The following is a 144179-nucleotide window of genomic DNA, read 5'->3' as shown; positions in this document are numbered from 1 at the left end:
ATTTACTCGCCTCTGCCTGTGGATTTCTAAGACATTCAGCAGGCACAATCATTAAACTAATTTGTATTTGATTGTTTGGGCGGACGGAGGGTAGTTTTATTGCGCTAAGCATTCAAGCAGGCACGCATCGCTGATTACCAGTATACATTAAATAAAGTTGTTTGTACACATTGTCTTACCACATATAGGCAGAGGCTTATTATTCTAATTACTCTAATTAGTGCATTGAAATGTTTTCTACTTGATTTGAGGAGACAGCGATTACTTCTATTACTTCTTTTAACTCGTATTTTATGGAAAACTATTGATGCATGTTCAAATTACTTTATTTGCCCCTCGAATATAACGCTGACCCAAACTCAGTGAACTGCACCGCCCTTATGGGGCCCCAACTTTGATGTTGGCTTTCTCTTGAAAGAGGCTTCCTCTATTTGTTGTTTTCCTTCTAGCAGCGCAGTTAGCCCAGCGCCAGGCCCAGTCCCCTGCCCCAGATGCACACCCAGCCAGGGACCAGTAGGAAGAGAAAATCCTAAACCTTCTTGGATGCAGCATCTCTGACTTGCTGGGCCTCTGTTTTCCTAGGTGCGATTATTTTAAAAGACTCCCTAAAGCATATTTTCTGTGAATCTGCTTCTGTAGCCTTAACGTTACTATTAATTGATAAGATCAGCTCATCAAACATACGATTTCGATAGGGTGTTGTAATTAAAACCTTAATCCTGTTTGAGACTTTTTTCCCTTTAAATTCCTTTTTCTTAGGGAAGGGGCGCAAAGTTCACTATAAAAAGTATTATAACAGGGAGATTAATTCGTTATCTAAATAACAATCTTTGCTATTGATCCAATGCACTTTTCGCCACCTTTTGTGTTAGTTCGGGAAGCCCTTAAAAAGGAGAATCTGACAAGGCAAAAGATTTGGACCGAACTCAAAAGGCTACGATCTTCTTTCTCGGGAGAGCGAGGGGGTCTGAGGCTCTTCCCTCTCACCACAGCCGGGTAAGCAGTCCAAGTGGGTCCCGGTTGCCCTGACAGTGCCACTGGGGCAGAGAAGTGCTGGGGCCAGCTGTCTCCTCGGAGTCCTCTCCACTGGCAAAAGGAGATCTGCTCGGTCTCTAGGTAAATACTCCACTGGTTCTGATTTTGTTTTTAATATTTAAACTCGGATTACCGGGTCTCTAAAAGCGCGTTCCTAACCTTTGCGGGTGGCTGAGATGTAATAAACCTTGGCGGGCGGTAGCTCAGCTTGGGCTGGCCAAGGCTGCCGCCTCCGCCCGGCCCGCCCTTGGGCCTCAGCCCCCATCCCCCGCCCCTTTCCAGCAGCCACAGCCGCGCGGGAATGAAATCAGCGCCTCCTGGCAGCTGACGGCTGAGCATCCAGGGCTCTTGCAGGAGGGAGGGAGGGAGCCCTTTATCCCGGATGAGGAGTCCTCGGGGTCTGCAGGAGCAGACCTGCGACCCCGCGGCGTCCCTGAGGAGAAGAGAGAGGCCGGCTTCGTGGAAGCAGCGACCCAAGACACCGGAGAAGGCACCGAGAGACGTGTGGGGGTGGGGATGGGGGCGTAGGATGCGCAAGGTCGGTGGCCTAGAATGGGGGTGGGGTGGGAATGGGCGGGGAAGACCCTGCCCAAATCTAAGCCTCTTTTAAAAGAGATCGTGGGCCTCCGTCTGAGAAGCCAAAGAATTTCTGAAGCAAAGAGGGCTGTTTGTGCTCCCAAGTCAGTTCAGTAGTCCGGAGATTTCCCTCAGTTTAAGAGTTTACCCCCCACTAACACCGTTCTTCTGCCTCCCTAACAAACTCTTCTTGCACCACTCATAGACTAGTTATGTAACAAAGTCTCCCAAGCTAGTTTAACAGGAGAATAAAGGACACCCTCTCCTCCCCACCCAACCCCCACCCGGCCCAGTGCATCTGCTCTCACCCCAGAAGACTGCAAGCTTGAGCGGAGTGGAACTTTGGCGCCCCACCGTGGCATCAGCTTACAACTACTCTTGATTTTACAGTCTCATCAGTTGAAAAGTTGAGTTTCAGATTGGCTTGGGCTTCGCAGCTTCTCCCCGACTCTGCACTTTTTGCCTCCTTCCTCCGTTTAGAAAACTATGAAGGTGACGCTATCCACATGACCAATACAAAGCTTTCTAAAGGTCCAGTCTGGATTCCTTAGTAGAGGTTTGAAATTTCACCAGAGAACAGCACTTTTTATACCAAAACTTGCCCCACCTAAGGCAAGAATAAAAGATTGTACTCCGATATTGAGTTCCTACAAACTTAGCTGTAATAATGAAGTATCTCATGAGTCACACAAGTATCTGCTTCACACAGGAGTCAAGACCAGAATATCAACTTGGAAGCCACAGTTGATGACAAGGAGGTCCCAGAATAAGCCATTTTAACCCAGTCAAGATTTGACCTCCGATATCTTTTTATCTAGAAGGCCGGTTCAGTTTCGAGTTCAGATGTGATTTTATTTAAGAGAGTTGCTTGAACAGAGACACACTTGTTGAAAATTTTTTCTTAGACGAGGTAAAATCTTTTCACTTTCCCAATTCTTATTAGAGCTCTCAATTCATTTGTTTCTTGTGGAGCCCAGTAAATTAGCACTTCTCCTGCTGGGCGCCATTTTCACCACCGGTCTGTCTCCTTCCTCTGCCTCTACCCCAGGTCAGGACAGAAGTGAAAGGCCTACACAGGAAGTGCAGGCAGTTCCCAGTTGTGGTAGTTAGAGCTGGCAATCAGACAGAAAACCCGGTGGTATTTCCAAATCTGTTTCTTCATGTGCAAATTGTGCATAATACCGCTTCTTAAAGTTTTCCAGTATCGTTTATACAATGCACATGAAAGCGCTAAATAAAGAGGAAGTCTGATATGCAGAGTAGTCCCTGTGAACCCTAGTGGGGGTCCAGCAAGAAATCCTTTCAACCTAGATAAAGGATGCACACCTTTGTTTCTTCTGGCACAAGAGAAGAAAATGTAGAGACAGCCTTATGCAGGGTTGCCCTACGGAGTCTGTCTAGTTGCACTGACATTCATTAGACTTGTACCTAGAATGCCCAGGCTTGAGGTTATACTTAACACCATTATTAGAACCACCAGCACTACACTCTAGTAATTGCAAGGAATGTGGGTACTCTTTTATACCTAGGAAGGCTAGCTTGGTACTCTGTAAATCATTTCATTTCTTTAATGCCAGCCAACTTTTCAATGTTTACAGTATCCTTCTCTGGGTATCTTTCATTGTAGCCCGAATCAGTCTCAAAAAGGACACTGGGTTCACACACTCAAAACCAACCCAGTCCTAGCAGCAGCACTGAGGGCAACAAGAGACTGGATAGGCACTGGCAACAACGCTCATGGGGCACATTTCATTCTCTGGGTTTAGAAATATCCAAGGTTTGCACCACACAGGAGCCCTCAATATTCTCAGTTCCGCTCAGGAACCCTGCGCCTCTCCCCAAGGACCCTTCTATGGAGCAAAGGAGAGAACTCCCTGGTGCCACCTGGGAAGAGAGACAATGGTCTGAGACCTGGCAGTAGTTTCCAGTTTCCCTGATCCCAGGAGCCAAGAGGTTTGAAGGTGGCCAAAGAAGTATTGAGCAAGGCCATATATGGGTCCTTGGGATGGTTGTGGGTCGCCAAGAGGGGTCTGTTCAGGTTCCTATGACAGCCCTCTAAGCATAAGTGGAGTCAAAGATTCCTTCCTGCTAGACATTCGGCAGGTCCTCAACATGCACGTGGTAGGTTTTCTGCCCAGATAAGACTTCTCTGCTGATCTGGAAAGCTGATATCAGGAGACCCGGCCATGCCAATCCTGAGCCACCACCATCTAGCACTCTTGGGTGAGCCAAAAGACTTGGATGAGAGCCAGAAGCAGCCCTGGCAGGAAGGGATCCATGTCCTATTAAGTCCTGCCATACAATAACCTTTGCCCATACCACAGCCAATGTTCCTCAATCCTCTCTCACTAAATGAGGGGTCTGAGGAGAGGGGTGGCTGGGGTGTCTAAGGCCCTGATAGCAACACATCTTCTGCAGGTGGAGGTTAGTAGAGGCAGGAGCCAAGAGTTCTGGAAGTACATAGAGCCAGCATCTCCAGCCTTCTCACTAGAGACAGTGTGAATTTGTATGAGAAAGATCAGATCACCGAGGAGAGCAGGACTTAACACCGAGTGTGCATTAGAATTTCTTAACTAACAAAATGGATATCTCCACAAAGACATGGGTGATACACACACACACACACACACACACACACACACACACACACACACACCCTCATGCATCTCCTAAATATCTTAGGATTCTTAGTTGGAGTGATGAAAACTAGAAGCGGGTAATGATAAACATAGTTTAAATGATCAAACAAAACAGGAGAAAGAGGGCTTTGGCAGAGATATATTGCATATGCCCTTTAGATAGAGGTAGTTGCTCATTGTGAGGCAGAAAAGCAGAAGGCAACGGGTAAGGAGGTTTGTTACTTTGAACCACAAATCAGGAACCCCACTCTGAGGCTGCCAGGGAAGACTGCCTAGAGTTAGCTGCTGAGGGCTTAAGGGAGTTTTGATTAGATTTAAAAGGTAATTAGGAGTTGTTGCAGAGGGAAGATTCTATGAAAATAGTGCTTTGGAGAGAAAAAGAGCTTGCATAGTGCATGAGACAGGTGGTTATGGCGTCTAAAAATCAGAGAAGCCAGATTAGCTAGAGAAGAGGTAGGCAGGGCACACTAGATTCTATGTGGTCAGCCAAGAAAGTCTGACAGAAGAAGGTGGGTGGGGAATAATGTTGTTCCAATAGCTGTGGGGTCTGAAAACAAGGAAAATGGAATAGAGAAACTACGTCCTCATTTAGATAAATCAAACGGAGAGGAGGAAGGGAAAGAAGAAGATGACAAAGATGACGACAAAAGGAATGGGAAAAAATCTGTTTAGTTTTGAGTGTAAGACCCACTCTCTCTCCCTCTTTCTCCCCACCCCCATACCTCCCACCTTCCTTTCCTCTTTCCCTACCCCATCTTCTTCTCCCTACACTGCCCACTTACCTACACACACACACACACACACACACACACACACACACACAAACTGGAAGCCATTAGCACAGTATAGTTTTACTAACATATATCACTTGAAGCCACTCAAAACCTGACAATAATAGAAGTAATTTCAATTCAAGGGTATCTTACTGCATGCCCACTATTCTGGCTGTAATCTTAAGCAGTGTCCATGTGACTAAGAAACTTAAAGGAAAGGAAAAACGAAAATTATCAGAGGCCATAAGGCTTTCACAACCCACAATATCAAAAAGCCTTCATAAAAGGACTTCAGCCAGCCTTCTAATGATTTCCTATGTAGTCAGCTTGATGATTATCATTTTACTTTAATATATTTTCTGTTTCCAATTATTTTTAAAGAGTCAGCTGGGCAAGCCGGGCATGGTGGTACATGCCTGTAATTGTAGAACTCGGGAAGCAGAGACAGGTGGATCACTGTGAATTCAAGGGCAACCTGGTCTACAAAGCAAGTCCAGGACAGCCAAGGCTACACAGAAAAACTTTGCCTCAAAAACCAAACCAAACATAAACAAACAAACAAACAAAAACAAGAAAGGAGTCAGATGGGCATAATCGTGTAATCCAAACTTTTTGAGAGCAAGAGCTGACAGCAGCCTGGACATTATGAGAAGACTCTCTTCCCATATCCCTCATCTTGAAAGCATTAAAGTCTATTTTTGTTTAATTGGATACACCATAAGGTTTTCTTTTAAAAATATTTCCAACTAAAACTATAAGAGTTCGATTTGAGAATTTGTTTGTTTTTATTTACTACTATTTCTCAATTAAAGCACAAAGATCCCCTCCCCCCAAATTTTCTGCTTCCTGAGAAGAATGGCCTACTGGATTGTTTTGAATTAGGGAAAGGGAAAGAAATTTAGCAGAGGCTAGCTGAATATAAGTGTACCAATATGCTCTTGAATATGAAGTAAGATAAATGATACTACCTGGTTTTAAATGAAGAGTGTGAAAATATTGAGTTTTTTTTTTTCCAAAATGATGAACAAGATAAGAATAACCACTCCTACCACTGCTAGTCAGCATAATATGGTAACTTCTAACTTAGAACAATTAGGAAAAAAAATAACAACAAACCACCATTTAAATTAGGAATGAAGGCGCTAAATTGTCTTCAAATGACATGATCTTATACAACAAAAACTAGACTGCACTACAAAGCCATTCGAGCTGGTAACCGATGTCAGTAACATTGCATGATTCAAGATTAATATACGAAACAAAGTCACATTTCTATACACTAAGCAAAAATGGTCAAAAGATAAGTGAAACTAAAAAAACAATTCCAAGTTGGGTGGTAGTGGCATATAGACCTTTAATCCCAGAACTTGGGAGGCAGAAGCAAGTGCATCTCTCTGTTTAAAGCCAGACTGGTCTACAGAATGAGTTCCAGGACAGTCAGAGCTAAAAGAGAAGCCTTGTCTTAAAAAAAAAAAAAAATAACAAAACAAAAGAAAGTAAAGAAAAGAAAGAAGAAAGAAGAAAAAAAGGAAAATAATTCCATTTACAATGATATAAAATATTTAGGAGTTAGGAATAAATAAATAAATTAGAAATAAACAAATTAACTGAGAAGATGAAAGATCTCACACAAAGATTATGCCACTGGTTTTTCAAAATGAAGAAATCATAAGCAAATGAAAATACAACCCTCATTCACATAATGAACTAATATAGTTGAAGTGAGCACATTATCCAAAGCAATATATAAATTAACAATTCCAATGACATTTTAACAGAAAAAAAAATGGTACCCTAAAAGATTCTAAACAGCCATAGCAATTTTGAGGAAAAACAAACAAATAAACAACAACAACAACAAAAAAAACCCGATATATCATACTATCTGGTTTCAGAATAAGTTTTCAAACTATGGTATTCAAAATAAGAAAGCATTGGCATAAAAACAGGTATGTAAACTAATAAAATAAGATGAGCAATCTCAAAATAAACATGTTTATAACCAACTAATCTTTGACAAAATTATCAAAAACGCACTGGGGAAGATATTTTCAATAAATAATGTCTAGAAAATTGGACATCCACATGCAGAGGAGTGAAATTGAATCCACATCTCATTCTGTAGACAAAGCTTCTCTCAGAATTGATGAGATACTTCATTTGGGGGCTATGAGAACTCAAAGCTTTACACAAGCTAGGTAAGGGCACTCCTGCTGAACCACATCCTAGGCTGGGATTAAAGGGTTAAATATAAGATCTGAAACAGTTAAAATTACTGAAAGAAAACACGAAAACATAGGGAACAAGCTTCTTGATGTTTTTCCTTTATTTTTTAAAATATTTACTTATTTATATATTATGTATACAGTGCTCTGCCTGCATGTACAGCTGCAGGCTGGAGAGGGCATCAGATCACATTATAGATGAGTGTGAGCCACCATGTGTTTGCTGGGAATTGAACTCAGGACCTCTGGAAGAGCAGTGAGTGCACGTAACCTCTGAGCCATCTTTCCAGGCCGTTGATGTTTTTTCTTGATGATATTTAAATACATAAACCAATAGCAGTCAACAAAAGCAAGAATAGCATTACATTAAAGGAAAAGGTCCTTCCACAACAAAAAGAATAATTCTTTTATTGAGAAGACAATCTTTTATTTGGGTGGTGGGTTTGTTTGTTTTTTGTTTTTGTTGTTGTTGTTGTTGTTGTTGTTTGTTAACTTATTTATTTATTCACTTTGCATCCTGATTGCAGTCCCTCCTCCTCTTCTCCCAGTCCAACACCTCGCATAGCTCCCCCCACAGCCATAGGTACCAACCCGCCATGACACATTAAGTCTCTGTAGAACTAGGGGCATCCTCTCCCACTGAGGCCAGACTAGGCAGCCTAGTTAAGGGAGCAGATCCAACGGAAGGCGTCAGAGTCAGAGAAAGCTCCTGCTCCAGTTGTTGGGGAATCCATGTGAAGATCAATCTGTGCATGTAAAAAAAATCTTCTAAAGGGTTAATATTTAAAATATGTAACAAACTCACCCAGTAGTAAAGAAATAGTAGCTAGCTTGATTTTTTTTTTTAATGGGCAAAGGACCCAAAAAGAAGATAACATATAACTGGCAAGCAAGTGTATTAAAAAAAAAAAAGTTCAATCACAGCTTACCAGGAAAATACAAACTGTGCTATTGCTTCATACCTGTTATTATTTAAAACACAAAAGATAATAGGTGTTAGAAAAGTGTGGAAGTGAAAAAAGGAAACATTACATGTCAGTAGGGGAAAGGTAAGTTAATTCAGCCATTCTGTAAAACAGCATGCAAATTCCTCAAAAGATTAAAAGTAAAGCTACATATGACCTGACAAACCTAATTTTTAGATTTATGTTCAAATAGAATACAATTGGTATGTTGTATACGTGTCTCTCCTTCATATATGGTGCAGCATTAGTTGAGAGTAGCCATGATACAGCATAAGCTTAAGTGTCCATCAATGGATGAATGACATGCACATAAAACGAAATGCTACCTACAGCCATAACAGCCCAAATGAGGCCAGTATCATCTAAAAATGAACTATTATTCAGTCTTCTAAGCAGCAGGTGTGTTTGTAACAGCATGTGCCATTCACATTCGACACAGATAAGCCTGAGATACAGTAAATAATGGAAATAATCCAGGTAAAGAACGATACACACTACACGGTTTATGCTACAGTCAAGAAAAAGTTTCACCCCCTAGAACGGGAACAGAACGTTAGTTGCCAAGACTTGGGAAATGGAAAGAAGCTGACTAAAAGGTTCTCATTATATGGACAGAGATAAATCTGGATAGCTCAGTGGCTATAGTTGGTGACACTGTCTCATAGATCTGAAGGTTGCTAAGAGATTATTCTAATGAAAAGATAGATATATGTACAGTATAAAATAGATATTTTACAAGATAATGTTAGTTTGACTTAACCATTTCTCTGTATGTGCCTATGTCATAACAGTTTTGTATTCTATTAAAAAAAATATACCGCTTTCATTATTAATTATATTTTAGTGCAGCTTGGTGGAGGAATAAAGACAGGACACATTCTTACACTTCTCTCCTGTTCCTTATGCCACAGCTGGTGAAGCTAAGATGGTTCCATTTTCTACATCCTCTTTAAAATAAAAATAACCAGAAGGCCTTAGCTTTTTCCTTTGGGAGACCCTTAAATAATTTTTAGGAAAGAAGTTTCCACCCAAACATATTTATTAGAAATTACTTTTTATTAACTAAATAATTTTAATTATATAAATTATTAAATAAGTTTAAATTAATTGAAAGTAATATTTTAAAATCTTGGGTAAAAAGTAAGGACTATTTTGTGTGAATTTGTCAGAATAAAATTTTGCTTTAAATTTTTTAAGAAAATTAAACTTTTTGGAATCATTATACAGACACTTGTTTCAGAATTAGACAGTGTTCCTTCATATTTTTCAAAATGTACAATGAGGAAAACAAATTGTAGGTGGAAACTCCTTGGCCTGGGGAGAAACTGAACCTGAGTTATATGGTTATGTCCAGGTTGGAGGAGTAGCTGGTAATGTCTGGTTTTCAAAATTTCTTCATTTGGAGAATAAAAAAAAAATCAATATGGCTGTCTAAATAAGATCTGACCTAGCTGGGCATGGTGGTACAGGCATTTAATCCCAACACTTGACAGCCAAAGACAGGTGGATCTCTTTGAGTTTGAAACTAGCTGGGTCTACAATGCAAGATCCAGGACAGTCACGGCTGCCTTGGAAAACCAAAACCAAGCAACCAACCAAATACAAAAAGACACGAACACGGACAACACCAATATACATGCTAACAGGAAAGGTATACGTCCTATAGGTCCTCCACCTTACAGACGACAGCTAAGGACTGCTGACGCTGAGAGCAGGACACCTGGTCATTTCCAGGGAAGATCAACGAACTGATCATCCTACACCAGGTGGTGGGTCCTTAAATCATATATATGCAAATAATACATCCTGAGCAGGATGTAGTTACATATCTAGGAATATATAGTTACACACATATATGTAAAAGTCAAAAGAGTTTTATGATCCGAAGAGAGAACTGGTATAGAGAAAGCATGTGTGTAGCAACAATTAAAGAAATAGGGGTCATGAGTTTAATAAAAAGCAAGAGGAGAGAAAGGTACATGGTGAGGTTGGATGGGAGAACAATACAGTTATATGTTATAATACCTCAAAATGAAGAGATTATTTTTAAAAATTAAAAGTCCTGTATTACAACTTGGTACCACTTAGGAAGGCAGTATTTTGGAAACCAGTAAAGAAGTTTTACTTGCGAAAGGGCTTCGTGTGGCATATATTTGGATGACATCTTAGTCAAATAATAACTATAACATCTTCTCTGATCTTGCTGCATCTTAATTTAAAAGGTGACTAAACACAATTATGAAAATGCTTGCACGCCCAGCACACAGTTGAAGAAGGAAAGCCTTGGCGATGTGCTATTCCTAGTTGTGACTCCCAGTTACTGTTTCCTCTCCTCCCCACCAGAGGTAAGCTGCTGAAGATTTTACTTACAATTCCCACACCTCTCACATTTTTACACATATTTCTGTATTCTCAAGAGTTTGCCATATTTTAAAACTGTCTAAAAGGTATAACACTTTTAAATACAGAACATTTCATTAGAAATAATCTCAAGTGCCAGATATTTTGTATATGATACTATCACACTTTCCTGTAGGCATGTGTATTTTTAAATCTATTTTTGTTTGGCTCCTATATCCCTTTCTTCCCTTCCCACCCTAGTCTCCTCTACCACCCCAACACCACAAAGGAGTGAAAGAAAGTTAGAAAAGGAGAGGCACAAAAAAATCCCCAATAAAATAGTTAAAAAGAAACACCAACAACACTTTCCAGATTCACATAATGAGATACTTCAGTTCACAAGGCTGTATATGTCTTCACAACCAGTTATGTATTCAAACTTAAAACATTCCAGAGTAAAGCACAAGAAATAGCGAGATTATAAAGTAGTAATAGCAAGGTTCATGTTTTGCTTTTTTTCTTTACTATGCTAGGGATTAGGTATAGGGTCTCATATGCGGTGGACAAGCGCTCTGCCACCAAGCTATACCCTCCAGAGGAAAGCCTATATTTTGCTATTTAATCAAATTAATTTTATAAGTAAGTTGAGTAAAATAGCATTTGCCTTACTAACTTTTCTATTGCTGTGATAAAGTACTATGGCCAACGCAGCTTAGTATACCCTCCTTACTCTCTTTCAAACCCATGGCCTCTTCTTTCATTAGTTGTTATTAATTTCATGTTTTAAAAAAATATTTTAGATTTATTTTTGTTTTGTATGTATAGGTGATATCTTGTATATAACTGATAATTGTGAGGGACAGAAGAAGACATCAGGTATCCTGGAACTGACATTATGGATGGTTGTGCACTCCCATGTGGGTCCTAGGAATTAATCCTGTGTTCTTTAAAAATAGGACAAGTGCTTTTCATTGCCAACCTGTCTCTCTAGACCTAATCGTGTTTTCTAATAGCTGTCCTTTCAGAAATACTTACTGATAAACATAATTCCATTTTCTTTTCTCTTTTTAAAATATTTATTTATTTATTTATTTATTTATTTATTTATTGTGCATTGGTGTTTTGCCTGCATGTATGTTTGAAGGTGCCAGATTCTCTTGGAGCTACAGACAGTTGTGAGCTTCTTTGTGGGTCCTGGGAGTTCAACCCAGGTTCTCTGGAACAGCAGCCAGTGCTCTTAACTGCTGAGCCATCTTTCTAGCTCAAGAATTCCATTTTTCACTATGAGTATTTTATGGGTATTAAAAGATGTGTGACTTCTTGCTTATGTTGTAAATGCCAAGGGGACATTGGAAATCAAAACCGCACCTTTACTTTGTCCATCATAAACAATACCAACAATGTGGCAGGCTGCTTCCAAAGTTTGTCAGAGCCATAACTCTTCCCCACAGGATTCCTGTGATAAGTTTTCCACCCCTGTCATTAAGTGGTATGGTTATTCTCATCAGTAGCACCTAATAAGCAAGGCTGGTCCTAATTTTGATAAAACCTTTAAAATGACTCTATGCAACTTATAACCCTAAATTTTAAGAGATCTCCAAACTTTGTTTTTCTATTATTGGATACACCAAGACAAGAGGGAATTGAGGTGTCTGAGGCAACAACTCAACTTCTCCTAAGGCCACCCGCATACAGCCACTGGAGAAAGAATGGAAGGATTTCCCCAATCCTGATGCTCCTGATAAGCATAGTAATAAAACATTACTACTTTAAGGCACACATTTGAGGTAGATCCAAGGAAGCAGTAACTGGAGACATCGTGTGAGTGAGTCTGTCTGGTAGATCTTGCATAATTTCATCACAGACAAAGTCATAAGAAAAAGGTTCACATAAAGGAGGGTTTCACCAAAACTATGTCATAGTAAAGCTCACCACGTACACGTACCCAACTCAGACCACCTAGGTATTATCAAATGTGAATGAATGATGGCATGGCAGGAGATTTTCACACACCAAATGACAATGTTTCACATCTATTGACAAATGTCTGATAAACCCCGAACTACTCTGATTACCAAAATTATGTGTAATTCCCATAAGAACCTATAATCTGTAAACACAGATACTTTGTCATTTCCAGAAAAACATAACTAGATGAATGGTATGTGTTAATTTGATTAATGTTCTTAATTGAAAATAGTCTGGCATTATCTGATAAAATAATGAAGGCAGAAGGAAATGTGATAGCCCTTTATGCAAAAAAGAGTTGGAAAAGACAACAGAAATGCATCCATTATAACAAACAAGATTGGGGGAGAGTTAAAATAATAATATATGAGCACATCAAAAATCAAGACTAAGGGGTGAGAAGATCTAGAGTTTAAAGCCAACATCGGCTATATTAAAAATATGTAGTATATGACTATTAGGATGCTTTTATTTGCAAACAACTGTAACTAAGTCAAATAGGCTTGGCAGAGTAAAGTAATTCATTGCATTGTAAAATACGTAAATGTGTGCATATGCTGGGTGTGATCTCAGAGCCTCATGCCTGCTGCCTGAGGTGTATCCTCAGTAAAAAACAAAAACAAAAAAACAAAAAACTAAACAAGACTCAGAAATTATCTGGTCTAGGGGACAATCAAAACAGCAGGACTGAGTCCTGGCAGGTGAGTCCACTGTGCTGATCACAACGTTCAGTGTTTCAGAGCCTTATAATCTGTACCTACCAGCAGCCACAGCATGAAGAGGCCCGTTTGGAACCCAGAATTAATCTTATTGCCACATCTTTTTTTTTTTTTAATTTTTTATTTTTTATTAATTTATTCTTGTTACATCTCAATGTTTATCCCATCCCTTGTATCCTCCCATTCCTTCCCCCCCCCCCATTTTCCCATTATTCCCCTCCCCTATGACTGTTCCTGAGGGGGATTACGTCCCCCTATATATTCTCATAGGGTATCAAGTCTCTTCTTGGCTACTTGCTGTCCTTCCTCTGAGTGCTACCAGGTCTCCCCCTCCAGGGGACATGGTCAAATATGAGGCACCAGAACACGTGAGAAAGTCATATCACACTCTCCACTCAACTGTGGAGAATATTCTGACCATTGGCTAGATCTGGGAAGGGGTTTAAAGTTTGAGGTAAACTTTATTGCCACATCTTAATCACTGTATGTGGATTCCCAGAGGTGCTGTGGAAGGACTCCTCCAGGCCAGTCTGTTCAGAGGGAAATCCCTAAAACTCAGAGTCCTACTACAAGCCATATATCCTGGGAGTCTGACAGGGGCATTTCCCTCAAGAAAGTCAGACTGATAAATCGGAAAGGATTAAAAATGGGGCTCAGCTGACAAAAAATAAAAATTAAAAAGAAAAATCCCACCATCACTGATGAACATTTATGCATAATAATGCATATACCTAAAAGTAAAAGAGACTTCTATCCTGGCTTAGCAACCTAACAAAGCAAGTTTTACCTTTATGAACTACAGAAATCAAGATGATCGCCATTCTCCCAAGCTACAGGATTCTATTTCTTACTACAGAGGCAACATGCCTTCCTTTAAAACTACTATTAGAAGATTAAAAGATTTTATATTAAAAATGTACTTATTTGAAATTCCACAACATTCTTAATGAAAAAATATTATCTGCGTAATTACATTAAATGACTTCTGGAATACATTACCACTAACGATGCTAATAGAGTTAGTCCAGATGCAAACTATAAAAACATCCATTATCTTTTGTCCTTGAAAGAACTTCAAAAATTACTTTGTTTCTTCTAGGAAGCCAACTGATAATTCCTTTTACTTTGTAAACTGCTGTACAGATCTTCAATATCTCACAAAAGTTCCAGAAATGTCTCTGGAAATGCATCACACCATTCCATATTGCTTTCTTGTGTTTCAAATATCTTTGATTTAACAAATTAACATAGTCAGGACATTTAGATCTGATTTTTTATTTTTCTTCCCGGATCAGATCCTCTCTATGGATATCAGGAAGCACCCTAAACAACAAGAAGTAATATTTTCATCGTATTAGATAAAAATTGAAACAAATCTCATTGTATGCCAATACTATGTTACCATATGGAATTAAAATAACTGCAACCATAAAATATTTAAGTATTCTGGGTCTCTTATTATTTTATTAATAAAAATAATTCTAGAAAAAGGAATGCTTATTGAAAAATTGTGTAACAGACAAAGACAAGTTCATAGAAAGCTGTATATTTTAAATGAGATTATTCTTCAAATGAAGTGGCTCAGGAGGTGGAGATGGGAGAAAGCGATGGCTACATCTCAAAGATCAGCATTATGCAAGGCACATTCCTGCTACCTTTGCATGGTTGTATAACCAAGACATTGTACATATGAAAGATTTTGAATCCATCACAGGCTTTTGGTGGCTTTGCTAGAGTTCTCTATAGAATGAACCAGAGCCAGCAAGATGGCTGATTGATTAAAAATCCTTGTCTTACAAGCCCAATAACCATTATTTGCTCCCTAGATCCCACAGCAGAAGAAAAGGACCAGTTTCCAAAAGTCATCCACTGACCTACACACACACACACATACAGTGGCATGATTGATAGTAAGTTTGTAAAGACGTGATAAGAGAGCCCATATAGGTATACAGTAAATCAAGATTTATTATAAGGTATTGATGTACATGACTATGGAGGCTGATGGGCCCAACACTTACCGAGTAGTTTGGTAAGCTTAGATGCAGAAGAACCAGTGTTGTGCAGCCACAGAAATCTAGCAGGCTATATGGTTCCAACCTGAGTCCTGAAGCTGTCTCCTATAAAACTAGAAAAAAAAAAGTCAATGCTGGCAATGAAGTTCAGAAGCAGTCTGTTGGAGAAATGGTTCATAGCTGCTCTTTTATTCTCTGAAGGCCTTCAAATGATTGGATGAAAACTGATGACATTGTGAAAAGCAATGCTTTACTTAAAAAAAAAAATCCTAGTCTTGCAATGTTGCCCAGGCTGGCAGACAACTCCAGACTCAAGTGATCTACAACTATCCACCTCTTGAGTAAGTGAAATTCCATGTGTGTATCACCATGCAAAGCTTTAATTAAATATTGACCTCAAATGAAGCATATCCCAACAGAAGTAGCCAGGATAGTGTTTACCCAAACATCTTCACACCCTGTGGTTTCACAACACTGCCAAATAAAATCCACCATCACCAGGTCACCATTGTCGAGTTTCCTGAACAGAAAGTAAACACTGTGTAGGATCACTAAGGATAATGATTAATGTAATGCTGCTGTCATTGTTACCCCTCACTCTCTTGACCTGTGAGTCCTCACTGTAATTTCATATACTGGATACTGATTAGCAACATGCATAGCCTCTTAGAGAATCTTACCCAAGCCATACATGCTCGTACATAGTACAGCCATCCTGCTGCATCCGAGGTTTCAAAAGGACCATTCAATCTACCTATCTTCTTATTTTTGAAGAGCCTCACTTTGGCCTGAAACTCACTGAAATGTAGACCAGACTGACCTTGAACTTACAGAGATTGACCTGCATCTGCCTCCCAAGTGTACCATGCCTGGCTCATGGCACCCATGTCAGGATGGTAAAGGAATGTGTTAATAGCAAATTCTGTGACTCTGACCCCATTTTCTAAAAGGTGAGTCCTCAAGGTATAAAAGACAGTATGGTAGTGGATAAGGTATTCTATAACTACAGAGACAGGTTTGGCAAAAGCGTTACATGCCGGGAAAGCAAATTCATATTCCAAAGTTAACAAAATGCAGCCTCTTCCCATTGGTGGAAGTCACCCAATGTGATCAACCAGCTGCCCAGAATGGTAGCACAGTAGCTGGTGTTTACATGATGAATTAAGTTATGTCTGCTGGCTTAAAGTGACATAAGTTATTTAGGTATGGAAAGAGTTGTCTTTTCTATATGTTAAAAATAGATTCAATAAAATGGTCCAATTCAGCTTTGAATAAGCTATATACATCATTAGGAGACTGTTCTGGGCTTAGTGCTTGGTGTTGATCTTAAGTTCTCAGGACAGGTGTTAATCCATATAGATCTGTTGGTCATCACAGTGTGCTAGCACACAGGGCACATTTAGGCAGTAGAGAAAGCAGTAAGCAATTAGCAGAGAAGTTCAGGTCAGCAAGGGGAAATGCCTAAGTAAGTGACCAGCTTTAAAGTGGCTTAAATCTCTCTTGTCACTAAAGGAAATTTGCACATTTAAAGGCCTACTTTCCTTTCTTCAGTTTTTGAAATGCTTTAGATACCGTGGAACCTCAATTATGTTCAATACAGATATATTTTTAAGGCATAAAAATCTCTGCCACTACAAAAGGCTTCAGAGGGTACTGAGAAGCAAATTGCACTCTTAGTTTACTTAATAAAAAAGATTCCTGGTTTTCAGAGGAAATCCAGAGTGAATGCCTGTTTGTGCATCTATCCCAGATGTATGGCCCAGGAGGGTAAGTATCAGTTTAATGGGAACGTAAATCTGGTGTTTTACACTAGCAAAGCACTCATAGCTGGAGTTTCATGTCTCAATTAGGTAATTAAAACTTGTTGAAATGAAATATCAACTTTTAATTGCCATAATTCAAAATAAAGTGGCGTATGTAATTAAAAAATTGACTAGGAAAAGATGGAAAGAATAAAGTTTGTAAACAGGATGATAAATCTAAAAGTAATAAAATGAATTTCAAAATGGATGGGAAATTAAAAAGAAATAAAGCTACCTTTGAAAAAATTGCCCAATCTATAAAACTTGGACCTTAAACATGGTGCACTATTCTGGAGACAGGCCAAGATCTAGATAACTTCCAATATTTGTTCAACAAATATTTATTGAGTATCTGCTGTGTGCCAGGTAGCTATTTCAAGCCATGGCAATATAGCAATATACAAAATAATCTTTGTGTTTACATAGCCTAAAAATATAAGGCAATGGATACAGTGAATATATGATGTGTCAAATATTATAAACATGACAAATAAAATGAAGCAGCTTCTAAATACTAAACACTAGTGATTGACAAAATAGACTGATCTGTGCCTGCATTTTGCATGATCAATGTAAAACAGGATTACATGCATCAGTATTATATTAAAATTTTTATTATTCTATATTTTTGGGTATTTTTGATGGCAAATATGTAAGTGTATCAATAAGCGTGTCACCCTATCAGCAAAGACCAGATAAGGATGTCAGATCTCCTGTACCAGAGTTACAGACAGTTGTGATCCTCCATGTGGGTGTTGAGAATTAAACCTCTGACCTATGGAAAGGCAGTTGGTCCTCTTAACTCCTGAGACATTTTACAGGCCCAGTGTCTTAATTAGGATTTTTATTTCTGGGATAAAACACCATGACCAAAAACAACTCGAAGAAGAATTTATTTCATCTCACAGCTTGTAGTCTATCATGCAGGGAAGTCAAGACAAGAAGTCAAGTCATAGAGGCAGGAACTAATGCAGAGGCCATGGGGGGGGGAGGTGCTGCTTACTGGCTTGTTCTCACAGCTTACTCAGCCTGCTTCCATTTAGCACCCAGGACCACCTTCTCAGGAGTGGCACAGCCCACAGTGATCTGGGCCCTCCCACATCAATCATCAATCAAGGAAATGCACCACAGGCCTGTCTACTATGAGACAACTGGAACGATGCTAATAATAATCACATGTTCTCTCTCATTGGAGGCTCCTGGATCCAAATTTTCTAATGTGAATAGATATCCTGAAGGAACTGTAGAAACCAGGAAAGTAAAAATGACTCATTGTGGGGGTGAGTGGGAAAGCAAGAAAAGGGACTAGCAAGGCACATGTGATCTGATGGGGCAATGTGATCCTCTAATTAGGTAGAGGGGAGATAAATACAGAAGAAGAGGTGGGTAAAATACCAGTAAAGATGTCTGAAAAAATCATTAGCTATTTACCTACCTATGTACAAATACCAATAATATATGTAAGTTGGTGTGTAAAAGTGTTCATAAATAGTTTAAATGACATTTTCCTACATGAGATGATAGTGGTCACTCCCTCCAAGAGCCAAAACTCACCTAACAAAGACCCCAACACCAGAGATGAGAAGCTGTCTTTTGAGTTGTTGGTCAGAGCTATTTAAGAGATTCTTCCAAAATACAACCTATTGCTATTGCCATTTGTTGCTGTCCCAGAGGTGGAAGTAAGTCCTTATTTCTGAAGACACCATGCATTCCAGACGCAGGGCCCAGAGGTCCCTGAGCTGGAGCTGATCTAAATACTGCCTCCCTAAAAACAAACTTTCTTGGTACCTGAAGTCACCATGCAAGCTCCCAAATAAGAGATACACTCAACAGTCTTACCCAGCTAAGACTCCTGTGAAACACAATTGCCAGCAAGACATGATAGTCTTAAGGGTGCAGTAGTGGCACGCATATGTTGGTGGTAACCAACAGGTTTCTAATTGAACTTCAAACCTGCTCAACAAGGGAAAGTGTGTCTGGTACTGGAAACCTAGGAAAGTATCCAGAGCTAATGATGTCATGGATCTTGGAGAAGAATCTACAATGGCTAAATAACTTAACCAACATAATTCCTAACTACATTCTAAATAAGTGCAGTCTTCACCTTTCAGCAAGAAAGCTTTCCTTTGCAACAGAGAAAGACCATTACATAAAACCACAACCAATCAAAATGCAGAGTTGTGAAGCCCAGTCCCAATGGATACATCTACAGCACAGCTCACAACTAAGGCTCGGGGATCATTGAAGAAAAGGGCAGGGAGGGAAATGTAGCCAGAAAAACAGAAGCCTTGTTGTAAGACTGTCTCCTAGGAGTGTCAGAATCTACACCCATAAAGTCTCACCAACATTACTGTCTAAACATGAGCTGAACAAGAACAGCAATAGACATGCCTCAACCCTACCCAAAGAACTACAGGCAACTAAGGAACACACAAAGAAGAGCACACTAATTGATTATCCAATATCAAAGGAAACCCTGAAAAAATACATACAAGTAACATTATACAGACTGAACTAGTTATATTTAAGAATAGTTATACATTTATGTATGTAACAACAGTTAATGCAAAAACAGGCCACCAATTTGAAAGAAAGCAAGGAAGGGTATATGGGAGGGTTTGGAAGGAGGAAAGTGGGGGGGGGTGGGGAGAGTAACGATTAATTATATTATAATTTCAAAAAAATAGAAGTGACTTAAACAATATGGTGTTTTAATTCTTGGCCACAGCAATAGACAAGAAAAAAAAATATGGATTCAAACATTTAAGCAAGGAGACAAGTAGGGCTCTATTTGCAGGTAATTTTTTTATTTAATAAATTTATTAATACAATGGAGGGAGGAACGGGAGGATACAAGGGATGGGATAACAATTAAGATGTAATGTGAATAAATTAATAAAATATATTAAAAATAAATAAATTCATTCAGATTACATCTTAATTGTTATCCCATCCCTTGTATCCCCCTGTTCTTCCCTCCCTTCCACTTTCACCCTATTCCCCTCCCCTATGTCTGTGACCAAGGGGGAACTCCTCTCCCACTATTTGGCAATAGGCTGTCAAGTTTCATCTTCGTAGCCTGCTTATTCTTTCTCTGAGTGCCACCAGGCCTTCCTACCATGGAGAAGTGGTCAAATATGCGGCACCAGAGTTCACATCCGAGTCAGTTCATGCTTTCCACTCAACTGTGGAGAATGTCTTGTCCATTGGCTAGATCTGTAAAGGGTTCAATGTTTGCTGCAAGTATTGTCCTTCTATGGTGCAGTAGTTTTATTTGCAGTAATTGTAAATATAGAATATTTATATATGACCTTTAAAACTCCAGCAAAAATTCTTTTTTACTTTTTAACATATAAATTTATATTATTACACATATATACAATAAACTACCTACAGCAAGAAGAACCACGAAATAGTCAAAAATTATATAAATGTTACATTCATGGTGTTTCGGCTATTTGTATTTGGCAATCTTGAAGAAAACATTTTTCCTATCTTGGTGAGCCTACAACTATAAATATAAACCAGTACCTATCATATCTCATCATACAATTAATATCTACAGTAAAGTTTTAGGATGCTAAATAAACATATGAATTCAAGAGCTTTTTAAAATTTTTGAATAAAGGGCAGGTTATTTATTTATTTAATTTTATAATTTGACTGTAGTTTCCCCTCCCTCATCTCCTCCCAGTCTCCCCACCTACCCTCTCCCCACAATGATCCACTCTTCCTCCTTCAGAAAAGGGCAGGCATCCCCTATGTACCAACCAGCCACGGCATATCAAGTTGCAGTTAGACTAGCCACCACCTCTTCTATTAATGAGAGACTAGGCCCTTTCTTCCTACTGTGCAAAAACAGCTCAAAATGGATCACATGTTTTTATGAACAAATATATTTTATTTGAGGTACATTCTAAATTTCAACTATTTCAAAACTTATCAACAAAATAAAATTACAAAACAAGGGATGTAGCCAATAAAGTTACAATAGAAAAACTGATAGAACTTTGCAATCATTTCTAAAAATAAACACACTGAAAATCTAATGGGGTGTGGTTGTGCACACCTGAGATGCCTATATTCTAGAGGCTGAGCCAAGAGGATGACACGTTTGAGGCCAGCTTGAACTACACCGAAACATCCTTCCTCAGAAGAAAAAAAAAATGCACTAAAACCAAAGTAAGATTTAAAAGTTCCTAATCTGTATACCATGTATAGGCATTGCTTTAAGTACCTCACACATTACATTATATGCTCTCCACTCTATTTTACAGACACGAAGAAGCTGCATATTTGCCCAAGGTTATAGACCTAAAAAAACAGAATAAGACTGGAATTTAGCATGATGGGCATGGAACCTGTAATGTTAAAGATCTTAAACATTGAAATTGCTCAAAGGTAACAGAGGATACACTACAAGATATTGGCCATTTATTTCTTCTTTTAAGGAGTGCTCCAACAGTTCAAGAAACAATTGCAAAGCTGACACACAAGATTGTATGATATTAAAAAGCTTCTTTAGGGACTGAAGAGATGGCTCAGTACTTATGAGCACTTGTTCTTGCAGAGGTCCTGGGTTCAATTCCCAGCACTCATATGGCAGCTTATGATGATCTGTAACTCCATTTCCAGGGGATTCAACAACTTCTTCTGAACTTTACCTGGACCAGGCACACATGCATTGCACATATACAAATGCAGGCAAAATACATACATAAAACAAAATAAATGAATACATAAAATAAAAATAACTAAAAATCTTCTTTATAGCAAAGGAAACAATCACCAGAGTGAAAACACAGAATAGGAGAAAAGTGTGCTACCTATCTCTTGGTCTGGAGATTTAGCTGGGATTGTGGTTCATGCCTACATTACTAGCACTTGTGGGGCTGAAGTAGGAACACGGCAATAGGTTTGAGCTCAGTCTGGACAATATTGTGAAACCACATCTAAATTGAAAAAAAAAATTAGAGCATGAGAGATTAGGAATAAACAATACTGACCTATGCCCCATTTCTCCAAAAGAAGTGAGACACGGGCAGTGAATAAAGGAAAGAACTAGTCAACAGACTGTGAAATTAGATAAATTCAGAAATACTAAGTTCTAGGTTTATAAATGAAGCAGTAGTCTCAACCCAAAGCATGAACCAAATTAGCAGGAAAGAGAAAGAATGTCCCTCCTTTCCTTTTAGCTAACAAAGACAAGAAAAAAAATCCTTAGAAACCAATGGATTAAAAAAAAAAACAATAAATTTACACAGTGGATTATTACTCATCTATTAAAACCAAAAAAATCATAAAATTTGCAGGCAAATGTATGGAAAGTGAAAATATCACCCTGGAGTGAGGTAAACCAGAGCCAGAAAGACATGCATGGTATGCACTCACTTATAAGTAGATATTAGCCATAAAGTACAGAATAATCATGCTACAATCCACAGACCCAAAGAAGCTAAGTAACAAGAAGAGCCCAAGAGAGGCTGCTTGAATCTCACTCAGAAGGATAAATAAATAGACATGTGTAAGACTGAGACCTCTAGAGAGATCTCTAGTCTATCCCCGGAGCCCCCACTAAGAGACGGAGTCCATTGTCGATGTAAATGCATAGGAATAGGAATTTATTGAGTCATCGCAATGGGGTCTGTCCAGCTCTTTCCAGCTGCAGACCCCGAGAAACAGAGGCACAGGCTTTTTATAGGTTTTAGACAAAGAAATGAGTTTTACAGTATGTGATTGGTTGGCATTTGGTGGAGGGGCAAGCTGACCTATGGGAAAGATTGGTTGAAGCAGTCACAGGGGGCGTTTAGGAACTTTTTTAGTTGGGGAGGGGTAGTGGAAATTTTAAACACAGCTGGTTGACTTTGAGTCCAGCTGGACTCTGAGCACAGACTGAGACCTTGAGTCAAGTTGGACTCTTCAAGGTTTTTCCTGTCCCTGCCACACACATACAGTGATCTGATATCTGTCTGTCCTTGGTTCAAGCTGGACCCCCTAGAAATGTACATGCTTTGGCCTGAATGGGGGTCTTTAAGGGAGGACTGAGTAGGCTGACTTTTACATTTTCCCAGACTTTGGCTTTAATCGGGGTCTTTAAGGGGGCTGGTTCCTTCACATGCAATGTAGCGGGAGAACTGTGTGGGACAGGGGGTGGGGAGGGGAACAGAAAATGGGGATCAGATGTGAGGAGAGGAGAGGGAGAGGGCTGGAAGAAAGAATGGAAATTGGTGGGGGGCATCTCTGCTATGAGCCAGAGACCTGGAATAGGAGAGGCTCCCAGGAGTCTATTGGAGTGACACAGCTGAGACTACTAGTAGCAAGGGATATAGATCCTCAAGTTGTCATCTCCTATAGCCAGGCAGGACTCCCAGTGGAGGGACAGGGACACCAACCCACCCACAAAAATCTTTGATGTTCCCGACCCGCGGGTTCAGTTATTCGTGGAGTGGCGAGGAGGGTCGCGACCTGTGAATAAAGAATTAGGCGAAAGAAAGGCATGAGCCCAGGAAAAACTTTGCTTATCGAGGGCCGTTTATTGTAAGGGGGTATCCAAACTTATAATAAGCTTCTGAAAGGGCGGGGGTGAGAAGGAATGCAGTGGAAAGTTACAAAATCTTCTGGGCCAGGCCCTAGGACAGCAGGTGTGGAGTGGGGTGACTATACAGAAGTCTCGATACACCGAATGTTCTCTTTCTCAAGGTCAGGCTGGATCTTTGTGGTAGCCAGGCAGAATAATTGTCTCAAGTATGCAGACAGCTGTGGCTTTCAGCCAGCAGGGCCTCTCAGCCACTGGGGCAGGTCAGGCAAGGGCCTATGGCTCCTGACACTTTGACTCAAAAATTTTCCTTCCTTCAAGATGTGCAGCGATAAAGATGAAGCAGAGACTAAAAGAATAGTTGACCAATGACTGACCCAACTTGAGACCCACCCCATGAGAGAAAGCTAACCTCTGACACTATTAATGATACTCTGCTAGGCTTACAGACACAAACCTAGCATAATTGCCTTCTGAGAGGCTTGATCCAGCAACTGATGGAAACAGACACAGAGCCTCACTGCCAAATAATAAGCAGATCCAGGGGAGTCTTGTATAAGAGTGGAGCCAGAGGGGTCAGGGATACCACAAGACTGGCTACAGAATAAACTAACCTGGTCCTATAGGGGCTTACCGAGAGTGAACCACCAAACAAAGACCACACATGGCCTGGATCTAGGCCCCCTACACATACGTAGCAGATGTACAGCTTGGTCATCATGTGGGTTCCCTAAAAATTGGAGCATGGGGGTGAGGGGGGCATCTATCTCTGTCTCTGTTGTCTGCCTTTGGATCCCATTTCCCTACCTGGGCTGCCTTATCTTGCCTCAGTGGAGGAGGATGCACTTAATGCTGCTGCAACTTGATGTGCCAGGGTTGGTACCTATGGGACGACTTCCCCTTCTCTGAGGAGAAAGAGGGGAGTAAGGGGAAAGAGGTATGAGAGCGGGACTGGGAGGAGAGGAGGAAGGGGAGCTGAAGCTGTATGTACAGTATGTAAAATAAACAAGTAAATAAATTAATAGAAAAAAAAAAAGAAAGAAACAAAGGCAACTGAAATAAAATCTTGCAAAACAGCCCCACAAGCTGTAAGAGGCAGCTAGCAAATTCCCAGGAGGGGTAACAAGTTGGCACAACTGAGTCCAAAAAGTAAAAAACCTCCCACCTCACTTCTTATAGACAGCACAAGATACAGAGAACCACAGCATCACATGAATACTGCACATGAGATGACCAGAATGGAGACCTAGTGAGTCAAACTCAAGCTTAAGTCTGCAAACATTGACGAACAAAACCAGAGCACCATTAAGACAAGCTTTAAGACAAAACATCCACGAATGGGTGTGGCCACAAACTCGAAAGCCACCAAGGGAAAGCGTGACTACCAGGCTTGTGGAAACTGAGATGAGGCCCTGCAGCCAAGAACTCCCAAAGAGGAGGCACTAACCCCTCTGACCCTAACATGCTGACACCTGCGCAGACATTTATCCAGACAGCATCCTGGCCCAATCTGTTCTAACTGAATACACAACACGTGTGTGTGTGTGTGTGTGTGTGTGTGTGTGTGTGTGTGTGTGTGTGTGTTCGCGCGTGTGTGTGTGAGTGCGTGTGTGTGTGCATGTGTGTGCGTGTGTATGTGTGTGTGCGTGTGTGTGTGCTTTCTTTATTCTCCTTTCAATATACAACACATCAAATGCTTCAGTTGGAAAAAAATGGCATTTAAAAAACTATCAAATAGTGTTCTAACCTCAGATGCACACAACCCAATTCAGAAACATAAGACACATAAAAGCCCTAGCATCATGACTCTTCCAAAACTTGCCAGTTAATCCCCAATATGAGAGAATTGGTTGAAATCTTAGAAAAATGACTTTTAAGTATTGTAACAATTAAGGAAATCAAAGAGGACATATGCTTCTGAATTTATGAAAAAAGAAATAAACAGCTGAATGAAATAGGGAAATCAATACAGGAAACAACAAAAAAAATCAATTTAATGAGGAGATAAAAATACTGAAAAAGTTATGTTGAAATTTTAGAAATAAAAAGCCCAACAAATCACACAAAATATTCACTGGAAAGCTAACACTAACAGAATGGATCAAATGCAACACAGAATGTCAGGATCTAAAAATAAGGTAGATGAATTGGAACATTCAGACATTAGGAAAGAGAAAATAATAAAATATGAGCAGAACACATGAGATGCAACAAACACCAAAAGACCAAAGTTAAGAATCATGAGCATAAAATAACCACAAAATGAGTGTAACAAAAAATACAAGAAAAGACAAATCTAGGGAAAGGGATAGGCATTGAGATACAGAAGGTATTTATAATGTTAAATAAGGGGGGGGGGAGCTCCTGTTTGAAATAGCTGAAATACCAATTGCACAGATCAAAAGAAAGAATGCAACTTCAAGGCAGAAGTACCAATTCGTATATAAAGGCAAACCCATTGCAGCAGGAGGAAAAGTCATGATGGAAATATCAATTTCAGGATGGCACAGAGTGGTGTATTCTGCTCTATGCCAAGCCAAACCACAGCGCAGACAAAACCTACTCTTCACAAATGACAAAGAAAGAACCTTTCCGAGATGAATGCCTGTGATTTAATCACTGCCCCTTGGTGGGGCAGCCTTGTGGGCACACAGAGGAAGAGGAAGCAGGCTACCCTGATGAGACCTGATAGACATACAGATGGTGGGGGAGGAGGCCTCCTCCTGTCAGAGGTCTAGGACAGGGGAAGAGGGTGGAAGAGGGAGGGAGCCTGGGAACTGGAAGATAAGAGTGAGCAGATAACAATCAATGTAATGTGAGTAAATTATAATATATAAATATATTTAAAAACATAAACTGGCAGGTCAAATTGGGAAACAGGACACATCTCTCTGTTTTCTGTAAGAAACAGACCTTTCTAGGGAAGATAATCACACCCAGAGCACCAGAGGGAGTAATAGGCATCTTTATTAGAATACCTGAAAAAGTGAGGGATGGGATTCCACCTCAGTGGTAGAGGGCTTGCCTACACGCATTGGACCATCGGTCCACTTCACAGCACTGCCGAGAGAGGGTGGCTGCAGAGCTATATCAGAGAGTTCGGATCCCAACATCCACATAAAATCTGGATATGGCCATGGGCACACCTGTAACTGCAGTCCTATCAGGGTCAAGACAAAGACACAGAAGGACTGCTGGGATCTTATTGGCCACCAGCCTAGCTCCAGGTTCAAGGAGAAACCAAGTCTCAAAGAAATAGCGGAGAGCGATAGAGTAAGATATCAGGGCTCCTGTGACCATCATGCACACGCATAGGCAGCCTGGCTCACATGTCTGTACACACTCTCATAAACACAAGTATGTTGTACATACTACAATCTCAAAACTGGAAAGGCAGAAAGAAGAGAATGTTTGTCATCAATCTAGCTTAACCACCAAGTTAAGTTCGAAGTTAAACGACAGACTGTCTCAGAAAATAAGGTAGACAGAATTTTATGGACAACTCTCAAGGTTGCCCTTTGGCTTTCACATGAATTTGCCATGTGCATATACTCAACACACATTAGCACACACAAAAAGAAACCTATTTCCATGTACAACGATTAACAATAATAAAAATGTAAAACAAAATGAATTAATGTGAAAGCATCAACATATATGTACAAGTCCAAAATATATAACTCAAAAAATTAAATACAGAACAGCCAAATAATCAAAGCAATAAGTAAGTAAATTAACGGAATACGTATTTCTTAAAAGAAGTATAAATGGCTAATAAGTACAGAAAATTTTCAGTGTTCCAGACGTCAGGGAAATGTACATCAAACCTACATTAAGATTCTAGCTCCTCTATCAGAATGGTTATCATTAAGAAAATTAAAAATTAAAACCAACAAATGCATGACTGTACATGGGTGGGAAAATAATTCATATTCACGATTGATAGAAATTCAATTAGACCACTTAATCACTGCTTAGGTTCCCTACAGAACTGAATACCATATGATCTAGGTATGCCATCCCCAGGTGTGGACAAGAAAGACTCTTTGTGTCAGCATGGAAAATGACTCACCCACATGTCCCATCCACATTTGCCTCTGCACTTTTCACACTAGCCAAGTTAGAGAGTCAGGATAAGTGCCCAGTAAGAGATGTGGTGCATATATACAGTAGAGGACTGAGCCATAAGGAATAATAAGATCCCACAATTTAGGAAAATGCTGAAACTGTGGCATACGAAGCTAAACAACAGACAGATTCAGAAAGATAACTTTTTCCTACATTCTGTCACATACAGAATCTTGATAAAAAGAAGACAAAAAACTAAAAAAAGTCGAAAGTAGCTCTGAGGGGAGAGGAAGGGATTAGAGGTTTGAGAGAGTGGGACCAAACAATGTACTCAAAATGAGTGTGAGAGAAGCACGTTGTGTGCCTGCATTGCACTGCCTCAACAAAACATACTGGTTCAAACAGCTGGTATGTGCTACAAAGGAAATTACTACCTCCCAAATCAGCTGGAGCATGTGGTTTCTCTCTGCCACCAGAATCAAAGTGTTTGTGGATGAGAAATTTACCTTTTAGACCCTCTTTAGGGTTTTTCTTATAAATAATGATGCAAACAACCCTCCCCTGTAACTACAGTATTTTAGTAATTTGCATATTTTAGAGCTAGTTAGACTGAATTGAATATTAAAATTGAAAACAAGGGGAACATCACACTATTACTTAATCCCCCATCCATTTTAATGAGGTGGCATTTGAATAAAGAAACATTAAAATTCCATGGATCTGCCACAATTCTAAGAAAAATAATAAAAAAAAACATAATAAAAATTGGAGAAGAACGTTCATTGGTAACGAGATGTCAACAAATCAGCTTTAGAACGAGAGCTTTACATTGGCAGTGGCCTTGGGAATCTTGGGGGCAACTTCCTTATTAAACAGAGGAAGAAACTGAGGCTGCAAGTTAAGCGGTGGCCAAAAATCAGTGCAGCACTGTGTGTGTCACCTCCTCTCCCACTGTGCCATTGCTGCATCATAATGACCCAACAACACGTCTATTGCTTTGCCTGATTTCTCTTGTCCCTCAGAATTTGGTGATGATCATATTGGGGGAAATGTGTCTTCTTCCTACACCATAAAAGAGTTCTTAAAACAGTTTTAGTTTGTATCAATGTAATTAGTCGTTCATTTCTTTGACGAGCACAACAATTGATTATTCAATACCAAATGGTGAGCCCTAAAAAAATACGTACAAGTAACATCATATAGGTTGCATTTATGTATTTAGGAATAAGCACAGAGAGAGATGATTAATGAAAAAAGAAGCTATATCAGTGGAAAAGGATGCTCTTAATAAGCGGCTGAGACTTGATGTGCCAGGGCCATTTGTACTCTTGGGTGATCCAAGAGAAGGGGAGGTGTGGATGGGAGGAGGAAGTCTGAGGGTGAGACTGGGGGAGAGGAGGCAGGGCTGTGATTGCAATGCAAAGTGAGCAGATAAATAAATTAATGATAAAAATAAGAAGAAAAGAAAAACAAGGCCATGAATTTGAAAGAAAGTAAACAAGGATGAGTATATGGGAAAGCTTGAAGGAAGGGGAAAAAGAAGGAAATAATGTAATATAATCTCAATTAAAGACATTTAAAAAATCAAAGTGTTACTTCCTTTGCTCTTGACATATTTTGATTACTTAGACTGAGCTGGAGTACTCATAGTGTACTGTGCTACCTGGCTTGTTCTTGTTCAGAAATACAGGCTCTCAAAGCCTTTATGTACCATTTATATTGACTCCCTACAAGAAAAGAAGCTTATAGTCTAATGATCTTTTTGGCCACATGATCTTCAGCCAACACACCGCAAACAGACTTAGTAACCACTGTGGTTCTCAACCTGTGGGTTATGACTCCTTTGGGGTCAGATATCAGATATCCTGCCTATCAGATATTTACATGATGATTCATAACAGTAAAATTACAGTTATGAAGTAGCAACAAAATAATTTTACGGTGGGAGTCACCACAACATAAGGAAATGCATTAGGCATTAGGAAGGTTGAGAACTACTGACTTACAGTCTTTTGGGCTCATTCCTGTTGTTCCCAGTTCTCTGCCACCACAGAACCAAATTTTCAGTACAACCTTTGATTGAGACCAGGCCCCAGGTAACAGGAACATGAACTTGAACTGCTCTCTGTACAGGAGCTACGGCAACACAGGATAGGTTTGCTATTCCCTGTGTCTAATGAAGCCTATCTGTAAATAGGCCTGTCTAAGTTTAAACGGAAGACCTGATGTCACTGTGGAAAGCTACCAAAAGTAAAAAAGATGAAATCCAAGACCAGAGATCTTTCTTATAAAAATGTATAGATATCTGGGGCTGGAGAGATGGCTCAGTGGTTGAAAGCACTGTCTGCTCTTCCAGAGGTCCTGAGTTCAATTCCTAGCAACCACATGGTGGCTCACAACCATCTGTAATGTAATCTGATTCTCTCTCCCGATGTGCATGAAAGCAAGAGCACTTGTATAATAAAATAAATTAATAAATCTTTATAAAAATGTATAATTATCAATGTGCCCCCAAATGCATTAGTGATAGAATGTTTTTATGTAGCTTAGAACCTGGTACATGATACATACTTGAATTATGGCCTTTTGTGTTTAGAAATAGAACTAATGAATCTATCTGACAATTCCATGATGTAAAATTGTACCAAGATGTAGAAAGAAAATGTCACAATTTATCTAGGGAAACAATTTTCAAAGTCAATGAAAAATTTCAAACAATGGAAATATAGGAGCTTTTACAAAAAAATTACAAGCCCACAAACATACAATGACCTGTCAATTTTCATGATTTATGTTAGATTTCAGCAAAAATGATTTGATTCTTCATACAGTTTTCAGAGCATCTCTTCAGAGTCTTCATTTGCTTCAGACAATTACTGAACATGTTTCAGAATATTTTACTGTTTCTTCTTCTTATGTACTGGCAAGTGATTCCAGAAATTTTGAAGGGCCACTTGACTACCAATGATGCCATCACTTGCCCAAAGCCACTTATCTTCTTATGGCTCTTCCCAGAAATTATGAGATGAATGTTTAAGAACTTCATTGGCAATGGTTTATATCAACTCAGAAGAGCAATGGTTGTGATCTCACCATGCTTGAACATTAAGTGACTTCATCAAAGATGGCTTCCAATCAGCCATGAGTGCTGGCATAGCGAAAACTGGCAAGCTTACACATTGGGGCTTCTTTTTTCCTATAAAGTGCTGGTTAACATTTATTGGTGAACATTAGGCTTCAGAAATTTAGTCTGTCTTAGTTACAGACAAGAGCAGTTAAAAAAAGAAGGGTTTGTTTTGGCTTGTGCTTTGAAGGTACAATTGAGCATAGTGGGGCTGTCATGCTGAGGAAGCGGTCATATTACTTCCAGCCAGGAAGCAAAGAGTGATGAATGTTTGCAATTCATTCATTTTCTTTTCTTTGTTTTTTTCTTCCTTCCTTTCTTTTTTCTATTTAAATATAGCCACACTTGCCTCAAACTCATTAAGACCCATGTGCCTCTGCTTCTCACGTGTGTGTTTCTTTCAGCATCCTTGTCTTCCAAGTTCCCACAGGATGGTCCACCAAGCTCTGCTAGAAAGTCTTTAGGGTTTGTAGCTCACAGCTGCACTCTACCACAAACCAAAGGCCTAAAAACCACATAGTGAGACTTATGGCACTGGCTCCAGGTCTGACACCACAACCCATATTCGTAATCATGGTTCTCGAGGAAAACAGAACAAACACAATGGTTACAAAGGGAATATTACAAAGGGAATTTGTTAGGTTGAGTAACATGATGTGGACTGGGAGTTCCAGTAATGGCTATCTCACTGCTGGAGAGACGGAGAACCTGGTGTCTGCTCAGTTCATGAGGCTACATGCCTGAACATTTCCAATCTGGTGATGAAGGCTGTCCCTGAAGCCATCAGTGTGCAGCCAAGTGATCAGCACAGAGGCAAGAAAGAAAACTCAGTTCTGACCAACTTAGACAGGCTGTATCAATCAAACTTCTGGAGTCTGATACCAGGTGGCTTATTGTAAGCATATTTAAACAGTACAGTTTTGGGGGGAGAATGTTTCCAGGTCTATTACAGACCCCAGTAAACAAGAAGGCATAATTACATTAGCATTCAATGTGCATGGCATTTCTACTAAGATGATGAGTTTAGAGATAAGCTACATGTATTAGCTTAATAGCCTCGGGAAGGATCTGGCATGGTCTTGGTCATACAGATAGCATAGCGGTCATTTGGGCTATTAGCCACTTCCAGTCCTGGTTGTGGAAGCTTGGGGGAGCCCCTGGCTATACAGATCATTTAAGGGCATCTAGACTATTAAGTATTTCTGATTCTGGTTCTAGGAGTTTGATATGGCTTGGCCCTTCAGATAAAGTAGATGACCAGGCTATTAATTACTTCCAATTCCCAGCCTTCCGGGTAGAAGATCAGGTTACACATCTTTTCCATAAAAAGACAACTAACTCCTCATGCTTGACATTCCTGGCTTCCCTGTGATCTGTGGGAGCAAGGACCTTTGTGCTCCCAACAGAAGGCATAGGAATCTGTAGTAGCCGACTCTGATGTCAGTGAACAGGATGGCAGTGTCAGTAGCCACTGCACTGCTTTTTCCCTCTGACCCCTTTATTTCTGTGGCCAGCAGGTCTTCTCCTTTAGCAAGAAAACCCTCGCAGACCCAGCGGGCATTGAAGCTCTCAGTTGATCCCAGATCCAGCTGTGTTGACAAGCAAGCCCAGCCATCGCAGCTTCTTTAACATTTGGTATTTAAATGTTTTTAAAGCAGCCAAACTTGGTTTATAAAGGGGATTTTAGGCTGAGGATTGACAACTAAGGCTAGTGGTTGTTAAAAACATGGAAGAACTTAAGGCACCTAGTAATGCAGTCTGGTGAAGTGCCAGAGCTCCTACACAGAGTCCAGGTCTGAGAAAACTGAGGCACCCCGAAGAGGGAACAAGGGCCTTGACATTGGAAAGCTGTGTGCAGGTGGAATTCCGAAAGATGTTCATGTTCGAAAAGAGAGACAGCATTCCTCCAGGATCCTAACGTGGTCTCCCCTCGCTGTGCAGTTGCATGCGGCCATACACATACTACAGACAGCAAGAATACATGCTAGGTTTACACGCTGTAAAGCTTTCCAGTTTTGTCAATTATAAGGACTTAGGAATATTTATTTGGGGCTTGACTGGGTAGAATTAATTTTATAACTTTTAAAAGTTACCAGAATTTCAAGAAACATGAACTTTACTTACAGTATCTGCCGGCTGAAATGTCTCGAGTAAGAAGGCTGTGCCAGAGCTAACCAGTCTCAGGCCGCTGCCGTAATCGATCAGGAACTCGGAAGTATTCCAGAGAAAGTGCTGCAGAAACAACCTGCCACGCAAAAAGGCCTAACAAAATAAACGCACGCTTACTGGCGATACTGAATTAGTTACACATGTATCACCTTTGTGACCACACGTAAGTATGTCTGTTTTGGAGAAAAAAAAACTATTCTCAAAAGAATCGTTCTCCTCCTTTGCTCCTCGACTTTAGAAAAACAAATTTTGGTTCTTTTTGCAATACTTTAAAAGTCATGTTACATATTCAACATTAAACACTGTCATCAATCAAAAAATCAACCTTTAACCTGTTTTTCTTTTTCTAGTATCAGGCAACTGATTGACAATTGAATTAGCTATGGTCGAACACAACATATAATTACTAATTGTAGCAGCTTGACAGCTAAATCCTACATGGAGATGTAAAATTTATCAGATGGGACAGAAGCCCCCTTAGACACTCCCAACTCTCAGGCTGTAACTTGGTTTAAACTCTCATAAATACGCGAATAAAAATCAAACTTAGCTACTGAGTCTGTGAGAAATATCATATTATTTTCTTTTGTTTGTTTTTGCTCTGTTTAGTACTGGACCCAGGAATCCACAGGCTAGAGATACTGGGGTGTTTTGTTTTGTTTTGTTTTCCAGACAGGGTTTCTCTGTGTAGCTCTGGCTGTCCTGGAACTTGCTCTGTAGACCAGGCTGGCCTCAAACCAAGATTTATATTTTAAGAATAATGTTATCCCTAAAGTTTTAATCAACCTTTAAACCTTAAATGATACATAAAATATTTTATTTAAAAACATAACAAGGCATAGTCTTTGGCAGATTTGTTTAAAAGTTACAATAGTGAATACCTAAATATTTATACCATTTAATACTGCTCAGCAACGTCTGTAAGTGTCCATCTACATGTGTGTATGTTCACCATTGCCTGGTGCTCATAGAGGCCAGAAGAAGATGTCATATTCTCCTGAACTGGAGTTACAGCTGTTTGTGAGATGTTATGTGGCTGCTGGGATCTGAACTCAAGTCCTCTGCAGAAGCAGGAAGAACTCTTAACGACTAAGCCATATCTCCAAGCCTGAACAGGATAAAGAGAGGACAACTGCATGAAACCTTAACCTTTGGGTAAGGTCACAAATTACAGAAAGTTTTAATCATTAACAAGGTGTAAGGAATTTCCCATTGAAAACTAGTGTGAAGTTTACGTTATGGCAGACATAGTGTGTTTAAAGAGAGTTTGAAACACACATATGCAAGTAATGCCATTCCATAGTCTGTGCCTACCCTCATCTAGTTCAATATTTCTAAAAAGTTTTCCAATAGTCACTCCTTGGCACTTCATAAATTTCTATATGAGTCTAAGTATATAATACACACACACACACACACACACACACACACACAGTAGTATATAAAGTAGGTATACAAGTCAAACTCTTACTGATAATAAATCATAAGTTCATTTTAAAATTACTCTGTAAGCAACTTTATTATTTATTAAGATGAGCTGACACATCTCACACTTGTCACAGAGCAAATGTCACATACCAGTAAGATGAACGCGAATGCTTATTTTTACATGAAGAATTAGAACCGAGCCAAATAGTTGACACTGCATCATCTTCCACATTTCTAAAAGCCAATAATTTTTAAAATATTTATATATTTATTTATTTATTTATAGTTTTTCAAGATACGGTTTCTCTGTCTCTGTCCTGGAACTTGTACTAGGTTGGTACTTATATATTAAGAAATGACAGAAAATTGAAAATCCTTATTGTCCATAATTATGGCATTTTTTCTATAAAATCAGAAAATGCCTACGCACAGTTAAAAACAAAACAAAATTAAACACTGTGACTCACTATATACAACAGTCTGGAATCTGAGCCACGGTGTTCCAGGAAGTTTTTGTTGGCACTGGTTAGTATGGCAAAGTGCACATGTGTGTTCAGAGCTAAATCAGCAGGGACTACACAAGGCAGCATGGTGAAATAGTGCTAGAAAAACTGACGATTCAAACCACGCTTGATTTTGAGTTAATTTCCGGTATTTGCACATTTGGAAACTTTTCACAGTAGCCAAATTGTGCTACTTTCCATTCAGTTACATATCACGGCCTACAGTTCAAAAAGCTGGGGTCTTACCCATTAAGGCTGCGATACAAAGCTGTTAGCCCACACCTTCCATTATATTCAGAAGTGTCCTGAATTTAGTGTCAAAGTGAGGCAGTAAGAGACTGAGACACGTTGTTCCAAAGTACACATCACATGGGAACCATTAGGAAGGAGCATTTTTATACAAATAAAATGTGCACAGAGCCTTCCCTCCATCTGAAGTGTGTATTTGTATATACTATAAGTTTTCACGTTATAAGATGATGTTGCTGTAACAATTCTCAATTGTTTCTATAGTGATGTTGCCACTTTTTACATCACTTTACAAAACACATTGAAAAACTCTCTGTCAAAATGTCAGTTCTGACAGAAACACCCTTTCCGTTTCAAAAACTGTCAAATACAAAAATCTTAAATCCAAAATTCACATTTATAATGAAGTATCTCAAATGTACTGTCTGTGGTGTCAAGGAAAACCTTGGACCCTACCAATGCTTATATAAAATATATAACTATGATGATTTGTGATTAAAGTAATGACCTTTGACAGAAGGCTAGCTCTCCTAACAGTGTGACAAGTGACACCTAGGAATACAGCAATATATAGTTAGCATGCAAATAAGGCAGCAATTGGTACTTAAGTATCACTGACAAGAGTTTCAGAGTGGTCTCCAAGTTATACCTACCACATCACATGTGCTAAAAGAAACTAAATATAATGCTGATAACTGGCTTAAAAATTTAAAAAGTCTGCTAACAGTAACACTCTCTATAACTTCAAGTAAAACTAAACTCCAAACATTCATTACTAAGAGATACGGCAGCCATGTGTAATTGTAATAACTCTCCTTAGTTTGGCTCATTTACTTACAAACACAAGGCTTTTCATTTTTTTTGAAATTATAATTAAATTTCTCCTTTTCCTTTCCTTCCCTTATTTGTTCTTTCAAATTCATGACCTCTTTTTCTCATTAAATTTTATTACATATGTATATATACATATATATATATGTATATATACAACCTATGTATTCTTAGATATCTTTGTCAGTCTGTATAATGTTACTTTTATGTATGTTTTAAGGGTTTACCATTTGGTACTGGACAATTGATATCCTCTTCCCTTCAGAAGACGATTTCTCCTGCTCTCAGCATTCCTTGGTTGTCTGTACTTCTTTGTGTAGGGTTGTGACCTTGTGGCTTTTTCCCATCCATTTGAGCATTGGTATCACCTTTACTCAGCTCATATTTAGACAATCATGTTGGTGAGACTTTATGGGTGTGGCTTCTGACATTTCTAGGAGACACAATCTCACAGCAAACTCTCTGATCTGGCTCTTACCATCTTTCTATCCCCTCTTCTTTGATGTTCCCTGGACCCTTGGAATGGGTGGGTTTTATAGATGGGACTGGGTTCCACAACTCTGCATTTTTATTGGTTGTGGTTTTTTGTTTTAGTCTCTTTCTGTTGTAAAGACAAATTTCCTTGATGAGCGCTGAGGTAGTCCACACTTATCTATAGATAGAAGGACGGGTTTTTGTTTTGGTTTGGTTTTATTTTTTGCTTGTTTGTTTGGTTGGTTGTTGGTTTTTTGGTTTTACAGGACAGGTTTTCTCTGTGTAGACTTGACTCTCCTGAACTCACTTTGTACACCAGGGTGGCCTCAAAGTCACAGTGATCTGCCTGCCTCTGCCTCCCAGAGTGCTGCGATTACAGGTGTGCGCCACCATGCCTAGCTGACAAATGTTGTGATTGTTGTTAGGGAATATGTTTAGTGACATAGTTGCAGATTTTCCTCCAATATCCATGACTTCACTAGCAGAGGGTGGTTAGCTAGTTTCCAGGATCAGGGATGATTTCCCCCCTGTTGAATGGGTCTTAAGTTTACTTAGAGAGCTGTTGGATAAAAATATGTGTGCCACTACTACACCCTTAGGGTTACACAGCGAACAACAAAAAACTCCACGACCAGACAAGAGAAGCCCTCCTTTGAATTGATGGTCAGGACTGTCCAAGAGACTTCCCAAACATAAAGCCTACTGCTTATTGCCCTTGGTTGAGCCCCAGAGGTGGAAATCAAGTCCCCATGGCTGAAGACACCATGTACTTTAGACGCAGGGCCCAGAGACACTTGAGCTGGAAGTAACCTGAATGTCTTTTTCCTAAGGACTAGCTTTCCTGGTATCAGAGGACACCATGCAAGCTTTCATAGGAGAGAGAAAGCCAACAGTCCTATACAGTTTTGACGTGAACTACATCAAGGACCAGCAAATACAAGTTTTAAGTCTTCAATTTATTGGTGGCAAACACTAAAGAAATAAAATACTTTCACAATCAATTTTACTTTTCTAGTTTAAACACTAATAATACTACAAAACTGGCAGGTACATAAAAGCTGAGTAGTCATTTGTCTTTAAATTTTAATGACTAAAAACTACAAAAAAAATTATTATGGTAAATACGTTAGTTTTTTTCTAACACTGTGAGAAATGTAAAAAAAAATGTGATTTTTACATTTTAAATTCTAACTGGTAACATGAGAAAGGTAAGGGCTGGGAACAGGTTTGAATTTAGTTTATAAAATAAGAGATAGAAAAACACTATCCTAGGAAAAGGCAAGGCGCGGTGGCTACCATCTTTAATCTTGGCACACAAGAAGCTAAGGCAGAAGATAACTTGTGTAAAGCTAGCCTAGACTATATAATGAGACCTTATCCTAAATAAAACAAAAACAAAGGCCAAGATTATCCTAGGGAATACTGATTCACAAGTTAAATAACTACAAACCTATACAATTAAAACTTCTAATTTGTAACACATGAAAACCATGAAATTCAAGTTCTTCTGGCTGCAAATAAAAGGTTATTGTACCTCCATCACATCCCTCACCTACATGTTGCTCAACACTGCTTTCAAATTCAAATGATACAGGTGAGGGGATGTTAAGGAGACTTCAGTGCTGCTCTTGTCACCTTTACTCAGCTACTTGGCACAATATAAACTGCAATGACCAAGTTGCAACCTGCAGCGCTGTGACTGCCTCACAGATCATCAGAGCACAATGTTTTTTCACTTTCAGCACTAGTATCCATAATGTCAAAATTTGAAAATCAGTAAACTTTAAGTACCATGTGTTTAAGGCATAGAAAAATAAAGATTATCTTGTTATAAAATTAGATGGTAAAGCTCAGCATTTAACATGGAATTAAACAATGGCTGTGTTAGAACTTAAAAATGCTCCTTGGGTCCTTGACACGATTCCATCCTGCGTGTCTGTTCTAAGGAGCAGTAGGTAGTTTTCTCTGTCCAACTTCACTCACACCGAAGGGCTCACCTCCATCTCATGGAAGACTCAATGGACATGGACATAAGCCCTCTTAGGCCTCAGAACTACCTTTTCAGTTGTGAACTAAAGGCTGACAAAGAGTATCACTTTCAAGTGGATAATGATGAAAATGATGAAAAACCAGTTATCGTTAAGAATGGTCAGTTTATGGGAAGGGGCAAAAGACGAATTACACATCGAAGAGGCAGAAGCAATGAACTATGAAGGCAGACCAATTAAAGTAGCACTGGCAACATTGAAAATGTCTGTACAACCAATAGTTTCCCTTGAGCCTTTGAAATTACACCACCTGTGGTCTTAAGGTTGAAGTGTGGTTCAGGACCCGTGCACATTAGCGGACAGCACCTACTAGCTGCAGAGGAAGATGCAGAGTCTGAGGATGAAGATGTGGAAGATGTAAAACTCTTAAGTATGTCTGGAAAACGATCTGCCCCTGGAGATAGTAACAAGGTCCCACAGAAAAAAGTCAAACTTGATGATGAGGAGGGGAAGGAGGATGAAGATGATGAGGATGATGAAGGAGATGAGGATGATGATGATTATGATTTTTATGAGGAAACTGAAGAAAAAGTTCCAGTGAAGAAATCTGCATGAGATACGCCAGCAAAAAAATGCACAGAAATCAAACCAAAATGGAAAAGATTTAAAACCATCAACACCAAGATCAAAGGGTCAAGAGTCCTTCAAAAAACAGGAAAAAAACTCCTAAAACACCGAAAAGGACCCAGCTCTGTAGAAGACATTAAGGCAAAAATGCACGCAAGCATAGAAAAAGGTGGCTCTGTTGCCAAAGTGGAAGCCAAATTCATTAATTATGTGAAGAATTGCTTCTGGATGACCGGCCTAGAGATCTCTGGCAGTGGAGGAAGTCTCTTAACTTTCCCTACTGTGTTTGATAAATGTTGTCCAGGTTCAGTTGCCAAGAATGTGTTGTCTAAAATGCCTGTTTAGTTTTCAAGGATGGACTTCCACCCTTTACTTGGTTTTAAGTATGGGTGGAATGTTATGATGGGACATAGTAATAGTGGTGGTCAGATGTGGAAATGGTAGGGAGACAAAAATATACATGTGAAATAAACTCAGTATTTTAATAAAGTAGCACTGTTTCTAAAAAAAAAAAAAAAAAAAACGCTCCTTGGGATATTTATTGATAATTTAATAATTAATTTGTTCCTTTATCTATTTTGGTTTTTAGAGACAGGGTTCATCTGTGTGATAAAGCCCTGACTGTCCCAGACTCAATTTGTAGGCCAGGCTGGCTTCAAGCAGAGATCTGCCTGCCTCTGCCTCTGCCACCCCAAAGCTCAAATTAAAGGCATACTCCACCATGCTCGGCGTCATCACTATATTTTTAATTCACAGGTTTTAGTGGTTAGGAAAATTTTAAACATGGTAATCATTACAATAAACTATACCATAATAAAAAGATGAAAACTTCAACCCAACTGACTTAAATATTAGTAAAACAACAAAAGCCTATTACCAGTGATAACCTACTTCGTTTTTTATTTTATCAGATGAAATGTTTGTAGAATAAACTTGCTTAACATTAAATTAACTTTGGCAGGAACAGTTGAAGAATTGAGAACACTAAGGAATATAAATAGTCTGTAATAGTAATTAAAAACAAGGGAAATTGTTTCCCTTTGGTATTGATAAATGAAGAAATATATTGTATTTGAGGAATTAATGCCAGGAACGAATGGCTAGAGAGGTGGTCTCTGAATTTTTATATGGAGCAATTGAGCAGGAAAGAATATTTTCTAAGACACAGTGATTCCACCCAGCCTGCGGTGGAAGCTGTGAACAGCTGTCACTGAAGTCACTGCAGCACAAAAAGTGTTGATTAAACTTTATGAAATATAAGACGTTTACAACCTGTGCTTGTTTGCCAGTGTCACTCATCACCAGCTACTTTTCGGAATATATCCCACTCAGTCTTGTGCTCCTGAACCCGGGATGCCGAGAATGACCTCCGTCTGCTCTCTCAGGTTTAACCAATGAATATCCTATTTACCCTCCCACAGAGCAGTTAATTGGCTTAGTACTAATTTTATGATAGTTTGTTTTAAACTCGAGGCTGATATGTCCTCAACTACTATAAGAATGAGTGAGGCATTCAATATCATACTGAACAGTTTTGCTTTTTTTTTTTTTTTTTTTTTTTTTTTTTTTTTTTTATTAATTTATTCTTGTTACATCTCAATGTTTATCCCATCCCTTGTATCCTCCCATTCCTCCCCCCCCCATTTTCCCATTATTCCCCTCCCCTATGACTGTTCCTGAGGGGGATTACGTCCCCCTATATATTCTCATAGTGTATCAAGTCTTTTCTTGGCTACTTGCTGTCCTTCCTCTGAGTGCCACCAGGTCTCCCCCTCCAGGGGACATGGTCAAATGTGAGGCACCAGAGTATGTGAGAAAGTCGTATCACACTCTCCACTCAACTGTGGAGAATATTCTGACCATTGGCTAGATCTGGGAAGGGGTTTAAAGTTTACCTCCTGTATTGTCCTTGGCTGGTGCCTTAGTTTGAGCGGGACCCCTGGGCCCAAATCTGCCTATCATATTGTTCTACTTGTAGATTTCTAGGACCCTCTGGATCCTTTTATTTTGCTGTTCTCCCATGCGTCTCTCATTTAGAGTCCCAATAGGATGCCTTCCCCTCTGTCCCAGTTTCCTGGTAAGTGAAGGCTTTCGTGGGACATGCCCCTTGGGCTAGTATGCAGATATAAGTGAGTATATACCATTTGATTCTTTCTGCTTCTGGGTTAACTCACTCATTATGATCATTTCTAGCTCAATCCATTTATCCACAAATTTCGGGAATTCCTTGTTTTTAATAGCTGAGTAGTATTCCATAGTGTATATGTACCACAGTTTCTTTATCCACTCTTCTACTGAGGGACACTTAGGCTGTTTCCATGTTCTAGCTATTATGAATAAGGCTGCTATGAACATGGTTGAGCAAATTTTCTTGTTGTGTGCTGGAGCATCTTCTGGGTATATTCCAAGGAGTGGAATAGCTGGGTCTTGAGGAAGCCCTATTCCCATTTTTCTGAGATAGCACCAGATAGATTTCCAAAGTGGCTGTACTAGTTTGCATTCCCACCAGCAATGAAGGAGTGTTCCTCTCTCCCCACATCCTCGCCAGCATGTGGTGTCGCTTGAATTTTTTATCTTAGCCATTCTGATGGGTGTAAGATGGAATCTCAGAGTTGTTTTGATTTGCATTTCCCTGATGACTAAGGAGGTTGAGCATTTCTTTAAGTGTTTCTCAGCCATTTGATACTCCTCTGTTGAGAATTCTCTGTTTAGTTCCAAGCCCCATTTCTCAATTGGGTTATTCGGTTTGGTGGTGTTTAATTTCTTGAGTTCTTTATATATTTTGGATATTAGACCTTTGTCAGATGTAGGGTTGGTGAAGATTTTTTCCCAGTCTGTAGGCTGTCGCTTTGTTCTCTTGACAGTGTCTCCTGCCTTACAGAAGCTTCTCAGCCTCATGTGGTCCCATTTATTAATGGTTGACATTAAGGCCTGGGCCGTTGGTGTTCTGTTCAGGAAGTTGTCTCCTGTGCCAATATGTTCCAGGCTCTTTCCCACTTTTTCTTCTAAGTGAGTTAGTGTCTCTGGTTTTATGTTGAGGTCTTTAATCCACTTGGATTTGAGTTTTGTGCAAGGTGACAAATATGGGTCCAGTTTCATTTTTTTACACATAGACCTCCAGTTAGACCAGCACCATTTGTTGAAGATGCTATCCTTTTTCCATTGAATGGATTTGGCTTCTTTGTCAAAAATCAAGTGACCATATGTGTGTGGATTCATATCTGGGTCTTCGATTCGATTCCACTGATCAACCAGCCTGTTGCTGTGCCAGTACCATGCTGTTTTAAGTACTATTGCTTTATAGTACAGTTTGAGATCAGGTATGGAGATTCCTCCGGAGCATCTTTTATTGTACAAGATTGTTTTAGCTATTCTGGGTTTTTTGTTTTTCCATATGAAGTTCAGAATTGAACTTTCAATGTCTTTAAAAAATTGTGTAGTTATTTTGATAGGGATTGCATTGAATCTATAGATTGCTTTTGGTAGGATGGCCATTTTTACTATGTTAATTCTCCCGATCCATGAGCAAGGAAGATCACGCCATCTTCTCAGGTCGTCTTCAATCTCTTTCTTCAGAGTTTTGAAATTTTTTTCATACAAGTCCTTCACTTGCTTAGTTAGGGTAACTCCTAGATATTTTATATTGCTTGTGGCTAATGTGAAGGGTGTGGTTTTCCTAATTTCTTCCTCTGCAAGCTTGTCATTTGTGTATAGGAAGGCTACAGACTTTTTTGAGTTAATTTTGTATCCAGCCAATTTGCTGAAGGTGTTTATCAGCTTTAGGAGTTCTCTGGTGGAGTTTTGAGGGTCACTTATGTACACTATCATATCATCTGCAAAGAGGGATAATTTGACTTCCTCCTTTCCCATTTGGATCCCCTTGATCTCCTTTTGTTGTCTTATTGCTCTGGCTAGAACTTCGAGTACTATATTGAAGAGATATGGAGAGAGTGGGCAGCCTTGCCTTGTTCCCGATTTGAGAGGAATTTCCTTGAGTATCTCACCATTTACTTTGATTTTGGCTATTGGCTTGCTGTATATAGCCTTTATTATGTTGAGGAAAGTGCCTTGTATCCCCGATCTCTCTAAAACTTTAAACATGAATGGGTGTTGAATTTTATCAAATGCTTTCTCTGCATCCAAGGAGATGATCATGTGGTTTTTTATTTTCAGTTTGTTTATATGATGGATTACATTGATGGATTTCCGTATATTAAACCATCCCTGCATGCCTGGAATGAAGCCTACTTGGTCATGATGAATGATATCTTTGATGTGCTCCTGTATTCGTTTTGCAAGTATTTTATTTAGTATTTTTGCATCTATGTTCATAAGAGAAATTGGTCTGAAATTCTCTTTCTTTGTTGAGTCTTTGTGAGGTTTAGGTATCAATGAGACTATGGCCTCATAGAATGAATTTGGTAATTTTCCATCCATTTCTATCTTTTGGAGTAGCTTGAAGAGTATCGGTATTAGCTCGCCCTTAAAGGTCTGGTAGAATTCTGCACTGAAACCATCTGGCCCTGGGCTTTTTTTGGTTGGGAGACCATCGATGATTGCTTCTATTTCTGTCGGGGAAATGGGACTATTTAACTTGTTTATCTGTTCTTCACTCAACTTTGGCAAGTGAACTTGATCAAGAAAATCGTCCATTTCCCTTAGATTTTCAAATTTTGTGGCGTATATGCCTTCAAAGTAGGATCTTATGATTCTTTGAATTTCTTCAGTGTCTGTTGTTATGTCTCCCTTTTCATTTCTGATTTTGTTGATTTCAATACTGTCTCTCTGCCTTTTAGTTAGTTTGGCTAATGGTCTGTCTATCTTGTTGATTTTCTCAAAGAACCAGCTTTTGGTTTTGTTGATTCTTTGGACTGTTTTCTTAGTTTCTAATTTGTTAATTTCAGCCCTGAGTTTGATAATTTCCAGGCGTCTACTCCTCTTGGGTGTTTCTGCTTCTTTTTTTTCTAGGGCTTCCAGTTGTGTTGTTAAGATGCTTATGTGCGATGTTTCCAATTTCTTTTTAAAGGCACTTAGTGCTATGAATTTTCCTCTTAGCACTGCTTTCAATGTATCCCACAAATTTGGGTATGTTGTTTCTTCATTTTCATTGAATTTCAGAAACTCCTTGATTTCTTTCTTTATTTCTTCCCTGACCCAGGTGTCATTTAGCAGAGAGTTGTTTAGTTTCCACAAACGTGTAGGCTTTTTGTTATTTCTGTTGTTGTTGAATTGCAGCCTAAGAGCATGGTGATCTGATAGGATACAAGGTATTATTTCAATCCTCTTGTATCTGTTGAGGCTTGCTTTGTGACCTACGATGTGATCAATTTTGGAGAAGGTTCCATGGGGTGCAGAGAAGAAGGTGTATTCTTTCTTGTTTGGGTGAAAGGTTCTATAGATATCTGTTAGATCCATTTGACCCATGGCATTGGTTAATGATGTTATTTCTCGGCTTAGTTTCTGTTTCAATGACTTATCCTTCAGTGAGAGTGGGGTGTTGAAGTCTCCCACTATTATTGTGTGGGGATCGATGTGTGGTTTAAGCTTTTTTAGGAGATCTTTTACATATGTGGGTGCCCTTGTATTGGGAGCATAGATGTTCAGAATTGTGATGTCATCTTGGTTGACTTTACCTTTGATAAGTATGAAGTGTCCTTCCTCATCCCTTTTGATTAATTTTGGTTGAAAGTCTATTTTGTTCGATACTAAAATGGCTACACCTGCTTGCTTCTTGTGACCATTTGCTTGGAATATTTTTTTCCAACCTTTTACCCTGAGGTAATGCCTTTCATTATGGGTGAGATGTGTTTCTTGGATGCAGAAGAATGTTGGGTCTTGTTTATGTACCCATTCGGTTAGTCTGTGTCTTTTTATTGGAGAATTGAGGCCATTGATGTTGAGAGATATTAATGACCAGTGACTGTTAAGAGTCTTAATTTTGATGTTGTTTCCAGTCGAGCGTTTGTGTAGTTGTGTTTTTGCCATGGGATAGTTATCTATTTCCTGGGTAGTTTTGGTTGTAGCTTGACCCTTTGGGATGGAGTTTTCCTTCTAGTACCTTCTGTAAAGCTGGGTTTGTGGATAGGTACTGTTTGAATTTGTTTTTGTCATGGAATATTTTGTTTTCTCCATCAATGGTTATTGATAATTTTGCTGGGTAAAGTAGTCTGGCCTGGCATCTGTGGTCTCTTAGGGTTTGCAGGATCTCTGTCCAGGACCTTCTGGCTTTTATGGTCTCTGCTGAGAAGTCAGGTGTAATTCTGATAGGTTTACCATTAAATGTTATTTGGCCCTTTTCCCTTGCAGCTTTTAATATTTTTTCTTTGTTCTGCATGTTTTGTGTTTTGATTATTATGTGGCGGGCAGTTTTTCTTTTCTGGTCAATTCTATTTGGTGTTCTGTAGGCCTCTTGTATGTTTATAGGCATCTCTTTCTTTAGATTGGGGAAATTTTCTTCTATGATTTTGTTGAGAATAGTTTCTGGGCCCTGGAGTCTGATGTCTTCTCTTTCTTCAATGCCTATTATCCGCAAATTTCTTCTTTTCATGGTGTCCTTAATTTCTTGGATGTTTTGTGTCAGGAGTTTTCCAGATTTGGCATTTTCTTTAATGGTTGATTCAATATCTGTGATTGTATCTTCTAGCCCTGAGATTCGTTCTTCCATCTCTTGGATTCTGTTAGAAAAGCTCACCTCTGTGTTGCTCGCCTTCTTCTCTGAGGTCTCACGTTCTCGTTTTTCTTCTGTCTGTGTGTTTATCATTGAATCCATTTTCATTTTCAGATCTTGAACTGATTTTTTGATTTCTTTCATCTGATTTTTTGTATATTCCTGAGTTTCTTCCATTGCCTCTTTATAGGTCTTCAGAGCTTGAACCGTTTTTAGCTATTTCTTTCATCTGGTTGTTTGCATTTTCCTGCAATTTTTCCAGTTCCACTCTATGTGCTTCTTTTATGTCTCTCACCTGTTTGTCTGCGTCTTCCTGCATTTGATTACGAATTTTATTTGTTTCCTCCATTATCATCCTCATTACTAAGGATTTGAGGTCATTTTCTTGTATTTCCGTTGTATTTGAGTTCTCTGGGTGGTATTCTTTGGGATAGCTGGAAACTGGAGACGCCATGTTGTTTTGGGGTTTTTTGCGTATGCTTTTTCGTTGTCCTTTAGACATCTTGCCGTCTTTGTTTTTGTTGGGTAGCTTCCAGAGTTGAATGGAGGGTGTCTGATGATAGATTCACTTGTTTTCTTACGATTTCCCTAGGCTGCGAGCTCAAAGCTTCACTGGTGTGGATGTTAGGAGGTTAGCCCTGTTGTTCTGGTCTCTCACAGCCAGTGATCCTCAGTCCCTCTCTGCTGTGGATCCTGCAATTGTTCTGGGTCTCTGAATGAGTGTTGGGTCAGGCCAAGGTATCCACAGCCTTCTGTGTTCCCTGCCAAGTCCAGCCAGGAGCACTGGGACCGAACCACGGGCAGAACTCAGCTAGATTCTCAGGGCCAGAACCGTCTGCCAAGCTCAGCTAGGGATTTTGGGCCCAAAATGCACACAGGGCCCAGCCAGAATTTTTGGGCTGGGACTACGCACCAAGCTCCACTAGGGCCTTTTGGCCCAAAGTGCGTGCTGTGGTCAGTTATTGACTCAGGGCCCGAACTGACCACCAATCTCAGCCAGGAATTCTGGATTCAAACTGTACACTGTGTCCAACCAGAGTCTTAGAGCTGGTGGAACCGAGAGCTCTGTCCAGCCTGTGCCACAGCAGGAGAACTGCGGCTGCTCTGAGTTAGCGCCAGTAGTGGAACAAGTGCTCCACCCGGACTGTGTCCCCACAGGGGAGCTGCCGCTGAGCTGAGGTGGTGCCTAGGATGGAACCGAGCACGTCACCAAGCCTGCGCCACAGCAGGAGAACTGCGGCTGCTCTGAGTTAGCGCCTGTGGTGAAACCAAGTGCTCCGCCCAGACTGTGTCACCGCAGGGGAGCTGCCGCTGAGCTGAGGTGGTGCCTAGGATGGAACCGAGCACGTCACCAAGCCTGCGCCACAGCAGGAGAACTGCGGCTGCTCTGAGTTAGTGCCTGTGGTGAAACCAAGTGCTCCGCCCGGACTGTGCCACCGCAGGGGAGCTGCCGCTGAGCTGAGGTAGTGCCTAGAGTGGAGCAGCGTGCTCAACTACGCCTGCGCCACAGCAGGGGAGCTACGGCCACGCTGAGTTAGTGCCTCAGGCAGAACTGTCCGCTGGGCCGGGCCAACACCCGGGACTCCGGGGCCGAACTGTCCGCCGAGTCCAATCTGGGTCCAAAGGCTCCACGCGACCCAAATCCTGCCCCGAGTCCCCTCTCCCGCAGCAATTCCCACCAGCCACCACACCAATCGCCTCCACCGGAAGGCTATGAGCTGCAAACCTCAGCCGCCGCTGCTGGTGCCGCTGGTGCTGCCGCCTCTACCGCTGCCGCTCCGATCAGAGAAAAACCACGCTCCTCCCGTGTGCAGGGGCACGCAGGCCCTCCGCACCCTGGTCCCTCCGAACCGCGGAGCACTCCCGCTGCCGTGATGTTCGGACCTCGGTGTTCCTGGCTCAGAAATCTGTGCAATTCCCTGAATTGTTCACTGGAGCCTCCAAACGCGGTCCACACTGCTCGCCGCCATCTTGGATCCTCGAAACCGCTTTTTTTTTTTTTTTTTTTTTTTTTTTTTTTTTTTTTTAAATTTTAGCCTTTGCTACAGACCTGATAGTGTTTTGTAATGAATTTGACCAAAAAAACCATAGGGTATTATATGTGGTACATACTTAGACATCTAATGGTCTCTGGAGCTTCATGTACTATCAACGGTACTCTCACATCAAGCAGTTTAATGTAGTTTAAAGTAGTTTGATCAACATGTTAGGCGCCTTAATACAAGCGCAAAGGCAACTTCCAATTTGAAAATCTGATTAAGTGTGCGATAGAGACTTCTACCCCGCCCCCCTTCAGCTGGAAGTGATTAGTCTCAAAGAAATATAAGAGGGAAAAACAAAAACTAACCAGAATTCATCAGTGCCTTCATTCCAGGTAATGAATGCGCTTCATAAAAACGTTTTTTTTTCTCACTTAACTGTGTAAATATTTGGCAACCTCTATTTGCAAAAATAGGCATATTATATATGCAAATTCTTATTATAGACCAGTGTCAGGAGATGAACTCTTACGGAGTTTGTGTGTGTCTAGGTGGTGTATGTGTGCTGGGGACTGAACATCAGAACTCGCACGTCAGGCAAGTTCTTTACCACTGAACTACCATCCTTAGTCCCTGTAATTAAATTGGATGTTAGGACACTCTGAATCTCAGTTAAGTGAAATCTCCCCATAATGTATTTAAGCTGTCATTAGTAGAGCCTGGTGGCAAAAATTTTTCAATTTTGCTTCTTAGCTATCAAAGCCTCCCAGTCACTGTGTAGCCCTTCAACAGGTTCCCAGGCCTCGGTTCTAGGACAGAAGCCATGTGGATCACTGACAAAAAAAGCACAGATTAAATAATCAGGGTTTTCTTTTCTTTCTTTTTTTTCTTCTGTAGGTTCTCTGCTCTTTTTTCCCTTTTTAAAAATATATTTTATTAATTTATTCATATTACATCTAAATTGTTATCCCATCCCTTGTATCCTTCCATTCCTCCCTCCCTCCATTTTCCCCTTACTCCCCTCCCCTATGACTGTGACTGAGGGGGACCTCCTCCCCCTGTATATGCTCATAGGGTATCAAGTGTATGATTGGGGTTTTCGTGATGGCTTTGTCACCAGAACTCATCAAAGTTGCTCTGCTGCAGTTTTCGCACTTGTAGATATAGGTAAGTGATGGCATCAACTTGATTGGGCTAGAGTAAGGATGAAGTGAGTTAGCAAATGCAAACTTGGTACAGTCACTGGCACAAGGTAAGTAAGTATTTAGTGAAGGTAATCTTCTAGTTCAAGATAAAAGTTTGTAATCAATCCTCATTGGAAAAAACACTAGAAATGTTTACATCCATGCAGAGATGTATGAGAAAATGAAGTCCCGGTGCATGAAAGTAGAAGTTAATCAAGCCTTTCCCCACCATTCCTTACTTTCATCAAACAGAAGACCAGGCAGAGCACACTGCAGCTCAAACAGGATGATCATTCTCATATCTCTCTTTTCAATGTAGAGATTGTGATAATATTTTGCTTTAAGTTTACTATTACATTCTTTATAGTCTAAATAGAAAAAACAGTGTAGTAGTAATGTATGATATTCACACTTTTAAAATGTGACAACTCAAAATATACACATTCCTTGTTAAATAAACATATGGTGAATGCCTGCCATTTGCTCATGTATGAATTTACTAACACCTTTGAGCAAAAAATAATGTATGTACTAGTGAGAGTATCTTAAAAATTGCCTGGAGATACTATCTGCTAATGTGTTTTTTTGTAAATGAATTTATGCTATGAGAAATTTCCAATTATTGCTATGCAAAAAGCTTCCTGCAAGTATGAGAATTTTCTACATCCACATGTCCAACATAGTGTCTGGCCTCATTCAACTCATGAGCAACTGAGAAGCAGGCAGTGAAAACACAGAAACAGCATTTTAAATGAAAATGCAATTAAGCAGATAATCAAACAACACAGACCTACAGGATTACTGCAAGGACCATCGATGTTAGAATATCATATTTCTGTGTTGGATAGAAAAACTCTGTTCTACTACAGGGTTAATAGAGCCCCCGAATGCCACAAAGCATTTCTGTCTACTTTCTAAAGAGGAGAATTCAATCAATTCATTATGTAGCAAATTTTCCCTCTCCTCCTCCTGACCCTGAACTGCAGCTGAATTCTAATTACTTAAGTTTTGAGCCAGAAAAAAATATAAATGAAACCCACACATACATTGTTATACACACAACTGAGAGGCCTGAAGCCTGCATGGCGAGTATGTCAGGCATCTCCTCAGGAGTTGGAAAACTACTTGAGCTGGTAGTTTAACTCTGGTACTTGAATATGCCTGTGCTTTCACATAGCCAGCAGTCAAAGAAAAATGAAGACAGAAGTGCGAAAACTAATAACTTTCCAGCAGAACAATTAATATGTAAGCTTAAAAAATCTCCTTTGGGAGTTTAAGTAGCCTGATGATGTTGGATTCAAGGCTAGCCTGGGTACATACAAAGCCTTGTCTCAAATAAATAACTAAACAATGACAACAAAACCCAGATTACACTAAAAATAATAGTCTTGGGCAAAACAAGTCTCTACAATTGATTTTTCACTTGCTTATTTGGTGTGTTAGTGCTAGGTAAGCACTGTGAATCTGAACTATATTCTCAGTGTCTGCACTCTCAACTGGCTCTCCCAATTTTGTATACACCAAACAAAAGAACTTGCCAGCTTATATGGCTTAATAAAGATTCCTTACAAAGAAAGATGTGCAAAACCAACTTTATTTTTTCATAAATATTATGACTATTTTATTGTTCAATGTATTCTCTTAAAATAAATTACAATATTTCCATATTATTCCTTTAACATACAATTATGGATTAAAGCATACCACTGATGAACATAATGGGAATAACACTCGTGATTCACACATTCCTAAGGAAAAGTCCCTGTGATATTTTAAAGAATATTCTTTACATTTTTACATGATTTAATGGGTAATTTTACATTTTCCTTTAAATTCTACAAATGTCTTAATTCTTACTATTATAAAAACTAAACTAAACAAAGCCATCCCCCAAATAAACCCTCAAAGCATGATTTTAATGACAGGACAGGTAGTTCACTGAGTAAAGCTCTTTTTTATGAATACTTTTGGAAAGCTGGCATTGAGTTCTATTACGGCCCTGTTATCAATCTGGGAACAGAAGGACACATCAAGTAGTGAAAGATCTTTGCAGGATTCCAGGAGTTTTCTCAAGGACGCTGGGCTCACCATTCTTGTTCCTGTTTAAAAAAAAAAAAAAAATCTATAAAAACAACCTAATAACGAGTTCCTTTATTTAAATCATTTTAAGTGTATGTAAAGTAAACAAACTTTTAAAACAAAGCATTTTAAGACAAAATTCTTTATATATTAAATGGTTTTGCTTAACAAAAGAAAAACTGAATATTCTCAGACAATTTGACAATGAGCATCGGAACCTTGTCAATTCTCTTCTGTCTATCACTTCCATTGCTACTTTCACATCTTCTGATTGTCCCCTCACTTAGTACTTCATCACCCCAGTGCAAAAGGCAATTCCCATCTCATCTTACTTACCTTATTTAACTCATGGGCAACCCATGTAGTGCCCATTAGGCAGCCATCCTGATAATTCACCCTCCAATTCCAACTTAGCAACTATCCTAACAGTCTTGAGCATCTGTTTTAGGTCTGGGAATGGAAAGTGTGACCCATCTGGCTTAGGAAGCTACTCACCCGACATAAGATAAACAACACAACCCAACTCACTATCTTTTTTTTTCTTTCATTTCTTCACTTATTAGTTTTTTTTCTACTTCAGAATATATAGTGGATTCTACCTGTTGTCCATCGTCTACAGTTCATCCACCCACCTGCCCATTCACCCACCCACCTCCCATTCATCCACCCACCTCCCATTCATCCACCCACCTGCCATTCATCCACCCACCTGCCATTCATCCACCCACCTGCCCATTCATCCACCCACCTGCCCATTCATCCACCCACCTGCCCATTCATCCACCCACCTGCCATTCATCCACCCACCTGCCATTCATCCACCCACCTGCCATTCATCCACCCACCTCCCATTCATCCACCCACCTCCCATTCATCCACCCACCTCCCATTCATCCACCCACCTCCCATTCATCCACCCACCTGCCATTCATCCACCCACCTGTCATTCATCCACCCACCTCCCATTCATCCACCCACCTGCTCATTCATCCACCCACCTCCCATTCATCCACCCACCTGCCATTCATCCACCCACCTGCCATTCATCCACCCACCTGCCATTCATCCACCCACCTATTCTTCCACCTATTCACCCACTATCTACCTATATGCCCATTACAACTCACTATCTTACAGTGGGTGGCTGGAAGACAGATAAAGGATAAAAAGTGATTTCTGCCTGTGTTCAATTTGGAGTGATTATAGGATATCCAATTGGAAGCTAAATTTAGTAAGTTATGAAAAGCATCTAATATATGATAGGCACTTAATAAATGACAAATATTACATACCTCTAAGAGGTACTCTTATAAAGCAGCTTTTCAATAAAATCATACTTTGATGGTATTTTATAAAATATACCCTGGTTTAATTACAATTTTCTGGGGGAAACAATCACTATCATAACATACATGTACATCTACCAACAGAGGCATGTTGACTTGGGTAAATTTGTTTCTGTAGTGTAGAGATAAAACCTGGAGCCTTGTGTACACTAAGGAAGTGCTCTATAGTAATCTACACTCCAGACCAAGACAACACAAAGCTCATTCTGTGCAACTCCTTTCCCCAGGTCATTACTCTCATGGTGTCCAGTGCTGTAATTATAAGGAATTTCCTGCCACCTGTTTGCACCTGGCTCCAAGTTAAACCTGCCCCAGATTCTCCCAGGAATTGGGATTTGGCAAAGCCTTCACTGTCCATAAATACCAATTCCCAATTCCCAATTCCCAAGGACACAGAAAGCTGGGCTGGCACTGTTATGTTTGGCTGTGTGCCCAGAGAAGCAGGGATGGCTTTTATGAGAAAAGAAAAGGCATAACCAGAGGGAAGCATATATCTTTGCAAATACACACTGATGTGTGCAGGGAACAGGGGTAGGAGGAACATGTAAGACAGGAAGGGGACAGACTGTGGCAACACACACACACACACACACACACACACACACACACACACACACACACAAAACCTCCGCAGATTCAAGGCAAATGGGGTCCAGCACTGAGAGGGAAGCTCCTACCTCTAAGCTAAAGATATTTGCAACTGACACCTACTAACAAAGGAAAATCACTTTCCTCTAATGTCATGTCCTCTCATCTTTAGTTAGGCCAAATTAAGCCTCAACAAAATTTCTGACTTTTAACAGATCAATTTAATTTATTAAGTACCTACAGACTCTTCCAACTAGAAGCAATAGAATACAGTCTTCTCATGAGCCCATGGAACCATCTAGAGGTAGTCACATACTAGGCCACAAAGAAAGTATTAAATATATAGGATTGAAATAATTCCCCACTTCATCACAGTGGAATAAAACTAGAATCAACAGCAAGAGAAACTATACAAATTCTTGGGGACTTTTGGGTGATAAATAAAGTCACTGAATAAATTAAGGAAAACAATTTTTATATTTTCTATCATCAAATGAAATTTAAATCACAAAATACCAGGACCTTGAAAAACAGATCAAGTAGTTCTAAGAGGAAAGTTTAAATATCCCATATTTCACATTAAAACAGATCCCTTAAGCAAATAATGTATTGATACACTGATACCTTAGTAGATACACTCAAAAGTACTAGGTAGCAAGAATAGTAGAGATCAAGATAGAAATTAGTGGAAACTAAAATAGCAATACTTAGAATCAACAATGAAAATGGAAGTTGAAGTAGATTCCAGTGAAAACCAAGAACACTAGAGAATGCTTAGGAAATCTTTAAGAAAAGGAAGATCCAGAAGAAACTGACAAATTCCTAGACATACATGATGTATCAAAATTAAATCAAGAGGCACCAGAGTACGTGTGAAAGTCAAACCCCACTCTCCCCTAAATGAGGAGACCTGGTGGCACTCAGAGGAAAGACAGCAGGCTAACAAGAAGAGACTTGATACCCTATGAGCATATAGAGGGGGAGGAGGTCCCCTCAGTCACAGTCATAGGGGAGGGGAGTAAGGGGAAAATGGAAGGGAGGGAGGAATGGGAGGATACAAGGGAGGGGATAACCATTGAGATGTAATATGAATAAATAATTAAAATTAAATAAAAAATTTAAATCAAGAATATATAAGCAATTTAGATATATAACAAGAAGATTGAAATATTAATAAGCAAAAAGTCCTCCCAGAAAGGGGCCTCCCACAACCACACAAAGCCTGGCATAACAGTACCCATCTGTCACTCCAACACCAGTGATGGAGGTGGATTGAGGAAACAGGGGAAGTGATGGTAGTAGAGTTTTGGGGTGGAGATAGGTAAAGCCCTAGAGCTCAATGGCCAGTCAGCTTAGCCAAACCAATTGAGCTCCAGGTGTAGACATCCTGTCTCAAAAGGTAAGACAGAGAGTGCTTGGGGAAGCTACTTAATAATAGCTTCTGGTTTCTACATGTAAGAACATATACCTCCAAAACAAATCCATCCTTACATACAACCCCAAATTCTTCCAAATTATATTAAAGAACGTATTTTTAAAATTATACACCATGTCTCAGGTGGTTTCATCTCAGGAATTCAAGGCTAGTTCCAATTATGCAAATCAACAAATTTGAAACACAAATAGACTAAAGGAAAAGAAAATAACACGATCACCACAATAAACATAAAATAGGTCTTTGATAAAGTTCAATATCCCTTCATGATCAAAGTCCTAAAGAAACTAAAAACAGAATATCACCATAATAAAGGCTATATACAACAAACCTAAGGCCGAAAATATAGTACATGAGGAAAAACTCAAAAGAATTTCTTCAAAACCAGAAATGAAACAAAGGTGTGCACTCTCACTACCTTTATTCAATATAGCATAGCTTAGCTACTAAAGGATCTGAAGTATTAGCTAGACAAAAAAGGGGATAAAAATAGGAAAGAAGTCAAAATAACCTTTTTTACAGCAGACATGGTCCTATACTTAAAAGACCCAAATGATTCCACAAGAATTCCATTAGCTATATCTGATAAACACTTTCTGCAAAGTAGCAGAATACACAATTGTATTTCAGATCATAGGTGCTAAATATTACAAAAATACAACATAAAGCGATTTCCACCCAAATTCCAGTCACATTCTTTAAATAAATAGAAACAATATCCTGAAGTTTATATAGAATTTTAAAAAACCAAAGGGGAAAGAAAGCCAATCCTGAGGAAAAGAGCAATGTTTTGGATATAATACCTAGTTTCAAACTACATTACAGAACCACAGTAGCAAATTGGCATGGTACTAGTACAAAACACACACACTGTGCTTGTTGGGTTTTGTCAACTTGACACAAACATAGACAAATGTGGAAGGCAGAAATGTCAATTGAGGGATTGCCTCAGTCAGACTGACGTGGAGGCAAATCTATGGAGACATTTTTTCTGTATTAAAAAATGACTGATGTGGATAGGCCTAGTTCACTGTGGGTTCTGGTACCTCTGGGAAGATGATCTGGGTTTTAAAGAAAACCACAAGAAAGGGTGAGTGTGCAGTATTTCTCAATAGTCTCTGCTCCGGTTTAGGCCTGCAGGTTGCTGCTTGAGTTACTGTCCTGACTTCCCTCAGTAATGGACTGTAAACTAAGAGTTATAACATGAAATAAACCTTTCCTCCCAAGTTGTTTCTGGTCATAGTTTTTAATCACAGCAACACAAAGCAAGCAGGACACCAACCATTGGGGTAGAATACCTATTAAATAAATCCACATAATTTTTTGCAACAGATACCAAAAATATACATTAGAAAGAACCCTATTCAATAAATGGTTCTGGGAAGACTAGCTGTGTATCTGAAGAAAATGAAAGTAGACTAGAATAGTAGCCTTATTCATAATAGCCAGAATTGGAATAACCTATATGTCCCTCAAATGAAGAATGGATAAAGAAACTGTGTTACATTTACACAATGGAATACTACTCCGCTATTTAAAAAAAGGGAAATCTTGAAATTTGCAGGCAAATGGATGGAGCTAGAAATGATCATCCTGAATGAGGTAACCCAGACCCAGAAAGACACCCATGGTATATACTCATTTATAGGTGGATATTAGCTCAAAATAGATGTCCTCTGAGAGTCTCCACTCAGCAAAGAATCAGGATATATGCTGGGACACGCTGCTGGACTCCCCGTGAGAGTGGTATGAAAGAATCAGGGGATGGAAGGACCCAGAAGGCTTAGGAGCCCCATAAGGAGACCATCAAGGCTGGTGGATCTGGACCCAGGGGGGCCTGCACAAAGTGTTTTACCAACCAAGGACAATGCATGCAGTAAATCTAGACCCCCTGTTCAGATCTAGCCAATGGACAGCTCATTCTCCATGGTTGTGAGGAGAGTGGGGACTGCCTCTGTCATGAACTCTGGTACCCCCAATATGATCACTTCCCACTCAACTACTAGGGAGCCCAGTAGTCACATAGAGGAAGGGGAAGCAGGCTATCTAGATGGGACCTGAAAGGAAGAGGGCCCCTTCCTACAGAGGTCTAGGGGAGGGGAATAGAGCAAATGAGGGAGGGAGGGTGGGAAGGGGAAGATACAAGTGAGAGGATAACAACTGGGATGTAATCTGAATAAATTATAATGATAATAAAAATTAATATGGAGAAAAATACAAAAACAAAGAAAACAAAATAGGGGAAATCTTTTCCAACTGTGCATTGGAAAGGAGCTTAGAACCCGTATACAGAAATACACAAAAAGCACCAAAAGAGGAAGCCATCTAATCAGTGGGCTAATGCATTAAGCAGATAGTCTCGAAAGAAGAATTATCCACTAAACATCTGAGAAAAGGGTTCAGAATCTTTAACCACCAAGGAAATGCAGATGGCAACTGCTTTGAGCTTCTATCTAACCCCATCCTCACTTCCAAAGAAGAGCTATCATTAAGAAAACAAATGACAACACATGAATCAGCCAATGTGGATGTGGATATGAGGAAAGAGGAACCCTTATGCTCTTTCCCTGAGAATGTAAACTGGTACAGCCACTGAGCCTCCTCAAGAAACTAAATTAGAACTGCCATATGACCCAGCTACACTACCCCTATGTATATACCTGAGGGACTCAAACCATCTTCTCCATGATTATTCTGCCTTATTCACAGCAGTGACAGGAACTGGCCTAGGTGTCCAGCAATGGACCAAGGCAGGAAGATATTCTGGTAAGTATATGCAATGTAATTTTACGCAGCTATGAAGAAAAATGAAATCATCACATTTGTATGAAAATGGATGCCTCTAAAGAAATATGCTAAGTAAAATAAGCCAGATTATAATAGACAAATACCACAGGTTCTTTCTCATATATGTACTCTTGACTTACATTCATACATATGTGTACATGTTTAAGTAGGAGTTCATAAGATAGCAGAAAGAAGCCTGTGATAGGCGTTAGAAGAGACATTAAGGGAGCACAGAAGGGGGTGTGTGGAGAATAACGCAATACATTTGACATGAAATAAAAGCAGGTACTGTCTGGGGGAAGGTAGTAGCTATGGTGTAATACAAGGACTTTGGGGAGAAAGGAAGAAGTAAGAATAAAGTAAAATGACATATAAGCATGAAAATTCCGTTAAAACCATCCTTTTGTATGCAAGTTTAAAATATTTATATATCTTACCCTTACCTAATATGTCCAGTTGCTGTAATCTGGTACAATTTGATGCTAGTTCTTCTATGTCTGTGTCACACACAGACCTGTTAGCTGTAAGAAAGAGTTTCTGCAAATTTGGGAGCTGACGTGCCAGCCTGGCAAAGCACCCAGTACTGCTCTGAAGGCTGGGGCACCAGCCAAGGTCAAGTTCCTCGAGGAGAGCACACCCAGAAGCCAACTCTGCTATCCCATTTTCCGTAATATTCTTGCATCTCCACAGGTCCAAAGTCCGGAGGCTTTTACACTTGGCTCCTATCATGCTGGCTATCACATCATAGTCTTCAATCTGGAAATCAGAAAATTCCAATCTCTCACATGTCACATGCAGAAATATAAACTGTTTAGGACATTTTAAATCATCTCTTATTATTGCTTTCAGATATTAAACACACCCGTTTCCTTGTTAATACACATTTGCTTATCCATCCAACATCTCCCAGTGTTTCATAAAAAGCAAGAGTATTGAGCTAAGCAGATGACTCATTAGATAAACTGCTTGTCATGTGAACATGAGGACTCAAGTGTGATCCCTGGAGCCAATGTAAAACCTAGGTGTGGCAGGATACTACTGTAATTCCAGCATTGGAGAAAGAAGAAACACGCTGGTAACTGAGGCTTGGTAGGTGAATTCTAGGTTCAGTGAGAGATGCCGTCTCAAAAAATAAAGTGAAGCACTATTGATGAAGATGCTCACATTAATCTTTGGTTAACCATGACCCTCTGGTCTACACATGTATGTGCATGCACATCTTCACATAAGTGCACACTCACATATACAAAGCAAAAAAAAAAAAAGTCACATAAAATCCATTTAACAGAACTGGATAGAATATTAAAGAATTAAAATACAAAGCACTGCTCAGTCTCTCATGAACAAGCTGAAGACTGTGTGTTATCCTTTTGTGCTTACCATTTTTAACATTACCAGTGCTACCTGTTGACAGGGCCTAGGTTCTTCTACCTTATATATGATTAATGTATTTAGCTAGGTATTTTTTTTCTTTCCCTGACAAAAGTGTGTACTTGGGTAGTCTCTAAAGCTGTGTGGAAATGCTGAAAGTACTAATTAGGACAGTAGTTTGAGGTTAAGTAAGTATTTGCATACTAAACATATAATAAAAAAGGACTTTAAACTCTAATATGTTAACCACTGTCAGGGACTAAAATCTCCAGTACTTACTTCCTGATAGAGGATAAGCATCTAGGAACCAAGGACCTAGCAAGACAGCTAACTTCACTAGGGGCAAACAGTTAACAGGAAACCTAAGGAAGTGTAAGCAGGTTCCAGGAAACTTTAAATTACTTCAAGAAACACCAAAAAAAAAAAAAAATGCAAAGAACACATGGACTGGTTTTAGTTACTCTTTAAATAGCAAAAAACAAACAAACAAACAAAAAACAAAAACAAAATTAACTTCAATAATATATTTTCTGTACTATAACACTACTATTTCAACATGTTATCAACATTAAGATATCACAATGTTTTATGTCTTTTGGTACTGTCTTCAAAATTTGGTATTTAAATAATACAAATATTGAAACTAGTATATTTCCAACTGGCCATCAGCCACCAGAGTGCACATCACAGCAGCAGAAGCTAGTTATGAGTATAGAGTACTCAGGGCATCACATATGTTCCCTTCCTACACATCTGGCCCTCTTCCCGGGACTGACTGGCTGGAAAGTGAAGTCAGAACCCCACTCATTGAAGTTTTTGCTTTTACTCTCAGTTTTGCTTGCTCCCACAACTACTCAGAATCCAGACTATATTCCTTAGCTCCCCATGCTATAAAGTGTGTCATATGAGTAAGTTCTGGATAGTAGGAAGTAAATCTGAGGAGGCATTATACTTCTAGAAAGATTCCTTAAAGGACAGTACTGTGCCTTTGCCCCTTCCCTACAGTTTGACATGGGAAGGAGATGGCCAGAGTTCCGGTCCTAACCTTGAGGTCAAAGGTGTGAATGTACACTCTTTAAGAGAAGAGTCTTGACCTCTCAGAGGAATGAGGAGTCAAGCTGAAAAATCAGCCTGGATTGTTTACCTCTACACTCCATTTTCAGGTAAGAGAAATAATCTTGCAGTAACAGTTTACATTGGTAGGTTTTACTTAATTTCCGTCAGCATGCTTGCTTATAAACTTGATAAAATATTTGAAAGATGAAAGACTGAAATGAGTTATTGAAGCAAGCTTCAGATTATTATAGGGCTTTATTACCTACATGACCACTGTTTTCTACTACAATAGATAATAACACTTTAAGTTGACAGAATATAGAGGGTGTCCCAGAGCCTCTGGATATGTGCTGGGAATATGGCTTCTACAAGGCTGGGGCTTTGGTTGAAGCACAATTCCAAAGGGAAAGGTGGCATACAACTCTTCTTAGAGCTGATGCTGCTTGTGCTTGAGGCGGAGCTGAGCTCTCCTTGGGAAAGAGGTGTGCTTATGTATATCAAGCAAAAAGAGCAGAAAAGCACAGCGGTAAACCAAGCAAAACCAGAGTAATCTGGAAGTGGGCACAGTTGCTGCCAAATTCTGAAACAACCTCCCTGCCAAGACTGCTGGACATGAGTTCATGTGGTACTGTATTCCTTGGTAATATAAACTATTAGAAAATAAGTAAACAAAAGTAGACTTGTGCTCTAAAAACAAAACAAGCCCCTAAAAATTTAAATTGAAGAACCACTCATCTATTCAAAATAATTGTTTCAGTCTCTTCATCAATTAGAGGGAAAAAAATCCGAGGTTCCAGAGAGTACGAGCAACTAGAAGAGGACCTAGGCATGACAGCAAGATAGACCAGTGTAGCAGCATCTCACTGCTAACCACACACTTCATATTAAAAATAGCCTCTTTACAGACAGCTCCACTCCCCACCCTGTGTTAAAAGGTGTAATCAGTGTCATAGGTTTATACTTATAGGAAAGTGAGTTTGGTATTGTGGAAGGTTGGGAAGCAAGGGTTAAGCATCAGCAAACCATTTCTTTGTAGGGAATAACAGTGCAGTAATACCCCAAAGGGAGAACACACCAGTGCTACTTCCTAATTTTGATTAGGAATCCCCAGCTCTACTCTCACATGCACATTCTTTTATAATTGAATATTCTTCAGGGCTAATTTTCCGCAGATCAATTTTGGGAAACACTGAATTAAAATACATGTAATTTTAGCCATAAATATTTACACACACACACACACACACACACACACACACACACACACACACACACACACACACACACGTTCAATTGAAGCTATGGCCAGAGGCCTGCTTTTCCAGAGAATGATGCTCCAATTTAAGAGAGGGCCTGGAATAACAAACAGAATAGAGTATTTTGAGTAAAATTAGAGCCTTATCAATCTTAGTGGGGCAGGCTAACAATATGTAAAGAGCCAAGCAGCTGGTCTGTAGTCATAGAAACAGTCATCCAGGGCCAGTGGGCTCCTCTAGAAGAGCTACTAGGATCCAAATAAGACTATGCAGTAACTTACAAAGGGAAGGATTTGACTTGAAGTAGGAGAATGCAGTGGGTTCCCAAGATTGTCCCAGGAAACCAGGACTGTTTGGGTCTACACTTGTACTTTATCGGACCTAGGCACTGGGTTTACAGAACATGAGATGTGAAATTACCTTTACTTACATCCCCACAAGAGGTTTGTCTAGGCTATAGTGTCAAACTTTTGCATGCTTGATGTAACTGCTAAACTACAAAGATGTCCAGTTAGGATCCAAGCCTAGGGTACCAGGTTTATCTGACTGTATACTTACTTAGGGCTTACTACTAACAGTTGCAAGCTGGACAGATTTGGAAATCTCTTACATCTACTTTGACTGTATGCGTAGGTGTGCACACACATATTTCAACATTTTAACTGATACATATTTTTTAAAACTGTAATGGCCTTTAACTGATATATATATATCAGTTATATATATATATATATATATATATATATATATATATATATATAAATTAAACTGTAATGGCCTTGAGAAGTTTTTTAATCTAAGAATCAGGCATCTGGATTTCAGACTATTTTAAAAAGAACAGACAAAATACATCTGAGTCTTAACACAGGACATCAGTGCTTTTATTTTGCTTGATGAAGGAGTTTTAAAAAGCCCCACAGTAACAAGGCACCTATCATCTATCATATTTCTAAGAATTAATCTTGGGTCTGAAACTGAACTTTTGTGAAAAATCTCTCTGAACCACTGACATCTGAGTGTGATAATTGCCCAACACTTCCTCTAAAGCATCCAGACAGGTAAGCAGTCTGAGACAGTGCGCCTTCCACCACACTATACTCCCATGTTTTTGTGGTAAAGGTAAGTGCTTCAAAGACATACTCTCTATAAGAAGAAAAAAACACATTTGTATGTGGGGTAAAAAGTAGGCAGGTATGCATGTGGTGGGCTGGGTCAGGCAAATCTCACCCTTGGGAACAAAGACCAAGCCACTGAGTGTGAAGAATTTTCAAGTGCTTACCATCACACAGCTGCCCAAGCTGAGGTGCTGAAGCTCTGCACAGAAGTTCAAAATGCTCAGCAGTGCCGTTTGCTGCCATCAGGGACCACATCAGAGGCAAAGGCAGAAAGGGAATGAATGTGAAACAAAGAGAAGGGGTCAATTAGACATTAAAGGCTGTCACTGCTTTTCCTGAAACACAGCTGAAAACCTAGGTTACAGAGTCCACAAATGCCATTTAATGAGTCCCCAGGTGCTCCCACCATTGACTGGCTTGGTTTCAAGGTAATCATTAGCAGTCTCCACGTAAGTCATCACTTAGTACGGTTTTACATAGGCTAAAGACATCTATATTCCCCATGGCCTATCAGTTTACTTCTCAGGTAAGCATTTGGAGTCTGATTAAGAGCAATGGGAGAGAGAGATAGAGAGCGAGGAGGGGGGAACTCCACAGGGGGCTGGTGACACTTCTGAAGAGCAGCAGCAGCTCTGACATTCACTGATCAGCTGCAGTCTGATGGAACTGCCAATAGAGTCACCCCAAATCAGGACTGAGCTGGTGACTTTAATGTCAAAGGATCCTCTTTGCTGACAAAGATACCAACAACCATTGAGCACCTGTCAGTAGCAGATGCTGATGGAAATGTATCTAACATGCACTTTCTAGTCATGTTTCTGCCATTTAATCCCATCTATCCTCTGCAATGAAAATGTCTGACCATTAAACATCCAAAGGTATGCCAGCATGCTGTATAGTCACAATAACTAAAATATAGTTCCAATTGTGTGTGTATGTGTGTGTGTGTGTGTGTGTGTGTCTGTGTCTGTGTCTGTGTTGTGAGCACATGTGCCCACATATGTACATGCTGAGGCCAGAAAACGATGTCTACTTCCTCCCTCTGTCCCTGTTCTCCACCATATTCTTTGAGACAGGGTTTGTCACTGAATTGCAGCTCAGGATTTCAGCTAGACTGGCTGCCCACAGTGCCCCTGGGAGCTGCCTGCCTTCTCCTTTCCCTACCGCAGAGTATGCAGCCAGGCTCTGGTTTTTACTTAGGTACAGAGGTTTGAGCTTAAGTCCTCATACTTGTGCATTGAGTGCTCTTAGCCACTGAGCCATATTGCCAGCCCTAAAAATAAATTTAAGGTGCCAATTTATCTCCTCACATGTCTACCATGAAAAACTATTAAAAAAAAAAAAAAAGAAAATGAAAAAGAAAAGAAAAAGAGGAAACAGACTTTTTAGTTTCTCTTTTATTGAACAAAAGCACTCAAATGTGAATGACAAACTTTGTAACATTTACACTAAATTGTTTTTGTAACAAATTTCAGCTATTAACAATTTGGTTTTGTTTTTGCTTTTTTGTTTTTTTCCAGAGAGGGTTTCTCTGTGTAGCCTTGGTTGTCCTTTGTAGACCAGGCTAGCCTCTGCCTCCTTGCCTCTTGAGTGCTAGGATTAAAGGTGTGTGCCGTCACACCCAGCCCACAAATTTTTAAATCTTACATGTATTCAGAAAGTAAAAAAGATCAGTCAAGGAGGGGTGAAGGCTTGACTAAACCCCAGATAATTCTCAATAGGAGTGTGGTGATGAAATACCTCCTACACTTAAGGCAAAAATAAAATACTAATTACAAAAGGCATTAGAATATACTAGACCTCAGTCTACCTGTTGAATATTTTTTAAAGATAAGCAAAAGTTTATCTTGTTTTTTTTGCCTTATTTCTAACATAACATAATATTTGTAAGACAATCCTATATAATTTGTAGAATGTAAACACTAGACAGGCCATATGGAAACCAGTTAACTTTAAGGGTCTCTGAATTATTTCACCATATCACCCAACTAACGGAGTGCGATGATGTCACATTTGCCTTCATCAATGTGCTGTGTCATTTTAACAAGCTTGTACTATCTATAATAATTTTCACTCCCAATATTACTTCTCTGACACCTCTGCTTTCTTTCTTCTGGAACTTCTGCTCAACGAACACTAGACTCTACCAAATAATAGAATTTGCAGTGATTTTAAAAATATGCTCACATGTTATCACAGATTCCCCACCTTCCAGGCACGGAGCTAACTTCCTCTCTTTAGAGGAACTGACTTTTAGCATACACTGTGCAGTAGACATGACTGATGACTGGATATGACTGAGCCACAGTGTTCGATATTTGATCAAATATTACACTAAGTATCTCTACCAGGCAGTTTCTAGACAAGATTAACATTTAAATCGGTGGACTGAATAAAGCAGACTGCCCTCCCTAACATGTCATCTAATCAGTTTAAAACCTGAACAGAACAAAAGAGCTGACACTTCCACCAAGTAAAGGAGACAGCCAAGGTCTGAAAAAGAGTTCTGCCAGTTTCCAGGGAGTGAGATAGTCACAGTCAGCTTTAAGATGCACAGAACCCCAGCTGACAGCCAGGCTGCAATCTCCCTTGAGGCCTTCTTTGGGTTTCCACAGAGCCAAAACTAACACCAAGAACACTCCAGATTTCCTGGTCATAGAACTGTATGAGTTGATAAATGTAGGTTGTTTTGGAATAACTGATATATAATGAGATAAATAATACAGTGATTGATAGCGTGAGTATAACATGTATGAAATGAACAGAGTACCCTTTGAGGATTAAAAACAAATAAAGTTATAGCAGTGCCTAACTGCTATAGTGTCAATAAATGAACGAACTCAACTGTGTTAATTCAGCAGTTTATTCGTTGTATCCAATTTGGAATTTACACCACTTATTGACTTAAAATTCCAAAATGTATCATTTATCTCCTCAACTTCAAATCTGTTCCTTTGTACAAGTACATGTTTTTGTTGTTTATATTCTGTTAATATCTAGGTTTTGTTTGAGACAGGATTCTACTGTGTAGCACTGGCTACTCTGGAACTTGCTAACCTGACTGCCCTCAAAGAGATCTGACTGTCTCTGCCTCCTGAGTGCTGGGACTGCACACCACCACACCCAGCTCGAGTTTGTTTGTAGTAAGTATTTTCATTTGCTTCTCGGAACCTCACTCCCACCCCCTACTCTTTATTTCTTAGTGTCTCTTGGACAGCTCCTTTCTAGGACCAGGACTTCTAATAAAGGTGTAGTGGTTCCAGTCTGTAGGAGGCCTGGGGACCCTGCAGAGCCAGCAGGATGCTTTGTTCAGTTCTGAACATAATACATGGAATATGCAAGGTCCTTTGCACAGGTGCAAATTCTTCCTTTCTCTAAGACTCTCATTCAACAGGCTGGAAATCCACCATCACTCAGATGTGAGTACCCCAACTCAGGCTGGGACAGTAATGTTCTCTTGGAATAGTCTGAGATAAACTCCCTGGTGAACCAGTGCTCCTAATTAAAAAGAAGAGTAAGGAAAACCATTTTTAACTTGTCTGGGCTGTGCCTTAGAGAGGACTTATCTATAACTTGGCATCTACTTTAAAGACTATAAATTTTTTTAAATGTATGTTTTATTCTACGGAGATTTAATATCGGTACACAGTATATCTCCGTCACACTCACCCCATTCTCCCTTCCTACTTCTCTCAGTCCCCTCCACCTCATCCCCGTTCCTAACTTTAGGTTATCTCTTTTAATCCATTAAAGCATATTAGCTGCCTATATGATTTGCATGTGTCCAGGCCATCCACTGGGACATGGGCCACCTACCAAGGGCAAATTTTCAAAGAAAGCTGGCCTTCTCACAGTAGCCATTAGTTGCTAACAGCATCTCAGCTAGGAGTCCAACTTTTGAGTCCTTTCCCCATCTGTACTGATTAACTGTTTTCTCGCTCTTGTACAGGTTCTGTGCAGGAACTGTCTTCACTATGAGTGCATGAATACAGAGGTCATGCATCACCAGAAGATGCTGCTTCACAGTCATCCTCACAATCTCTCACTCTTACATCTTCCCACCTGTTGTTTAGTGGTGATGTTCCATAAAGAAGCAGTAACTTTAGGGAACAAGCCTAACAACACATCTTCCCAACTCATTTAAAAACAACTTATTATTTATTTTTATTTTATGTGTATGAGTATTTACTTGTATATAAATATTTATACTACAAGTGTGCCTGATGTTTGTGGAGCCAATGGATCTCCTGAAACTGGATTTACAGAGAGCTGTGAGCCATCATATCCCATGCCCTCTGCTAGAGTGGTAAATGCTCTTAGCCACGTGACATCTCTTCATCCTGCCCAGCTAATTTCTGAAAAAGAGTGCAATCTAGAAAACATCTTGATGCATTCTTTCCCTGAACAAACTCCCCTCCTTTTAAATTATATTTTCTATTATATAAAACAATTTTTAAGTTTAAATATATTTTGAGAATATTCTTCCCCTCCCCTAAGTCCTTCCAGATCACCTCCCTCTTTCTCAGAAACAAACGAAACCCAAAACTAAGCTCCCCAAACCAAGAAAACAAAATAAAACCACATCAAGCAAACAAACACACAAACAAACCCAAACCAATCAACCAACCAATCAACTAAAAACCGCCCCCTAAACTGTAACCAAATAAAACCACACATGAAAACAAGGAATTCCTGAAATTTGTGGATAAATGGATTGAGCTGGAAATTATCATAATGAACGAGTTAACCCAGAAGCAGAAAGACTTAAATGGTATATACTCACTTATATCTGCATATTAGCCCAAGGAGCATGTCCCACAAAAGCCTTCACTTACCAGGAAACTGGGACAGAGGGGAGGACATCCTATTGGGACTCTAGATGAGAGAAGCATGGGAGAATGGCAAAGTAGAAGGATCCAGAGGGTCCTAGAAACCTACAATAGAACATTAGCATAGGCAGATTTGGGCCCAGGGGTCCTGCTCAAACTAAGGCACCAGCCAAGGACAATACAGGCGGTAAACTTTAAATCCCTACCCAGATCTAGCCAATGGTCAGAACAGTCTCCACACTTGAGTGGAGAGAGGGATATGACTTTCTCACATACTCTGGTGTCTCACATTTGACCATGTCCCCTGGAGGGGGAGACCTGGTGGCACTCAGAGGAAGGACAGCAGGTTACTGAGAAGAGACTTGATACCTTATGAGCATATACAGGGGGAGGTAATCCCCCTCAGGAACAGTCATAGAGGAGGGAATAAGGGCAAAAGGGGAGGGAAGAATGGACACAAGGGATGGGATAACCATTGAGATGTAACAAGAATAAATTAATAATAAACAAAAAACAAAAAAAAAAAGAACAAACAAAAAGGATCCGTCATTCTGCTGCATACAAGAAACACACCTCAGCAATAAAGATAGACATTGCCTCAGAGTAAAGTGTTGGAAAACTGTATTCCAAACAAATAAACTCAAGAAGCAAGCTAGAGTAGTCATTCTAGTATCCAGTAAACTAGACTTTCAATCAAAACTAATCAAAAGAGATGGGGAAGATCATTTCATCCTCATCAAAGGAAAAATACGCCGATGATGTCTGGATTCTGAACACATATGCCCCAAATGCAGGAGCCCCATATTCACAAAAGAAATGTTACTAAAGCTTAAATCACACATTGAACCCTACACAGTAATAGTTGGAGACTTCAACACCCTTCTCTCCACAGTAGACAGATCATCAAGACAGAAACTAAATGGAGAAACAAGTAAACTGATAGAAATCAGAAAACAAATGGACCTAACAGATATCTACAGAACATTTCACCCAAACACATGGAACCTTCTCCAAAATTGACCATATACTTGCTTACAAAGCAAACCTCAACAGATACAAGAAAATCGAAATAATCCCTTGCATCTTATCTGATCACCATGGATTAAAGCTAGAACTCAACAACAAAAGAAACAACAGAAAGCCTACAAACTCATAGATACTGAACAACTCCCTACTCAGTGACATCTGGGTAAGGGACAAAATAAAAAGAGAAATTAAAAATTTCCTAGAATTCAATGAAACTGAAGGCACAACATACCCAAACTTATGGGACACAATGAAAGCAGTGCTAAGAAGAACTAAATGAGGAGAAACTTAGATCAATTCCACTGAAATCAGGGACAAGGCTGTCTACTCTCTCTGTATCTCTTCAGTATAAAACTCTAAGTCCTAGCCAAAGCAATAATACAACTGAAGGAGAATAAGGGAATACAAATCGGAAAGAAAAAAGTCAAACCATTGCTTTGCAGATGATGTGATAGAATATATAAGTGACCCCAAAAATTCTACCAAGTGTTGGGAGCCATTTTTTGGAGTGTTTAACAGAAGCAGGCCAGAGAACTCATGACCTTGGCTTGTAAACTCTCACACAGCCTTGAGGACTTGGCAAGATACTTGTGTTGGTTAAGAAGGTTTCTGTTACAAGGAAATTTATTAACAGGGAAAAGAAGGCATAAATTTAAATCTTCACTGATAGTTTTTTAAGAAATGCCACCTATAAGCTTTATCACTTCTCATTCTCTAGACTTTTAAAGTGCTATGCACAAACACATAAAATGATGACATTTATCCTTATATTACATTCAGAAAATCTAGATTTATGGCTTAGTAGAGTTACCTAAGAATATCATGCACATTTCACAACCAATGTACTCAGTGCATTTAGTTTCCTTTTGTATGGTAATACAGGCTTATAATTGTTGTAACTACTTGGCATTCCCCCTTTGTTTTAGCTTAGTGTTAAAAATTATTACTTATCTGTAATAAAAAAAATGTAACCTCAAATTACAGATTCAATATTGGAAGACAGGATTCAAATCAGTATTTTCTACTGTAAACCATGATTCCTGGAACTCATACTGATAAAGGGGTATTAATAAGTTTATGTGTTACAGACAGAGACTGCCTAAAATATGGACTAATCATACCCTGTGATCACAAACACGTGTCATCTCAATGATAATAACATATTCCAAGCATTTCAGGGCAAAGTCTCCTAGTAATAAATTTAGATTTTTATTAAAGTATATTCAGCAAATGAAGATTTATAATTTTACATGCAGATATATTTGAAGGAATCCTATGATCACCATCACTCAGTTTTAAAAAAGCACATACACGTGAATTTCCCTGAACTTTTTTATCTTTGAGTACAAAACTCAGTAAATATTTAAATTTTTTGATAGAATTCCTATAAGCTATCTGCTACAAATTATTCTCTCTATAGACTTCAAATATGTAACATAATCACAACCTGAAAATATTATCTTTTACAGATTGAATTTTAAGATCAATCAATACTGTGGTGGAAAAGTTAGACTTCTGCTTAAAAGGGTTAAAGCTTATAAATTATTTAAATAAAGTTTACCCAGGCCTTTGATGGGGAAAAGAAATGTTCTCATACCTAACTATAGACACGCATAGCTACTCTAAATCAGACACTTAGAATGTTAGCACTAAAGTACCAATTTCAGTACAAAGTTCAGATGCTTGCCACATTCCAATAATGGTATGCATAAAGAAACACACTGTATGACTACATAGTTACACATCTAACTTGCTTAACTCTCTCCAATCAGAACTTATTCCACCTTGATAAATCTTGCCCACCATAAAACCTTGAATTCACCTTTCCTTATAGACAAATAAACTGATGAGTTTCTTTTACTATTGACATGAATGAAATCAAAGAGTTGCAGTATATAAAAAAAAGACATGTTATTTACACAATGTTAGGTTTGTCAATAGCCTTACTAAAAACATAAGTCACCTTTCTGCCAACAGATAAGGGTTTAGGCTACTGCAGAAGCTTGAAAGAGGAATCTGAAATGCATGTTGTCTGACATCCATCTAAAGAAGTAGCTCTCAACCTTCCTAATGTTGCAACCCTTCAATACAATTGCTCATGGTGTGGTGATCCCAACCACAGAATTCTGTCGTTGTTACTTCATAACTGTAATTGTGCTACTGTTATGAGGTGCAATGTAAATATCTGGTGTGACGAATATCTGATATGTGACCGTGAGAGGTTGTTAAACCCCACCACCACAGGGGTTGTGACCTATTTTTTGAGAACCACTGATCTAGATGATGCCCAGCTAAGATACTGTGGTCTAAAACCTATCTTCTTCCAAAAGCAGCTCTTTCCTCTTTGAATGGGATGTGTATGCCAAACAAACCCTATCCTACCTAGGTTGGTTATGGTCTTTTATCACAGCAATAGAGAGCAAGCTGGAGGTGGGACTAGGATTTAAGTTCTCAAACCTTAACCCTAGTGACTTATTTCCTCCAGCAAGGCTATACCACTTAAACCTCCCCAAAGAATGCTACCAAATGGGGTCAAATGTTCAAATACTAGACCTTATGGGGTCTGTTTCCTCATTTAAACTGTTACACTAATGTTATAGCTAATAAATTAAACTTGATCCTTAAAAAAAACAAACTAATTACTAATATCCCTCTGCCTCATCTTCACTAGCTAAATTAGCCTATCTGAAAGACAGCATTTTAGATGAGAGCTAATAGCAGCCTGCATTTGTCAACATAGGCAGTCCAAATTTTCTCCCTACTAATTTCAACTCTTGATTTTAGCCATGAGCTTTGGTTCTGCTAAGTGAGAGGCCAGTCCCTTAAGATGGCTTTATAGTGTGTGGCTATTTGCTAGCTGTACTGTATCTGCTAGCACACAATATGTTTTAAATCAGGTAAAATACAGCAGTAAGGAGACCACCATATCTGTATGTTAGAAAGAAAACTTATAGCACCAAATCAAATCATACTGCTTTGTAGACAATTCATCTATCTTTTGTGAAAAAAAAAAAAATCAAGGCACTATCACCAATTGGCTGGTGTGAGGTTTTACTTTGCAGATTAAAGTGGCACATGAAAAAAGAAAATAGGCATGCTACTCTCCAACAGAAGTGAAGATCAACTACTTTCTTGCATGCTAGTTCATCAAGATGCAGGCAAAGGTGTCCTGGAAACTGTTGACACAGCCGACTATGCCAGTAAACAGCTGCTGAACTGTACTTGTGGATTACTGACATATACTAGTCCCCCACAAAACCTACAATCAGTGTTTTCACTTCTTCAGATTCTTTCAATTTATGCTCTATCATTCTTGAAGTGAGGCAATCAAAACTGGATGCAGGTGTTCCATTTATAAGTCCAACTTTTAAAAAACACTCTTGGTTTTCTTGCCTGCTGCTAAGCAACAGGATGGCATCTTTACTGAGATATCTGTCATTCCATTCTCATTTCCCACTCCAGATATTAAAAAAAAGGTAAACAGACTCAAACTGTTAAGAGTCACCCAGACTGCTCTAGGAAATGCATGGACTTATCTGCAGGATTAATGCATAGACCAGGACAGGAGTAAGTAAGTGGTACAGAGATTTCATTGTTTTTAATAGAAGCAGCCAAGCTTTTAAAGTAATTTTTTCTAAGATATTATATACTTTACAAATTTAACTACACCACCATGGCTATCAGACCTTGGCCCAATTCTGAACGTAAATATTATTCAGGGCTGTATCTTCTAAGACTTCAATTTCAACATCCGTGACATGGAGACACCTCCTGCTCTCACTCGAATAGTCAGAGAGTTACATATCAATACAGAGTGTCTGTCAAAGCAAACAGAACACATCACAAAAGTTATCACATCCCTCTAAGTCTTTGTTATACACATAGACTCAGGTCTTACAAAATAATACAGACATACTATCCTTAGTAATATGAATTATATTGGAACTTAAAATATCACTATCAAATCCTAATTTAACCTCTAGCATCAATATTCCATAATAGAGTCAATACTCTATAATGATTTTTGTTATTTTTTTATTTTTTTAGGGTAAAGGTTAAGGTGGCACAGTGAGGCATATCTGCAATCCTAGGCATTCAGGAGATGGGGACAAAACAGCTCAGGAGTTCAAGAAGAGCCTGGATATCATAGTGCAAATGTTACCTTAAGCAATGAAATGTGTATTATTTATGGCCCTTTAAAAATAAAGTAACCTCTCCGAGAAAGCTCAATGTAATCTCTCTTTCCTCATACACAGCTTCAGGGTAATGAAGTGCAGTAGAAGTCAGATCCTAGCATGTGAACATATGGCTGATGGCCATGTGGAAGGGTTATGAGAGGCCAGGACCTTAACCACCCTTTATCTCCCTTCATTTCCATGCACCAACATCACTAAGCCACTCAAAGGATGTGGGGGTAGAAGGGAGGGAGGGATAAATGCTTTGCTTAGGGGAGGGACCTGGGAGGACTGGGAAGTGAGAATGATTGGGGCACACTGCGTGAAATCCCCAAATAATCAGTATGTTGGGGTAAAAAAAAAAAAAGACAAGGAGTACCAGATGAAGTCAGAACCTGATTTGTAAAGACTAAGAATGAACTATAGAGTTTTGAGCAAAGGAGCAACATGACCTGTCATGACCAGCTATATATGTTAAATGGATCACTCTGCTCTGTGTATGGAGAATGAAATGAGAGAGGAAAAGAAGGAGAGAGATTTATTAGATGGCCATTATAATGAACCAGGTGAGGGTGTCTGAGAGATGGTGGTAGGGTGGCTGGTAAGATGTATAAACATTTGCTGAGATGATTTTGAGTTTGCAGTTTAAACACCTTTGGGTGTATATCAATTAGACTTGAGAAAAGATTTAAAAAAGAAGAAAGAAGGAATCTGTTTGCTGACTGACTGGAAGGAAACCAGGTGACAAAACTCCTCCTCCTCTTCTTCTTCACAAGGCATTCATGAGGACAATGGTGGAGATCCCAAATGAGGAGGTAACAAGTGAGGAAAGCATGGATAAAGCTTAAATATATCAGAGAAACATTAAAGGTAAACACTGCCTAGGGATGTTGCTCTTAGTTTTGATGATACACACACACACACACACACACACACACACACACACACGGGGGGGGGGTGACAGAGAGAGAAGAGGAGATAATATCTAAATTTTACATAATATATCCACACAATGAATGGGTTTACATCCATATTTAAGTAAGTGGGGGAAGCTAGAATTGGCACTATCTAGACTTCAGTACATGTATAGCAGCATTCTTATCCCCTTGGGGGGCCTTCTATCCTTCCCTCCCACTCTTCCACAGGGCTCCCTGAGCTCTGCCTAATGCTTGGCTGTGAGACTTAGCATCTGATTTGATCAGCTGCTGGGTGGGGCCACTCAGAGAATGTTTAGTTAGGTTCATGTCTGTAAACATAGCAGAGTGTCCTTAATGGTGTCAGGGATTTGCTCCCTCCCATGCAGAGGGTCTCAGGTTGGGCCAAGCATTGGCTGGACATTCCCTCAGTCTTTATTCTATCTTTAAGATAGGAGATCTCAATCCCTTAAGTTACACTTTAAAAAACATGCAGTCATAGTCCATTGGTCTCTTTAGGTGAGTTTAAGAAAATGATAAACTAATGATTCATTGACAATTAGGTCATGTGAATATATACCACTTCAAATATTTATTTTCACAAATCATCAGAAATATAAGATGCCATGCAAGTTTGGTTTTACTGTATTTTCCTTTCAAACACATTTGAATAGGTAAGTATATTTCATTTGTTCTTAAAGTCAAATAATCAGAAAATTTTAAACTGAGGCATTATCTCATTCAGAAGTTCTCAGACTATATAGTACATTGAACAATAAAGCATAGTTTTGCTTGTCTTTTTAAATAATTATAGTGGCACTCAGAGGAAGGACAGCAGGTTGCCAAGAAGAGACTTGATACCCTATGAGTGTACACAGGGGGAGGTAATCCCCCTCAGGAACAGTCATAGGGGAGGGGAATAATGGGAAAATGGGGAGGAGGGAAGAATGGGAGGATACAAGGGATGGGATAAACATTGAGATGTAACAAGAATAAATTAATAAAAAAATAAAAAAATTTTAAAAATATCAAATTATACAAAGTCACATAAAATATAACTACCAAGCACAACAGCATAAAGCATATACATCAACAAGTTGTGTGTACATATTATATATAGTAAGTGTAAGAATAAGAACGTGACATTTCAGAATGGATAAGCCTATTCAAGAAAAGATGTTGACAATTTTACACCCACACAAATGATGACTCACTTTTCTACAGAGCACTGAAACATGGGCTGTCTTTAAAGTGGTACTCACAACAGTCTTTTCATCTTACAAATAAAAAAAGTCTCAGAATGGGAAAGCAACTTAATCTAGATTACAGAGGTAGTGGCTGGCCGGATCATAACTGGAAGTCTTCTTCCTATAATCCCAGATCACTTCTTAAATTCCAACTCAACAATCAGCACCAAACTGCTCCCAACTGCAGTTGACCAAAGCTCCTATTTACACCTTCAAGCTCCCATAAATTATGGGGAAAAGCTGTAATCAGCAACCCCCATAAAACCAAGGTTCTGCTTTGATCTACTACTAAAATTGTTTTTAAGTGCATTCTGTCTAGTCACATTTATTCAAGTTACTTCAGATTGAAGAAATAGTTTCCTAAATACTTTACTCAATTGCTACAATCCAAGCCTGACTAAAAATCAAAAGATCATATCTAATCTCACTGAAGATGACCAATGTGACAAATTAAAGGAATAAAATTTTGTAGCATTTTCTGTGAATCAGGCACTGTAGTAAAGGCACTAAATCATTTAATCCTTATAGCCTTTCAAAAATGATGCGTGTCTCTAGTTTACACAAGGGAAGTACATGGAGACAATGACCTCAAGGCACACCATGAGGAAGTGATCACCAGCAACATGCCTCCAAAATACTAGAAAACCAACCTGGCTACGCACTAATCTTAAAATACAGAGAGGTGGTGGGGAGATCAGCTTTGTGGAGAGAGTATGCTTTGTATTCAGGGCCCTGGGTTCAATTCCCAGTTCCCAAACATAAACAACAAACCACAAAGAATTACCCAGCAATGGAAGAACTCTGTTAACTGAGGTCCAAATTTTTAATATATATTTTATATAATATTTTGAATTAAATAAGGATAATAAAAAACTCATTAAAAAGTAATGCCCCAAAATATAAAAACAATAAGCTATATGAGGTGTTATCTGTTTAATTCACTACAAATTGCAAGCACCTGGAATAGGTAGTCAACTATTTGACGTGTGACTTAAGAAAAGAAATATTAGTTTGTACCCACTGCATTAGAAAAAACACTGACAAATCTGTTAAAATTCTATGATTCTGCATCATTTACCAAATTCTAATAATACTTCAAACACTAGAAAAAATTAAAATGTATTAATCTTCACATTATGTAAATGTAAGAAAATCCCAAAGATGTAAATGAAAACTGTCTAGAACATCTGTAAGCATTCAGTAGGGGGAACCAATATGAGATAAATATATTTAAAAACCCAAATTTCCCTATATATTAATAATAACCAGTAAAAATTAAATGAAAGGAGAAAGTAGCACCTGAAAGTGTTACTTTTAAAATGCAATATATAAATGTAGTCAGAATTACATAGGATATACGTAAAGAAAACTATAATGTGCCTCTAGATGAAAAGCAAGATTTACATGAGCAGATGGGAAGCTTTATCAGAGTGTAAAATGGAATGTAGCAATATCTAAATTAAACTCCCGATGAAAGATGATAGATCAGGAAGACTAAGTACACACATTCACCAAAAAAGTATTTTAATAGAATAGTAAAGGAAGCCTTTCCCTTCATAGTGAGCCATTAAACTACAAAACTGTTGTGATAATGTTTCTACAGCCTTTGTTAGTTGCTTATGTCATTCTACGAAGTGCCTAGATACATTACATAAAATTTAGTCCTCATAATTACCCAATGAGATCTGTATCTTTGCCTTATAGAGGGAAACTGAAATATTAAGATGCTGATTACCTTGGGCCCAGTAACATTCAAGACACATAAAGGTCCATTATAGTGGGAAAGACACTGGTACGCCACTTTAAGAAATGTAAATGGGTTCTTTTATTCATTCACTTTGTAAATACTTACTTATGTCATATCCTGACCAAATTCTATTCTAGAACTTGAAAACAGTGCAATGAAAGAGAAGAGCATTATTCACTACTATATATAAAAGTATATATCCTAATATGAAGAGAAAGAACACAAAAAGTAAAATAAAGACCATACTAGAGCACTGTACAGATGTTAAAAAGGGAATAAAACTGGGTAATACAAGAGACGCAAATCAGAAAAGGCTTCGTTTTCATCAGGATTCAAGAAACCATCTTTAAAAAATTAAACTGAGCTAGAACTCTGTTAAATATTAAGAAATGTAATATGCTGGGGAAGCAGTACAGATAAGGAGATGAATACATCTTTGAAATGAGATTAGGTAAGATTCTGAAAGAACCCAAAGCAATCCTACATGTCTGCAGGAGAAAGAATGAGTAAACAGAAGTAGTTGTTTATTATGGGATCTTTGCATTTCTTCTTTAATCCAGAAGTATTACTTTCCCATAGCGATGATAGTATGCAAGTGGAAACTATCTACAGAAACTGTTACTAGTCAGACATTTTATAAAACAGACATAGAAAAATAAAATCATAATCATTTAGAGAATGGTGAGTAGAGTGTATTAAAACACACAGTATACAATTAATGAAAATCAGGTACTAACACATAATGACCTGAAAAGGTGTGTGTGTGTGTGTGTGTGTATATGTGTGTGTGTGTGTATCACAGATTCTGTTTTACTAACATGAGACCTAGGAACTATGGTACCACACCGCTGATTTTATTCCTATGTCTACTTCCAAAACCGTGCACTTTGCTTCCTCCCACTCCAAGCAAAAGTCTTCCTGCATACCACCTGCCTGCTCCTTCCTCTAAATTATTCTCTGCCAGAACTTGCCTCAGTCCACGACTCCTCTCATTTCTTTCCCATGAATCATGAATATCATCCCATTAGTATCATTTAAAAGTCTATCATTTAAAACTATGATGCTCCCCTGGAGGGGGAGACCCGGTGGCACTCAGAGGAAGGACAGCAGGTTACCAAGAAGAGACTTGATACCCTATGAGCATATACAGGGGGAGGTAATCCCCCTCAGGAACAGTCATAGGGGAGGGGAATAATGGGAAAATAGGAGGGAGGGAAGAATGGGAGGATACAAGGGATGGGATAACCATTGAGATGTAACAAGAATAAATTAATAAAAATAAAAAAAAACTATGATGCATTAACTTTTTTATTAAATATTTTATATATGCATTTATATTATTACATATATATACAATAAACTTCCTACAGCAAGAAGAACCATAACACAATCAGGAATTATATAAATGTTACATTCTTAGTGTTTTAGCTATTTGTATTTGGCAGCCTTGAAGAAAACATCTTTCCTCTCTCGGTGCGTCTAAAATTCTGAATGTAAATCAGTATGTATCATATTTCGGTCATTTAAGTGAATAACAAGGAGTCTAATGGTTTTAGTTTATCTGAATGATATCATAACCTATGGAGGAATGTCTTGAGTGGATGTAACAACTGTCAATAAAGCTCTGTTTAGCCAATCAGCTGAGCAGAAGGACAGGAAGTGGAAGGCGGGACTTCCTGGAGAGGGGTAGAGTCAGTGGCCAGTGGAGGAGGATTGGGGACAGAAATGGCCGAAGAATCATAGTGGCAAGTGCTTGGGATATATGTATGTTATGAGGATTAGAGTAGTTTATGTTAGTTTACCAGTAGATTAGAATCAGTTTAGATTCTGCCTGGCTCATATTGCTGTCAGCCTTAAAGTACGTTTCAGTCTCCCTGTGTGAGTTATTTGCTTCTTAGGCCGAACCGATACAATATAATGTAAAAACAATCTTTGCTTAAAAATGAAAAGCCACATGAATATTTGAAAGCAACTAAATATTCAGCTGGATGTTTCATTAAGAAAAACACAAATGCATAATTCTTACCTCTACTTTTGTCCGATAGAGAACGAGGCGCTTAAGGCTGCATAACTTGGCAATATGGCCAAAAGCCTGAGGTGGCAGTTTATCACAGGAGGAGAGATTTAAGTCTTGTAGATTTGGGCACATTTCAGAAATAACCTCCAAGCAAGTTTCATTAAGAAAGTGGCTGCAAGATAACTCGAGGCGTAGTAATTCAGATCCACATACTTTTAGAAACCTGTGAAACAATATTCCATGAAAACTTAATAAAATTAAACGATATTTTTGCAAAAACTTTGAAATTATATTACCTCTTAACAGATACACTTAGGAGAAAACATTTCTACTAAGGAAAACATATAGCTTGATTCACCTAAGGTCTTCCTGCATGCCAAAATGTTTATGGCTAACTAAAATTACTCAATCTGAGAAGAAAAATGAATTTGCATGGCATCGCATGGTACAAATTCAGCTAATAGTAAGTGGAAATTAAGATGGCAGAGTAAATAGCTCTGCTTACCTGTAATTCGCATCTGAGTTGTAAAATAAAAACATAAAACCCTTTCAGAATATATCACTCTCTTAGCAGTGCCCATTCAGTGTTGGGTAATATATTTTGAGTACAGCATACAAAATGATAGGTTTAATTAAATGACCCTGAAACAATTCAGATTGTTTTCTTAATTCAGAAAATATCTAGGTTGGTGTAACTGTATTGTTGTGTTATCTTCTCTGTAGCTGTTGCCATTTAGTAACTGGACTGCTTGATGTAAGAATTAATATAAAATATCCAGGAGTTGCCCATAAATATTTAGAAATAAGAAAAGATAACATAGAAAATGTTTCATCAGAATAGAAATCACATTCTTTATCTTGGTTGCATAATAATTGGGGTTGAACTGTTTGTTCATAGCTGTCAGAGAAAATAATCTGCGAGTCAGCATGATTTGAAAGTATGTAATTTTATGAAACTTTATGAACTGAGTAAGCTGTACCCTCATACAACGCACCAACTATTTGTGTACTTATCCTTCAAACAAAATTAGCACTCTTCCATCATAACTTTTTTCTAGGCCATCTAAGAACCTACCAAATATACACTGAAAATAAAATTGAACTAAATCAGATAACTCAAAATTTAAAAGGACATGGGGCTAGACATCAAATATGGATTGTTTTTCTTTTGTCCTTTTCTACTCTTTTCTATCAATGACCTGGTGAGGGAAAAGCATTTCCCCATTGTCTTAGTCGTGTTTGGTTGTTGTGAAGAGACCACGACTACAGTAACTCATAAAGGAAAACATTTAGTTGGGGCTGACTTAGAGTTTCAGAGGTTTAGTCCAGTCCATCATTGTGGCAGAAGCATGGGGCCACGCAGGCAGACATAATGCTGAAAGAAGTAGTTCCATCCTACACCTGGATCAGTAGGCAGCAAAAGGAGAGCAAGCCCACTTCCCAGTGACACACTTTCTCCAATAACGTCACATCACCTAATCCCTATCAAGTAGTGCCACTCCCTAATGACCAAACATTCAAATGTTTGTCTCTGGGGAGCCATTTTTATTTAAACCTGTGTTTCAGCATTCCCTCTACTTCCAAAGACAGACTTGAACAGTACTTACCATATTGCCTCATGGTTTTGAACACTAAATAGTATATGAAAACAGTTTGGAAAGATCAAAGCACCTCACAAACACTAAAAACATAAGGTAACCTTGGCTAGCAAAGTTTTAATTTTTGAAAATTGTGTGTGTGTGTGTGTGTGTGTGTGTGTGTGTGTGTGTGTGTATGTGTGTGTGTAGTCAGAAGGCAACTTTGTGAGTCAATTCTCGTTCTACCTTTTTGCTGGTTCTGAGGATGGACCTCCAGTCACCAGGCTAGTGCAGCAAGAACTTATATCCAACTGAGCCATCTTACCAGTCTGTACCTCACTTTTTAAACTTTTTTTTTAATTTAAAGAAAATTTTTACATAGACATTTATATTGTTCCACATATACACAATAAACTACCTATAGCAAGAAGAACCATGACACAATCAGGAATTATATAAATGTTACATTCTTAGTGTTTTGGCTATTTGCATTTGACAGCCTTGAAGAAAACATCTTTTTTTATCTTGGTGTGTATGAAATTCTGAACGTAAATCAATCTCCATCACATCTTGTCATTATCAACTTAAAACATCTATCTAAACCTAAAGACATTTTAACCCCTAAACAACTACACTGCATTGTAAAACTAAGCTACCTGGTCTTCAACTCCAGAAAAGTGTCTCTGTCATCTTATCATTTGGAAAGCTCCTAACCTGCACGCCCAGCATACACAGGTAATCAAGTTTATTCCTTCACAAGTCTCTGTACCTCACTTTTAAACAACAAAATTTGGTTGTTTCTGATTTGCTTTAATACCAAAAAAGTCCTAGTAGCCCACATACTTACACAGGAAATACCCATTACTTGCTAATCTTCTGTAATCACTTCCTGCTCTTCCTATTCACTCTTTCCTTTTAAACTACAAATTCGAACAGCCTATCTTATTAGTGTGGTTGTCTGTGATGTTTCACAATGGCTCACCCCTTCTTTAACACTCTGATGCTTCTGCTGCAACTCCCTGACCTGGATCTCCTACAGTTCTACTTCCTCTGCTAATTACATTACTTAACTTCAATCTTCATCCAGTACATTCATTCACTCAGTAAATACTTACTGAACTTCCACTATGACATGCAGGGGACACTGGGAGTCATCATGGATAAAACATAGTTCCCACTTTCATAAAACTAACTTACATTTTAGTGAGATGAGACCAGAAACAAAGAAATAAGTAAACACTATATTAATGAGTGAAAAATGCCAAGGAGAAAATAAAGGCAAAAAAGGCAACAGAGGCATACAGAGAAGTCTCAGCAAGTGGGTGAGCAAGGCTTGAAGCAAGAGGAGGTAACCAAAGCAGACATGCAAGGAAGAAACAAACCAGTCTACGAGAAGGGCAGGGGCACTGGCTGGGCAGAAACTGATGCAGGAGGCACAGCACGAGTGTCAACGAATACTTCAGAGGACATGCAGCATTTTCCTGTGTCACTACAATGACTCTGGTGTTCATTATAAGACAAAAACCAAAAAATCCCCCCAAACACCTTTGAGTTTATTCTGTATTGGCACTCTACTTCCTGGGCATGGAGACTCCCTCAGGTGTGGATGGTACACCCAGTGAGACTCCAGTGGAAAAGACCAAGTTTTCCTTTGCCAGCAGTTGTCAGCTGGAGAAAACTTCCGGGTTAGGGATGGGAGCCTGTGTCCATTTCCCCTATCAGGCTTAGACCTGTGCAGGCCCATTCCTAAGTAAGTTTAGTAACTAAAGGTGCTTTTCTGTTCATAGGATCAAACTACTCCTACAAATTGGACAAGTTAGCACTGTTGCGTCACTTTCACTACACAAGTAGTTATGGTGAGACATTCAATTATAACTTACCAATTTAACAAAGAATGCTGGGTTTTAGAGAATCAAAAATCTTGGTTTTGATTTAATAATTTTAAAATGATTTGAAGATTATAAAAGTTAACAGAAGTATGTAAACTCTTTAATCTAGAAGCTTTAGTTTTATCTCCTATGGTCTTTGCTACTGGGCAAAGCACTTTTATGTATATTTTCTTTTCATATTCAACTTAGAATGACTTAACATTTCTTTTGTTTCCTTGCTTTTATAATGAAAAACTTGTTCCAAAGCATTTATGGAATGTCAAAATAGTCACCCAAGCCTCATTAAGAGACAGGAAACTTCAAGCTAACTTGGACGATAGAATCAGAAAGCACACTAAAGACAGTGGCCATTCTTATACTGTCCTTTCACTCTTCCTATTTCTCCCTCCAAGATTCAGATACACATATTTTTACTCTGAGCAGGTTATCTAACCAATGTGCTCACATTCTCTCTTTCCAACTTTATATAACTATACCGACCTCACAAAGGCAACAGTAGCAACCTCAACTGACCATACATGAACAATTTCTTAATGTGTTTCATAGAAGTTTTATTTTAATGCAGTTATGTGGCTATTTTTACATTGACCAACTAATTATTTCCTCCATCCTGTTTGTCCTATATTATGAATTCTCACCTACTATTACTTCATAGTAAAGGTTTTATTTATGTTTATATTTTTATAATTTCTTTTTAAAATTTATTAACAATAGATTCTTTTCTCATACAATATATCCTCATTACAGTTTCCCCTCTCTACTCCTCCTACTTCTTCTCCACCTTCCCTCCCATCCGGATCCACTCTATTTCTATCTCTTACTAGAAAAACAAACAAACAAAAACAGGCTCTTAAGAGGTAACAACCAAACATAACAAAATACAATATATTAAGATAAAACAAAACCATCACATTGAAGTTGGACAAATCAACAAAAGGAAATGAGCCCAAGAAAAGGCATAAAAATCAGAGACCCACTGATCCACACATGCAGGAATGCCATAAAAATACTAAGCAGAAAGCTATAATATATGTGCAGAGGACCTGGTGCAGACCCATGCAGGCCCTGTGCATGCTGCTTCAGTCTCTGTGTTATATGAGCTTTGCTCGTGTTGATTTAGAGGACCGTGTTTGCTTGGTGTCCTTAACACCCTCTGGGGCTTACACTCCTCTTCCATGGGGTTCCCTGAGTTCTGAGGGATGGGATTAGATGGAGACATCCTCTCTGTGTGTGCCAAGGTTTCTCTCTTTAAGGGTTTTATGAACCTACATTTAGGTAAAGAATCCTGAACTGTGTGTGCTGCTATGAAAAAGGCTGGTAGCACTGTTTTGGAAGGTTGTAGAGCCTTTAGGACATGGAGCTTTCCTGGAGGTAGTGGGCCACAAGCCTGTGGTGTGTGTGTGTGGGGGCGGTGGTGGGGAGGATAAGGGGATGTGGCTTTGTGTCTCTGCTTCCTCAATGTGGGTGTACAGTCAGCCTTCTCCTCCTGATACAATGCCTTCCCCATCTAATGCCATACCTTCCACACCATGATAGGCTGTTCCCCCCTGGAACTGTGAGACAAAATAACCCCACCCCCAAAAGGGAACTTTATCTTAGCAACAAGAAATCAACCAAGACAATAACTGATAAAGTTCTTGAATCTTAAAAGCATCCAAAGAATGTTTCCTGCCGAAATGAATATGAATTACTTACAACTGATCTGGAGGTCAGAGGTAAAATTCTACATGGAGGGAGTGGTATCAGAGACTCACTGACAGAAAAATGGCACTGCTAAAATGGACCCCAGGATTTTAAGCAGAATATTATGATTAGGCCTTAAAACACAAACAGGCAGAGAGGCAAGTGAATAATACACATGATCGTAAGAGACAGGAATATATAAGCAAAAGAGAATTAGATAGAATTGTTTTTAACAAGTAATAATAGGCATGGGCAGTACTCGTAAATATGGGGCTGGAAATGGTTTTAATAACTGATTAAAATTTTTCTTTATTCCAATTTAACCAATTTTTCTGTCCTCCTGATGATAAAAGTTCCTAAAATATTCTTTAAAGTCTACCCAGTTGTAACTTTGGCAGATAAAGTTTTTAGGCCACAAAATTGACAGCAAACTTCTTCCCAAATACTCATCCAGAAGAGCTCACCAGCAGTCTCTACTGTAAAAGGTGCTTTTTTTCTTTGAAGCATTATATAAATAAATCTTCAGAGAAATGCATATAAATAGACCACCATTTATTCATAGATGATTCATTAATAATCAAGCATGCATATTTATTGTTTATTCTGAGAAGGCTGCCTGTAAGTCATAATGACTTCAGTTAAGTCAAAGAGCCATAAGCAATCAGCAGACAAGGCTCCAGCACGCCCCACCCAGAATGCTCTCTCTTTGTATTAAACACATTTCTAAATGTGAACAGTAGCTGTGCTGAAAGGAATTCTAGCAAAGTGTATGGTTTGACTGGCTAAGACTATGGGTCACTTCAATGGGCATGTGTACTTCTGTGGTCATGCAGACGGCTTCATAGAAAGGAATTTAGGTAAACTGAAAACCAGAAGCAGAGCTGCTGGTGAGAAAGTAGACTGGAGCTCTAGCACCAAAACAAGACCTATTCACTGCCAGTCTAAATAAACAATGCTGCTGAGATTTCTCCTCACAACTGATGCTTCTTCTCTTATTTATTTAAGCTATAGAGGTTTAAAAGCCCGCTTAATGTAGCTTTTACAGTGCACTCACTGTTGTCATGATCATCCACATCATTGTGCCAAGGCTGTACCTTACCACCACTCTATTCCTTAATTTTTACAGTCACTTGCTGTCACCCTGTCATTTTTATGAAAGTATGCAAAGAACATGTTTTTACATATTTATCTTCACATTTTTCCTTCTCTGTAGAAGAAAGGGCTATATTAGATGTTGTGAGTATCTTTTTACATGGTCAACAATATCTGCCTTCAAACATAGGATGAAAACAGGAAGCCTCTATTTAAAATAGTTTTATTTCACTTATATATCATAAGTGTCAATACGTGTCGATGCATGCACACCTTGATGCCTGTGAAGATCAGGACACAATTTTCCCCTTCTATCTTGCGGATCCCAGGGATCTAACGCAAGTTGTCAGCACAGGCAGCAAGAGCCCTTATCCACTAAGCCATTTTGGCAGCCCCTAAACTAATTTTAAAATTGGGAAATTAATTTGTCTACTGCAAATTACTAAGGCAAGGACTAGGCCGTTATAACATACACCAGTGTTTACTGACAGCACTTGCTCTGTCTCATGTTGCTTGTCTTAGACTGTGATCAACAATGTATGCTCAAAACCAGCCACACTTAGTTTCAGTTCTTATTGGTCTTAGTAGTGAGGAATATTTGCAGATGGAATGTGTTTGAAGAGAGAGAACTAGCATTGAACTAAGACCTCACTGAAATCCAAGGACCTCAAAGCAGAAACCTGGCCTGCAAAGTACTTTGGAAGGTCAATGAAAGGTCTTAGAAGTGGCCTCAGAAGCAAAGTCTATCTGGCTTTCTCCTGCCCGCTTGTCTCTTCCCCTCTTCTCACTTAGACTGAGTCACAGAAAGCAGCATTCCACTTGCCCAAATCAGGTTAGAGAAATTTACCACTCCCCCCAATTCAAATCACAAAGCCTAAACCTATTATTCTAACTTTCCCTTCCCCATATCCATAGAGAGGCTCTGTGGCTGGCCCTTGCAGCACAGCCCTGCAACTTCAGCGGCTTAAAAGCGGGAAGCAGGAAGATTCCAAAACAGGTATCTACTTGGGCTACAAAGCAAGTTCAAAGCCACCTGAGTAACTTAAGATCTTGTCTCAAGATACAAAGTAACCAACAGTAACAAAAAGAGCAGGGATGCGTAGCAGTGCAACAAGAGTTTCTTTGCATGTGTGAGGCCTTAGGTTCAGTCCCAGTAACAGGATGAAGAAGCATTTATTAACTTTAAATAACAGATAGTGTCTCCAAAGTTTCTACTCCATGTTTGACTTTATGAAAATGACGGGGTCATATAGCACATACAAGAACAACCATCAAAGTTAAGAGAAAAGCACCTGTTTGTATCCTAAGAAAATTACTATGGCATTAGTAAATGAATATGCACTTTGCAAGCTTTCAAATGTTTAACAGGTGACATTTAATAGTAAGGAAACTAAATGCTTAAATAGGAAGGAGCAGAAACACCTGGGCAGGTCTGCAAGCGCCGTCCTCTATTTAGCATGCAATTTCATTTTCAACATAATTAGCTTAAATGAGCTTCTAAATTTGGGTGATGTATTGCACATGTAATTAAGATTTAATTAAAAATGTTCTGTAATAAATTGTTTTCCATTTCTGACAAATCACATTAGAGAGCTAGATTTTGATTTGGAAATAGTTTTTTAAATGTGTTAATCATCTGTGCTGAAAATATGAGAAAGAAAAAAAGCAGTTCGTTTGAAAGTCACTTGGGATTTAAATAAGAGGTAAAGGATACAGTTGGCCCTTACATCATTATGAAGTTTAGCTGAAGATGGTTAACACTCATTCATTTTTACAAACGTCAGCATTCTAAACACAAACTCTATTTCTTCTTATTCTTATAAAATATATAGTTTAAAAATTGTTTTGTCAAAGTTCTTACATACAAGTCTAGTCTCTTGATAAAAAGCTCCAACAAGGTTTTGTACCAACCTGCTAAATCCTGACACAGAGATGAAGCCCCTGTTGCCAGTCCAAGACAGATTAAGCCACTGGACAAGAGCACAGCGAGCCTGTAGGAACTCCAGGGAAGAGTCGTCGAGCTTTGCCCAGTACGGCTGTAGATTAAGGTGGATATACTGTAGAGGATCACAGCAATGCTGGTGTAGGAGTCTGCAAGTCTGTGCTAATCTACACAGGTCTGGTAGTGAAAGATGATTCAAAATCAGTTGAATGAGCTATATAAAACAGAAAGCCAACATCATCAAGAGGGAAGGGCAGTGTCTCTTTTTAAAAACACAGAATGTGGTCTAATAAAGAGCAGTGTCACAACTTTGAACAATTATCGTCACAAAGTATATGAATCAACATTCACAAAATTATCCAGGTAGGAACAAAGTACACATACGTTAGATGGTACTGTGGAAGGGAGGAATGGGAGTATACAAGGGATGGGATAACAATTGAGATGTAATATGAATAAATTAATAAAATACATTTAAAAAAGAAATGAGGTCAAAAATATAAAAAAAATTTTTAAAAATTAAAAAAAACTGATGAAATTTTCAACTCACATCGACGACTCATTTTTATACACCATAAAGATATATACACTGGTAATTGTTGAATAATAAAAGTTTTCATAGACAACATTTTTTTCATTCCATACACTGGTGATTTAAAAAAAAAAGGAACTTGCACTCTGAATTCTGGGGGAATCAGTAAATAGAATATGTTTTAAGAATACTGACAAAGTGAAGCACACAGTTTCATCGGAGGAATGCAAGTATATCACATATAGGTGAGGGGCTAAGTAGGTGCTGAGAGTCTAGTGGTGAGGATGGGGTTATACAGAGCTTCACTTGGATTTATCCCCAATGGAATGAGGGCTGTGAAAGGATTCAAACTAGAGTGGTGCAGTAAGCTTTGTGTCTTAAAAGAGCACAGAGATTCTCCACAAAACAGAAGAGTATACAGAGAGCTAATACAGAATTCCAGTAAAGGGGGAAAGGAGGGATCTCACAGAAAGGCAGCTAGCAGCAACCATGGGGCAGCACGTATTATTAACAAAGTGGAAACAAAAAGATAATTGTAATTACAATTATCCTTTGAACTAGGCTAAGATTTGTTTTCCAGTTGGGGCTTTCCAGTGAGTTTTCAAAGAACAATGCCTTAAGTGGCCTACACTGAATCAAGAATCAGAATGAAAATATGCATGTTTGCTCAATGATAACAATCTTATTTAGATGGGAGGAATTAAGTTTCTTAACATAAAGTATTTACCTGAATTTTCTGCTTTGTAAGTAATTATACCCTTTAACATAAATGATCTCCGATTTATGTAAATTCCACATTAACATCAGATCAGATTTTCACTGTTTTGAACCAAATGGTCTTAACATTTAAATGAACAATAATATAATCTTTAAGATAAGTTTAAATATTATTTATATAAACATGAGCAGTTGCTGAATAGCATATTGTATCTAATGAGGCTTGGGGTAGACTTGCTGTTTCTTTTTAGCATTTGAACTATGCTGTAAAATGACTTGAGGATGTTTATATACCTGTGTATGTACTAAGCAGAAAAACAAGGATATAGAAAAAAAATATTAGTTAAAAGCTGAAAAGATTCTGTTTGACCAAACCTTAATTTTTTTTTTTCTAGACTTTCTCCTGGACCCATCTTATGTTGATTTACCAAAACAAACAAAATACTATATCACTAACTCAGCAAGAATCCTCATCATCCTCCATGGTGTAGGTACAGTTGATGTCCTGTCTCTAAGTACAAACCCCATTATTTCAGGTCAGCTTAAATGGCCCCCATCCCCTAATCCTCTACCTGCTCACTGGGCTCAAGGTCCATGACATACTCAGTAAGAGCCCAATCGCTCTCCTCAAGTGAAAAGTACCATTAAAGAGTCACTACCATAAGCAAATACATTAACAATTTTTCATTATTCATATAACCTTGTTGACATGTACATTATACAAGCAAAAATATGAAGGTAAAAAATTATAAAAGCAAATACAGAAGAAAGATGGAAAATGAGGCAACCTCTGAATATAAGCCCCCATTCCCTACACACACACACACAGACACACACACACACACACACACACACACACACACACACACACATACACACACACACACCACCTCCGCACACCAGAGATAAACACTACTAACAGTTTTGTTTTGTTCTGTTTTGTTTTTTCCTTGGTTATGCATGAAAAGAATGAGAAAATATTCACGGTTCAGCATCTTGCTTTTCTTATTTAATGATATATCCTGTAGATCTATCTCTGTACAAACAGACCCACCTCATTGCATTTCACACACATGAAACAATAACAATAATGTTGTTTATTGATTTATTTCCTTCTGTTTTCTTTCTTACTGCAAATAATACTACAATATCATTGTGTGTATGTATTATGTATGCATGTTCATATTGGTAAACTGGCAATATATCCTTAGAGTAAGTTACATGCATTTAAAAGTTTCCCATCTAAATGTTTACATCAATTTATATATTCATGGTATATACAAGTATTCATCCACCTACATACTTGACAATACTGATATTAAAACTTTATCATTCTGAAAGGCACAAAAGCAGGAAACATACTGAACAGTCTTTATTCCTTCAGCCCTCTTCCTGATCCTCCACCATTCCCTCTTCATATTCTTTTTAAATTTTTGTACTGTCAATTACAAAACTTTAACCCAAAAGGTGCTGTCAAAGTTTTCTTCTTCCCAAGGACTCCTCTCGGCTGCATTCACTTATGCATTATTTCCTTCATTTCAGTACCTTCAATGTGAACCAAGTCTTGTCTACAGTTTAAATGTTTATGTTAGAATGCAACTGATAATCATGACCATTTTTCCAGAATTTTCTTGATTATATTCTTTTTTCTTAGGTGGACTTTTAAAATTAAAACAAACAAACAAACAAAACAAAACAAACCCCTATTTTTATTTCAATTGGGATTTCATTTTACACACTGTGACTTTAAGAGGACACTGTGTTTGTGGGATGCAGGCGTGTATGATACACATGCATGACATTTTTGACTTATTGTGTCTTTCTACTCAAGAACATGTATGACTTAACACTGAACAATCTTTCATGTCCCAGGAGTTTCTAAAGGTATAGATATTTAGCTATAACTATGGAATCTGTCAACTTTTACTTCCCAATTCTCCTGAATATTCTAATATGTAATCATTTTGTCTGCAAATGATTTTATAGCCTGTTTTTCAAAAATTATACTTTTTATGTCTCTCTCATATCCACAGTGTTAACTAGAGCTCTCAGAGTGGTATTAAGTAATGTTTTGTTGTTGGTTTTATCTTCAATTTAATTCAACTTATCTAATATGAGACATGAAGATAAGGCATATATATACTTTCAAAACTTTAATAAACATATTTAAAAAAAAAAAAAACAGTCTCATTCTGTAGGCCTAGCTAGCCTGGAAACTACTTTGGAGACATCTGAATTCAGCTACATTTTTCAAGTGTCTCAAGTGTACATATGCCTAGAGGCTACCTACCACCTAGAACCTGGTGTTTCTAACATTCATACTTATATGAGCTATTGGCTAGACTAGCAAATAACAAACTACTTACTTTTGTAAAACTGGGTAAAAATACAGAGACCTCTCTAGCTCTCACTCTGCCAGCTAGTTTTTTTTTTCCCCTTTGACTTAGTACTATGGTGTTATCATCTTGACTCTCTAACATGAAGATATGCTTAATACCAGAAATAAATCCTTGAAGATCTTTGTATTGCTTTAAGCTAATTTTATTTGTCATCATATTATCTATATAGAAATAAAAAAATACTAAGAAAAATGGTCTGAAATTCTTGTTATTTAGTTTTAAATAGTAATATACTAGTTCATAAAAGTTAAGCTTTTCTTTACTACATAAAAGTTTAATCAGAATGGACTGTTAAATATTTGAAAGAAACTATGAATTATTTGACCTTGGAATCTGAGTTACCTTAAAGTTTACAGAATTCATAAAGTATATTTTAGTAATAATGTTCAATTTTATTTTCATAGAATTCTTTTACTTTTCTTTCTTCCTTTTTCTGAGAAAGAATCTTACTGGTTGGCCTAGAACTCACAGAGATCCACTTGTCTTCATCTTCTGATTGCTGAGATTAGAGTATGCGTCACCATGCTAGCTCCATGGAACATTTAAACAGTAAGTGCAAAAAGATAATTCTGAATCAGAAGATGAATAACTTATTTCTTCCAGGTGTGTTAGTACTTAAATAACCACTAGCAGCTTCTGGCATAATCCAAACTACAGTCTCCAGTTTAAAAGTTAAATATTGGACTCAGAGGTTAAGAGCACTGACTGCTCTTCCATACTCCTGATTTCAATACCCAGCAACCACAAGGAGGCTCACAGTGATCTATAAGGTGATCTGACGCTCTCTTCTGGCCTGCAGGTGTACATGCAGGCAGAACACTGTATACATAATCAAAATAAATAAAAATAAAAGCTTTGTTTTACATGAAGACATATAATATTGAAATAATAACATTCTGATACTTAACATAATCTTGAGAAAATATTGAAATATAAAAAGAGTGAAAAGTCACCAAAACTATGACATTAACATGTAAAAACAACTCTTTTGGAGTTTGGTTGAATAAAAGATAATAGATTTTAGGCCAAACAGACACAGCTCTCAGTCATTACTAATAGAGTATCTAGTGTCTATCAGAGTTTATAGGGGCATCTTGGCATGAAACACCTTTACAAGACCACAGTGAACAGTGGATGAGGCGGGTTCAGAAGGACCCCACCCACAGCAGGTCTACCAGCTCTCAAACTTCAATCTACTCTGTAAGACTGTTCAGCCTGTTTTGCAGCATTGATTCTTTACATGAAACCCTCTTTCATTATACCTAATCCTTCCAAGAACACTTGCTCTACATCCTGGCTTCTCTAGAGTGTTGAACTGACTAAATCTTTTGCGTGTATTTGAAACTCTTTATATGCTCTTTCCTTTCACCATATTAACAAGCTAACAGTTCACAATCCATACCACAGAAACCTTCCTACTCTACTGAAGGAAGAATCTACCCACTGCTCTCTATGGCTGGGGCAGCTCACACCTACAATAAACCTACACAGACTCTCATTTATATGCTCTTTGTTATGGAATAAGGCACATATAAAACTGACTGAAAATTATGGACAATTCCTGAAATATTAGCTATTATTTCATACCCTTCTTTCCCATTCAAAATGTTATTTAAAAAAAGCATAAAGCATGAGTGATAATCATGTATTGGCTCTAGGTTTTCAGCAAATTATTTATTAATTCTGAAGTATCTCTAACTCTATCTCAACCAATTTTACTAAGCCTTGAAAAAAATACTGCACCCTGAAGACTCCTGGCTGGACTGCAAAAAATGCAAAGCTTTTGGTAAATCTTAAGAATGCTCTTTGGGGCAGTAGAGCAGGCTGTTCAGCAAAGCAAGGGTGGTATTGCAGCCGTGTATGTGGCATCTCCATGGCCTGCACTTTGCTCGTCAGATCTCATGTTGTAGGCATACAGAAGTGCTGGGGCCCCAGCAGCCCACAGCTGTTCTTCTCACATCTGGATATTCTCTTCCTTCTGCTACCATCACTTCCCTTAATGCTATAAGCTGGATATTTTGTCAGGTTTGGATAAAATTCAAAATAATTTAAAATATATTAAATCTGAATTTCTATCTTAATAGTTTTCAGACGTGGTGAAAGGTGACTCATTTTCTAGAGATCTGTTGCCACACAGATCTCAGAGCCCCAAGGGATGACATTATCATCATCTTATTCCCATCTCTCCCAACTCAAATCTTTGCACATAGCATCCCTTTCCCCTTTAAGGTATGGATGATCTTGCACCATCTGTGATGTTCTTTGTCCATAAAGGCCTGGGTGAAACCCTGGCTCTGCAAATACTGACTTAATACTTTGGACCCTTAAATTCTTCTAGTCTTAACAACTTTAGCTACTTTACAGATGTGCTACAGCATCTTACTTTTAAACTGTCCAACAGATGTAGTTATTACTCTTTGGCATTCAGAAGGCTGTCTAATCATTCCATACAAATTTAGCTACTTATAGCACTAATTGAAAGATAAAATATCCATAATGTTTTCTAGTACTACAAAGGAAGGTATAAATGCCTGTTCTACCTGATTCCAGGACGCTACAAAATATTCCTGGCATTTGAAGCCTGGAGCTAAGTAAGCTAAATAATCACAGGAAGACTCCGAGAGAATACAGAAACACTGAAAACAAGGTTTCAAACTATATATCAAATGGTCATTTCTAACAAAAGGAACACTGGGCCAGCCTAGACCAAAACTTATAGTTAGAATATAGACTCCAGTTAGTAAAGGTGACTTTCAGGGAAGCTGTGGCTGTTAAGTGACCTATTAATCTTCAATCTAACAGATATAAAGTCAAGTACATACTACTATACTAAACAATTAAGAACCATGAGGTACAGTTTATTATCGGTGTATAGTATTACTGGGTTGTTAGTAAGTAGTGATAGAACACAATCTAATAGCTTACCCAGAGTCTCTGAAGTCAATGCAAAACAAAAGCAAAATTATTTAAAATGTTTCTTTAGCTTTTCCTTTTCCAAATGCCAAATCTTTAAAACATCAGATGTTGTATGCCTCACAAATGCCGCTATTCTTCTGATGCACAGCAAAGCAAGCATTAGCTCTGACATTAGAACTCTGTAGTGCTAACTGTTGCACCAACCAAGGACAATGCATACAATGAACCTAGACCCCTATTCAGATACAGCCATTGGACAGCTCATACTTCATGGTGGGGGGAACAGGCGCTGCCTCGGACATGAACTCTGGTGTCCCTGATTTGATCACTTCCCCTTGGTGGGGAGGCCTGTGTGTGGGCACACAGAGGAAGGGGATGCAGGCTACCCCAGATGAGACCTGATAGGCTGTGGTCATATGGTGGGGGAAGAGGGCTCCTTCTGTCAGAGGTCTAGGGGAGGGGAATGGGGTGGAAGAGTAGCAATGGAAAGATACAAGTGAGGGGATAATAATAGGGAAGAAATATGAATAAATTATAATAAATTTAAAGAATAAACATGTGATTGTAAATTTAAAATGCACTTGTATTTTGGAATTTAAAGTGGGTCATATTACTTTATTATTCATAACAAAGAAATGCAACAAAATAACTAGAATTGTTTATTTAAGGTTGTCAGTTAAGATTGTCTAGTTTATATTGACCATTCTCCCCTAACTATTACAGGTATGATATTTTCATTAGAAGAGTTCTTTTTTTTTTAAACACAAAAGAAACCCCTAGAGATGTTGGCATTGTAAAATAACAATACTATTTGTATACTAAAACTCAGTTCATGTTAAAAACAAAAACAAAAACAAACAAACAAACAAAAATACCAAAACTCTGTAGTAGTGCTATATCCACTACTGCAACTATTTTCGACTTACCTCATATGGCAGTTTATCAAAATACCCATTATTTGGCCCATCCCCAAGGGCAGCACTGCTAAACTTTTTGTTAAGATCATCCATTCCATAGCCACCCTTTTCTTCATAGTCATCATCTTCTAGATCATTCATGTCAACAAGTGAAGTCTTGAGAGAGAGCAGTGGCTTGTCCTTTGTACCATGTAGCACAACTGCATCTAATTCGGTGTAATAATCCAGAAGAGAACTATTTACTTCCAGACGTATAAGGTTCGTGGGAAAATTTATCTGCTTAATACAAGGTTTAAACTGGCGAGCCTGGGAAGCATTCACCTTCGTAGGTCTCTCTGACCAAAGAATCTCCCATCTGCCAAAGAAAGAAATGTCTCTACAGTTTAGAATGAAATCTCCCTGTTACTCTTAGGGTACAGCCCCCCACCCTCACCCCACTAGTACAGTGTTAAACAAAGGGATCGAACAGGGAGAACAGAATCAAACACAAGTCACTTCCAGAATGTTATTTTAAAAAAAAAAAAGGCAAAAACAAACAACAACAAAATTCAAAACACCACCCCTCCCCAAAAGATATTGTTACTTAAAATATTCTAAAAGCCATCCAAAAATTCTTTGCGTTTTCCCCAAGATTTCACATTGGTTACAGACTAGAATCAATAGTTAAGGTATCTTAAGAATCAAATTCAGTTTTACAGAATAATAACCCTGAGAAAAAATATGCACACAGAATAAAGCTGACCCTCTCACCTCACTGAGGTGTCCTCTCTAACATTTCTGTTTTTGTTACTGGCCTCATACAAGCTCAAAGTACCATGTTTTTGTGTGTGGGGGGGATGCATATGTGTGCAGGGGATTAACCATGAGTACCATTCCTTAAGCACCACGACCTTGTCGGTTTTGGTTTTGATGACTGGCCCCACCTTTGCCCACACTGAACTTATAAGTGTACACAACATGCCCAGCTGTTTTCACAGAGGATCTGGAGATGAAACTCCTGTCCTTAAGCACTTACCGACTGAGCCATCTCCCTAGCCTACAAGCAATACTTTCCTGTTTTTTTAAATACAGTCATGAAATTTGTCCAGATATTCAGGAAATTGTCTTATATATCCTTATCCTGAACTGCCATTTTTTTTTATTCTTTTAGTCACACCTATATACCTAATACTTAACAAGTATCTAACATTGAACAAAAGAATAACATTCTCTCCTATCCTTACAATAGGACTTCCACTTTCCAGCCAAATTATCCTTCCTTTTTCCACAGCAAGTTTACAACTAATTTGAGTCTATACTCATGTCTTTTCCAGAGAAATGTACAATGTACTTCTATTACTCTAACATGTCCATGTAAATCTTCTTATAAAACTATTCCCTAAAACTACATGAAGATTCTTCATAAATAGTGATGATACCACATAGTTAATAATTTCATAGAGGTTATAATTAAATACTTAAATATTATTATCTAATATAACAGAGAAAATAAGAAGCATATAATCATTTCTTTTGGCTAACAGAAATATCAATTTAATTTAAAAAATATTCTTTGTCTCTGGCTCCTGCCAGGAAAGCACGTGGGCTGACTGCAGATCTTTACCTCTTCCTCAGATCCTCCAAGTCCTATCTGCCAGTCTTAGCCCCAGCTCTGTAGAAGAGTTCCTGCCATAGCATCCCTTCCCTCTGCCCCCATCTTCAGTGGACCACACAGATCATCTCATCCTACCTGACCTCCCTCCTCATCCTATCTTACCTCCACACCCAGCTGCCACTCCCTAGGAACCCACAGGCCATTCTGACCAGGGAAGTGATTAGGATAACAGCAGATCTTTATATCTCCCTCCATTCCTCCAAGTCCAACCCACAAGTCTCATCCTAGCTCTACAGCTCAACATTTGCTGCAGCCTCCCATTCCTCTCTGCCCCCATTCCCAAAGAACTAGGCAGCTCCTGGTGGAGCACCCTGTTCTCCCTCATGTGGGCCCGTCACCCACTCCTCTTAGCCCATTCCTATTCTGAAGTCTTAGCTCCCAATACCCAGGGGAAAAAGCATAATCACACCAGAATTCTCAATGGAGACTCGAAAAGCCAAAATGGGTCTGGGCAGATGTCCTGCATACTCTAAGAATCCATGGTTTACAACACAGACTCAGCAAAATTTTCAATCACCATAGACAGGAAAAAAAAAAAAAAACATTACATGATGAAACCAAATTTAAGCAGCATCAAAATACAAATAAAGCCGTGCTGGAAGAAAATTTCTAAGCAAAAGAGATTAACTACATTAAAAACAAAATCAAATAAATAACCCCAGACCAGCAAACACACACACACACAAACACACACAGAGTTACATCAATCAATGGTATTGAATTGAAGTCCCAAATATAAATCCACACAATTATAGAAACCTGATTTTAGGTAAAGAAAACAAACACACACTGGAAAAAAAAGTTAGCATCTTCAACAAATGGTGTTGGTCAAACTGGATGGTTGCATATACAAGAATCCAAATGAATCCATACTTATCACATGTACAAAAATCAACAACAAATGGACCACAGACCTCAACATAAAACCAGATACACTGAAACTGAAAAAAGAGAGAGTGAGGAATAGTCTTGAACTCACTGGCACAGGAGAAGACTTCCTAATACTGCAGGCACTAAGATCAACAATTAATAAATGAGATGTCATGAAACTTGAGAAGATTCTGCATGGCAAAACACACCATCATTTGAACAAAGTAGCAGCCTACTAAGTGGGAAGAGATTTTACCAACTACACATACAATAGGGGACTAAAACCCAAAATATATAAGGAGTTCAAAAAAAGCTAGGTATCAAGAAACCAATTTTAAAATGAAGTACAGTTCTAAACAGAGAATGCTCAGTAGAGGAAACTGAAACAGCTGATAAACACTTAAAGAAAAGTCCAACATCCTGAGTCATCAGAGAAATGCAAGTCAAAACTATTTTGAGACATCATCTTACACCTGTTAGAATGGCTAACATCAATTAACCAAGTGACAGCTCATACTGGCAAGGATGTTGAGTAAGGAGAACTCTCATCCATTGGCTGTGGGAATGCAAACTTGTACAGCCGCTATGGAAATTGGTGTGGTGGTTCCTCAGGAAGATGAGAATCTATCTACCTCAGGACCCAGCTGTATGACTCTTGGGCATATAGCCAATGAATGTTTCCTCTTATCTACAGAGACACTTGCTCAACCACGTTCATTGCTGCTGTGTTCATAATACTTAGAAATTAGAAACATAGATGTTCCTGAGCAGAAGAAATTATCAAGAACAGTGATCCATTTGCACAGTGTAATGAAATTCAACTATTAAAAAATGAAATTGAAAAAAAGACAAAAGAAATGAAATACTGAGTGGATGCAACTAGAAAAAAAATCATCCTGAATGAGTTATCCCAGACCCAGAAAGAGAAATAGGGTATGTATTCACTGAAGAGTGGTGTCTTAGTTAATTCTCTAATGCTGTGAAAGGACACCATGCCCATGGCAACTCTTAACAAAGGAAAGCATTTAATTGGTGCTGGCCTTCAGTTTCAGAGGTTTGGTCCATTGTGAATGGCAGGAAGCATGGTGGCCTACAGGCAGACATGGTGCTACAGAGGGAGCTAGATTGCATTGCTGTAATAAGACACCATGACCCATATTTGACCACATACCCTGGATGGGAAGACCTGGTGGCACTCAGAGGAAGGACAGCAGGCTACCAAGAAGAGACTTGATACCCTATGAGCATATACAGGGGGAGGAAGTCCCCCTCAGTCACAGTCATAGGGGAGGGGAGTAAGGGGAAAATGAGAAGGAGGGAGGAATGGGAGGATACAAGGGATGGGATAACCATTGAGATGTAATATGAATAAATTAATAAAATATAAAAAAAGAAAAAAAAAAGACACCATGACCACTGCAACTCTTATAAAGGAAAACATTTAACTGGGGCTTACAGTTTCAGAGGATTTGTCCATGTCACCATGGTGCAAAGCTGGCAGCATGGCAGACATGGTGCTGGAGAAGGAGCTAGAGTTCTGCATCTTGAGACACAAGCAGCAGAAGAGGATGTGCTTCACACTGGGTGAAACTTGAGCATTTAAGACCTTAATGCCCCACCTCCACAGTGGCACACTTCTTTTAGCAAGGAAACACCTCCTCCAATAAGGCCACACCTCCTGATAGTGTCACTGCCTATGGCCAAGCATTCAAATGCATGAATCTATGGGGGCCATACCTATTCAAACCCCAGGAGTTAGGTGGGGGAGAGGGCAGGCAGGTAGACAGGCAGACAAGACAGACAGACTGACCAACCAACTGACCTTGGAACACTCATCCATAAATGGGATTTTTCTACCATATAATTCCCTTCAGAGCTCAGGACCCTGAGGAAGAAGAGGTAGAAAGAGTACAAGAGCCAGAAGCGATGTAGGATAACAAGAAAATAAGGCTCTCTGAATTTACATGAGCAAAGCTCATACAAACTCACAGAGACTGAGGCAGCATACACAGGACATGCATAGGTCTGCACCAGATTCTTGGCATGTATATTATGCCTTTCAGTTTAGTGTTTTTTTTATAGGATTTCTGAGTGTTTTTATAGGATTCCTGAGTATCCAAGCAAGGGGGTCTCAGATTACTGTACCTTCTATTGAGGCCTTTTCTTTCTCTTGGTTTGTCTTGTCCAACTTTGATGAGATAGTTTTTGTTATATCTTATTATATTTTATTTTGTTATATGTTTAATAATATCTCTTAGAAACCTGTTCTTTTCAAATGAGAGACAGAAAGGGGGGTAGATCCAGATGAGAGGGGAGGTGGGGAGGAATTAGGAGGCATAAAGTGAGGGGAAACCAGGATATATGAGAAAATAATCTTTTTCAATAAAAGGGAAAAGCATATTTTAACTCTTAATATATAGTATTTTAAAAATTGCTTTCCAAAGAGCTTATGGCAGGCAGTATAAAAGAATAACCACTGAATTATTGTTTATAATAATCTCTACTGTCATAGTGAGCCATGTATCCTTATGATGGAATGTGTATTCACTGATTGTCAATAATATTTAAATGTTTAATATATATGTATCTAATCTATTATAACTGCCCATATTATATAATAAACTATTTATTTATATAATAAACTAGAGTAAGGCACATAGAAGCTGAGATAGACAAGCATCTATAAGACTCAAGAAGAAATATAGAGAAGGAAAGCACTGATAAATAAGTATCCTGATAGACCAGTTCAGCCAAAGTGGAACTAAGAACATATGGCCCAACCCTCAGTGAGCAGAGAAGGAGGAAAACATGGTCATTTCCACCTTCAAGAATCAAAGCATAAGTTCAATGAGAATTCTTTTTAAATTTTTTTCTGTAGCATGTATTTACGGAATCTTTCAAATGTGTATGCGATATTTCAAATATGTATGCAATATACAATGATCAAACCTAGGCTCCCTAATCTACCCCTGACCCCGGTAATAGTACTCTCAATCTCTAACAGCCACTATTCTTTTAGGTTGACTTTATTTTGGCTTCCATATATTAGAAAGAACATGGGGCACTGTGTCAGACTTACTCCACTTAAGTGAAGAACACATAATGTCCTCCAATTCCACCTTTTTTTCTGCAAATGACAAAACTGTATTCTTCTTTATTGTTGACTGATATACACTGAGCATGTATGCCACGTTTACTTTATAAATTCATCTGTTGAATTGCATTTAGGCTGATTCTATATCTGAGCTATAATAGACAGTGTTGCATTAGACATAGGTGTACAGCTGCTTTTGGTAAGATGATTGTTTCCATTGGGTATGCTCAGAAGTAGCATACTTCATGAGAATTCTAGTCAACTCATTCCCAAAGGGATCATACACCACAGAACAAAGAACAGCAACAGGAACTTTTATAGTTTCTAGAACCATAATAATCACCCCCTTGTCTGTTATCTTTTGAAGATTCTCTTCTGAAATTAGAAATAAAACCCACCAAATAAATAAGCTTATATATGTACTTAGAGACAACAGTTCAGTCTATGGCCAACTGGAAAGTAACAAGCTACCATTCTGTGTGAAAGGCATGGCCAATTATGACTGAGTGATAAAAATCACAGTCCTAAGACCACAAGGACAAGGGAAGCAGGATTTGGCAATTCATGAAACTGCTGCTTAAGCAACTTCCTTTGGCAGCAAACTCTCCATGGCAGCCTCCGCCGCTCTGCTTTCTTAACTGCACTGGGTTATAAGCACTCAAAAAACAAACCAATAACAGAACTTTATCCCAATAACATAAACTCAGCTTCTTTAGTGTGACATCAACTGGTCATTTTCTGCCTTGTTCCCTACCGTCTTTCTCTCTCCTCAAATTGTAACCCTGAGCTAGCCTATCTTCTGATCCTCAGCCACAGGTCACTCTGTATGACCTCTTTTCTTCTCCTCTCTAGAAGGCAGTAGTCAAAATGCCAAAAAGATACAAAACTCTAGAGGAACTGCCTGTAATTTCCTATGCTGTTGGCTAACAAAATCACAAGAAATAGGAAAGCAGGGCTTTTACATTTTTGAATGTTTGAGACTACAGGAAGCTCATTTTCTACATACAATGCCTGAACTACTCCAATATACTCTAACCGAGTTCATTTCAAATTCTAAATGTCACGAAACTGTTCGATTAAAACAAGAGACAACTATCCAGTATAAGACAGAGCTTTCCTGATTGTAAGAGAAAGGGAATGACCTTGTTATACACATACAAAGATACACACATTATTGTAAAATTGTTCTTTATTCAAGATTCATGATGTTGATATAAGTAGTAGTGATTTGATGATAAATGGTATTGCTCTTTCATTTGTCTTCTAATGTCTGCATATTAAGCAACATAAGTGATCTGACTGTTATTACATAGTCTAGTTAGCAGTAGCTGACTCTTTTCTCCCACTCATAGCCACTGGTCTCTTCTTGTATCCATCCACCAGACAGTCTTGCTTTGCTCCTTGGGATGTTCATCTGCAGCCCTGTTCACAAAACTACCAGGGGCTCCTGAGTAGCATACAGCCAGTGTTTGTCTGTCCCCTTCCATCCCTACAGAGCATGCCAGAGGCTGGCAGGTACTTTCAGGCTGGTATAAGAGACAGAAACAACAGAGAATTGTACCCTTCTCCTATGAGTGTCCCTCTCCTTGTTGGTATCTCTCAGAGAACTTCTGTAGAAAAAATAGGAGTCTTCCTGTAGCTTCTAGAAAGCCACTGCCAAGAACAGCTCCAAGACCTCAAATTCCAGAAAACTCTAAATTAGATCTTACTTCGTCTCCTGAGTTTAAGGCCCCAATAGCTGGGCTTTTCTCACTGCTTCAAGCATGGATCTAACCTTTGAAGGTGCTATCCTTCTCCACGGTTCTTAGCCCTGCTGGAGCCACCTTCATCCCTGAGTGAATCCACTTCCTTGAGGAAACAACTAGATCACCCTTCCCAGAGCCATACACACACATTAGCTTCCCCCTAGCCAGTACATGTCCCCTAAAATGACATAGCCCTCTTCCAGAATGGCCTGTAACTCAAAAGAAAAGTCATCTTTGTGTGGCTCTCTGTTTTGTTCCCAGCAGAGAAAGATGTTCAATGAATGTTTCCCACTGTCTAAGGAAACTCACCAAAATATTAAGTTACTAAATCTGACCAGAAGAATTATAGGTATCTTTTCACTTTCTTTGTAGACAATAAAGCATCTGTTACACGCACAATCAGTAAACTGCCTTTGTGAGCTAAGTAATCCCAGCACTTGAGTGCCAGTGGAAGGGGGACTGCTGTGAGTGCCAGGCCAGCTTGGGGCTTGAATGAAACTCTGTTTCCAAGATCAAACCAGAATAAAATTTCTTATATTGCAAGAATATATATTGATATTATTCCTTTTCTCTTACAATTTGTTGATGTTTTCTAAGGAATAAAGCTAAAATTAAGTAAAGCAAATCAGAGGCATCTACAAATTAAATTTTTAAATTACACAATCAAATCAGGTATACAGCAATATCTGGGATTGAAGCAAAGGCTGTGAAGATCTCAAGTCTGTTCAGTTTTTAAAATGTGCATAACTTCATAAGAAAGACAAAGAATGACAGAATATTATAAATAATTTTCACATGAGAAAAGATCTTTTCCAAACTCCTGCTTTTTTTTTTTTTTTTTTCCTTTCAGGAAAGAAGTCTGTATATAAGATCCCGGTTTGTGTTTTTAGCAATTCATTAACAACACTGTACACAATAAATTATCAAAGATGTTTCCAGAAATAATTGAGCTGACCTCTGTATTTGTTTCTTGGCAGGATAGGAACATGTTCCTTGGAACTAAGGACAGAGATGCAAGCCAGCAGTGTGTGTTAGGAGCTGCTCTGCTTCACTTCTCCTACACTAGCATCTGGGCTCTCACAGTTGACTGGTACCTGTGAAAAGTGCCCAGGAGCCACTGTCAGCTAGAATAAGCTCAAAGGGCAAAAGTTTTTATTATGTGCATTGTTGTTGATGTATCCTCAACACTTATAATAGCAAGGAGCACATGACAGACACTAAAATGCTTGGTGAATGAGTAACTTCAGACTGACATAAAGATCTAAAACAGAGATATCAGCAAGTAAAATAACACACAAAATGATCAGATAAGCAAAGGAAAAGGATTTATAAATGGTTCTTAGATATAGGAAAAGGTATTCAACCTCAGAGACAATGAAATAATTTTAATAAAGATATCAAAACATAGTATTTTCACCCAATAAATTATAAAACTATGAAACTTATTAACATGGTGAGTCTTTTGGCAAAGTGTGCCCATATTTACATTTCTTGTAGAAATATAAACAGGTATAGACTCTTTATATGGAATTTGGCACCATGCACTAAAATTACAAATATGTATGTCCTGGGTCAAGTAATTCTTCTGGGGAACTTATCCCACAGGACTTACCAAAGAGTGAAGTGATATATGGTAACTATATTCTTTGCATTAATGTTTTTAATAGAAGATGACTGGCTAAAGCTAAGTGCCTATCAATTAAGGAGTAGTAAAAAACAAGGCACACAAGTGGAGCATATTACACACAAGAAAGAAACAAATGAGCAGTCGCTTCACTGCAATGTAGTGAACCAAATCAGATTCAAAACAACCTGAACATTAATTATTGTATGGACAAAGAAGAATAAAAAATACATTTGGCTCACTTATATCCACACAGAGAAAGGGAAACTACCAATAAAACTTTACAAGAGCTTTCTTTGGGGGACAGAATGGGTCACAGGCACAAGGAAAGGACATGCATGCATGGCTGCATTTTTTACATTTAAACAAGTGGCCTAGGTGATTTTATCACACACACCCACAGGGAAATGTAGAAAACAAGAGTCATGAGGCTGCTTTGCAGGGGGAACACAGCAACTTCTTAAAATTCAGCATGTAGGTAGTTTATTGTATATATGTGTAATAATATAAATGTATCTGTAAAAATTTTTAAATATTTCTAGGACCCTCTGTATCCTTTTATTTTGCTATTCTCCCATGCGTCTCTCAATTTAGAGTCCCAGGGGTCCTGCTCAAACTAAGGCAACAGCCAAGGACAATACAGGAGGTAAACTTTAAAACCCTTCCCAGATCTAGCCAATGGTCAGAATATTCTCCACAATTGAGTGGAGAGTGTGATATGACTTTCTCACGTACTCTGGTGCCTCACATTTGACCATGTCCCCTGGAGGGGGAGACCTGGTGGCACTCAGAGGAAGGACAGCAGGTAGCCAAGAAGAGACTTGATACCCTATGAGAATATATAGGGGGAGGTAATCCCCCTCAGGAACAGTCATAGGGGAGGGGAATAATGGGAAAATGGGGGGGGGGGGAGGAATGGGAGGATACAAGGGATGGGATAAACATTGAGATGTAACAAGAATAAATTAATAAAAAAAAATTTTTAAATATTTAATAAAAATGTAGGATGCTATAAAATGGAGATATGACCAGATCCTTAATATGTTAATAATAGGCAGAAATCAGAAATGCCATCCTGGAAACAGATATATTCTGTCTGATGTGTTAATAAATCAGTAACAACAACAACAACAACTTAGCATGCATCTTTAAATGAACATGCTGACTATGAAAGCATTCACCTAACATCAAGGCTAATCTCCTAAGGACCTCTCCACAGCTTCACTCTATAGGCCTATCTTGAGTTGTACTTAAAAGTATTTTAAAACAATTAGCATGACGCTGGCCTGAAAATAAATTTAGAAGTCCTGATACCTACAGACACCACAGATTGCACCATGACTGTAAACTATGCCTTTTCCTTTAGGGTAAATTCTCTGACAAGCAAATAACACAATCTATGATTATAATGTGTGGCATTTTATGTAGAAAACATGCATTCAGTTTTCATATGAGTGACCTCTCTTCTTCATCAGTACATTAAAAGCTCTCAAAATCAAAGGTACCTCACCGATTTAAGAGGATGCTGTCAGTAAGAAAAAAGAAAACCCACCTCCAGTGCTGACACTACCCAACCTTCAATCCTCATGACTTGGGACATTATGAGTCTTACCTTACTTCAGCTGGGGGATTCGGAGAGTAGGGATTTGCTGAACAAGCCAGAATTCTGATGACTGCTCCAGGATGGTAGGTCTCCAGCACGTGAACAGCTGTAGGATATACTTGTTGCTCAAAAGTAAGTTCCACATAGTCCTGGCTTTGAAAATTAGATGGTGTTCTTCTGAATGGCCGGGAAGCACTGGGACACCGATCCCACCATGTTCCATAAGTTCGAAACACAGCTGTCTGTGTAAAGTCACCAGAACTTGGGAACACATTTGGCACACCTGCCAAATTCCACATGGTATAGGACATGCTGTTCTCACTGCCGTAATGGGAACTGAAGTCCACCACTTCTTTGGCATACTGGACCACCTCTGCATTGAGAGGGGAAGTCCGGCTGTTGGGTACTATAGTCCTATGGGTGTTCATCATATCTCCTCTTGTAGCTGTCCTGGCTCGGCGCCGAAGGCACATATAATAAAACATGGTCAGAACGGTTAACATGGGAAAGACTGGTGACATCTAGTCCTGAATTATGAAGCTTCAAAAGGTCAGGAGTCCTCAGTGAGATGCATGAACTCTGAAGGATGGTCTACAAAATGAATGGCATGGTGAAGTAAAATAATTTAAATAAGCAAATTAAAAAAAAAAAAGCATGGGTACAGCAAGAAAGAGGCCTTATTCCCAGTGTCATCTCCTAAAATGACAGCTGAAAATGTAGGTTTTTCAACTATAAATATGATCTCTGGATAAACAGTCTATTTAATGCAATTTGTAAGAAATTTATATATATATATATATATATATATATATATATATATATATATATATATATATATATATATAAACTTCTGATACAAGGCAGTGGAAGACTATGAATCCTGGAGCCATCCATATTTTATATAAAATAACCATCACTCAAGAAATACCAGATTCTCACACATCTAAAAGTAAAGTTATGTAATAAATAATGGTGGAGTGCTCAAGTGCTACTTTTACCTCAAGTCATCTTAGGCACTGACATAACTTCACATTTTAACAAACATCCCCTATTTTTAGGCCCAGCAAATACCTTCACCTGCTGAGCCAACACCCTGGTCCTGATTCCCTGTTGCTAGTTATTTTTCTCTCCCAAACATGCTATGCGCAGATTCCGCATCAAGGGAATACAGTTTTGAGATGATGGTTAGCTCAGACCCACTAAATTAACTGCCTTACATAACACAGATCAACAGCTGGTACTTAATTTATACGCTTAGTGTTATCTCTTAGGGCAGTTCTCAGCTGCCTGGCATCTGATTTGTTGCCAGCCACTCTTAGGAGTCACTTACCCCAGCTAGAATGGTCACGTGACACACATGGAAAGCGCAGGAGCTGGCACCCATCCACCTATCTGAAACACGCATGCTGCTTTCACCTACAGACATTAAAATGAGATAGGTGAGACAGAATTTAAAGAAACATTTTTATTTCTAAGTTAGTTGGTTTTTTTTTTTTTTTCTAAAGTAGGGAACTAAGGCAATGGTGCTCCTTTCTTGATATTGACGCATACTCTGTGCTTCAGCATACGGACAGAAAGGTGATGTGGAACAAAACCAAAAGAGCACAGAAAATTCTAGAAATACACAACAGCACCTTCTGCCTCTCTATGCCATTATGGTCTAAACACACTGAGCTGCTGTATAAAATTCTAAGTAGTGCAATAATAAAGGGTCAAGTGTAAAACAAGTGTAGAGAATGCACACTTGTGAGAGACAGAAAGGTCCAGAGCAGAGGACAGGCACCAGCACTCACCTGACTCACAGATTACTTTACTGGCCAGAATGGTAACAGCAGAACACATGGACAAGCAGAGAGGAAATGTCTAACATCTACAAAGACAGATCATGTGTGGAAGGACCTTAATGAAGCTGAGATAAGAAAGAATCCTGCCCAGGAAACCAGAAAATCAAACTGGCTCACTCGCCAGAAGCCCACAGATAGGCACACTGTCAGCCCAACCAGGCAAGTGCCCTGTGCAGGGCCTAAATTTGCACCACCTTCATAGTTTGTAATTCCATCTGCCACTGTGAAAAAACTGGGGAAGCAAAACTAGTTTCAAACTGCCAGCATTTTGGACATGGTAGGCTCAACTATGAAGCATCTTTGTAAGGTTGTTTCCATACAGGAAAGAACCAAACCCTTACTGAAGACGCATGCCAGGGAAAAATCAGTCACTACAAAATGAATAATAAAGAGATCAGTTAGTGAAGACAACAGAGAGGAATTTGCACCCTCTAAGACAGGGAAATATAGAATATCCAGAGGAAGACCTTGTGGGCAAAGGCAGTGAGGCCTTCAGGGAAGGAAAGGCAGGTGCCACCGGACAGAGCTTTAGTCGAGCAGACAGTCAGCATAACCGTTAGACATTACCTCTCAAAATTCCTTCTGCTCCATTCTCACTGCGACTTATCAAGAAAGGCTATTCAAGGAAAAGACTTTGGGGTTCAATCTAGAAATCCAGACACAAACAAAAGGTCATGAGAGTAGAATTAGAATTGATTGTGGCTCATACAGCACTTACTCAACCAGCTGCCTATGATTTAGTTTTCAGTATTCATCCCCGCCTCCTCTACAGTAACACACATCCTATGTCCTCTCTACAGCCACCATCCTAGGTGTTCTTCCTCTTCCTCCTTCTCAATTATATAGGGAAAAAATGTTCCTAGCAGGGTTTGTGGTACGAGAGGTACAACAAAGTTCAACCCCCTTAGCATTTGTCTTCCCCTGTCTTTCTCTTCCACAGTCTCCCAGGCCCTGCACTCTCTAGTCTTCCTGCAGACCCATGGCCCCGCCCACAAGAGCACAAATTATCCATGCCTGATATCTTCAAGTCTTTAGGTGAGGTGAGGCAGAGCATGCCTCCTTCCTCTCACCCAGAGTGAGGTTGAGAATGTACCTATCATTCATGTTTCCTTCACCGTCTCTCACCTGTAAAGACATGGTTCTTTCCCAACAGACTATGAGTTTCTCAAATTTAGAGAATGTATTCTACTTTTAACTATGCCTGATATGAGCTCAATAAATATTTCTTGTTTTATATAGATTTACCACAAAAGAATAATAAGCAACTTTAAAATAAACACAGAAATGAAGTCAGTACTTCCTAAAGATAGGGTTCATATGGGAAAAAGTCCATATCTTGATATGAAGAAAAAGGAGGAAAATGGATAATAAAAATGGAAACACAATAAGAAAGAATCAAACGCATGAACTTCCCTGAAGCCGTCCAAGAAGGAATAGTATACATATTGAAATTTTACTGTTCAAAGAGAATGTAAAAAGCGGCAACTTCTGTTAGTACAAAAGCAGCTCTGAATACATAAAAGAGACTTGACTCTGGCCACAAAGGAACTCTGATTGAAATTAAAGAAAGAGTCATGAAAGATATGATTGGAGAAGTAAAAGACAGCTATTTTCTCAAATAGGAAACAGCTTTAGCACTCCAAATCTGTGCTAAGACCATGGACTGATTATGAAGAACTAGAAAAATACAGCTGTAAAAGTTCTCAGAGAGAAGAGGGGCAGGGATGGGAGAGAGAGACAGACAGACAGAGACAAAGAGATGCAGACAGAGAGACAGAGACAGAGGAGAGACAGAGAGAGACAGAGACAGAGACAGAGGAGAGAGAGGGGACCTAAACTAAGAGAAGAGTCAAAACTACAGGGGTCAGATTATAAAGTACAGCTAATGCTGTTCTGGAATCAGGTATGCTATTCAGTACCAAAGTTCAAGAATTAGCAAAAGCCTCTCTTCTTTCATCACAATTATCTACACTCCAATCCTACATGCTTAAAACATACGGAAACATACAGCACAACAAAATGATAGAAAAATGGTATCTTAAACCTTTCAGTGCCTCTCTTCCTTTAAGTAAATGCTCAAATTAAGCATTTTATTAAGTTACTTGTTTATTTGTGCAGGGCAGGGGGTGTGGAGATGACTCAGTCATTAGGAGTGCAAATCACTTTTGCACTGGACAGGAGTTAAGTTCCCAGCACCCAGCATCTCAGATGGTTCACAGTTACCTATAAACTTCAGCTCTAGGGATTCTTTTTTTTTTTTTCCGAATTTATTTTTTTTTTATTATTAATTTATTCTTGTTACATCTCAATGGTTATCCCATCCCTTGTGTCCTCCCATTCTTCCCTCCCTCCCCTTTTCCCCTTATTCCCCTCCCCTATGACTGTTCCTGAGGGGGATTACGTCCCCCTATATATGCTCATAGGGTATCAAGTCTCTTCTTGGTAACCTGCTGTCCTTCCTCTGAGTGCCACCAGGTCTCCCCCCCTCACATGGTCAAATGTGAGGCACCAGAGTACGTAAGAAAGTCCTATTCCACTCTCCACTATCTGCATACTAGCCCAAGGGGCATGTCCCATGAAAGCCTTCACTTACCAGGAAACTGGGACAGAGGGGAGGACATCCTATTGGGACTCTAGATGAGAGAAGCATGGGAAAATGGCAAAGTAGAAGGATCCAGAGGGTCCTAGAAACCTACAAGTAGAACATTATGATAGGCAGATTTGGGCTCAGGGGTCCCGCTCAAACTAAGGCACCAGCCAAGGACAATACAGGCGGTAACCTTTAAGCTCCAGGGATTCTAACGCCCTCTTAGGGCCTCCAAGAACACTGCCCTTTTGTACACAAACACACACACATACACATACACACACACACACACACACACACACACACACAAGCAGAATAAATACTTTTCAAATGTTTTGAAAAAAGATATTCTTAAAGCATTTCACTAAGGCCTGCTATGATTTGGCTCAGTGGCCCCTGCCCTTGCCCAAGCAAGGCTGATGTGTCAAACAAAGGCTTAGTTGCCAGCCTCTAAGTACCACAGGAGATATTTGATCCTTTAAGCGGTGACGTCTACTGAAAAGAGGTCACCGGAGACAAGGTCTTAAAGAGGATATGGGGACCGTGGCTCCTCCTAGGCTTCCCAACTTTCATGAAGTCAACAGGCCTCCTCCACCACATGCTCTGTCATCACGTTCTGTGCCACCAATAGCCTCGAGCAACAGGGACACATGAGCATGACTAGAACCTCTAACATCCTGATGCAAAATAAACCCATCCTCTTCTTAAATGGATGGTCAGGTATTCTGTTATACTGCAAAGCCTGATAAGCACAGGCTCCAATATAAAATATATAGGAGGAGTTTTTAAATGGACTTACAGAGAAAATTACTCCTACCCGGGTCTGATGGCAGAGGACACACATGATTAAAACTTAAAAGGAATGGGGTAACTCTCTTCCAGTCTGCAAAGTATAGCTAAAAAAAAAAAGTAAGGATGTAACACAAAGAGTCTGGGCTACAGTATGCTCCTCAGAAGCCTGTTGCCCATACAACAAGTGTCTTGGGAAGGGAGTGAATCATGTATGAGCTTGGACTCGAACTTAACTAAAATGAAGAATTAATAATGGTGAGTTCTGCAGCATTTGCTCTCATTCCTGTTTCTCCAGGTTTCTTTAACAAGCATATCTAACCTTCTACAACATTTCACCACCAAACTTTTGTTTAGTTTAGTTAAAGCAGAGAAAACAGGGTTTTTTTTTTTTTTTTTTTTTTTTTTTTTTTTAAGCAGAGATGACAGATGCGCTGAATGATGATTTTCTGAGGCATGGATACTGAAAGCCTCTTCCTGCCCACAATGCTGTCTGGCACAGTGTAGGTGTTTGTAGCCACTGGCCATGAGACAAAGTATCTTACACATACTACTAAGTATCTACTTAGATGCTAAGTGTCTACACTTAACCTTCTTCTTCACTGTCTCATGATGGACAAGAAAGGGTAGATTGGAAAGACTGTGAAGATTTGGAAGAACCCTGAATTTTTAACACACACACACACACACACACACACACACACACACACACACACACACAGTTTAACTCATAGTAAAATCTAGGCATGTAAGGTTGAAGAACAAGAAAAAAAAAACAGCATCCCTAATTGTTAAAACCATACTAACTATAACCAAATACTAGCTATCTACTTTTGTATAGCAAAATAGAATGCATTTACTTCATTTTTTAAAACATTTGGAAGATATACAGATATCTTGCCTAGCAAAAATTCGTGTTCAGTATCATATGTCTCTACTGACTAAAATGATGGAACTCTTTTAAATTAACTTTGGGTCATAATTTGCATTCTAAGAAAATATATATCCCAAGAAAATACATACGAAGTTATATTAAAGTACAAAATGAATTTTGAGAGAAATACAATCAAGCTATTTATACAGCAAAAGTTCTCAGAACCAACATTAAAAGAAGCAGTAGGAACTGAAGATATGGCTCAGTGGTAAAGATGCTTACTGCCCATCCAAAGGACCTGACTCCAGTTCCCAGGAACCACCCAGGTAGCTCTCAACTGCCTATAACTGCAGCTCCAGAGAAAAAAAATCGGACATCCTCTTCTTGCCTCCACAGGTACCCAGACATGCACATAAAGACAAATGAAAATTGAAGGAAACAAGAAAAATATTAATGAATGATTTATCAAATCTTAATGGCCCAATATATAAAGAGGTATAGTATAACAGGTCAGTAAAAGGAGCAGCTAAAAACTATAAACAAAGGGTATGGTACATAACACAAATTTAAATGACCATTAAACAAATTCAGATATCCAACCTTCTCAATAAGCAAAGAAATGCAATAGTAAAACAATAATAGATACTAGTTTTCATCCTTAAACTACAAATTAAAAAGTGACCCTGTTATCTCAGCAGGAGCTAACTGTTCGGGTGTGTTTCTGCATGCCTCAAACATGGCTGCGCTGTTTTTACAGCAAATGCTCCTGCAGATAAAGAAGTCTCCCTAGGAAGGTAGGGCAGGTAGGTTTATTACCTATCCAGGAAAATAACCTTCATGTATGTCCCCATCTTCAGCCAAAAGACAGACAGGTCTACTTGCAGCACACTATGAAAGGCTCAGGATTCCCCCCTTTAATACAATTGACTACAAGTGCTAGTGTCACGGTGGCCCTTGTCATATTGCCCTGTGGACAGCACACAATGACAGTGTCCACAGACCATTGGTTTCCAAGCAGGACGTAATCACAGACTTGTAACCACTCTTGACAACAACTTGACAAATGCAGCAGCATTAATAAACTATATATGTTTGGTCTTAGCAATCTTTTTAACAATTTATCCTTTCAGATTTATATATTTAACTTTATGTGGGTAAGTATTTTGACCCCACGTATGTATGTGCACCATGTCTGGTGTCTGCAGAGGTCAGAAGGCATTGGATCTCCTGGAATTGGAACCGCAGGTGCTTGTGGGTACTAGGAACCAAACCCCAGTTTCCTGCAAAAACAACAAGTACTGACCCATCTCCTTTGTCTCCTTATCAACAGCCGCTTTACAGGGCACTATGGAAGAATCTCTGCAAATTGAAAAGTTATAAATACCTTTTCGCCCAGCAACTTAATCATTTGCACCAAGAAAATAAACAAATATGCAAACACATGCAGTAATTTCCCTAGGTCACCAAGAGATGTTTTAAGATTCCCCCCCACCCCCCCGACCATGGGCAGTAGGGAATCCTAGGTAGAATATGATTCACTCTATACATAACATACTTCCCATACATACATAATCATAAAGAACGCACTTCACAGCTGACTTCTCTTTGACATACTTGGATTTCCAAATTTGGCAACATTAAATTTAAAAAGGTTACTTGAATACAGACAATCTGATGGCCAAGTCTGTTACTTAGTAAGTAATGGGCACATAGTGTGTAGATGGGCTAGAAAGATATAGTTCACAGGTCAGGAAGGCATGCAATTTCATCACACTACTCAGAATAGTGCATGATTTAAGACTTACAAACTGTTTACCCTTGGAATTTTCCACTTAATATTTTCAAACTAAGACTAACTGAAACCAAGCAGAAAGAACTAGGAGACAAGAAAGGGCTAGTCACACTAAGAAATGATCCTGGAATTTCACTGGTAAGAGAAATAAATCTGTAGTGTCCTAAATATCAAGAGGGGATTGGTTAAATGTTAGGTTGCTCCTACAATAATGAACCAAAAAGACCTTTAAAAGATAAGATGTCATGTCTATATATATAAAGATATGCTCATCGGTGATTATTACTAAGTAGGAGCCGTAGAGAGCTATACCACAGACTATTAGAAACACATTTATACACACTTTTTCTATCTGGCAAGGGGAGAAATCTAAGCAGTGGTTATTACTTACATGTCTACTATATATAACACAGGAAACTGATTCCATTTGGGATGCCCTGTTGGAATATCAAGGGGATACCTGAGAGGAGCGCTGAGCTTACTAGCGCTGAAAGCAGGCATTCCATGCTGTACGTTCGCACCGTTAAGGCAGATACACTACACATAGGAAGACAAAGTCCCGAGTCAATACACGTGCCGATGGTGAATCAGCTTCTGTGAGGAGCAACTCTAACTCTACAGAGTGAACCGAGTGGACAACAGAGGGTTTGATTAACGACGGCCATTAATTCAACTGACTAAGAACAAGGCAAACAAATTCTTGTTTTCAAAACCTGGCAAGGCATTTTAGAGGGAGAAGCAAGACGCAAAGGAATTCAGCTGGGTACCATGCTACACATGTTCAACCCCAGCACCCGGGAGCCAGAGGCGACCAGATCTCTAATAGAGCCAGATAAGGCTACAAAGTGAGCGCCAACTAAACACACACACACACACACACACACACACACACACACACACACACACACACACACACAAACACACACACACGAGAAAGGAATCCAACTTGCCCCCAACTAAATGTTCACTATGCCAGACAAGGTTCAAATCGCCACACACCGTAAAGCTGGAATTAAAGGAGCAGCGTGGCATTAACACGGGAAGTAGGCCACTGCCAACAGTTCGGAAAGTCTCAAGAATACACGGGCACAAGTGTCCACCGTATGCAAGGATTGTCAGAAAAAAAAACCAAAAAACCAAAAACAAAACCAGAATCCAAAATTTATGATGAATTCTTTGGCTAGCAAAAATCCAAAACGTACAGTATTATTCTCTCACATCAAAACTGAGTAAGTCAACGAACCAATCGGCAGAGAGGGGTAACTTCTTTCACAGTTCACATTATGTAAGGCCAAAGAGGATTCCGAAGTTAGATCAATGAGGAGGGCAAATATTAATTCCACCAACACTGAGAGGACTGAGCAGTAAGACTGACATGTTAACGAAAGACCAGGAAGCGGCTACTTGAAGACCATATTTGGAAGCAAAACACCAGTGTAAGATAGCAGTGGACAGAGGACCACAGTGTATCAGGGTCTAAGTACAAGAATGAAGCATCTTATGCGCCGACCTATCCGACTTTCACATCAAAGACACGAGTTTTAAAAAGTAGTATTCAAGTCTGGAAGCAATGCAATTCAACGAATACTCAGACTTGTCTAATATTCAGCGCCACTGGTTAAGACCCAAATAACTTACTCCAGAAAAGGGAGTGCCCTCTACTCAATATCGTGTAGGATGAGAGTGTGCAAGATTAGCAATGTGCCTGTCTGCAGAACTTAGACCCGAGTGTGCGCGGGAAGCCAAGGAAGCAGGTGGCTCCCACCAGGCCAGACCAGTGAGCCACTGCCTGCGACAAGCACGTGACCCCAGGCTTCTACCACCTAACTTCCTAATCCTTTGTGGATTGCAGGTAGGATGGATTCCTGGAAGCTCTGAGTCCCAGAGCACTTGGGAAACCAAGGGAATGCAGAGCCAGGCCCACAGCAAAACATAGTGACAAGCGGCTGGGCCCACCCCAGGCGGTGCAAAGAAGGCTGCAGCCTAGCATCTCATAGCACTGGCTTGCGTGGACAAGAGGAAGGGAAGAAGTCAAGGCTACGCGGCCCGCAGGCCCCGTGTCCGCAGCTCGCCGTGAGCACGCTAGGCCCAAGAGAGCAGCGAGAAGAGGTCGCAACACCCACGTCTTGCCGCTAGCAGAGCCGGACAGCACCACAGGCACGCGTGGGCCGAGGGCCTCTGCCCCGCGCTCCCCAGAGCTGCGCGCGTCCGGCCCCGCCCACGGCCGAGAGGGCGTCAAGACCTTGAGAAGGGAGGAAAGAAGAAAGCGCTGTACCCTGCAGGGTCCGGGACCGGGCGAACAGGGCTTCGCCTCCAGCCCGCGGCGTGGGCAGCAGGGGGCCGCTCCTAGGATCCCGCGCTGCTGTAGCGGCGGAGAGCCCGGCCCAGCGCGACCCGGAAGGAAGACCGAGGCCGCGGGGAGGGGCGGGGCCTGGAGAAGGGCGGAGCCAGGGGTGGGGCGGTGGCGGTGGTGGTGTTGGTGGCAGCTGCTGAACTGCAGTTTGAGCCGCTTAGGAAAGTAGTGCTGGTTTTATTAATGGCTAATTTGCTCTGGCCTGGCGGTGGTTGCAGAACCTTCACGGTACTCATGCCTCCAAGGACAGCCCTCCATGAGAAGTAGTTCTGCTGGGGTTTCTTCGGACTTGGTGACTCAACTCGGATATTATACAAAAGGCGTTTCTACCCCGGTGCAGTGGAATATGTTTTAAGTTCTCTACAGGCACATTCCACCAACTAATTAACAAATTCTTCAGCCCCAGAAACGAACCTTCCCTGCAGGCGCATATTCACCTAAATATCCACAATTCCAAGACTGCTACCTCTGACGAAGATGCTGTCAAGGGACTCCGTTAGCCTTAGTCATTTCATTTCTTTTCAGATGAGCCTTTCGATTGTTTTCATTATATTTGTGTTTTCACAAGTTTCGATTAATGAAAAACTTATTTTAAAGATTGATTTTAATTTTTAATCTCTTCTCTGTGTGTGTGTGTGTGTGAGTGTGTGTGTGTGTATGTCCCATGTGTGCACACATGTGTTCAGGTGTCATGGAGACCAGAGGAGATGAGATACCCTGGAGCTGAAATTACAGGCAGTTGTGCACTAACAGATGTGGGTACTGGGGAACGAACAGATTCCCTGAAAAAGTCACATCTCCAGCCCTATTAACAGAAACTTTCAATATGTTCAATCACTCATTTCCGGATTTCCCTGGAAGAAGCAAAATAGAAAGGATGCTTCGTATTTTTTTTTAATTAATTGACTTACTTACTGGCCATCCCAGTCACAGCTTCCTCTCCCTCTCATCCCATCCCCCACCTTCCAATCCTCCCTTCTTTCTCAGGAATGGAAAGGCCTCCCTTGGATATCAACCAGCCTTGGCATATCAAGTTGCAGTGGGAACTTAATTATTGTGACGAGGCAAGGCAGCCCAGTTAGGGGAAAGGGATCGATCCAAAGGCAGGCAGCAGAATCAGACACAGCTCCTGGCCCTGTTAGGAGTCCCCTGTGTGTTAGCTACACAGTTGTTACATATGTGCAGAGGGCATATGTAGTGTGCATGCTCTGTGTTTGATAATTCAGTCTCCGTGCGCCCCTATTGGGCCAAGTTAAATCTTTTCTGGTAACTAGAGACAGCTCTTTCAGGATCTGTGTGCCCTACTTCTGAGAGTAATAGCTAGGGTCACCCTTTCATTGTCCTAGGTTCCTTGCACCTCCCCCCCCCCCACTGCCCATTGAAATCATCTCTTCCAGTACTCTCTCCCTCCTCTTCCCTCCACGAGATCCCTCATGCTCCCCTACTCACCCATCCCCCACCCAGTTCAATCTATCCATCTATCCCCAGTGTCTACTTCCCCTACTCAGTGAAATCATGTATCCCCCTATGCAGATCTTCTTGTTACTTAGATTCTTTGAGCCTTTTGATTGTAGCACATTTGTCCTGTGCTTTATGGCTAACATCCACTTATAAGTGAGTATATACCATGCATGTCTTTCTGGGTCTGGGTTACTTCACTCAGCATGATCTTTTTTAGTTTCATCCATTTGCCTGCAAATTTCATAATGTCTTTGTTTTTTTAATAGCTGAGTAGTATTTCATTGCGTAAATGTACTACATTTTCTTTATCTATTCTTCAGCTGAGAGGTATCTAGATTGTTTCCAGTTTCTGGCTATTATGAATAAAGCTGCTATGAACATAGTTGAGTAAATGTCCTTGTGGTATGGTGGAGCATCTTTTAGGTACATGTCTATGAGTGATTTAGCTGTGTTTTGAGGTAGAACTATTCCTAATTTTCTGAAAAACTGTCAAATTGATTTCTAAAGTGGTTGTACAAGTTTTCACTCCCACCAGTAATGAAGGAGTGTTTCCCTTTCTCCACATCCTCATCAGCATGTGCTGTCACTTGATTTTTTTTTTTTTTTTTTTTTTTATCTTTGCCATTCTGAGGGAGTACAAGATGGAATCTCAGAGTCATTTTTATTTACATTCCCCTAATGAATAAAGACATTGAACATTTCTTTAAGTGCATTTTGGCCATCAGATATTCCTCTGTTGAGAATACTTTGTTTTAGATGTGTACCCCATTTTTAAGATAAAGTTAGTTTTTCCAGTGTTTAGTTTTTTGACTTCTTTGTAAAAAATCAGGCGACCATAGGTGTATGGATTTACTTCTAGGTCTTTGATTTGATGTCATTGATCGACTCGTCTGTTTTTATTGCCAATATAATTTGGTTTTGATTACTGCTCCTCTGTAGCACAGCTTGAAATCAGGGGTAGTGATTGATACCTCCAGAAGATCTTCTACTGTACAGAACTGTTTTAGATATTGTGGGCTTTTTGTTTTTCCATATGAAGGTGAGTACTTTTCTTTCAAGGTCTGTAAAGAATTGTGTTGGACTAGTGATGGGAATAGCATTGAATCTGTAGAATGGTAAGATGGCCATTTTTACTATGTTAATCCTAGCAATCCATGAGCATGGAAGATGTTTCCATCTTCTGATATCTTTTTCAATTTTTTTCTTCAAAGATTTGAAGTCCTTGACATACAGGCCATTCACTTTCTTAGTCAGAATTACATCAAGATACGTTATATTATTTGTGGTTATTGTGAAGGGTGTTAGTTCACTAATTTCTTTCTCAGCCCATTTATTGTTTATATGTAGAAGGGTAATGGGTTTCTTTTTAATTTTTTACTTAATTTTTTTTATCCAGCTACTTTTCTGAAGGTGGTTATGGGCTGTAGGAGTACCCTGGTAGAATTTTAGGGGTCACTTATATATGCTATCCTATCATCTGCAAATAACAATACTTTGGCTTCTTCTTTTCCAGTGTGTGTCGCCTTGAGCTACATTAGTTGTCTTCATTACTCTAGCTAAAACTTCAAGTACTTTGCGTTTGCTTACATAGTGGATTACATTGATGGATTTTCATATGTGGAACCATCCCTGCATTTCTAGGATAAAGCCTACACGATCAGGGTGTACGATGTTTTTTGTTTTGTTTTGTTTTGTTTGTTTTGTTTTGTTTTTTAATCAGTTTGTAAGTATTTTATTAAGTTTTTTGCATCAATGTTCATAAGGGAGATTAGTCTGAAATCCCCTTTCTTCGTTGAATCTTTGTGTGGTCTAGGTACCAGGGTGACTGTAGCCTCATAAAATGAATTTGGCAGTGTTCCTTCTGTTTCTATTTTGTGCAATAGTTTGTGGAGTATTGGTATTAGCTCATCTTTGAAAGTCTGGTAGAATTCTGCACTGAAATCATCTGGCTGTGAATTTTTTTTCTGTTTTGAGACTTTTGATGATGGCTTCTATTTCCTTAGGGGTTGTAGAACTGTTTAAACTGTCTACCTGATCTTGATTTAACTTTCATAAGTGAAATTTATCAAGAAAATAATCTTTTTCCTTTAGATTTTCCAATTTTATGGAATATAGGCTTTTGAAGAAAGACCTAATGATTCTTTGTATTTCCCCAGTGTCTGTCATTATTTATTTGATATGATTTCTTTTGGCATCAAGTTGGTGAGAATATGTTTCCTGAGTTACTCTTATGCAAATAAACTAGTTATGCCTGTGTTTCATAGATAGCTAGCAGTTTTATCTATTTGTTTGTTTGTTTGTTTGTTGCAAATTGATGCTTTTAACATTCATGTTTGTGTCTTTCGGTGCATGTCCTTGGCATGTCCTTATATACATTTTAATTTCTACTCTGTTTCAAAGATGTAGTTAGTGATATTGTTTGTTTACTTTTCTTTTGGAGTATATATTGGGGTGGGGTGATAGGGATTGAAATCAGGAACCCTATAATTTTGTTTTAAATGTCCCTTAAAGTACTGATTGCCAAATAGACAGTCATATTTAAGGAAAAAAAATCTCAGAGCAAAGTTTTGTTTCTTCACTAAATGGAATTGTCATTGCTCAGGCACACCTCCCTACAACCCTCTGTTCCCAAGGTCCATGCTTTGTTTTCTGGGAAGGGACACAAATGAGGCCAAAGAAGAAAGTGATGCTTATCAGTTAGTGGTGGCCTGATTTAGTGGGTGAACTAATGCCTAGATATTAGATGGAATGTTTCGCAGAGCTGACAAGCATCCCACACTGTAACAGCACTATTGAAAATAAAGTCCCCACAAGGCTTAATTGTGCAAAAAGTCACCAGCTCAGCAAGTTGGCTATGATGCATCTATGTTGGTTTCAAAAGTTGCAATGTTCTGAGGCAGTGGGGAGGCGGGCACAGAAGCAGCAGGTTCAAAACTCCTCTCTGTCCTGACCTCTTGAAGCACCACCCTCCTTTCCAGTATTCTCAAGTGACTTTCTTCATCTTAATAAAATACCTATCAGTGAGATACCTTTTGGGATCATGAGCATGCATGACCATATATCCTATACCAGAAAGGTAAAAATCATTCAAAATGAAAATGTCCTCACAGTGAGCTCCTCTTAATTTTCTTTCATTAGTTACAAGAAGTTGTTCTCTCTATTCAAGACCTCTTAGAAAATGCAGCTCCACAGACTTTCTACATAACTCAGCCAAAGTAATCTGTGAGCTAGCTCCCTCTCTGTCTCTCTCTGAATCTGTCTCACTGTCTCTGTCTCTGTCTGTGTGTGTGTGTGTGTGTGTGTGTCTTGTGTGTGAGTGTGCTTGCGTGTGTGCCTATGTGCGTGTATATGACTCTGTGTGAGTATGCCTGTGTGTGTAGTGTGTTGCCGAGATTGAAGCGCTGAATCCACGTCATCATACACACTAGACAAGTCCTCTAAAACTAAGAAACTCAGTCTTCTCTTTATTTTTTTATTTTGAGATACATTTTCCCAAACTACCCTTGAACTCACTCTGTACCCTACTCAGGACTTGGGTTTCTAACCTTCCTACGTCACCTTCACACTCCTAGGTAGTTTGAATAACATGCATGCACCACCACCAGTTTGACCCTGTGAAATCTTAAATGAACTAACTTGTTGAAAAGCAAAATTCAGGCACTAATCATAGTTCATGATTTTTAATATGTTCGTGGCCAAAGAGTATGAATAATAGCCACTAATAGAAATCTTTTAGTCTGTTTTCAACATCATACAGATCATAAAATGTTTTCTTGTTAATATTTATCTTTCATGATATTAATCTAAAAATAGTTTAGTAATTAATGAGCAAATTAGAATTTTAAGCAAGAAAAAGGCCATCAAGAAAACATTGCAAGCCCATATGGTCCAAACCCCCTTCTTACAGACCTGGAAGCAGGCTCTGAAATTAAAATATTGCCCACATCATAGTATCAGAGCTGTCAATGATACCTGGCTCTCCGCCTCTAAATCAAAAGGGCTCTCTGAAAATGGTAATGAATTACTTTACAATTCAATAACAACTAACCCTGTTGCCATATTACCATAACCTTGAAGTAACTGTATGCAATAGCTAGAAAAATGAAATGAACTTGGGAGCAGGAAGACCTGTCTGTCCAGCTCTGCCATGTTCAGTAACCTGTGAGCTTAGATAAGTTATAAGTTCTCTGCGCTTGTTGGCACGTCTGTGAAATGTGCCTAACTCACAGACACTAGAGAAATTTAAAAGAGATCATATAAATGAAAATGCTTTGTGGGTGATAAGATAGTATGCAAATGGATGAATATTATTAATATTTATTAAAACGTGTTGAAGATCAGTAATTGAGACCCTCCAATGCAAAATGTCAGTGCAGAGCCTTCAAGATCACTCTAGTTTAACTTTTGAAATTGTTATCAGCCAGGAGAAAAGCTGAAAGCAACTCAGTGATTTACCCGGATTTAGACTCAAGGCAAGTGGCTTATAAAAACTGAGTCCTGAATGCAGGCTTCTTTGTACCTTCCAGTGAAGAATTCAAATATATTTAATATGTGAACACAAACTAAGGTCGTTAAGGTGGATTAAAACAATCTGATAAAGCTATAAGCCAAATTAGTAGAGGCCTAAAAGAAATATCTTTAAAATGCACTTAAAAAAAGTAAAAACCTATTCTGATTGCACAGTTTTCATTTCTGCCATTCTTTTTCTGTTACTTTCTCCATTTACTTAAAACTTTAGCAATAATAAAGGTTGCCAGTGCTTGGGAATATGAGAGAAATGATGAGACATCCTAGGTCCTTTTCTTTCTTTCTTTCTTTCTTTCTTTCTTTCTTTCTTTGTTGTTGTTGTTGTTGTTTTGTTTGTTTTGTTTGTTTGTTGAGACAGGGTTTTTCTGTGTAGCATTAGCTATCCTAGACTTGCTTTGTAGACCAGGCTGGCCTCAAACTCACAGCAATCCACCAGCCTCTGCTTCCCAAGTGCTGGTATTAAAGGTGGGCACCACCACCACCTGGCCCCTAAGTCCTTTTCTAAGGCAACTAAGTTCACTTCTGTAGCGCTAGAATGGATGCAACCCAAAGCCAGGAAATTCAAGCCAGAAACTCAACTCGAGTATCCAGGCTACAGTCCTCTCTCCAACTTTCTCTTTTCTTTATGTGGTGACATTTTTGAAAACATTGTATCTGCATCAATGACATCATCTATTCAGAATGACAAGTCAATCAATAGAAAAACAGAGACTTGCCATTCCTTTAAAGCAGCAGAGACATGTGGGCAGTTTCAGTGTAGACAAAGGGCTTCAGCATCTCACAACTGTTCTGTCTTCATTAGAAGATCCTTTTCATCACTGAGGATCACACTCAAGGCCCCACACATGATTAACAAGTGCCTTACCCAGACTTTCAGTAGAAGACTTGAAGAGAGCTGAATATTCTGATAAACTTTCAATATTCACCTATTTATTTGGACCCCTGCTCAACTTTTAATATCCCTTCCCCATGTTAACACAACCTATGCATTTAAATAAAAACATCCGAAGAACATGATTTTCTGGGTTACTCATCTCTCTTGATATATAAAGATGTATATCCTGTTTTTGTTATCCATAAATATTTCTTTGTATTCTTAAAATAAGTAATACAATGTATATCCGTAACATAAATGATTAAAAATAATATACATGTAACTTAAAATTAATCATTACAATAGCTGGTAAACTTTTATGATAAGGTTTCTCCTAAGCCCAGTACCCTTTGACAACACAGTCTTTATCATAAATGCGTGCCTTCGGTGTCTCTTGAAAAAAAAAAAAAAAGATGATCTCCCAAGAAGTTCCTCTAAATATGCTTTCTTAGGGGCAGGAGATGGATCAGTAGTTAAAAAACGCTTGTGGCTCTTGCAAAGATGACCTAAGTTCAGCACTCACCTAACAGCTCATAATAGACTATAACTCCAATTCCAGAAGACATGACCTCCATGGACACCAAGCATGTATGTGTTACACATATGTGCATTGAAGCAGAACATTCATATTCATAAAGTACATTTGTACAGATGGAGGAAAACTGTTAAGTACACCTTCAAATATCATCTTTTGTGGTACAGTTGCTGCTTAGAGTTTTTTTTTTTCTTTTAGTTAGACAAAGTCTTGCTGTGTAGCTCAATCTGGTCCTGGACACAAAGAGAATAAGTGGGGGTGGAGTGCTCAGAAATAAGCGGACATCTATATAATCCCATTCCCCAAAGGTTCAGAGACTTTTGTGAAGAGGAGGCAGAAAACAAGGGTCAGAGTTCATGGAAGAATGCTGCAACTCACTATCTCCTGGACATCACAGGGCCACTGCACTCATGAACCCACAGTAACTGTGGTTATATGCACATAAGACTTGTATAAGATCAAAATAGTGAATACCCAATCAATGTTGGTAGGGAAGGTCCCTAGCTTGGGAGCTACGGCAGTTGCTGGCTATAGGAGAAGGGAAAGTCACTCTTTCTTAAGAGTGTAGTTCCTGGTAGATTGAGCATGTTACAGCAGATAGCCCCCCTCCTGTGCATATGTTGTGGCGCCAATGAATGGACTCAGTAGGTTAAAAGGGGAAGCATGAATTTGAAAGGTGGTGTTGAGAGAACATCTTGTGTCTCTATGGAAACTTCACCTGTCAGTAATAAGTCTGATGGCCTATAACTTAGGCAGGAAATGGGAGGTGGGATATCTGGCAGGCAGAAAGGATTCTGGGACTGAGCCAGGTGAGTGAGAGTCAGAGACAAGATTTGAGGAGGACAGACGCATCATACCTGAGTACAGGCAAGCAGCCACATGGCAAAATGTAGATTAGGTAAGATGGGTTATTTTAAGTTATGAGCTAGTCAGGGAAGAGCCTAGCTATATGGCCTAGATGTGGGAGATGGTGGATGGGAGGAAACACCGCCTCAAGAAGGGGGACAGTGTAGAGAAGTTAGAGGGGAGATGTGCAGGAATGAGATGAATAAAATAAAATACATTAATTACATCTAAAAAGTCTCTTTTTCTATTTCTTTTTTAAACTTTATTTTATTAATTTATTCATATTACATCTCAATGGTTATCCCATCCCTTGTACCCTCCCACTCCTCCCTCCCTCCCATTTTCCCCTTACTCCCCTCCCCTATGACTGTTCCTGAAGGGGATTACCTCCCCCTGTATATGCTCATAGGGTATCAAGTCTCTTCTTGGTAGCCTGCTGTCCTTCCTCTGAGTGCCACCAGGTCTCCCCATTCAGGGGACGTGGAAAGTGCTAGGACTTACCAGCCTATGCTACTATGTCCAGCTTTAGCCTCAAACCACAATTTCAGAATTGCTGGGACTTACAGCCTATGCAATCACATCCACCTCAGACCTTCTTTTTTAAGTTCTTTGGTATCTTTTTGGGAAAAAAAATCTCTATTTCAAAAATAAGAAAAAATACTGAAAATTGTTTCTAAATAGGCTTTTGTTCCCCACCCCCACCCCCCGGTTAAAAATTGGCAGAAGATTACCAGAATTTTTTTTAAAAAGTATCTTGCGATACCATAAGAAAATCTACCAAATTAACTAACCTGACCCCACACAGGCTCACAGCGACTGAACCACCAACCAGGGAGCAAGCACGGGACAGACCCAGGCCCTCTGCACATATGTAACAGTTGTGTAGGTCTGCCTGTGGGACGCCTAAGAGCAGGAGCAGGGTTTGTCTCTGACTCTGTTATCTGCCTTTGGGACCTTTTCACCTACCGGGATGCCTTGTCTAGCCTCAATAGGAGAAGATACACCTAGTCTTACTGCAACACGATGTGCCAAGCCCGTTTGATATCTGCGGGAGGCATCCCTTTTTCTGAAGAGAATGAGAAGAGCAGTGGATTAGGGGAAAAATTGAGAGGAGAGGAGGGAGGGTAAACTGCAGTCAGGATATGAAGTAAGTACATAAATTAATTAATTAAAAATTTTAAATCATATATATGTATATGAAATAAAGTCTCCTTGCTTCTTTAATAAACATCAAAATGTCACTAAGAATAAGCCTCCTTAAAACCTTGATTCTCTTATCATTTCTTTTTTGGCTCATTATTTTACCCTTAATGCTGAAAGAGTTGATTGCTCTAGAGAAGGAGTTTTTTCTTCCAAATTAAATGACTCATAGAGGCTATGGGACATAAAAGGGCAAGGAGCCAGGAGCTGCTACAGGCTGCGTTCCTACTTCCGCCTGCTCCTGGCTTCCTGCCCTTCCAAAGCAGCTTCCAGAACAGCACAAAGAGCTCTGAAAGGGCCAGATAAAATGTAGTGATGGCCAGTTGGAACACAGCACTTTATTTTGCATTTACGAAGTACATTGCCATTCATACAGTGTTAGATCAATGCATGAAAGGAGAAATTGTGAACTAATTTCATATATGTGTGCCCTATTTCCCTAATGATGACTATTTTTCTATAGGTTTTCAGGCAGCTGAAAGACAACCTCAATGTAGCCATTCAAAAGTACCTTCCTTGAAGACCAACCCAAGTGTTTAAGGGTGCAGTTTTGAGCTACTTTCTTTAAAGTCATATGTTGATGATGAAAATTTTATTAGTTACTTCTCTTGCTTCTGTGACCTAACATGTGACAAGTAACTTAAAGAACTATAGTGACTTAAATGTAAAATGTCCCCCAGTTTAGTGTACTTGAACAGTTGATTCCCAGTTGGTGAACTTACTGGGGATGACCATGATACCATTAGCCAGCATAGCCTTGATGGAGGAAGTACCACATTATGGGATGCTTTTGAAGGTTTGTAAGCTCACCTCACTTCTGGGTCCCTTTATTTACTTCCTGTGTACAGATGAGAGTGTGATCAGCCCATTTCCTGCTCCTGCTAACGTGCTTTCCTTGACTTTTGCCTTTCCCACCAGGATTCTATCCTTCTGTAATCACAAGCCAAAATAAACTCTCTCACCTTAAGTTGCTTTTTATCAGAATATTCTATTACAGCAAAAGAAAAGTGACAGATACAGAGAAAACCTTTTTGTATTGGCTACAGTTTGAGGTAATACATAGTAAATAATGCTGGGGAAGGTATGAAGGCTGGAGTAGGAGGTGCTTCATTACATCATACATAAAGTCAGAAAGCAGGGATGGGGCTATAAAGTCCAGTGACCCATTTCCAAGGTTCCATAACCTTCCCAAACACCAACAAATGGAGACATGGTGTCCAAACATATGAGCTTATGAGGGTATGTCTCAATCAAACAGAGCCATTTGGGGGTATCACAATATCAGCAGTCTACTCATTCACTAATAAAAACTTATATTCAAGCCAGGCAATGACACAACAACAACAACAAAAACCTATAGACCAATATCCCTGATGGGAATAAATAGAAAAATCCTCAATAAAATATTTGTGAACTGAGTAAAAGTGTATATTTAAAAGATCCAAGAGTTGGCTTTACTCAGAAGATGCAAGGATGATTCTACAGATAAGCCAACAAATATAATAAATTATACAAGTGGGCACCACTAATCTCAATAGATACAGAAAATTCAATACACCTTCATAATAAAAAGAAAGTGGGATGGGATTAAGAAGAATATTCCTCAACATAATAAAGGTTATACATGACAAGCATACACCCAGCATCATCTTAAATGGAAAAAAACTCAAAGAAATCCTATTAACATCAGGAGCAAACAGGGCTATCCACTTTCCTCCCTCCTTCCATTATATTGCTGCAAGTACTAGCTGAAGGAATAAGGCAAAAAAAGAAAATTAAGAAGATTCAAATAGGAAAAGAAAAAGTCAAATTATCTCTATTTACAGAAAATATGATATATAAGAGATCTCCATTTACAGAAAATATGATATATAAGAGATCTCCCTAAATCCACCAAAGATGAGTGCTTTTAACTTAGAATATGACATTTAATGAAAATTCCAAAAGCACACATCAGAGAAAAGACAGCATCTTTAATAAATGGTTCTAAGAAAATTGCATGTTCATATATAGAAGAATAACATCAGACCTGTATCTGTCACCCTTCACAAAAGTTAACTCCAAATGGATCAAAGATATAAATGTGAAACCTGAAACACTGATACTGCTAGAAGAAAACATAGTCAGTATCATACATGATATAGGTATAGAAAAGGAATTTCTGAATAGGACTCTAGTTGCTCAGGAACTAAGGTCAATCACTGAAAATTAGAACTTAAAGATAAACTTAAAACCTTCTGTACAACTAAGGGAGTGATCATTCAAGGAAAGAGGAAATCCACAGAGTGATAGAGCATCTTTGCCAGCTGTGCATCTTACAGAGGCCTAATATCCAGAATGAATAAAGAACTCAAAATCAAGAAAACAAACAACACAGTTTAAAAATGGGCTGTAGGTCTGAACAGAATGTTCTCAAAAAAGAAGCAAAAATGACTCAGAAATGTCTCAGAAAGTGTTCACCATCTTAAACAATTAGAGAGTTACAAACAAAAACAGTTTTGAGGTTTCACCGTAGCCCAGCCCGTATGGCTAACATCAACAAAATAACAGACAGCAAATACTGGGAACTGTTACTGGCAACACAAACTGGTGTAGTCACTCTGGAAATCAGTGTAAAGAATTCTCAGAAAGCAACAAGTAGGACTCGAAAGATTGTCCAACAGTTTAGAGCACTTTTTACTCTTGCAGAAGACTCAGGTTGAATTCCCAGCACCTATACAGCACCTCACAACCATCCATAACTCCAGCTCCAGGGGAGATTATGCCCCCTCAGGGCCTCCTCAGGTGTAAGGCATGAATGTGGTGTTCATACACACCTGCAGGAAAACATTTGTACATATAAAATAAGATAAATAAATCTAAGACAATAATGATAAACTAAAACTAGATGTACCATATTGTCCAGACCCTCCGGACAATCAACTGGGATCCTTGGACCCCTAGGGAGAGAATGGGGGACAAGAGACGCAAAGAACGGACAGCAAGTCAAGGAGTCTGATCAAGCTGACAAAATTTTATTTTCTCACAGGCAATTATATACCATTGAAGCAGGAGGCTGAGTGGGGTGATATGGGTGGGCGCTTTTTGCAAGCTATCAGGAAGTCAGGAAGTTTGGCAGGGCGAGGGCCCCTGTGGTTCTGGGGCTGGGTGGAATTGTTAGGCATCTGAAACCACAAGGTGTTATCTACAGACTTTGTTTCGCCAGTCCTCTGAAGGCCTCTGTAATTCTGGGAATCCTGAGAAGAGCTGGAGAGTACCTTGAGGGAGGGGAAGAGGTGGCAAGGCAGCCTTCTGGAATGCACCCCGAGGCAAGAAGGGAAAGAGGTCACAAGGCAGCCTGCCCCAGGTCCACTCAATGTATTATGCCAAGGTCTGAGATGCTTGCCGGCTATGGTCTTGGTTCCTCACACCACATGAGCCAGCTGTATCATCCTTCTGTATATGCTCAAAGGATACAGCATTCTCTTCAGCAACGTTCATTGGCACTCTAGTCACAATAGCTAGGAAATACCAACAACCTCAAGCTGATGAACACATGAAGAAAACGTGGTTTGCAAGGAAGCAGGTGGGATGGCTGAAGATCTTTACCTCTTCCTCAGATCCTCCAAGTCCTATCCACCAGTCTTATCCCTAGCTCTGTAGAAGAGCACCGACCATAGCATCACATTTCTCCCTGCCTCCATCTCTAGTGGACCACACAGGACTTACCCCTCCTAACATCCCTCCCTCTCTAATTTTTGTATTCCACACCCAGCAGGCACCATCTGGGAATCTACAGGCCACACTAACCGGCGAACCAGGTAGGCTAACTGCGAATCTGCATTTCTCCTTCTTTTCTTCCAAGTCAAATCCCTAAGTCTCATCCCCAGCTCTGCAACAGGACTCATGGACACCTTCAGCCTCCCTCTCCTATCCCCTCCCCATACCTAAGTGCCAACTCCCAATACACAGAAGCATATTTTACCTAGCACTCTCAGTGGCCACACCTATCAGGGTCTCAGAAGAAGTTCCTACCAGGCAATAACAGCCAACACACTCTTCTAAGAACCGGACAGGGCAATAGAAACCAAGAAGGGGGGGGGGGAACACCCAGCCAAAAAAGGCAAAGCCAGATGTCATCCCCTAAATTTACAATCTTTCCAAACCCAGATGTCTAGGCTCCAGCATAAAAATACCATCAATAACATCCAGGACAATGTGTCTCTACTTGAGCTCATCGACTCTACCACAACAGGCCTTGAATATTCTAAGATAGCTGAAGCACAGGGCAAAGACTTTAAAATAGGCTATATGAACACAATAGAGGTGCTCAAAAATCGAATGAATAAATATACAAAAACACAAACAAACAGTGGAAGGAAATGAAAGTAGAAATTGATTGAATGAAGGAAAGCCAAATGACAAAAAACTGGAGATGAACAATTTAGTAATTTGAACAGGAACCTTAGAGAGGCAAGGTTTACCAAGACAATAGATGAAAGAGATGAATAACTTGGTCTAAGAAAATGTTAAATCTAAAAAACTCTTGGCACAAAATATCCAGTTAATTTTGGGACACCATGAAAAATCCAAACTTAAGAATAATAGAAATAGAGGATGGAGAAGAAACCCAGATCAAAGACATTTTCTCCTTTCTTTCTTTCTGGTTATTTTTTTTTTTTCAAAACAGGTTTTTTCTGTGTAACCATGCCTGTCCTGGAACTCACTCTATAGACCAGGCTAGCGTCAAACCCACAGAGATCTGCCTGCCTCTGCCTCCTGAGTACCGGAATTAAAGGCATGCCTGGCTTCAAAGACATTTTTAACACTATAAAAGAAGAAAATTTTCCTAAACTTAAAAAGATACAAGAAGCATACGGAACAGATTGGAGCATAAATGAAAGTTTCCTTAGCACATAATATCCAAAACACTAAATGTACAGAACAACAACAACAAAAGAATATTAAAATATTAAAAGCTGCAAGGGAAAAAGACAAAGTAACATATACTGGCAGACCTAATAGATTAACACCTGACTTCTCAGTACTGACTTTAAAAGCCAAAAGGGCCTAGACAGATGTGTAGCAGACTCCAGGAGGCCCCAGATGCCATCCCAGACTACTAAACCCAACAAAAGTTTCAATCACCATAAATGGAGAAAATGAGACTAAAACCAAATAAAATGGTGGCTCATGCTTTTAATCCCAGCACTCGGGGAAACAGAGGCAGGCTGATCTCTGTGAGTTCAAGGCCAGTCTAGTCTATAAAATGAAGCCAGGACAGACAAGGCTACATAGGGAAACCCTGTCTCAAAAAACAAAAACAAAACAAATGTAAGCACTATCTATCCACAAATTCAGCCCTAAAGAAGGTGATAGAAAGTAAAAGTTCAGCCAAAAGAGGTTAACCATACTAACAAAATGCGGGAATTAGAAATATCAGACTAGCAAAGCCAAATAGGAGAAACATGATACACACACACACACACACACACACACACACACACACAAAACCACCATCACACTATCACCACCACAACAAGAAAATAACAAGAATCAACAAACACTGCTCATAAATGTCTCTCAACATGAATAGTTTCAATTCCCAATTTCAAAAGATATAGACTAGCAGAACGGATGTGAAAAAAGGATCCATCATTCTGCTTAATGCAAAAAACAAAAACAATAACCCACATCTTAATATCACGCATGGACATCACCTCAGGGTAAAGGGATGGGAAAGACATTCTAAGCAAATGTCTCTAAAAAGGGAACAAATGTAGCAGTTTTAATTTCTGACAAAATAGATGTCAACTCAAAACTAATCAAAAGGAATAGGGTAGGATGCTATATATTCATCAAAGGAGAAATCCAGCAAGAGGGTTTTTCAATTCTTAACATTTATTCCTCAAATACAAGAATATTTAACTTTGTAAAATAAACACTACTATATCATAAACTACATACTGAACCTCACATACCAATAGGGGGAGTCTTCAATACCCTGCTTTTACCAATAGGCAGAGCATCCAGACAAAAACAAATCAGAGAAATACTGGAACTAATTGACATTATAAACCAAATGAACCTAACAGATCTTTATAGATCATTTCAAGAAAATACAGTATCTTTTCTTAGTACCTCCTGGAACTTTCTCTAAAACATACAGACACAAAGCAAGTCTCAACAGATACATGAAAATTGAAATAATTCCTTGCATCTTATCTGAACCTAGGGTATCTTATTTGAACCTCATGGATTAAAGCTGGACATCAACAGCAACTAACACCTTACAAATATACAGATACTAAGCAACACATTACTGAATGAAAACTTGTTCAAGGCAAAAATTAAGAGAGAAATTAAAGACCTTCTCGAGTTAAATGGAAATAAATATACAACATACCCAAACTCATGGGATACAATAAAGTTTGTTCTAAAAAGCAAGTTCACAACACTACATAAAAAATTTGAAGACATCTCATACTAGTAACTTAACAGCACACCTGAAAGTTCTAGAACAAAAAGAGTAAATCACACCCAAAAGGAGTTGATGATGACAAGAAATAGTTACACTTAGGGCTGAAAGAAAAGAATAAAAACAAATAAGCAAACAAAAACCAATACAAAGAATCGATGCAACAAATAAAATGTAATTTTCAATGTAGTAATGTTTATTTTATAAAGCGAGAAAACTAATAAGATTGACAAACCTTTATCCAAAATACTAAAAGGAAAAAAGGGAATACCCAAATTAATAAAATCAGAAATTAAAAGGGGAATATAACAACAAACACCAAGGAAATCCTGATAATCACAAGGATATACACTTAAAAGCTGTACTGCCCCAAATTGTAAAATCTAAAAAAAAAAAAAAAAAAAAAAAAGATAATTTTCTCAATACATACCCCTACCAAAGTTAAATCTAGATCAGATAAACAAATTAAACAAGCCCATAAACTCTGGTGAAACAGAAGTAGTCATTTAAAATCTCCTAACCAAAAAATACTCAGCTCCAGATGATTTTACTAAAGAAGTCTACTAGACTTTCAAAGAAAAGTTAATGCCAATATTCCTCAAATCACTCCACAAAATAGAAATAGAAGGAATGCTGCCCACTTTGTTTCATAAGGCAACAGTTACCCTAATACCCACACCTCGCAAAGACCCAACAAAGAAAGTGAATTAAAGACCAATTTAGCTTATGAACAGAGATACAAAAATTCTCAATAAAATACTTGCAAACCAAACTTTAAAATATCAAAAAGATCTCTCACCATCTTCAAATAGCCTTCACTCCAGAGATGGAGGGAGGTTATGGCTGGATATAGGTAAACCAATAAATGTAATCCACCATAAAAACAAATGGAAAGGCAGAAACCACGTGCTCACTCATCTCACTAGATGCAGAAAAGGCCTTTGATGAAATCTAAAGCCCCTTTATAAGTCCTGAAGAAATTAGGAACACAAAGGACATGCCTCAACATAATGAAAGCAGTTTAGATCAAGCCCATCAACTTAAGTAAAGGGAAACTCAAAGCAATTCCACTAAAATCAGGAAGAAGACAAGATTGTTTACTCCCTCCATATCTATTCAATATTGTGCTTGAAGTCTTATATACAGCAGTAAGATAGCTGAAGGAGATCACAAAAATTGAAAAGGAAAAAGTCAAAGTATCTTTATTTGAAGATGATATGCTAGTATACATAAGTAGCCTTACATCTTCCACCATAAAACCCCTATAAACACTTTTGGCAAAGTAGCTGGACACAAAATTATCTCACAAAAATCAGTAGCCCTACTACATGAAAATGACAAACAGACTGAGAAAGAAATCAAGGAGTCAACCAACATCTTTTTACAATATCCTCAAATTATACAAAATGGCTTGAGGGTAACTTTAACCAAGTGAGAGACATGTATGACAAAAACTTCAAGACTTTCAAAAAAGAAATTGAAACTATCAGAAGATGGATAGGTAGGATTAACATAGTAAAAAGGGTCATCCTACCAAAAGCAATCTGCAAATTCCATACAATCCCCATGAAAACTCCAACACAATTACTTACAAACCTTAAAAAGGACAATTCCTAACTTCATATGTAATCTCAAAGAACCCAAGACAGCTAAAACAGTCCTGAACAATTAAAGGACTGTGGGAAGTCTCACCATATCCAATATCCAATGGCTGAGAAGCAAAATGTTCAACATCCTTAGCCAACAGTGAAATGTCAATCAAAATCAAAACTACTTTGCCATCCCATCTTGCATCTGTTAGAATGGCTAGGATTAATAAAACAAGTGGCGGATCATGCTGGTGAGAGTGTGAAGTAAAGGGAATACTCAACCATTGCTGGTGGGAGTGCAAAATTGAATAGCCACTATAGAACTAAGTCTGTTCCTTTGGAAGATGGGAATTGATCTACCTCAACATCCAGCTATACCACTCTTGGGCATATACTCAAATGATGATTCATCCTATCCCACAGACACTTGCTCAACCATGTTCATTGCTGCTTTATTCATGATAGCCAGAGATGGGAAACAGCTTAGATGTTCATCAACAAGAAAAAAAAAAAAAAGGATGAAGAAGAAAGTGTGTGTGTGTGTGTGTGTGTGTGTGTGTGTGTGTGTGTGTGTGAAGAGAGAGAGAAATTAAATAATTTAAGTGAAGTTACACCACTTTGAGTAATAGTTCTCTACCAAGACTCATAGACCCTCTAACAAAACACTAGCACCAGGCATGACTAACCGCCTTTCAAGTGTTAGATTCTATTAGCTTAGAGTTAACAGCTATAGCCATCTAAGAGACTTATTAAGAGGTCTTATTCTTAGAGGGTAACATACTATTTCCAATTTTATCAACTAATTAATTGCTAATTGTATTCTAAATACTTATCCTTATACTTACAGATAACTGTAGCTCTCTCTCCTAATCATAGATGCTGCTTTTTACATCAAAGCACAATCATTACAGAAAGCCACAACTGTTAAAAATGAAGAGAGCAGATGTGCCCTCCCACAAATAATCCATTTACAACATAATCCCTATGCTTATGGACCAGGAAACATCATGGAAGAGGTTGCAGAAAAATTGTAAGAGCCACAGCACCAGAAAGACTGGTATGAAACTGTGTCTTCTAGATATAACAATAAAGACACACCCGTGAAATTTCAAAGTATGGAAGTCTAAGCAAGATGGTTGACACACCAACATGGATGGGAAAAAACAAAGAGTTACATGCAATTAATGACAGTTATGAGAGGGACAGTTAGTTTTCTCCAGACATGAGTTCTTAACCTAGTATCCAAGAGTACATGATCAAGCCTAAAAATATACAATACATGAGAGATGAAACCTGGTGCAAGATAATAGCTTGAAGTGATGGCAGGAGTAGGTATTCCCTTAATGTCAGAAGACTTTTTAAAAAATATTTTATTAATTTATTCATATTACATCTCAATTGTTAGCCCATCCCTTGTATTCTCCCATTCCTCCCTCCCTTCCGCTTTCCCCCTACTCCCCTCCCCTATGACTGTTCCTGAGGGGGACCTCCTCCCCCTGTATATATTCATAGGGAATCAAGTCTCTTCTTGGTAACCTGCTATCCTTCCTCTGAGGGCCACCAGGCCTCCCCATAGAAGACTTGTCCTGGCCCAGTCTCACAAGCAATCAAGGCTTCTCTCTAGCAGCCAACAGTAACAGAATTTAGGGGATATAATTTTGACATGATTGTATTCCTATATTTATTAACAATAAAAATTAAGAGGCCATGAACTTGGGGTAGTAGGAGAATGTGAGAGGTGTTTGAGGGATGAGAAGAAGGGGGGATGATGTAGTTATTTTAATTGAAATAAACTAAACTTTAAAAATTATGCTCACTTCAAATGAGAGGTGGATCTCAAATACACATTTTGTGTTAGTATAGTCTATTCCAGTGTCCGTGCCTTTAACTGTGAGTAAGAATGCGAACAGGTTTTCGATGAGTACCTACGAGCACCACCCAAGCTTCATGTGCTGGCGATTCTTTCAGGGATCGTGTTAAAAGGAGCAATTTGATTTTGGACATGACAGAGTCATTGTTGTGAATTTATAACAAGCTCCCACATGACATGGATGCAAGAAAACCCTCAATTATGTCCTCAGTAAAAAACTTAAACGTCATTTGACTTATAAAATGTTGTGCCTAAATGGTGAAGACTTACCATAAACATGTACTAATATTACAAAGCAATAAACATCTGAACTTCAGATGGAGACCGGCATGAGGTAAAGGGATCAACTCGTATTAAATGTCTATTTGCATTCCTTTAGACTGCCTTAGATGTCCCAAGAACTGGGAAGAGTCAATTCCTCTTCTGTGTCCATTTGCTATGAAACCTGATGCACAGTAAGAACCATGAGGTGATGGCACGGGTAGGTATTCTTTAATCTTAGAATATTTCAACTGCCGAGTCTTGTAAGGAACTGAGAAAATCTAGTCGTCAACATTATCATAATTTAGAGGATAGAATTTTGGCTCATGTTGTGAATATCTGAGTTTGAAACTTTATGTTCTATATGTCAGATCTCTGATGCAGGAAGGTCACCTCTGCAGCTGCTGTCCATTCTGGCCTGCTTTTGTTTTCAGCAAGTGTGAGTGCAACCCAAAACCTTGGAAATGAGGACAGAAGAAAAACATCACACTTGTTATTCAGAACAGCAGCTCCAAGTCCAGACAGCTTCAAAGTAAATCTGCACAAGGACTTGCTGTGACTTTGTGACCAAAGTCTTAATGTTCTCATACCATTAGTAAGCTCTGGCACTCTATCAAACCTATGATATTGACTAACTACCAGTAATTGCTGATTTATGGCCAAAGTTTCCTCAGCCTTGCTTTCTTCAGGAATCTAATATACCTTTCTGCTTTGGAAACGCATTGACTCAGTCAGGTCACGTTCTCTGCAAACTTTGCTGTGTACATATATAAACAGAGGACATTTTACTCTCTTTCTTGATGCTGTTGATACGACCCCATGGTGCTTCACTTAAAATTAAACACATTTCTATGTATTCAAAGAAGGCAAGCAGCCAGACTATAGAATTTAGGACATATGCTGCATTTTTCTATAATCTTAAAAGGGTTTTTGTCCAATTTGGGAAAGGTATCATATATGTAGAAAAATCCCTGAGGCCCATTGAGTCCATGATGGTAAAGGGTTTGCACTCCTAGTGCCATGGAACAGAGCAATGTAGGCAGATGTGTCTGCTCTTTTCAATCCAGAGCTAGTACCAGCCCTAATTCTAGATCATTGTTTTCTTTCCTTCTCGTTATCTGCTCCTTTTGCCCAGATGTGTGTACTAGGCAGGTACCAAAATTAGGCTCGTGACAAGGGTCTATAACAACTCCAGGACCTTTATTTTACCTTCAATTCCCTACATTCAAGTGTTGTGGGCTTCCCAGGACCACCCCAAGAACAACCTTTGTACTTCAAGGTTTCCAGACAGACCTGCATTACAGCTGAATGCACTGTGTTGGATTCTACAATCATGAGTGGCCAAGTGACAGAAATCCCTAAGCCACAGAATCAAATGTTTGTGATCAAATCATCACTCACAGTAGCTAGATAAATAATGTGTGTCAGGTCCCCATCAGAGTTGTTTTCTGAAGTGGGATCACCTCCCCAAACTTCTGTAGAGTGCCTCATCCTTTGCTCAGCACCATTTCTCAGTTACTACATGTGTTGTTGGGAGGAAAGCAAAGGTGATGACAGTACTGCTGAGATCAACTTACCACTCCCAGTAGTTAGATACACATTGTGTGCCAGGTTTCTATCTGTATCGTCCTCTGAAGTGGGACCACCAAACTTCTGTAGGGTTCCTTATCTTTTGCTCCCCACCGTTTCTTACATACTACATGGGCTGTTTGAAGGGAAGCAGAGGTTGATGACAGTACTGTTGAGATCCCACAATAACTGGGAAGGGTCCAGATGTACAAATATTAGTTGCTTTGTTTATTTCTGGGCTCAGGGGTATGCTTATTGCAGCAGGATGCCTGGAGGTGATTTGGATATTTCCCTGGCATTGTGACCTTTGCTGAGGAAACTTAGTCAAGTGTGGATAATGGCATCAGCGCTTAAATGTGGCTACCCAAAGAAAAGATGCAAAAGACCAGTGCCCTTCCTCTAGGAGGTTCTAGTCCATGGAAGCATGAGGAATTATTTAGATACTGATATTTTCAGACTGAATTTAATGGGATTGAATTCACACCCTTCAATGTGGATGTGCAGTGATGCTATTACTGATGGGCTGATTGTTAGTATATCCATGACAACCTGTGAATAATTTTCTTGATTAATTTATAGCTCAGGACTTGTTATGTCAAACACCAAGCAAGATACAGCTTTTTGAGACATTGCATGAAATATCTCAATTATTCATTTTAAGAATTAGTGTGAAACTAACACAGACTCTTATTCCTATGAAAATAGATGATTTTGTTAGTTGGAATGCTGTAGCTGGAAAATCTTGCACAATGAGAGGATTGATACTAATATCTTTGAATGGAAGGTGGATATCATATTGCTAGTGATAAGTAATTCATTTATTAATGTGTTATAAAATTATTTTATGTAGTTTATCTCATTCCCAAAGTCAAAACTCTTCAATGTATCTATCCAATGTATGCTATCCAAATACTTTGGAATAGCAAAATGCTAAAACTTAAATTTTAATTTAGGGTAAAAGTAATAAATATTACAATTTCTTTCTTTTTCTCATATTTTCTGTCACTTAGGATGATCAGATGTTCACATTCAGATAGTACAAGAATTCCTTTATTCTAAAGCTGAATTAAATAATTACTGTGAGCTTCAACCAAGTATCCAGATTAAAGGCTAAGATTTTCCCCACTAAAATTCTCTGGAAGCAGACTAGACACTTTTATGAATTTACATACAAATTGAAGGCCAGAGAGGGCAGAAAGAGAGAGAGAGAGAGAGAGAGAGAGAGAGAGAGAGAGAGAGAGAGAGAGAGAGAGAGAGAGAGTTTCTAGGAATGTTGTGGGAAACAGTACATCAACTTATATAATATGTAAATGTATGCATGTTCATGCAACCCTAGACTCAAACTGATATTCAAAATTGAAAATTGTAAATCATATTCTATATGGCATGGTAAATAAAACATATAACACTATACCTGCTATCTTACCATTTCTTTTCATGAGAAATTTAACTCAACAAATTTGCTCTGAGGAGCTATAATATTAAAGGCATCAAGACAAACCCTGTGAGGAAGTAAATAGCAGTGCGCTTACCATGCAGATAAGGACATCATCCATGTGTGCAAATAATCACAAAAACAAGACTGTCTAAAAACATCATGAACAATGTTCCATGGAATGAAAAACTTCGATAAGATTGTCACTAGGCCTGGCTACTAGAAGAAGTTGCTATTCTGAACTAGGTAGTGTGGGGATTGCTAGGCAAAGGCACCAGCATAAACATACAAAGCAGAGAAAAGGCAGGAAACATTCTGGCAATGGTAATGAGAAAGGGATGTGGGGAACAAAGGGTATTGGCCCCTTTACAACTCACAGAACTGTGGTTATTTTGCCTCCTTTTCTTCAGTGCTATGTAAACACTGTTCTTGAGCACAGGCTGCTATGACAAAGGTTCTAAAGCAAGAAGTGATTTTCATTTTTCAAGAAAAAAATTTAGGGGGGCTTTCTTGTGGTATTTTAATTATATTGAAATTTAACAACTTTCCCTTTATTGACTTCTTAGATGTCAATAAATAATTAACATTCAAAATTATTTATAGTTTTTATTGAAAATACATTATTTTCTCATATAATGCATTGTGACTACAGTTTCCCTTCTGGCTACTTTTTCCAGTTCTTCCCTTCTCCCCTCTGCTCTGGATCCACTCCCTTTCTATCTCTCTTTAGAAAGGAACAGGCTTCTAAGAGATAACAACTAAACATGACAAAACAAAATATAATAAATAAAGCAAAAACTATCATGTCAAGTTGGACACAGCAATGCAACAAGAGAGGAAAAAAACAAGAACAGGCACAAGAGCCAGAGGCTCACTCATTCTCATAATCAGGAGCCCCATAAAAATCTTAAGGTAACACATAAAATTTATACACAGAGGCCCTGTGCTTGCTGCTTCAGTCTCTGTGAGCTCATATGAACCTTGCTTAGTTGATTCAGAGGTGCTTGTTCTCTTCGTGTCCTCATCCTCTCTGGCTATCTTTCTGCTTCCTCTTCTATGGAATTCCTTGAACTTAGAAGGGAGAGATTTTATATATACCTCCAACTGAGACTCCTTCTACACATAATGTCTGGCTATGGTTCCCTGCAGCAGTTCCCATCTGTTGCTGGAGGAAGCCTCACTGATGATGACCAGGCAAATCATTGATCTATGAATATAGCAGAGTATCATTAGGAATCATTTTATTGATTTTTTTTAAAAATACCAGTAGTGGTTTACTCTAGGTTTCTGGTTCTTGGTTTCCCAAGCAGTATTAGGTGTGAGTTTCTTCTCACAGAGGGAGCCTTAAGTCAAATCAGACATTGGCCAACTACTCCCATATGTTCTGTGCTGCTATTGCCCTACCATATTTTCTAGGCAGGACAGATTATAGGTCAACATTTTGTGGTTAGGTTGATTTCCATGTTTCTCTTTTGGTAGCCTGCAAAGTACCTTCTCACACCAAAGACACTAGAATATAGGGATGAAGGCTCCACGAGGCACCAGCTCAACATTTCCATGTTTAATGAGTTGTGTGGGTGTTGTCCTAGGCAATGGGGCAGTTTGTGGAGAGCAACTTTTTTTCATTCATTCATTCATTTATTTATTTACTTTATATCCCTATCACAGATTTCCTCCATTCTCTTCTCACAGTCCTTCCTTCTCAACTCCTCTCCTCCCCCTTTCCCTTTCTTCTTAGAGAAGGGGAGGCCTCCCATGGATATCAAGCAGCCTTGGCATATTAAGTTTCAGTAGGACTAGGTACATCTCCTTTTGAGGCTAAACAAGGCAGCCCAGATAGGAGAAAGTGATCAAAAGGTAGGCAATAGAGTCAGACAGAATGGCTGCCCCAATTGTTTGGGGTCCCACATGAAGACCAAGCTGCATATCTGTTACATATGTGTAGGAGGCCTACGTCCATCCCATGCATGTACTTTAGTTGTTAGTTCGATATCTGTGAGCCCCTATGAGCTCATGTTAGTTGATTTTGTAGGTTTTCTTGTGATGTCCTTGACCTCTCCTGTAGTCTAAAACCTGGCCTCTTTAGGGATTTCCACTGAACCCCTTTAGCCAACAACTTAATTGAATGTAATCTAGTCCCACCATTGGAAGCCTGGCCCAGCTGCAAGAGATGAGCAGTTGAGACTCCATATTTCCCATTACTAGAAGTCTTCATGAAGATCACCTTCATAGATTCCAGGAAGTTTCTAGTATACTAGGATTCCACCCCTGACAAATGACACATCCTTCCCCTCATTCCAACAGTCTATCTCACACTCTCTACCTACACCCAATCTCTTCACCACCTAATACCCCTGCTCCCATTCCCACTTGTAAAATCTATTCTATTTCTCTCTCCCAGGAAAATTCCTGCATCCCCCCTAGACCCTTCTTCTTTACCTTTCTGGCTCTAGAGATTATAGCTTGGTCATCATTTACTTAATGGCCAATGTCCACTTATAAGTGAGTACATACCATATTTATCTTCCTGGGTCTAGGTTACCTAACTCAGGATGACTTTTTTTTCTAGTTGTGCCCATTTGCCTACAATTTTAGTGATGTCATTTTTAACAGCTGAAATACTCCATTATGTAAATGTACCAAATTTTCTGTTGAGGGACATCTAGGTTCCTTCTAGTTTCTGGCTGTTATGAATAAAGTCACAATGAACATGGTTGAACAAGTGTCCTTGTGGTAGAATGGAGTGTCCTTTAGATATATGCTGAAGAATGGTAGCTATAGCTGGATCTTGAGGTTGATAATTCATAATTTTAAGGGACCACAATATTTATTTCCATAATGGTGTACAAGTATGTACTCCCACCAGCAATAGAGGAGTGTCCCCCTTAATCCACATTCTTGCCAGTATAAACTGTCGCTTATGTTATTGACTTTTGCCATTTTGACAGACATAAGATGAATTCTCAAAGTACTTTTTATTTGCATTTCCCTTGTGGCTAAGGGTATTAAACATTTCTTTTAGTGTATCTCAGTCATTTGAGATTCCTGTATTGACAATTCTCTGTCCATATATATTTCTCATTTTTAAATTGGATTACTTGGATTTTTGCTATTTAGTCTGACAGAAAAATATATGTTGGATATTAGGCTTCTATCAAAAGTGGAGTTGATAAAAATGGTTTCCCATTCTGTCAGTTGCTGCTTTGATGGCGTCCTTTGCCTTACAGGAGCACCATTTGATGAAGATGCTGTCTTTTATCCAGTGTAAACTCCTAGCTTCTTTATATACATAAAGAATCAGATTTCTATATGTGTTATGATTTATATCTATATTTTCAATTCGATTCCATTGATTAGCATGTCTATTTTGATGACAATATCATGTGGTTTTTTATTACTACACATTGGTAAGACACCTTGAAATGAGGAATTGTGATGCCTCCAACAGTTCTTTTATTATACAGAATTGTTTTAGCTGTCCTGGGTTTTTCGACATTCTATATGAAGCTAAGAATTGTATTGGAATTTTGATGAGGATTGCATTGAATCTGTCTGTAGATTACTTTTTTCAGGATGATCATTTCCATTTTGGTAATCCTACCAGTCCATGAACATGAGACATCTTCTGATGCCTTCTTCAATTTTTTTCAAATACTTGAAGGTTTTAATCACACAAGTCTTTCACTTGCTTAGAGTTAGAACAAGATCTTTTATATTACTTACTAATATTGTGATAGGTGTTCTTTCCCGGATTTTTTTTTCAATTCATTTAAAATTTGTACATAGGAGGGCTACTGAGTTTTTTGTTGTTGTTTTTTGTTTTTTATTTTTGTTTTTGTTCTTGTTTTCATTTTTTGTTTTGTATTGCTTGTGAGTTAATCTTGTATCCAGTCACTTTGATGAAGTTATTTATTAGCTGTAGGAGTTTTCTAGTGGAATTTTTAGGGTTACTTATGTATCATATCATTGCAAATGAAGATACTTTGACTTTTTCCTTTCTAACTTGTATCCTCTTGATCTCCTTCAGCTGACTTGCTGCTTTAGCTAAGGTTTCAAGTACTATATTGAAGAGATATTAAGAGAGTGGACAACCTTGTCCTATTCATGATTTTCGTGGAATTGCTTTGTGTTTCTCTTCATTCAGTGTCATGTTGGCTACAGGCTTGCTGTAAGTTGCATTTTTGTGTTTAGGGATGCTGCTTGTATCCTCAATGTCTCCCAAATATTATAATGAAGGGGTGTTGGATTTTGTCAAAGGATTTCTCTGCCTCTAATGAGATGATAATATGTACTTTTTTCTTTCAGTTTGTATATATGGTAGATTACATTAGCTGATTTTCCAATATTCAACTATCCCTGCATCTCAGGGATGAATCCTACCTGAATATGGTGAATGATATTTTTTATGTGTTTTTGGATTTGGTTTGTAAGTATTTTATTGAATATCTATGTTCATAAGGGCAATTGATCTGTAATTCTCTTTCTCAGTTGAGTTTTTATGTCTTGGGTATCAGGGTAACTGTAGCCTTATAGAGTGAGTTGCAAAATGTTTCTTCTGTTTCTATTTTGTAAAATAATTTGAGGAGTATTGGTTAAATCTTCTTTAAAAGTCTGTGCTAAAAGTGTAGTCCCATTTTTTTGTTTTGTTTTGTTTTGTTTGTTTTGTTTGTTTGTTTGTTTGGGAGGGTTGGGGGGACTTTTAATAATTGTTTCTATTTCTTTAAGGGTTATAGCCCTATTTAAATTGTTTATTTGATCTTGACTTAACTTTGGTAAGTGCTAAAAAGTTATCCATTTCATTTAATTTTCCAATATTGTCGAATATGGGATTTTAAATATGTCCTTATGATTCTCTGGATTTCTTCTATGGTCGTTGTTATGTCTTTTTGTTTTTGATGTTGTTGATTTGCATATTCTCTCTCTGCCTTTCATTTAGTTTGGATAAGGGTTTTTCATCTTGCTGATTTTCTCAAAAACCAAATCATTTTGTATTGTTCCCTTTGATTCTATATTCTTCATTTCAGCCCTGAGTTTGATTATTTCTTGTCATATGTTCCTCTTAGGTGTGATTAATTGTTTTTGTTTAAAGCTTTCAGGTGTGTTGTTAAGCTACTAAGATATCTTTTTTTAATGTATTCAGTGCTACAAACTTTCCTCTTAGCGACACTTTCATTGTGTCCATAAATTTTGGTAAGTTCTGTATTCATTTTTATTGAATTCTAGAAAGTCTTTAATTTTTCATTCTGTTCATCTGTATCTTTCTATTAGGAAATTGAGACCATTGATATTAGGAGATATCACTGACCAACAACTGTTGATTCCTGTTATTTTATTGGTGGTGGCAGTGGTGAGAGGTGTGTGTGTGTGTGTGTGTGTTTCCCATCACTTGATTTTGTTGGCATGAGTCTTTTTTCCTTTATTCTCACACATGTAATTAACCTCCATCAGTTAGATTTTTTCTTCTAGCACCTTCTGTGGGGCTAGATTTATACAAAGATACTGGTTAAATTTGAGTTTTTCATGGAATATCTTGTTTTCTCTGTCTATGGAGATTGAAAGTTTTGCTGGGTATAGTCCTCTAGAATGGTATCTGCAGTCTCTTTGAGTCTTCAGCACATCTGTCCAGGCTCTTCTGGCTTTTGTAGTCTTCATTAAGAAGTTAGGTGTAGTCCTAATAGGTCAGCCTTTATATGTTCTTTGATTTTTTTTCCCTTGCAGCTTTTAATATTATTTCTTTGTTCCATATGTTTAGGGTTTTGATTATTATGTGGAGAGGGCACTTTCTTTTTTTGTCCAATCTATTTGGGGTTGTGTAAGCTTCTTTTACAGACATCTCCTTCTTTAGGGTAGGAGTTTTTTTTCCTATAATTTTGTTGAAAACATTTCTAGACCTTTAAGATGAATAAACAACAACAATGACAACAACAACAATAATAATAATAATAACAACAACAACACCTATTATTCTTAAGTTTGATCTTGTCATATTGTCCCATATTTCCTGGATGTTTTTTGTTAGTTAGGTTTTTTTAGATTTACTGTTTTCTTTGGTCAATATATCCATTTATTCTATCATATCTAGTGTCCTGACTGTTGTTGATTGTGTTCTTACACTGGCTTCATGGCATCTGAGTTTGTAATGATTAAAGGTTTCAGGTACTAGATCCTGAATTTGTCTTTGTTAGATGGATGCTTTGTTCCTTGGTTTCTGTTTCCTTTCTGGATTTTCAGAGAGTGTGATGGGTATGTGTTGCCTATATTCCTGACCTGCTAAGCTGGTGAGTTCACAAAGAATGCCTGTCGATGTTGGAGGCTGGGTAATTGGAATGAGTTGGGGGAAGGAAGGTGTTGGGGTGATGTTTTGTGCACTGTGTATTTAAATGCTGATTTCTGTACCCAGAGAGTTGAGTACAGGCCTGATGCAGTATTGTCGTTATGGAGCATCTCCTGTCTCAGTACTGTGCAAACATTGTTCTCTATCACCTTCTGATTGGTCAAATAAAAAGCTGAGCAGCCAACAGCTGGCCAGGAAAGGATGAGGTGGGACTTCTGAGCCCAGTGCTGGGGTCTCAGGTGGGAACTAGAGAGAGAGAGTTACCATCAGGACACAGACGAAGGTGCAAGTACAAGGCTAAGATGGCAGGTAACTAAACATGTGGCAGAACACAGATTAAACTTAGGTTCTAAGAGCTATCTAGGAACAACAGTAAGCTAAAGCCTAAAGCTATTATAAATTAATACAAGTGTCTGTGTCGTTATGCAGAGGTAGAGGTGGCATAGATATTCATTACTGGACTTTCTTAAGAAAACTCCCCAAATTCAAGCAGTATTCAAACAACAAAGAATGCTTATTCTACAGAGAATTCTAGCAAGCTGGGGGCACTCACTCATACAAAATGGTGACAACCCCAAAGGGAGATTGCAGACCTCTTTCAAGGCCACAAAGACTAGTTTCTACTGTGGCTATGTGACCTCATTTGGGATTGGCTTGTGCCAATGGAGGATATGTGCCTCCCATCGGGACTGGCAGGGGTCTATGGAGGTTACTTGACCTTGGTTGGAATAGGCTACAGCTAAATTGGGGTGAGGGGCCCCCAGGCCAGATGTCCTGGCCATATCTGATTGGTTGCCCCTTTTTCTGAGGTTTTTCTCATTCCTAAGGAATGTGAACTTAGGCCTAGTGAGAGACAG

General features: G+C 38.9%; 1 protein-coding gene and 1 pseudogene across 2 annotated transcripts; one reads left to right on the top strand and one right to left on the bottom strand.

The window, feature by feature from the left end:
• Positions 1-38444: 38444 nt before the first annotated feature.
• On the top strand, positions 38445-39343 carry LOC127198178 (nucleophosmin-like; annotated as a pseudogene).
• An 11108-nt stretch (positions 39344-50451) lies between these two features.
• On the bottom strand, positions 50452-114433 carry Fbxl4 (F-box and leucine rich repeat protein 4). Of its 2 annotated transcripts, XM_051160691.1 has the most exons (9): positions 114287-114433; positions 105456-105541; positions 104135-104716; positions 93545-93890; positions 86024-86268; positions 77881-78094; positions 62081-62152; positions 57562-57874; positions 50453-50982 (listed from the first exon to the last, which is right to left on the bottom strand). In XM_051160691.1, the coding sequence occupies exons 3-9, from the start codon at positions 104644-104646 to the stop codon at positions 50819-50821; spliced, it is 1866 nt and encodes a 621-aa protein (XP_051016648.1). In that variant the 5' UTR covers positions 104647-104716; positions 105456-105541; positions 114287-114433; the 3' UTR covers positions 50453-50818. The 2 variants fall into 2 exon arrangements, with proteins under 2 accessions (XP_051016657.1, XP_051016648.1); XM_051160700.1 differs by lacking the exon at positions 62081-62152 and having other exon boundaries at positions 50452-50982.
• Positions 114434-144179: the final 29746 nt, after the last annotated feature.

Source organism: Acomys russatus, chromosome 2 (genome assembly GCF_903995435.1).
Source record: "Acomys russatus chromosome 2, mAcoRus1.1, whole genome shotgun sequence".
Lineage (NCBI taxonomy): Eukaryota > Metazoa > Chordata > Mammalia > Rodentia > Muridae > Acomys > Acomys russatus.
This window is presented reverse-complemented; position numbering and strand designations above follow the sequence as displayed.

Bases quoted from the DNA above. Each gene is read 5' to 3' on its own strand.
- Fbxl4 (XM_051160691.1), bottom strand. From the start codon at position 104,646: ATGTCACCAGTCTTTCCCATGTTAACCGTTCTGACCATGTTTTATTAT. The intron at 86,269-93,544 runs GTAAGTCGAAAA...TGTTTTATATAG, and splicing joins TTGATAAACTGCCATATGAG to CTCATTCAACTGATTTTGAA. The intron at 50,983-57,561 runs GTAAGGGTAAGA...TTTTTTAAACAG, and splicing joins ACAGCAACTGGACATATTAG to GAACAAGAATGGTGAGCCCA.